Below are 121896 nucleotides of genomic sequence, written 5' to 3'. Positions count from 1 at the left end.
AAGATTCTCTAGAGATCCTGTTCCTTTTCCCATACAAGAGCCTCTCCAACACAGAAGGTTTTGCACATGCCTTGATGATCATCTCACCCACACGTCCTTGCAGGGAATTGACTTTTGTCAGCGATCTGGAATTATTCTCCTCCGGCCCACTCCACTGTTCTCACAAGGTACAGCCACTCGACCACAGTGTGTGGAGAGGGATTTACACCTTCCCTGACACCTGGATGATGAATCATCCTGGAACAACCATGTCTATATACAACATACCAGCAATTGTAAGAGACGCTCTCCCAATGGCTGCCACACCATCACATACCCAGGCTGGCTTCAGGTGCACAGGCCCCATAACGGGGAAATGTTCAGCAATGCTAATTTCACACGCAATCCCAGGAATCAGTCACTGGTCAAACTTCCACCGTGTCAACCACCTCCTGTGCCTGCGGTTAAGTAATTCTCTAGCATCTCCACCATATTTGCCACTGCACTACCTTCCATCGCATCCATATTTATTTCAGCACCACCCAACATCACCCTACACAAACATACCTACACTTCCCCTGTCTGCCTGTCACTAGGTCACCTCCCATATCCTCCACCATGCCTGCTGCTGGAACACCATCCTTGTTCCTTGATGACCTTTCACCCGTCTTGTTTTGTCCATTCCAAGAAGAACCACTGTTATTCTCTCTCACACAAGTCAGGAATTCCCTTGAGGAGGAGGAGTAGGAGAGGGCACCCTTGTCCAAAGTAAAGAAGAAAGGAGTGACTACAAAAAAGATAATTAGAACAAGTGTATAGACCAATAATTGAATTCACCAGAGGAGCAGAAATTCCCCCAAAAGTAAAAGGTCTCTGCAGACCTTCTATAAAGCATTTCCTCTTGGAAAGTTAGTAATAGTCTGGAAGATTGCCAGTAAAAACTCTACGAGGCTGTAAAGACAGACCTGTGAGTGGTGCAGTTTCCGTGTTCGGCATGATGACATTTACTGTCCCGAACAACCTTGGTAGTTTCATTTAGCCACTCTGTAGCAGCCAACTTTTTTTAAGACACATGAAAGCTAGCAGGTGGCATTTCCCCAATTACAGCTACCAATATTAATGAGGTTCGACTGTAAATGCTTTCGACACAAGGCCGATGATAGCGCCCGTCTTCTTTCCTATGCGGCTTTTTGTCATTCAATCTGTGTTCATTAGCCTGATTGCGGCAACCTGGGAGGAACAAACAGGAAAGCTTTTAAAATATGATGGATGTGCGGATGAGTGTGTGTGGGATGCTAGGTGGGAGAGTAGGATAGCAAACTGATGTGAGTATAACAAATTTCTGTAGTTTTCATAGCATTATTACTGAACAATGAACAAATGCTCACTGTAAAACCTGTATCAACAGTTTGCTGTGTATCTGCAAAGTATCATATGTATTACATCAGTTATTGCTTCATTACTTCCTCTATGGATGTTCTCTAGTTTTTACTATCACGCATACAGAGGGGGACCTGATATATTGACGTCATTTTTTTCATATGGGAAAAGATGACAGGACAGAGAAAATAGAATTTTCTGAGATTGTTGATACTAGTTGTTGATGAATTGTTGATAGACAATTCATCAACGTGGCACCCTTTTACTTACGTAAATGTCACAAATATTCTCTCACCTACTTCCACTATTCTGATAGAAGAGTTTTGGGAAGTGCAATATCACATATGTTTTTTAGACTGTGTGAGGAATTGCAAGAGCTTAAAATTTCTGATGAAAGGATTTGTAATATCATATATTAACAATCAAAAGGGAATTTAATGAAAATGTCTAATGAGGGCTTGTTCAAATCAGAAGCAACCGAGAAGACATTTTAAGAATTTTGAACGTTGCACTCTACCAGCAGTGAGAGAGCCATACAATGTGTGTTGAGAATGTACTTACCAGAAGATCCACATGTGCTTACAGATGCGAAGGATCATAAAACTTTCAAAGAAAATACCCCTTTACAAAAGTTGGCTTACTCAATCACATTTATACAGTTATCTTGTATCAAGACGCCTTTGAAGCTATGAAACATCTTGGATCTGCCAAAAAGAAACAAGCTCCGAGCTGTGACACAACACTGAGGGAGATATTACCTCAGTGATGCATGGACCTCAGTTTGGTGCAGGGCGTTAGAATTAGTTTCTAACCAATCCTCATTGCAATAATAAAAATAAATAAATAAACCGGCTGTTGTTTTTCACTGTATAATGTACACGGTGATCGCACTGTGCACCATACAAAATACAGTAATATTGGTATAAAAAGACTTACTCACTATTACTCTTCTGGCATAATTATATTCCATAGCATTTGTCAGATTGGTTATTTTGAGGGTATCATCTGTAACATAGTAAAGATGTACTAAACACGCAGAGAGAATCATCTTCACCTGTCATGAATTGATCTCCTCTGTGGCAGTAGAACATGTTACAGCATGCAGAAACTCCTGCAGGATAAACTTGACTGATTAAACACTTTTAGGACTGATTAACGCCAAAGACTCAACTTAAGATGGATTCAAAAAACACTCACTAGCCGAGAAGCATAACAAACGTACAAACAACGCATAGTGCAACACTCTGCAAAGGCCCATAGATTGGGCCGTCTCCATTCACAAAGAATAGCTGGTATAATGAATATTTAGTCCTGAATTAAATGACGTTAGGGTCAATACAACTTGCTCAGAGGATGCACCTAAGATCCTTTGAATAAAATCATCTTTCAACAAATATTGAAAGGTAATGATTCTAATAATTACCCTTGTGTGGTCAGAGCTGATAGGGAGATGTTAGGAGGAAGAGCAATGCAGCACTGATGCTTACCACGTCTTCTAGCCTTCATGTATAGAGAATGAATTGAAGACCAAGTTCGGAAATTGTGCCTCAAGCTAAGGGAGATAGTGGATATTGATCTCCCAAGATCCACCAACCAGGTATCCTACCCGTTACTTGTTGAGTCATATTTGGAGTCAAGAGCAACTGTTCTTTCTTTTCTCCAGACCAACTTTTAAAGCCAAAACAGCATTTCATCCTCCAAAATTCAGACCTCATGATACAATTTTGCCCATTCATTTTTTCCACTGGACTCTCTGCTGTTAAAGTAGTCACACTTATTTTAAACAATGCACACAGAAGCCCCTTGATCAAAAGGAATAAGAAACCTCTGCAGCACTTTGGCAGAGTGGCACCATTTGCTTTTCAAGGGGCTATTTACACTTAGTGAGCTTGTTCTCATCCCTCATGTAGGCCAGGCCAATGATGATCCAATGTGCAATAATGCATTGAAGAAGCTGCAAGGAAATGAGGAGGTGTCAAGAAACAAAACACAGCAGAAACTGTTTCTACTGCAAACTGGAAAAGATTGTCTGTACTTCTCAATGTTAATGAGGTTATGAGCTTGGTAGGATTCTTCTGCCCGCGGTCATTCCGGAGAAGATTTATTTGGGTTGCTAAAAAAGGTCTTGGTCAGTGCCAGCCTTGGACATCGGCAATCACATCCTGCTGCATGACTCACAGGCTCATTAAATTTGTGTCCGTGTGGATACCCTTGCAGACAACTACCCGGTGATGCCACTGTACAAGCTGTTTCACCTTGATGGTAATTGCACTTCATCATTCTGCTTTTTTCAAGTGAGGTATAATTGAAGCCACTATTAAAAAGTGTCCTCCCCTACCTGTATAATAAGTCACGGGAAATTATTCCACAATGCTTGTCAAACATCGGGGTGGTTCCACTGGTTCTGTCACCAGTGGATGGCAGTAAGCTAATGCAGTCCTTCATGGGAAGGGATAAATTATGCAGTCTTATGGATCTTACTTAAAAACACTATGTACAAAAATATACAAGTTGGTATAGAAATAAAATACAGACCAGGAACAGGAAATCATTTTGAAACAGAAATTATACCCTGTCAGATTTAATTTCATTGGGTGAATTAAGTGGACAGACAGGCTCATTTATTATTCCTGTTGTTCTCAATTTTAATTACTCTGGGGTCTCTATGTCTTCTTCCCTTGACACGTTAACCACAAACAATAATGAAGTCCTAAACAGCATAGATGGAGATTTAAAGAGATGGGGGTACACTCCATCCGTCAAGACTGTCAGTTAATAGAATATATGAATGTTTTTCCTCGTATCAATTTTATCAGTTCAGGAAGATGCATTATGTGATCTTCATTTTTTTGGAGGTGGTGGTGGGGGGGGGGGGGGGGGGCACTGAATTGTCTCAATAAAAGTGTTTTGCTCTCGGCCCACTTACTTCAGTGTTGAATCCAGATATTTGTCATAGCATCCCATTGAAAAACAACTAACATTTCCACATAGTAATGATAAAGACTGTCCTTCTCAGTCAGGAAGTTTTAATTCAAATATGAGCGCCCATGATTCTCAGTTGAGGCACTTATATACAGCGCTGGGTCACTGCTTGTTCTCGGCATGCATTCGAGAAGAAATTGACACAGAGCACCCCATGGTGGTAACTCAAATAACACGAGGTGTGCTGTAGCTAATGGCCCATTATAGCTTGTTTCTTTCCTTACATTGACATGTGTGACCATGCGTACATTGTAAATCTTACAAACATCTACCAAAGTGATATATTCTAACTAACCCCATAATATAAGGGAAAGTGATTTGGGGCCGATTATATTTTAACTGCTTGGCATGAAGTCCAGCTATAAGCCAACATTGGCAACAAACTCTTAATTACTCTCTTTGATTGATAGGAAGGAGATTTATTTTCCACAGTGGGATGACAAAGGTGGTCACACTCCCTGATATTGTTGGGTCTCTGTGAATTCCAAGATTTACAAAGGTCCAGTAACATATAATGTGGTGTTTCCCCTTTCTCATATTAACAATAAAAAATGTATCCCAAAAGAAAGAAAGAAAATTATTGGTGAATGAAGACCCACCAGGACCATCAAGAAAGTGCACCAAAATGGAGAGCTATGGCTGTGATAACTGGCAGCCTTCAGATAACTAAAGGGGATCAACTTCATGCACCTTCAAGTAGCGGTCAATGGCTGCTGATCCGGGGGGGTAGTCAGAGTCTCAGTCTGACAATTTTATTATTTTGTTGAGCAACAAAAAAACCTCTGCAAACTGGAAGAGCTATCTGAACACTCCCCTTTGAATGTGAGCATACACCAGAGCAGTATACAGCCAGCAATAAGCACACAGAAGCCAAAAAAAACCCCACACACAATGCAATAAAGTTTCAATGTGTCCCCACAGTGTATTATATGAATGTGCAAACTCCACAAAACAGAAAAAAGAAAACTGCTCCCCAAAAGTCTCTATCCTAGGGACGGATTGCTATGCCGTGGGCCCGTTTTAGGTCGCCCAAAAGAAGTAGGAGTGGTACGTCCTGTCCGGTTTGCAGCTTTGTTGTGTGCCGGATGACCAACGTTTACCTTCAGTTCCCGGAAGTAGAAGACTGCGGCGACGGACAGTCCGGGCCGTGACCGGTGGGAGTCGGGGTGAGATGTTGATACAAGCTGGACCCAGTGATGGTGGACATTAGTGAACCTAGCATACAACGGACTGAACCTAGCGATGCCGGGGATTGACACAACCTCTTCCTCGGTGTGTGCCTCGGTGAGTACGCACCATCTTCCTTTTTTTTAAAGCAGCCAATCATCGGGCTAGGAGGGTCGGCGTCACGAGGGGGTGTGTCCTTAAAACGGGAGCTCGCCTCCTCGTAAACCTTGTCGCCGTTCATGATTATATACATTTCCAAGGAGTTTTTAAAAAAAACCCGCATAAATGCATCACACTGATTTTTACGAATGTGCGTGGAATAAATTATAGACATGACCCTCATAGAAAGTGTTGTCACTCAGTACGAATATACTGCAGCCAAGGAAGAGGTATTCAGTTCAGAAACAATAACAACGATTTATTTATATGTTTTTATTAATTTTCACTTTTTGTTTGATAGATCTGTTTTTTTCTCACATTGAATCAATGTTACAAGGATACAAAATGCATCTATCAGCGTGTCTCAGAAAGGAGACGTGAAACAATGGAGGACTTGAACACATCTTTATGATTAACAACTCCTCCCCTTTGTTGTCTCTTTTTCTTTCCTTTTATTTTTCACTCTAGAAGTACAAATACAATTAAAGCAACACTCCTTAAACGATGAATCATTCTGAAACTCTCTAAATATGCACAAAAGATTAACAGAAATAATTCCAAAGAGGAAAGATTTGCATGTTCAGAAAAGTAGTGTTTTTGTTGTTCACAGAATCAAATGAAATATACAAAATAAAATCTATGAATCTGTGATAAAAATGAATATGTTACCCCTATTACTGTACCACTTACTATGAAAATTACAGTACAGTACTGAGATATGTACAGTTTTTTCTACATTGTACCATGATACTGTGTTAATCAACTTGTTGTTGACCAGTTTACACCTTTGAAAAGTGTTGATCTGGGTAAACACATTTGACAAACAACTGCTGTTGCTTCCATCAGTTATTGTAAAAATAAATCACGTTGCTCCAACTTCTTCAGAGAGAAGCAGTGATGTCCTCCAGAATTACAACTCCTTTATCAAACTGTATTTACCTCTTCATGTGGGTTATTGCACCAAAGGGGTCCAGTCTGACCCACTTCCATCTCGGCTTGGTGATTTTTCATTTCAAACTTATCCCCAGTTCATTTTGAGACTCTTCCATGTTGCTGGGCTTTTTGGTGGTCCGATTCCGTATTAAATTATTCGACATATACACCCAGGATCAAAAGCCCTAATGCATCTCATGCGGCCCCTATGTTATGCAAATGGGGGGTGTTTTAATGAAGGCATCATGAATAATTCAGGGCCGGTGTTCCATGAAAAACGCATCGCGGAAACAAAATCATAGAAAAAGAATTGCTTTGGAAAAATATAAATTAAAGCTAAAGTGTCTCTCTCCTCTGTTTGATATCTAGAGCTGTTCACCTCTTGCCTATTAACAAGGAGGCAAAAAAAAAGAAGTACAGGAGATGCACTGGCTCTGTGTCCACTCAACTTCTCATTTGCTGCTTCCAGCCTTTTGTACTTTAATAAGACCAAAATTGAATATCAGTGTACGGTTTCAAATTCAGTTAGTCTATTTGGGTTTTTTCTGTACGATTCCAGAGTCTGATTCCTGCCTACAAAAAAAATAGGAACACACTGCTGCACTTTGTGTTCTGACGTTTGTTAAAATAGACCAATTGAATCATCATTAACAAGCATGTCGATGCACGAAAAATAACATTAAAAAAACATCACGGCGGTTGAGCAGGTGCGGTGTTCAAAGGAATAAGAAAAGTAATTTTTGATTTACCACACGTGCGAGTCATGGATGCCATCTTTCACATGGCTCTGTTGCATAGATTTTTGGACAGACGTTTATGTTTTTTCGTGTGTTTGGATCGTGGTTTGTGCCAAGTTGTTGCTTTCACAGCCCCCGGCTAAGAAAGGAAGGTGAGGATTACTAACTAGCCACGCAGCACTTACATGTCTATTATCTAATCCTCCAGCAGGAGATTAAATCTTGTTTGGGATCAACTCAAGACATTTTGACCTGAAAGCGCCCTGGATTGCAGTCTTTAATGACACGCATTCCTGAGCCATTAATCAAACTTCTTCTTAGTGTATGTCAGTGTTGTCGTGATCTGAGTGACAGCCAGTCTGAGCGTCTTTCCTGCGACTCACTTTCAGGTGGAGTAATATAATGCGGACATGGTGCCACTGAACATCCCAGTGTCCACTTTGTCCCGAGCAGATGCTGCTTCTAAAGCCCACTCTACCCGTTGTTCTCTGACACAGCCAGTCGGACTTTGTAATCATATTACCGATGCATGTCTCATTAGTTTCTGCCATGGCTGAGTGTCCCTGCCTCCTCACACACACACACACACACACACACACACACACACACACACACACACACACACACACACACACACACACACACACACAAATATCCACTCGATTGCTGGCTGGCATTTGAGAGTGTCTGGGCTTGCATCTAAAGCAGTTTACCAGGGAAATAATAGCCCTCTAAAATGATTCTCTGTATGCAGAATCATCCCATTCCATTTGCATTCGGGTGAGACAAATTAAATTTTTAGCAGAAAGTGAGTTTTGCACCAGTGAGATGACAAAAGAATGAAGGGCAGGTGTGTGTGTGTGTTGGGGGGGGGGGGGGGGGGGGGGGGGGGGGGGGCGTCTGGGACCTTAGTTAGATGGGAGTTCTTCCAGGTGTTACTTTTATTTGAGATATTCGCATTTAGATTTTACCTCTGCTCTGTGAAATGTTGTTATCAATAGAAGATATCAGGTTAGGACGTTTTAATATCAGACTGCTGAAGAGTCAGGGAAAATCGTTCCAATAACAGCCTCTCGAAAGCGCGTCTAGACGTTTATGTCTTGCTCAATGGCGGTTCATTTATTTTTTTTCTCGTTAGTCGGCTTTCAATGAATAGGTGAGCCTGGGCATTCTTCCCACATACCCTTCAAAAAATGCAAGAGAATAGAGTGAAGGCCAGTGGGAGAATATGGGGAATAAAACATCGCCATTTGTGTGTCAAAGTCATGAGGTCATGAGTTGTGTTGCTGAGCTTCTTTTCTTCAGCTGCAATGTGGTGGAGCAGGTTTCAATAAAGAGTGCGCAGTCAAATAACCTTGGATACTTAAACACCCAGCCCCCCGTTTTCTCCACCCACTCTTAAAACCCTTTCTCTGGTAAAGTGCCCACAGCTCATCCTTGAGGACCAACTGTCTATTTGTTATAAAGAACTGTGATGTGGATTTAGATCCTGATACCAATGCATCTGCAAATGCCTCAACCGTCCCTTCAAAAGCCACCAAAGGGAAGAGGGTCTTCCTTAAGAGCATCTCAGGAAACACCTGTCACCGTTCACCTCCCGGTGAACCTGACAGTGTTCATTATTGATGAGATGTTCATGGCCGTCACATTACCTTCGTCTTTACCGGGCAGCTGCAGCGTAAACTCACTACGCCGCACCCTGAAAAAAAAGAATGGATATTTTCCCCGCGTGCCACTGTTTCTGCACGTTCTTCTGTCCTTCCAGCGTCTTTGGCGAGTTTGAAGCCGATACAATGCTCAGTGGTTACAGCCCGCAGTTACCGGGCTGAACTCACAGCATGTGTGAGCATGCTATTGATTTCCTCCCACCAGGTAATTTCCCGGGCACTTAGTCTAAATATCAGCTCCGATCAACTCAGCTGAAAGGGAGTGATCTGCTTGGAGCTCAGAGCTCGAGTGTGCTTGTGTGTGCCCCAGCGATAACATGAGCAACAAACAAAGCTTGTATTGAAGTGACGCTCCTTTGCAGAATAGGGCTATTATGACTTTTGAAAGGGGTCACCTGCATGTCCTCAGAATAGATTTAGTGGAGAAAGAAAAGCGGTTTGTGACACTCGAGGAGGCTTTGACCGGACTAATCTTTTGTTGTTGTTTAGAGGTTTGAACGTTTCACGGAGAAAGCAATTTTAAAACGGATGAGGGCATAATCCCTGACAATACAGGGATTATCTCTTTAAATGACCTTTATTTTGCCAAGAGGCACAGAGTGCTTTTCAACTCCACTATCCCAAGTCTGGCTTGATTACGTCTAAAAAAGCCTATTTATAATCAGCGGGCTACAGAACGACTAGCAGCCAGGAGGCTCTGCAAGGTATTTCAGAGATATGCAAGAGATCCAGCGACAGCGGTGGGAGGAATTTGACATTGTTGTCTTACAATAGCTTGTCCTTTGATAAATATTCCGACTGTCACAGAAGATATTCTGTATATATCTTCCTGTCTTTGAATGCCAGAGAATTTTGAATTTGAAGGTTTACATTTTGGAATTTGGGGACAAACTACTACGATACATAAGTAAAAGGGAGAAAAAAAGAAAGAAAGAAAACCTAACAACTTGTAAATAATGGATTGAACCAGGGCTGTTTTAAAGGGACGTACAGCGGTTACCAACAAATGACGAACTCGTGCCTCATCAAAGGGGGCTTTCTTTTCCCCCTCAGAAATTGAAGGGGAGGACGAGCAGTGATCTGGTTCACATAACTGGATCTGTGGGACCTGGCGTAGTAGTGGGGAAGAAATTGGCCACAGCGTTGACTATATTTCATAGCTTAACGTTTCGTGACCACTTTTGTTCTTTTTGGTTTGTGGAGAAAATACAAAATAATTTTTTTGCAAACAATTGGTTTCTCATGTTCTTTACTGTGTGGGAGGATACATTTTTTTTTCTCTCTTTAACATCTTCAAATAAAGAACAACAGATCATAGAACATGTGGCTTCTCTGGTTTGCATTAATATAGACCAGATTTTCTTCTTTCTTCAATATGAAATAGAGTGTTGGGTTTTTTAAAAAAAAATAATTTTCTTTAAAACTGGTTGTCATACCTCAAAAGAGCTCACTGTAGCATTATAAACATAAGCCGATGAAACCTTTAGTATTTGGTAGCAGGCACCACTGCTATACCCTGTTTTATTACATCTGTTTCAGTATATTGTTGAATAGGTCAAATCTCACCTTTATTTGAGCTATTACGTTGATGAATATTTTAGCAACATGCATTATGCATGTGAGGATTCACTGCATGTATTGCAGAGATAACGGGCGGAAAATTTTCAAAATTTTCAATGTGTCTGACCTTTGAGAAACTCAAGCTTAATTGTGCCTTGTGTTTTTCACTTCGGTGTCACTTTGTGCATAAATTGTGAATGAAGTATGTTGCATCATTCTAGAAATAGCTACAGACCAAAATTAAGATTTATCTATTATAATGTTTTCCCCCATTGCATGTTCAGTGGAAGGACATCTAAACTTGAAAGTGTGCGTACCATATATATTAAGTGGATGCTTTTTTAACATTTGCAAAACAGGAGCAACAAAGGAAAACTGATGATTAATAACAGGAAAAACTGAACTTTTTGAGATAATAAATAGCGCAGCGGCCCGATCATTTTAAAGAGATGTAGAGTGATTGACTGTGGTATCTGGCAGAATATAGACAAATGATTAAAAAAATAATGTCCCTTCTGTAATCAAATACAGTACAAAAATCAATGTACACCATTAAATATTATTAGGTAGAAAAAACACTTTATTATCATTAATAAAATCATTCAAAAAAAACATGATACTGTCCATTCTCTTACAGTATGTACAAAGACTCACATGGTTTTCACACTGATGTGTATGACGGGTATATACTGTCCTTTCCAGTCTTCGGGTAAAACTTGTCTGCTGCGCATTTGAGTCATTTTTATTCCTCCGTGTTTGATTATTTGACCTATATTTAATGCCAGGGAAGCGGAATTTGAAGAAAAAAAAGTTCCTTGAAAGGATTGTTTGATCTGGAGCCCGGCTTTATGCAACGACTGGGCCGGTTCTATTGGGCTCGCTGACAGAACCTCTGTGCCGGTGTCCGGAATATTCTCCAATAAATGAGCCGTCCTCATTGAATTCCCCTTCACCGTCGGCGTAGTCAACCAGGCTGTCTCTGCTGACGCTGTCCCCGACTGTGTCATTGCCATTCAGGGAACACAGGCTACTGCCCTTCAGTGGTTTCTCATCGCTGTCACTGCCATCAACAAAAAACAAGAGAAGGATGACTGGGGTCAGCGGTGCAGCGCATAAAAAAACATATTGTACAGCACAAAAGGCAGATGTTGGGATGCAACACACACACACGGCCCCCGGACGGCCGTCTTTGACACACGAGCACACGCACTGTACATGATTTCACATAGAACCAAACGCTAATATGCACAGACTCACAGAAACACCAATGCACAGAGCATGTTCAACACACAGGGAGTATAAAATGCTTGGCTGCACTCACAGACATACAGGCTCCCACTCAAAAAACAAGTTCTTATGGGAGAACTTGTAGGAGAGAGAGCACAGGGGAGGCGGGGAGGGCTTGCTACAATCACTTCACTAATTGCTAATTGCCAAGGCTTCAGGACCAAAGGCAATTTCAAATCTCTTTAGAGCCAAAGATGGAAATTGCCAGAGTGCAGTGAAAAAGGAGATGTGTGTGTGTGTGTGTGTGTGTGTGTAAGGGAGGGTAGGGGGTTGAAGGCTGAGATTGAGAAAAGGAGAAGGAAGAGGGGGGGAAGAGGTGGGGCATATGCAATCCCAGACAAACAGCCTGTCATTCCCGGTATTCCCGAAGGGCCCACACGCCGGCTGAGGAGATTAGATGCCAATTTACGGCCGGGCAACTGGCCAACTCGCAGGTGTCTCACTACAAGACGCGGGGTCACCTCAAAACACTGAGGATATTTTCCCTCCCTGTCCTCTATTCTAATTCCCCAAAACCATCAGTGTTTGCTAACACCTCTCCGTGGTTTAGTATTCACGGCACGCGGAGCGCGTGCGCTCAGGAACAGCGCTCAGGTGGCTGGTGTGTGATAGTGCAATTCGAGGCGCGCTGAAGTTGACACCTGTGTCGAATACACGCTTGACATTTTGAGCAGCGCTTTAGCGCAGAAATGTGGTTCAAGCCAAGATTACGACTCGGGTCTCCTTCAGAGGGATTTTTTAATAACCAATCTTATCTATCCCATTTCACGATGCCGTTTACCATGCAAGCCACATAAGGTCCGCATTTCAACTCTTATCAAACCCTTTTTTTTCTCCGATGACTCTAGAGCGCCGAAGATAAGTGGCTGTTATCTAAGAGCAGTGGAACGCCACAGCCGCGGCCGCCCGCCCACAGTGACTTTGAGTACAGTGATAAAATGGGACGGAGTGCGTCTGAGCTGCAGCTCATTCGAGACCTTGGTCGGGATCCAGCTCAATCTCAGCTGTTGCCGTGAAAAAGGTTTTCCTTCAGCCTCACAAACAGGTGAGAAACGGAGGCACATCACAGACGGGGCAGAAGGTAATTAAATTTGTCTTGCCATTGACCCATGCTGACTTGGTTTGGGGGCAGCAAGGACACTTCAGGTGCGAGATGGATTTTTCTTATTTCCCCCCCTTTGCACCTGAAGTTGTTTTTATTTTACTTTAAAAGGTGTCTGGAAGGAAAAGTTCCCCACATCCGCTGCCATCTCCTGAATAGCACATAACAGTGTGAGAAGATGAGACCAAAGATGAACGGGGGGAAAAAGACAAGCAAACAACAATTAAATTAGCTGAGCGAAAAAAAGAAAAAAAGAACTGCATCTCACTGTTGGATAACACCGGAATCCAACTATGACACCTGCTGTTCCTGCAGTGGACAGAGGGACGAGGCAGCGGAGGCCTGTCCCCAAAGACAAAATCATCTGAACCATAATTACCACTTGTCAGCTCCCCGGACACGTGGCATACCAGTGGGTGATTCATTGCCTTCAGAGATTCAAAGGGCACAAGAGAGCCCTGAATCCAACTCTAAAGCCGGGGAAAACAACATCATAGTAAGGCTAAGGGCACTCTGGCGGGACAGTAGTCAGAGGAGCATCATGAAGCCAACCATGAGAAGCATGCTAAACAAACAGCTGCAGCTACACAGCTGCAACCAAATCACAAATGCATAGTAAAATGACTTCTTCTGCCGGAGGAACTCCAAAATACACTTGCTATCACAGAAAACAATGCCAAAACTGTGAAAAGCCTCCAAAATGTGTGCATCATCAACTGACAGCCCCGTCCATCCGCAGAATTAGACTTTTTGAGCTTTGGATTCAGTTTTTGAGCTTTGGATTCAGTTAAAACTTACTTATTACATCTTTAAGCCATATAATCTATAAAAAAGGATCTGTAGACACTAGACAATGCATTTTTTTCTTTATTAAAAAGATTTATAGTCTTGGCAAGAATCAAAGGAACGCACAATTGGCAGCAACCACACAATTGTGAGTAATCACGTTCTGAATGATATGACAATGAGCAGAATCAATACAGACAGAAGGGGCTATTTTAGGTGATTTCTGTGTGAAGAAAACAAACACGCCACCGTCAAAGAGTTGCTGCAGTGCTGCGAAGCAAAAACGTGATTCAGTCGATTTTCCCTAAACTGTCGCTGTCGCAGCTAAACAATGCAAACAATAGACATTCAACAGCTATTACGAAACACAACAGCTGTCTACTTCGGGGCTTAAAAGCCCAGTTTTTCCACCCATTCGCCACGCTCACTCTGTCTGTTTCACTGAATGTAGGATATTTTTCATCTTTCCGCTGTACATTTAAAAATCAATCTGGCCGCCTGCAGTGGGAGCTACCTTTATTGCAATTAAAAGTGTGGCCTCTACTGAAGGTGGTACACAATGTGACAGATGCAGTAAATCTGGGTAAGCAGAGGCACTATGGCAACAGACAGCAACGTTTAATGTTTGAATACTTCCAGTCTCCTCAAAGACGTGGCTCTACATTAGAGGTGGCTCAACGATAACCAGCATCTTCGAGCTTGAATAGATAACAACAATATAACTGTCATCTGCCTGCCATCCACTTTCAGTGAAGACTGTGTGAAAGGTTTGTTTTATTTGGTGCAAGCTTCCAACCGGCTCCAAGAAACTTGCAGGTTGAATATGACTTTGCACGTGGATGATTATCATGTTTTTGCACAATATGAATGCAGTGACCTGGATTACATGACAGTATATGTTTGAGAAATTGGGTTCATATGTTCTATCGATAAAGCAAGGACTCTCTTTCGGTATGTGGCTCGCAAATCTCAAGAAACGTTCATCTTGTCGGCTTGGCGCTTGGCATGTATTGTTGAGGGCCTGCGGAAGTGCAGCGTGGAATGTACTGCGATTTGGACAATATTAATAAACTTTGAATAAACATGCTTACAGTGCTCTGTCTTATGTGCAGTAGATGGGGCAGGGCAGCGTGACCGAGTTGAACATGTCCTCTCTTATGTGTGCAGTGTAACTTCTTCCGCAGGGGCGCTGCTCATTCACAATAGTTTACTATAAACGTGAAGTTTGGATGAGTTTTTTGGACATCCTGATTCTGATGATAGACTGGGTGAATGTGTGAGTATGTTTTTGATGGTGTCTTTTGGCCTGCATACTGTAATGGTACGTCAAGACCAAGCGCTTTTCCTCGGTTGTGTGATTTGCACAAGTTTGGCCGCAGGATCATTTGTGTTCACTCACACTCACGGGGAGTGAACCTGCAAATATTCCCTTTAGGAGATGGACGTCGGTGACGTCAGGAGAATCCCAATGCAAGTCGGGTTTCGCAATATCGCATCATGCAAATCTTTCACCCCTACTGCTGTCTTTGCATTGACTTTTTCACTTCACATTTGGTCTGAACGCACCATTAGTCAGTGTTAATATACTACACAGACAGACAGCCAGTATACAGTGATCATCAGGCAGACTGCATTTTAGTTCAACTGGAGAAATGTCACTCTATTAAGAACACACGTAGCAAGAAGCAAGCGGTCTACAAGTACGCACATATACACACACACACGCACATATACACACACACACACACACACACGCACACGCACACACACACACACACACACACAAGAATAACTAACTGATTCCTACAGGAACAAGCTGACTCACACACACTGCTGAGCGCACACATGCACACAATTGGAATCAGACAAAGGAAAGGCACAGTTGAGTGTCACCCACTACTCCTAACTAGACTGTGTCATTACCTAGCCCATTAAATGACGCGAACATTGGCTCCTAGGCCGATCCTGCTCATGAATGCAAGGTTTTCTTTCAGGATGGGAGAGAAAAATGTTACTGTGACACATGACAAATGAGTTTCTCAGCCAGAAAAATATTTCACATATGGTTGTTAGATTAATATTGCTACAACACAATGCATTTCAAGGAGAAAAAATGTAATTTCCTCGGCACACATTTTCACTGCAGCTTTCCTCTGCAGAGTAGGAGCGCAGCTCACCTGTATTCACAGAAGGTGTCATCATTCATTCCTTGTGACTCGACGTCAGGGTGGAGGTCCTCCTTCTCTTTCACTGCAGGGGGCGGCAGGACAGACATTTCAGCACCATTGTGAAAGAGCAGCACTTTCTTCCACAGCTGTAATACATCTCACTTGTGCTGTGGAGATGCAGGATCCTTTATAATGCTTCAAATTCAACTTTAAAGGTTCCTGGCCCTTCACATTTTGCTACGGTAGCATCTGTGGGTCACTTTTATCACCATAATGTAATGTTTATGCTTTGATGCTGTATAGAAGTAAATTATCAGAACTTTTTAGATCATCTCAGTGTAAAATATTCATTAACCCCATAACGGCTAGAATGATCACCTTGTGTTTGTAAGTATCCGCCAACCAAGTTATTTACAAAAATGATATTTGTTTTGTTACAGTGATATTGACGTCTGACCACCAACTCTAATCAGTTCATCTTTGAGTCCAACTGAATGTTTGTGCCAAATTTGAAGAAATTCCTTCAAGAGTTAATGCTTTCACAAGAGTCGGACAGACGGACAACCTGTGAAAACACACTGCATTTGGCTTAAAAAGCTTTTGAACACAACAAAAAATATGACTGTGTAAACTTTATATCAAGACTGAAAACTGAAAGTGTCTCTCTCCCTGTCTCTGTTTGTGTCTGTACAAAGTGCTGCACATCGGCTCTCTCTGTAAATACGCTTTTAAAATACCAGTAGCTTTTAAGGAAAAACAAAAGAGGGATTTCATGAACAGAGCTAGATGGGCCAAGAGGGAACCCAGAGGAGCTGATGAAATATTCAGTGCTTCTTGTCAAAAGCTACTGCAGGCAAAGAAGTGGAGTTGTGTCAAAAAGACGGGAAAGCAGGTTGAGTGGTAAGAAATCGAGTGAGGAGACAATTTGCAGGTAGGTGCCATTGTGAAACTGAATTTGGCCCTGACACGAGGCGACACAAAGGCGCAGAGGGAAGCGCCAGGAAGCCTGCGCACAGGTGAGAGGTGGGGCGGAGTGGAACAGAGCCAGCTGACTCACTCATCTCGCTTGACAAGGGATGTAATCACAGGTACCAGGCAGATCTAACAGGGTCACGCAAACTATTCCACAAGCAAGTTGAATTACACTAGCTGCAAGCATTTCACGGACAGTTCATTTGGGGTGTAATGATCTCAGGCTTGGCAGGAGGTTGGCATGCATGGGTGCCCAACATGCATGCATCATTTCCAAACAGGGTCGGGGTCAGGGTTGAGGCCCACTGCACATTTTCTTTCCATCAGGAGGTCAACCAAAATAACATCAAGAGTCAGATGCTGAAACACTGGCCATGTCTGAAAATGTCAGAGGGGATTCAAGTAATGGCTACCAAATGAGACGTATAGCTTCTACGTGTACTCGTCCCCTGATCGGAATTTTGGTTCACATCCCAAAAAGCAAAATGTTAAGGGGGACACCACCCACGGTCAAAAAAACTAACTGACCTTTTTCCATGGAGAACATGTCTTGTCGCTGGCGCGGCGGTGGCGTACCTGCATACTTGCCACCTTTGTTTCGCCGCACAAAGCAGGCCATGAGTGTGACAAGGGTGAGGAGAGCCACAGCGCACAGGGTCCCGATGACCCAGCCATGGGTCGAGAAGTTGCTCTGCTGACTTTCCACACCTGAGAAGAGGAACAGCAGAGACACAGAGGTCAAAGATCGACCTAATGCAGCCGACTATCTCAGTATGACGATCCCCTCAACTTCACGTTTGAGTAAAAACAGAAAAACATGATGAAGAGGAGAGGATGTTCTCACATTATAGTTCACTCGCGTTCCCTTCAGCCACAACACTATATCTCTTCAGAAGACACATTGGATTGCAGGGAAACAAAACACAAGATATGAAGGAAACGAAACAACTGCACAGAGAATGCAAGGAAAAAAATAAACAAAACTCCCACATTCACCACAGTCAATATCAATTCTTCGGGGACGTGTTCTCCGGGATACTAAGCTCTACGGCCCGCGCGACGCCGCACTCTCCTCTCACCTTTGACGCGAGTCTGGACAACGTCCTCGAATATGCTAGCATTGTCGAGCAGTCCCTTGGCCATGATGCGCACAGTGTACACCGTCCCCGGTCTGAGCCCGTCAATAACGTGGAAACTTTGAGAAGTGTTCACGGCCTCTGAAATCCACCAGTAACCATCACCTACACAGCCAAGCACAAGACGTGCACAAGCGGCACGTCTGTATTAGCAGTCATGCTATAGGAAAAGAAGATAGGATGAGCTGGTCGCCAAAGGAATAGACATTTCCTACGATAATGTATTTGTTGTACTATATATAACTTGAAATACATTGGAATAAATGTTGAGGATATCATGGAAATGATGGAAGTTGCCATGCAAACTTTAGGCCTATAACATGTTTTTAGATGTTACAGAAAACATTCCCGGTTGCCACCTTAAATTAATAACAATGCGTTGGCAAGGAGGGGGGGGGGGGGGGCAGGAAAAGTAGCTTACTGTTATTCATGTAAGCCACATAAAGCTGCGAGTCCTGCTGCTCTTCTCTGGCAGTCCAGCTGATTTTGACAAAGGTGTCACTCACGTATGAGCTTATGTTCAACAGGACCGGAACTGATAGAGAGAGAGAGAGAGAGAGAAGAAATAGTGGGAGGGGGGAAAAAAAATCCGAGGAAGAAAGGAAAACACAGACAGGCACAGAGAGGAGGAGGAAGACAGACGGCAAGAAAAGAGGATTAGCAGAGGCAAATAGGACCCGCCCGCAGTCAGAGAACAGTGCAGCTATAGCAAAGAAAAAGAAAAAAAACAATGTTTCAAGAAGACAGTTCAAAAGGCAACGCTGGGCCCCAGACTTAATTGAGTGGAGATGGATTTGGGCTCATAAAGGGGAGATACAGAGATCGTGGGCGGGAGTGACATCTACTATTCACTCTCTCTCTCTCTCTCTCTCTCTCTCTCTCTGGCGTTTCCTGACGCCCCATCCCGCAGAACCCACGAGCAGACGCTCAGAGCAGATTGGAAACGTCTCCACATCTCATTGTTAGTTGGAAGTTCAGGTGCACGAGAGCCAGAGATCACAGGGACATTAACGACTGTGCATGTGTGAGTGCGAGCTATGTACCCAGAGGAAGATGAGCAGCGTTGCCGGGGAAGGAGAGAGAGCAGTTGTGGCCTGGAATCAAAGGGAAGCTCAGATGTTAGACTCCTGTTATAACGCTGTCAGGTCTAATGCTCTATATTGTGAAACAAGCGAGCTCCACAGACGGCGGGATTGTTAGAGCAACTGTGAAAACTGGATTAATGGTAGTAACTACTGCAGGGAATGGGAAAAAAAAAATTGGATTGGTTTCCAGGAATTACCCAATCTAAGGACGAACTTTCGCTGAGGCTACGGCCGGCTACACAGCGACACGCCAACACGCCTACAACCTCGTCTATCCCTACCACTGCTACGTCTATGTTGGCAAGTTGCAAGCAGCTGCAGGCGGTGATACATACTGCTCTGAATAGGGGCCACAGCTGGAGTCAGGGACAAATCTTCAGGGGGATGAAAAAAGAAAAGAAAAGAAAATGAAAAGCAGTATATGACAAATATATGGAAAGCCAACTTCAAGGTTTACAAACACACACACACTGACACACTCACAGATTCGTGGGGATGCGTGATTGCACATACTTGCATATTCCCATATCACGAACACGTGGGCAGCGCATCGTCACGAACAGACGCATGTGGATGCACTGCATCGGGGATCTGTTTGCCGGCGGTGCTTTAGATTCAACGGCGGGTGGAGTATCACACTGCCAGGTGGCACGGTGCAGCTAACGGATCACACACACCTTTCTCTCCAAACGACACTGTTCCTTTTAATTCTAACCAGCGATTGGGTCTGTAGGGTGTTATTTCGCAAATAGCTATTTGATGGACCACACTGCAATGCAATGCACAAAATATGGCTAAATAAATACTGACATAAGAGATATATGAAAAGTGACAGTGACTCATGTGTACTTTTTTCCATTTCCATAATTGGCAGTTCCAAAATCACGGTTAAAACTAATGTCTACCTGTAAATGGAGTCCCATTCACCCATTCACACACTTCCATACATCACTGCTATTCACCGCGCTTTTTTTCTTCTTCTTTTCTATCATTAATACACATTCATACACTCCGGGAAGAGCCGCCAGAGGCAATTTAGGGTGTTGGTGGACGGACGAGTCCATCTCCGGAGCCACTGCCGCCCAGTGAACACACCTTGGGCAATTTCTTGACTCCATTTACTCCATGCTTACTGCTGAACAGTGCGGTAAGATTCATAAGTGCAGACCCTAAACTGCCTGTGGGTAAGAATTTGAGGCTACAACCATACTACAATGTTTTGGTTTTTTAAAATGGCATTTCGAAACTGTAGTCTCTGCAGTGACCGAGACACAAAAATGAAACATCTCCAACGAAAAACCAGGAGCAGTGTAGGCGGCAGGAGTAGGACGTAGAAGCAGTGATGCATTTCAAAAACGAGAATGTAGCAGTGCAGCACGAGTGGCTGCTTGTCTCTTTACGTCAGCCCTGTGATAGTCAGGTGACCCGTCCAGGAGGTACCCTGCCTCTCGCCCAGTGTCAGCTGGGATAAGCGCCGGCCCCGCGTGGCCCTCAAATGATAGGGTGTAGATGTTGGATGTCATGATTTAGAAGTTAAACAGAGTTGCAGTTTTTCATCATGATGCAACTTGGAATTGCTTTTCTTTACCAAAGAGACAACCCCGATACGCATGAGAGACATGATCACTGTCAGTATCAACTTTACAGCCAGTAACTTCATAGCCAGCAAGTATTTTCATCATTTAGCATATTTTTTTGTTTGTACTTCCATGTCTTCTTGTACACAGGACAACACAGAAAATATTTGGGACCTGATTAAACTTGAATTAAATTAGTAGATGTTAGATTGTAGTATCATTGGTTTTGGATTAGGTTATGGAAAGTTTTATCAACACATTTGATCATATTTTTTTTTTACAGCGGATGGATTCGCGATCATTGGTGGAAGTGTTTCATCAGCTGTGGCACACATCATTTCATTTGCACACGTTTTTTCGTCCGTGTTAGTTCTCACGTTGTCTGCTGTGAATATGTGGAGCCCCTGTGTGAACTTACAGCATGTTGTCCTGGTCTAATTGGAGTGAACATAAAGCCAGCCCCTTCTTTATTATGTCTCCAGCTAAACTTCTTTTCAAATGCTAAATGCGGTGCCGGAGAGCAAATAATTGGAGCAGCGGGTTTTTTTTTCGCGTGGCTTTGGAGGTGCATGCTCCTCTCCTCTCCGCTGCTTTGTCTAGTTTGTAACCCAATTCATCTCTGCCGCTTTGTTATCTCATTAGACCTGTTGTTTTCCTCCGCCTGCCGCACTCCTCCGCTGTGGCTGTTTGATTCCTCTCCCTCGGTTTTGCCTCACTCCTCTTTCTCGCAGATGTTTCATCCCATCCTTCCACAAACTCCCCAACTTCAGCAAACCCCTCCCTACAAGCCAGACTACTGTTTATCCTCTACTAAATAGCGTTAAGCATTAAAAGCTCATTCAGCCAAAGGTGAAATCTAAAAGGAACACTCCCGAGCCTGCTTACTGGGGCTTACTAACTCACATGCATTCATTCATTTCTTTCCCCCCCCTCTGTCACCCCAGCCCTCCACATTAAAGCCTCTAAATTCATGATGGCCCTGCTCCGTGCTATTGGCATCCATAAATCTGCTCTGCTGCATTGTGACTAACATGCCCCGAGGACAGCGCTCCGACACAGAAACCATTTCATCTCCCCGCGGAGCCCCTCCTCAACCCTATTTACAAACAATGCATCTGACGGCTTTCAGGCCGGACATCCACCTTCGAGATGCAAAGCCTCTCAAAGGAAATCTAAAAGCCAGAGAGGAACGAATAACCTTTATTAGAACGTCCAGAGATTGTGGACAAACATTTTTTTCTTCTCGTGTGCTTAATCACTTGATGCCACGAAGAAGGACCTTCGCGAAGCGGCTCAAAATTGACAACGTAGCTGACGTAAACTACACATTTTGTATTGTGCCGTTCAGCCAGGTCGAAGACGAGGTAGAGCTGGCATTGCTGTTTGTTTCTTTTACTGTCAAACTAGTCGACAGAGGTTGAGGACACATGTTCACGTTTCAAACACCTGAATGTACAGATATCGTAGAAAGGCAGAAAAGCCCCCCCTCTGAAATGCGGACCCGAACCTTTGCATGAACAGAAATGTTGACTCATTAACCTATATACTCAGTTCATATTGTTTATTATCAAAAGGCAATATCGGATGGTTGGTGTGAACGTTTTTTACACTTTTTTATCTCCAAACAAGTCCAAACAAGTCCTTCTGTTTAAAAAAAAAGCTCTAAATGGCTCAGGACTGCACTAAACTGCTCCTGTTGTTATATTACACAGTGTGTGTCTTCAGTTCACTTGGATTCTCTGCCGCAAGTTTTTTAGTTCACAGCCACCATCAACAGGAGACGCAGCTTTTTATAAGCTGTGTAACTGTGGAAAAATATTCACAAGCATATCGGGGAGACGGGGCATCTTAAAGCAGCAGCCTCAGATTCAATTCGCCTGTTTCACTTAGTTCCTTCTTTTATTAGCGTCTTACAACTGTGTTTATTCCACTGTCACACCACCGATGCCAGCGCTGTGTTTTTATTCTCATCGTCCCTCCTGATTGTTAGGAGCTTTATTCGAGTGAAGGGCAAGACTGTAATAAATTATTTTTTCATTTCAGGAAAAACAACTTTGACGAGTGAAAATCCAGAGAGGCGGGAATATGTAACAGAGAGCTGATGATAAAACATCCCGACTTTTATTCAGCGTGAGCTGAGCTCTAGAAAAAACACAATTCCCTCAACTCAATTGAGTCTTTGAATTGGATGATCCAGGCCGTGTAAACATCATGGCTCGAGTGTGCAAAACAAACTTTACATAAAAAGTAGGAGACCCCAGACAGTAAATCCTAAGGACATCATCAGCTGTCATTCTTTAACACATGACATAATGTTTTCAAAAGGGGTTCTCCCTGTGACGATAACAAAGTGGTTTCATTTAGACCACGGTGCAATAAATCATTAGCATAAATACCTGCTCTTTTGAATGAATTATTAAATTGCAACTACAAAGTCTGCAGCGCATTGTGCTTGGGGCTTTCAAATCGACATCAGTGCAAATCTGATCGGCACAGGTACACTGATTTCACCGACTCACGTTCTGGAGCGATGGTGGCGCTCTCATGGGCCAGCGGAGGTCCACAACCTGCCCGAGTGCAGGCGCTGACGTGGAAGCGGTAGAGGCTGCCCTCCTCCAAGCCCCGGAGCTGCCACTGAGTGGAGTCTGCCCCGGTGATGTTCATCTCGCGGGAGTCAACCACCTCAAGTGTGGTCTCATTAACTATAGATGAAGGGAAAAGATGTCAGGTCAGTTCACGCGGCGTGAGTGAGCCTAGGACGGATAGACGCAGGGGACAAAAAAAAGAAAAAAAGTCATCGCTGTTTGTCTCCTGTTATATGTTAATGGGACACAAGTACAATGGGGGTCAACGGTCGAAGGAGGGGGAAGACGAGGAGATGTCATGCCAGCTCATGCAGACGGCGAACGTAGCAGATACTTGTGCTGACAGGTGAGCTGAGGAGGAATACATTATGAAGAAAGGCGTGAGAAGATGAAAGGAGCAGATAGAGAGCCCAAGAGGAAGGGAGAAGGAGGGGGTGTAAACAAGTGGCATGGATGAAAGGAGGAAGAGGCGGGAGGGAAAAAGAAAAGCACGAGGAGGAGGAAATGAGACTTAAAGGATGATTCCAGTACAATTCTTTTTAAACATTGGCCCTATTTTCACACATGTTTCGGGGTCTAAATGATTAATTGGAACAAAATTGTTTGGAATCAGTCCAGTGTTGAGTGAGGACGCCAAACGGCTGCACTGGAAATAAAATGTGGGGCATTTGCACGCGTCACACTACGAATGCTTGTTTTTGCCACGGATTGTCAGATTGTTATTTTAAATGTCATTACGGAAAGGGACGCGTGTCGGTCTCGCTCATGGAGGCATCGGTCACTATTGCTCAATATTGCAAAACATTTTTTTTTTTTTTTGAAAACCCCCAAAAGATGGGGAAAACAGTGAAGTGATCATATAGTAAAAGCTGAAAGACCGGCAGCGTGAAAAGCAAGGGGGAAAAATCGTAAGAAGCTTGTGGAAAAGCCGAGGGGAGACAGAGGCAAAGGAGAAATATAAGGAAGCAGGAAAAGGAAATCAGAAGAGTGGCAATCACAAGCAGCATAACGTATCACCGAACATGTATTATAGATCAAAGTACAGTGTGTGTGCAGACTGTTGAAAGCAACACAGTTCTCCTGAAACCCCTTGTGGGTGTCGGTTCTCTGCACGTGCCGAAATGCAGGTGAGAGCTGATCGTGTGCCAGGCATGTTGTACGGCTTGGAAAATCGTCTTCTTTGCAGCAGCAGCACAGAACACTGGATATTTTATGCGTTTTTGCGCGAACACCGTCGGATTATTCATTGACTACTTACACTGCAGTTTCATGACTCCACCGGATGTGCAGACTGTGCATATAGCGCGGCGTGTGATATTTTATTCATAGAATTTATAGAAGACCAAATCTGAAACGTGTTCACATGTTACACGGCGAGTCAATTCATCTGAAAACCCAAAACTGAACAAAAAAACACAGGCGCACATTGTGTAGGAGTATCTGTGTGAGATCGGACATGGGATGTGTGAACGAGCAGGAAGGAGAGACAGCGGTTCCGAGTGTGTTGAGGAGCTGGACAGACTCTGTGGGTGGTGGTGGAGACCGCCAAGGGCCGTCTCTGCCTTCGCGTTTTACACAAAAGACTTCAGAAATGGCAGATTGTAGGCTTCGGAAACAGGGAGAGCGTGATGAAAGACGCTCACTCATTTATTTGCCCTAACTGTACAGAACGTGTGCCTCTATTCCAAGAGATTATTTATTATTTTTCCCCCAAAAAGTGCTCCTCGGTGATAAATGGCAAAGAAATTTGTAGAAGAGCCACAAACAGCACTGACTTAAATTATCTCTTTTTTTGGGGGGGGGGGGGGGGGGGGGGGGGGCTGCAGCCCGAGAGGATATGAGATAAGAAACACTCAGGAAACTGTCAAAGCACAATCTAAAGTAACCTGCAGAGCTCAGGGGCTGTTGCAGAACATTGTGGAGTGTTCAGTGTTAAACACTGCCACCTGGTGTCTGGTATGCTAACACAAGAAGGGGGCGCGTGATGGGAAAATGGTAGATGATAGTAAGTGCAAGGTTCCTTTCAATAAGGAATCACATGTCCTGTGTGCTTGAAGTCAAGCCACACAAACACACACACACACACACACACACAGACACAGACACACACACACACACACACACACACAGACACACACACACACACACTTTTGACCTTCTGACCTGATCTTTTCTCACCTCCCACTTAAACTGAGCTACAGCACAGACATCTATTACTGAAAAAACCTGGCAAGGTCAAAGGTCTTCACTGACTGAGCGAGGAGTAATAAGTCGAGCAACATTGTGTGTACATACTGAGGTGGTACTTCAGGAGAAAGCCGACGAGGATGCCGTTCGCCTCCAGGGGCGGTCCCCACACCAGCAAAACGGAGTCTTTCTGGGAATTGGAGGCGGTGAGTATGGGCACTTGTTCAGGAACTATGGAAATGACAGTGATGTTAGTTAATTCGCTGCACAGACATGTTCCGCGTGTCCCACATGTTGCGATCTGTAGGGTTTGGTGTTGGTCCCAACGCCTCACCTCCCTCTGGCGTGTTGAAGGTGACCGGGTCACTGTTGGGCCCATTGCCCTTCTTGTTGAAAACGTTCACGGTGAGTCTGTACTCGGCGAAAGGTTTGAGGCCGGGCACGATGGCGTTACTCCGCTTCCCCGGGAAGGACAGGGACTGGCGGTCATCGAACACCCTGTTGGGATTCAGCAGACTCCGCTTCCTCGACCAGTGCACCTGTTAGAGGTGGAAGTAATGGAGGATGCTGAGGAACAAATGTGAACAGACCCCAGAGTCGATGGAGAGATACAGAACGGAGCAGCAATTACTGCTTGGTTTCACCTGTAATGAAGCCCCCATCTAAAATCAATCACCACACATTAACTGTGAACTTATTAACATATTTGCTATATTACTATATATAAATATAGCTTTTCCCCCAAACTTCTGTTAATAAATATACTGTCGACTAACTTTTATTGGCAACATCTACACAGGTAAGATAAGTTGCCCAACAGCATCACCACCCAGTAGTCTGCAAAAATGTAATCTGGGTGTTATTTCCTGCTGAATTCACAAAGCTACTACGACTTCTCTCATAAGTGAAATGCTTCAGTGAGAGCACAATCAGAAATCTCATTGTTGGGTTCACCCTCCACAGTTCCTTTCTAATGTCAAAATCATTTCAACAGGAACCGTACAAAATTCCCAATAAGACACTTTGAAATATAGAAAGTGAAAACAAATGCGGTTGGCTGAACCTTACGAAAATCTTAAATCTTCACAATTTTTAGGGAACAATCATTCACGTGTGTGCTCCACGTTTTAATGAATTATCGTTCTTGTATTGTCAAATCGAAAGCTTCATGCTCTACAACGTGTTCCTGAAAAGTGTTGTCCTGTTCTGCCAACACAAGAGTATCAGCACTGAATAGCAGGATGACTGTGGAAGAAAAAAAAATAATCCTCAGGCTCAGGTGGAGCTTGACAGCATTTGGATATAGCACCGGAAAAGAAATAAGATTTGCTGTTGTAAAATCACAAAATGATAATTTTTTTTGTGTGTCTCTGTGTCAGTCCTTTGCTCCCCCAGTAAATTGTTTGTGTGAATAATGCAGGTATAAAAGACAAAGCAGAAGCAGTGAGTGGTGTCGCACTCCTGGGAATGTGTCCTAAGTGATGACACGCCGACGACAGGTGAGTGAGAATGGGTGAGGGAAGAAAAATCGATATAATGAAACCTAGAACAAACAAAAAAAAATTGTGACGTTCCAAGTTAACTTTCCAAATGAAAGCCGGCAGCTCTCTGCCTGCTGACCTTCTGGGATTATGAAAACTATGGACGTTACTTGAAAAACACATTGACATGAATTGATTTTACATCACAGTAAATACAAGGCATATTATGCCATAGCACTCTCTGCACTTCATCTTTATTAAACTGCGTGTTTGCCCTTTTACAGATAATTAACAGATACTCTATAAAGTTACACCTTCCACTTCTACACAATAGTGCCAAATGTAGCTCATTATCTTTTTGCATATCGAGTAACTAATGGCAGGTAACCTTGGTGACAGTAGTTACTGTTATTTGGGGTCGTTACTGCACGTGTCATTACGTCATTTCATGGCATTAATTGTCATAACCTCTTTGTAAGTATCTCATGAAAAACAGTTACCGTATTGTAAAAAACTGCTTCACAGTTCACAGTTCCAACATTGCTGTTTAGAATGTGTCTGTTGGCTTCAGTTATACAACATAGCCTGAACAAAAAAAAAGAAGAAATCATATTTCAGAAGCACGGAAACTTACATTGTAGCCCCCAAGGTGACCTCTGACTGTGGCGGGTGGGACCGGGGTCCAGCTAACTCTCAGAACGGTGGCGTTGATCACCTCCACTGCTACGTCCTGCGGTGCTGCGGTGGGAACTGAGGAACACACGGGGTGGGGGGTGGGTGAGGAACACAGACAACGACAACCTGCGCACGACAGGCCGCCTTTGCAGAGGCTCTTCAACGCTTAAATAAAAACCGTGCGTGACGGAAGCATATCGACTGAAGGGTGCTTGCAGCAACAGAATAAGTCAGTCTGCCTAGATGGTCTGCGCTGTCATTTTAAAGCCAGAGGAGGTCATTCTTTTGGTTCAGCGATGTGTGCTGGTAGACAAACACTGGCGCTAGTGGCAGATCAGAAAGCGCAAAAAAATTCATACTCAGCTGGTTTCCAGATAAAACACCTCAGTTGTTCAAAGCTGTCGGGGTTTTTTTTCATCCGGAAGAAACTTAAACACACAGCATGAAATAAATGAAAAAGTCTAAACATTTTTTCTGCTCTACGTGCTACTACGCTGGTATTGGGGAGGGGCAGACGCACAGCAGCCACTAGAGAGGGAAGCAGCCATTGTGCCGCAGCGGGCCCAACCGCGCAAAGGGTGTCGCGATCTGTCAAATCTCCAGCAGCTTCTGAGACAGGAGGGAAAATTTGACATCCCTCTGCTCTACAAAGGTCATCTGCCACCTGCTGGATTTCACCAGGGGGGATTTTCTTCTTCTTCTTCCTTTTCAGAGGGGGGGGGGGGGGGGGGGGGGAGTCACTACTGCACACGCGCACAGGGGCAAAAGGAATGGGCAGAAAAATGAAAGGAATGAACCTAACCTGACACATTCTCCCGCAGACAATGACAAAAGACAACTGAGGAGAGGAGGGGGTGATATGATATGACAACGAAGAAGTTCACAGAAGGTCACAAGTGAGGCAACACCTTTATGTGCAGGTTCAGCTCCAGGGCTCGTTTTAATGAAACGGCAGAACTGACGCGACCTTGCTCATAAAAATCAATACGGTGAAATGATGCATTAAACATACAGCAGAGGGACGTCGTAATTCTACAACTCACCATCTTCTCCGGAGTAACCCGTGACGACGTTGGGTTCAGGTCCCCAGCCGTGGCTGTTCCTGCTCTGAATCCCGATCTCGTACGGGACGAACGTGCTCGTGTTTCTCACAACAAACGAGTGTCTCTTCACCAGGTGGTCCTTCCAGTGATCTTCCAGCCCGAGCTTCCGGTAGCTCACCTTGTACTCAAGGCCTGGGCCGTTGTGTTCGACCGGCAACAGCGGCTACAACGGGACAGCGTGCTTATCACTCGACGATCATTGAGAAATACTTTCATACTATACTGGTTAATGGCGATCAATAAACGTTCTCATCGAATCTGTTTCTTACCTCCCAGCTAATTTCCATTTGATGAGGAAGATGGCCATGAATTTTGATGTTCTCTGGGTTCCTATCAGGAGCTTTTGGAGTAATGCATTACATTGTATCAACATATTGCTGCATACAAAATATTATGTTGTGCTAATCTTGTGTATTTTACAGCTAAATTGCGCTAATCTCCAGATTCCACAGCAACATGCACCGGAGCTAGTACTTGGAGACCCTTAGGGGCTTTTAACTAACCCCCCACCCCCTACTGCTACGAAATCCAGCTGGCCTCGCCACACGCCACCTCTCTGCACATTTCAAAAAGAAACATTCAAAAAAAGTTGCATGCTTTCACGGCGGACAGATAACCACATCAGAAAATGTTAATTAAAGGGAGCGCTTCCTACCAGCAGGGGGTGTTTTGTATCTCTCAGTGGGCTCACTCGGGGGTCCGGGTCCAACAGCATTGACGGCGTACACTCTGAACTGGTAGTTGAGGTGTCCGTGTAGCGCCAGCTCGGCTGTTGCCTGGTTACCGGGGACTTTCTGCAGCTCCCTCCACCTGCCGGGCTCCCATTGGCTCTCCTCGTACTCCACTATAAATTCTGCGAGGAGATGGCATTGCACAGAACAATTACAAATTCGCTCATCACCAATGCCACTGAGAATCACAACCGCTGAGAGAGAGAGAGAGAGAGCGCGCGCGTTTAGACTCCTTTTTATTTGTTCCACTTAGGCATTAACTACAGGTGGACTAATGAAGGAAGAGTTCAACGGTGCAATAAAAGATGCGAAGCAGATGAGAAGATCAATAACGGCGACATGTCTGTGAGTTAAGTATGAAGCTGGAGTCAGGAGGAATTGTTTTCTTAATATGAGGACTCATTACAGAACAAAAAAAATAATTGTCATTTAAGATTTTGTACAGATTTAACTAAAAAAATGTATATTACATATATATATATATATATATATATTACATGTCTACTAGTGAGTTTTCAAGGTGCTGCTCGACTGTTTTATGTCTGGAGAGGGCCAGGCTAGTTTCCCCGATACTTCCTGTCTTTATGCTAAAACAGGCTGATCACCTCCTGACTCGATCTCTGCAGGCCTACTCAGACACCACAGGGGTGCTGATCTTCTCAGCTCTCTTCTGTGTTACACATAATTAATGCTCTCAAACAGTTGCACATTGTGGTTCCCACAACAGCTTTGCCAGATGTGTAAATTAGTTAAGCAACACTACACCTATAAGTGTGTGGAAAATGACGTTCATGAGAGTCCAAAATCCCCCTAATTAACTACTCGGCGCAGAGAGCCTGAGTGACTGTTGATCATGTAGGGAATAATAAATGAGTAAACAAGGCAGGGATTTCAGACACAGTCGTTGCTTTTGACAATTTCCATGGCAAATTAATTGAATTAAATGAATACTTCAACACACATCCACCTGGTGCCAAGTCAAACTGAGTGATCCACAGTTCATGTTAATGGGAACCTATTGTGCTCGTTTCTAGCCTTATATTTATTTATCATGGGGATCCATTAAAGATTCACGTTTTTTTTGTTTTGTTTTTCCATTTTTATCTCAAAGTTCATTTTTATCTCAAACTGCCAGTTATGCAGCGCCTCAGCTGAGCCCTTGATGGACTGGTCAACCACCCAGAAGGCTGGTAATAACTAAAACAAAGTCTTAAGACATGAATGATTGGAAACGGCAACTCGTCGCATCTGTTTGGACATTCGAGCCCAAGTCGGATCCAGATGAGATCCAGATGCCTCCGTTCATATTGTGTGACGTAATGGTGCAGAGTATTTCCATCACAATCTGTATGATCAAAAAATCTATTTCTACGCGTTGTACGAGTTGGAAGTGTATTAAATTGCCGACTGGAGTTGAAAACTTCTGCTGTCAGGAAGTGCGAAAGTCAATGTTGTTAACAAAATGTTTTTCTGCTTTCCCCAAATGACTGAATAGTTAACCTGCACCATCCATCATTTGTATAGTGGAGTATATTAAATGACTATAATAATACTTAAGTAGGTACAAAGGCTCTTGTCGTGCTCTTGTCTCGCTTTTTCATAGCTGGGTAAAAGAATAATAGGTCCCCTAAAAGATTTGGCCTCAGACTGATGCGTCTTGCTCTTGCAAAGTGTTTTAATTAATAATAAATAAATAAATAATAAAATAAACCCACTACCACATTCCAGCCTCACGAAACATCTTCAAGCACGGCTGTTCTAATTTCTGATCATAGATATCGCGTATCAAAGCTAACGAAAAACATTACAAGCCAGGATGTACAACAGGGCACATCTAGTCATCAATTGATTAAATTCTTAGTACCATCACTAGGTTCCAAAAATAAACGGGTCCACGTTTTTGAGGCATGAACTAGACATGCTTCCTTGCCAGGATCCTGAGCACCTCACAACTTGCAGCCATCGCTTTTTTACAACACTTTAAGTTCGCACTCAGCAGTGATCACAGCAGCGGAATCTGCTCACAACCCTTTTCACAACAGAGGAGACGTGATGGTCAGTGGTGTGCAGCGGCCTTGCGTCAAAGAGAAAGCCGTTCTCATCCACAAAGCGGTGACTGCAGGAGATCAGCTGGAGCCCGAGTTTCATGGCCCATGCTCGATTTAAAAACAATGTTTCCAAAAGTCCATGAAAGCCGGGACTCCATGGTCTTCTTTGGTTGTCACAGTCCTTGCGAAGCTTTGAGGTGTTTATATGCTTATTATCCTCCTGCAGTGTGAATCCTTCCGTCTGAAGAACGGAGTGGCACTTCTCCTTAGTCAAAGGTGCGGTCAAATCGGTATTAGGTGTCCAGAAAAGGCGAAACGTCCCCGGACTTGGATATTCCCACCCTCGTGTTTCACTCTCGGCGGGATCGTTCTCTCTGCTGTTCATCACACCCCCTTCTGTTACTTGCTAGAAATTGGTTTCGTCGGTAAATAGGACTTTTTTTTCCAATAATCCTCTGTGAAGTGCTGGCAGTTCTCAGCCCGCCCCGAGAGTTTGGCCTTGTTTCCCCTCCTGAGAAGTGGTTCAGAAAGCTGCTGTTTGTCCACTTCGAGACAGTCCTTTCACTGATTGGGGTCTTGTATTCTTTAGTTTGCAAATTGTGTGTTTGTGATGTTGGTTTTGGTCTGCCCGATCATGCTTTGGATAAAAAGAATCCAGTGTCTGTCTCTCTAGTCGAACCACGATTCAATGCCCAGAAAGTGCATCTCTGCTTACAATACAAATGTGACAAGTTTTCTTCTGCTGCCATTATCCCCACTATTACAATGCTAATTATTAAGCAAAGATCTCCTGCAAACTTGAGGCTCAGTCTCATTTTTATCGGGGGGACACTGAACACGGAACACAGGAGGTGAAACAAGTCAAGGAACAATCTGCCCTTTTGTACAAAGTTTAGTTGCTCAATGACCAAGTGTTATTTAAATGTGTGTACATGCCACCCTATCTATTGTCTCAAGCCACGAGGCTGAAGAACATGCTCAGGATCTGGTTGGACGATGAAATTGGAATGTAACTTCTCCGATTCTACTCTCTCAGCAGGGGTGTGTCTTAAGGAAGGCTACAACTGGCACAGGACAATGCGCCATTATTAATTACACATAAATTTAAAATACTCAGACAGATTTGTTCTTCTGCAATTACACTGCACATGCCAATTATTTTGTAATAGCATTTATTTTGTAAATGCATTACAGCAATAATTACATGTCTGTGTGGCTGTAAACTGTGTAGTGTAACAACTGATGGTCACAACAGTACAGAGTCTACAAGCAGCTGTTGATTATGTCCGTGTTAATGTAATTCTTTGCACCGCTGCCTCCCAAAAAACTACTAGAAGCCTTAAGAGTGTGCAGCATTCCGATTTGCTGCTTCATCTACATGAACGTCTACCTGTTACAGAGCTGTTGTGATCGATCCCAGGGACCCACGACAGGGAGACGTTCCTCGGGCTCTGAAGTTCAGACAGCTGTAAATTCCTTGGAGCATCGGGAACATCTGCAACACAAAATGCACAGAGCAACATTTAAGATGTCTGCCAATTCAATAACCCAAACATTTAGAAAATTCAGATGCAATAAATCAGTCATGTAAAATCAATATGGACTGAATTAACTATACCTAGAATTACTATTATATTATTGAATTACCCAGTACTGTGAGTAGTGCAGTGGCGCTGTCCTCATCTAGAAGGGTTCTAGCAATGCATGAGTATATTCCTTGATCACTCAGGTTCACGTTCATGATCTGCAGCATGCCGTCGTCCACAACGTATCTGCACAAATGATAAGAACAGTTTTAATAGCACTAATCACATGATGCAACCAGGGATGCAAGATATTCAACATTTTTAATTTCCAAAATGTTTTTATTCAACATCAAAATGCACATTGTTTTTGAAAATCATGGTTCATGTATCATGGTGAGATCGGAATGCGATATTTCATGATCAAGAGCATAAATGTTAAATGTTTCGGTTTTTGGAGATCTTGAAGAAATTCTTATTTCCTGGATCTGCATTAAAAAACTTTAAAAAGACAAAATATACCTGGAATAATTCACCAATCAGTTGATCAAGCAATAGAAATTCATAGACAAAAAAACCCCTGCCGAGTCGATCTGTACTCATCAGAATAAGGAACTAATCTTTTGGGACATTTCATGAGTTATCTTTCTTTTTTTCTCTTGCTCAGGTTTAGCATGCAGGCAGAGACACTAAACAAAGCCATGGTTGTCCGAGACATCTGAAATCTAATTGAACACTAATGAAACCGGTCAAACTAATCAAACCAACCTGGAGTTTTCCTCAAAGGAAAGTGGGATCTCCTCCCCATCCTTTCTCCACACCACCTCAAAGGTGCTCCGCAGGCTTTTATCGTGCTCCGCCTGACACATCAACTGGGCTGTGGTCCCGCTGACGATCTGCACGTCCCGAGGTGGAGCTACGATTTTTGTGGGGTCTAAAGATAAAAAAACATAATGCAGTTAAACAATTATGGTAAACAGATAAGGTGATGATCATCTTGTTAGACGGGAGCCATATTGAAATCATCTATAATTCCTGCATCCTTCTAAAAACATATGAATATTTGAAGCTGTTCGAATTATTAACTTTATGAATAAGTCTTTCTCAAATGAACTGCCTTTTTGGATGCAATGAATAATCAAAATAAGAAAGGTATTGATATAGCTCAATATATTTACATGGTAATTTGCATTCATGAGATGCCTGTGAAAAGCTGCTGCTTTTGTTTCATAACCTTGATGAAAGGTGAATTCAATGTCAACATGCAAAGACATTTGTTGGCTTTTCAGCACAAGAAGAATATAACAGAGACAGATTAATCAGCTTATTGGAAAAAAAAATCATCCTTCTGCATCCTAACCTTGCAGGTTTCATGTATAACTGCATAACACAATTTTTTGTTGTGGTTTTGGACAACTGACCTGCAAAAAACCTATATATATGTTATAAAGGTACAAAGTCGAGTACACAAAACTTTTATTGACCTTTGATTTTAAAGCGTCAAGTTCGCCTGAATAGAAGTAGAAAAATGTTATTAGATCTGAAATATCCTTTTGGTGAAGGATCGTGTGCAGTGACTTGCATTACCTTTCACATCCAGCACTGCAGTGACAGCTGAGTCCCCCATCATATTAAAGGCAGCGCACACATATTCTCCACTGTCGTCTTTTTCTGCCCTGATGATTTGCAACGCTCCGTTCTGGAGAGGAAAAAAACGTTCTCCCTTGGTAGTTTCTGGAGAACCATCTTTGGCCCTGCAGGAGAGAAAGTTTACACATATAACTAATAATCTCACTTATTGTTTTTTCCTACAATATGAATTTCAATTGATTGCTCACTTATTTGTTTTTACTGAACTGTAAATCAAAGCTTCTCAGGCAGGTTTGGGTTAAAGCATAATCTAAATTAAAGCAGAGCAGGGTTAGGCTTGTTGATTAGATTAAAGTGGAGTATGATTTAATAGATACAGACGAGCCTGTCTAATATTCTGAGGGGTTGTTTTTTTTTGGAAGGTTTTAAAGTGTTTTGTCATGGTCTGTCTGAGATCCTTTTTTTTCCGTTTGTGGAGCTGTAGCAGAAACAAACTGGTCGTCAAAAAAATATTTTACTACACCCAATTTCACGGAGCCGAGGAGGATTATCTCATTACACAGACACACGTGTCATCATCTGACTACTTCTCGCAAACACCTGAAGCAGTGCGGAACTGATAGCGTGACTCTCTGCAGCGATAATGCACGAGCGCTGTTTCATTCTTTGGGTTACAGCTCAGACATCATACACTTACACACACACACACACACACACACACACACACACACACACAAATCACATCACAGAGTCAAGATCAGTTCTGTGAAGCTTCTCACTGACAGGTGTCACCGAGACTAAAATTACAGATTTCCCAAGTAATCACTCACCAGGAGATGGTTGGAGGTGGAGAGCTGAAAACACTGCAGTTCATGATGACGTCCCCGCCTACTATTACAGCATACTCTCGGTAGTCGCTCGTCAATATCACAGGAGCCACATCTAAGGGGAGAGTGGAAAGAGGGGAGATTACAGCTGCTCAAATGTCAAGTTGTTGCCCATGAGAGCTCATTTCTCTTTCTTCTTTTCTTCTTTTTTTTTCAAAAGAAAAAGAGGCAGAAGAACAGACAAGCCTGAAACACAGATATAATTCACCTGCAGGCCCAAGCATCACAACCGCCTGTAACACTTCAAGGGGCTATGCAAATGCTGATATTTGTAAATTGAGCTCCGGAAATTCTTTGTTTTAAACTGTTCTGACACCCTATAGACACAATACTCAACAAAGTCAATCCCAGTAGAGTCAATGAACGAGTGTTAGACTGGAAATAAGTGATTTAAACACATTTCTATATTGTTTAAAGGCTGATGATCAGTCAAGTGCCTCAGTAGCTCACTGCCATCAGTGTGAGTGTGTGAGTGTGTGTGTGTGTGTGTGTGTGTGTGTGTGTGTGTGTGTGTGTGTGTGTGTGTGTGTGTGTGTGTGTGTGTGTGTGTGTATAGCATATGAAAAGAGTATAGACATTCATGATATAATTTCTAAGCTACATATAATACCTTATCATAGCTATAAGAAATAGAAGATCTGGTCAGACTTCAACTGAGGGGAAAGAAAACTCCTCGTTCATACTAGAAGGCAAATCACATGCAGCCAATATAAAACCTATCACTCTCCGACTGTTGCTACGAGGGCATCGTCTGTTGTGGTCAGAATCAACCCAAAGGCAAACGCTTCCAGGATGTCCATGCGGATGTTTGGGATCAGATTAAACACAATGTTTGTAGAGAGAATAAACTATCGGTGTTCCCCGATAAAATAGCCGGCGTGTTTACCGGCTGTCAGCGGTCCGAGCCCGGTCGAGCGACGGTCCGATGGTGCGATAATACTCACTCGTGACCATGATGTTAACGTTGGCCAAAATGCTGCCATGAGCGCTGGAGGCTTCGCACTGGTAGACGGCGCTGTCCTCTGGCCTGGCGTTGTGGAGCACCACGGTGTCGTCGAGCACTCGCCTGCTGCCCGCCGGGTCGTCTGACAGAAAACACACCGGGCGTATGAGACACAACACTGAAATCCTTCCACAAGGACTACACACCAAAGAACAGCCAACGTGTCCTGAGGCCAACGCTGGTGTCCGCATGTTGGAGGATTAATGAAAGCCATCAGTCGGGTTAGTCGATCTACTCCAGGAGGACATTCTCTGGTTACAGCTTCTTGAATGTGGGGATTTTCTACTGTTCTCCATTTCATGAAATCATGAACTGATCACCTCATGATATGGGTTTCTAACTGCTGGTTGGAGACAACACAACATTTAAAGATGCTACCTTGTGCTTTAGGAAATTGGATTTTCTAAAATGTCATGAGACAAAAATTTGAACCGTCAACGTAGAACACAACCACCAGACTCACAGACCAAACTGTTTCTTTTAAATGGTATCAGTTCATACTTTAAATCAGTGCACCTTGTATTCTGAAATAATAACACAAGTCATTCCTTGTCATGACTTTTGAAAAACACTTCACAGAACAGCTGCCTGTCGCCTTGAACTCATGGCGGTGGTGCGCTTGAGGTTTTTTCCCTGTCCCGATACCCAGTGGTGAACGATGCTCAGAAAAACCACAGCTACAATCATCGCCAGTCACCTTGGAAGAATTCTCCGTTCCTCCTCCACGTTATGTCTGGCGGTGGTTTCCCCCCGACTGAGCACTTGACGTGAACATCAGACCCGATCACAGTCAGCTGGCTCCGAGGAGGCCCTGTCTGCCACCTCGGCGGCTCTGGGAGACATTAAGCAGAGCTGTGTTGTTCTGAGTCAAAACAACCGCCAACGCTGTGTCAACAGCGTTCCCCTTTGAAGCAACGCCAAATGTACTCGCAAGTGCACTCGGCGCGTGCTGAGGCCCGGACGTTGACCTACCTTCCACGATTACGTCAAAGTAGTGGACAGCCTCTCCGGCAGAGTTTCTGGCTGTGCACATGTACTTCCCCTGATCGCTCTCGTCCACAGCCGGGATGGTCAACCGCTTTCCAAAGTTGTTGAACGTCGTCCGCGGGGGCAGCTTCTCTCCCAATTTCATCCAATTCACCGTCGGAGTGGGACTGCACAGCGTGAAGCAATCACAACGTGAGCCAATAAATAAAAACCTGATTTTAGTTACAGTGTGTTCGGAGTGATAATGGTGCATATACACATACAATCCCTCTGGTATACACTCGAGCCGCAGGTCCCCTCCCTTCAGCAGCACCTTCTCTGTCTGAACACCAGAGGGCAGCAGCAGGCCGGGGATCCTCGCCGGGGGGGCTTCCGCTGCAGCGACCACAGAGAGTACACAGTCTTCATCACTCGCACGTGTCATTTCAATCAGCGCACAAAAGTACACACACAGGCCTGATCCAGCCTCTCATCTGCAGCTTTTCTTTGCAACGAGCAAACCAGTGTAGCCCGTTTGTTCACACCGTACGGAGAATGTTTTGATTTTCTAATGCGGAGGCTTTGATGTGGGACCAGCACTTACTGGCATCGCTGCCGTCGGCAGACTCATTGTCAGGTTTCACTGGAAAAAGAAGAAAGAAAAAAAGCCGTGAGAACAAATACTGGTAGTGATCGTGATGGTCTGTCTTCACCAAACAAGTATTTCTCAATCCAGTGTCACGATAAGAGTTCCCTGGAACATGAACATGACAATGCAAGCCCTGCTTCCTGGAATGCGGTAGATGAGTATCTTAAATATACCAATAGAAAAACATGTCCTTTCCTTCAACCGGAAAAAAAAGCTTAAATGAGCCGTATCCATTTTTTAACCATTTGTTTGTATTTTAGAAAATGTCCCATTTGCTTTTGCAGGGATGTGTTATCGATGCCATGCTGAATAAGTGATGTAGTTGCACTGTTGGCTCAGAGTTTTAACTGCAGCCACAAACTCACAGCTCTTGACCACGACGGCCATGGCGGTCTTCTGGACAATGGCGCGTATTTTGGAGAAGGAGACAAAGCAACAGTAATCCCGACGACTGTCCTTCTGCAGGGCATTCGAGAAGTACAGGTTGCCATCGAGGTCCATGGAAACCCTGTCATCCTGATCAATGTGTTGGAGACCTGGAAAAAGAACAGATTTGGATCAAGAATATTGCAGCAGTGTCAACAACGTCTGCGTCTAATGTCAACCCATGTCATTAATGCAAACTGGACTCTTGGCTGTACATGCATTTCTCATACATATGTTCACTGGGTGCACCAGAGGCTAAACTCACTTCAACAGCCTCCTCGTTAGATCCGGTTCACGTGAAAACAAACTGCAACAAAACGTAGCCACGCGCCGTTTCCACGAGACTTTGGTGGAAATGCCCTGAGGAGCTTCCTTGTATGTATAGAGCCAGTGAATTCATGTGCAGTTCAGTACAGTTCACTTAAGTGCGACGGCATATTTGTTTTACATAGAGCTATTGTTTGAAGTTGCGGGTCAGTGACGCTCTGTTTCACTCCATGGTCCTGCCCATTCACAGCATTTAACAGCTTCATTTAAAACACAGCCTTAAGACATTAGTTGTTAGGTCAATGTTCGAGGCAAAACCCTGAACCAGAAGTTCCACCTCACGGCTGTGTGCCTCCGCCAAACAGTAGAGTTGCAGTTCATTTTCAGGTACATTTCGTGTAATGTATGTAATAAACACAGTTTAATTGAAAATATAAAGTGTATTTTGTCAAAAAAAGCATATGAATTATTGAGTTGAGGTCAAAAACACCATGCCCTTTGACCGCCAAACTCTGATGAGTTCATCTTTGAGTCCAAGTGAATATTTGGGCCAAATTTGAATAAAATGTTCCCGAGTATTGCAAAGATATGGACTTCATAAGGCAAGAAGATCTTTTCGAGGTTCGTAGTGACCTTTGACTTTTGACCAACCAAACAAACGTTTTGGAGAAAGGTGTAGGCAATCCGTCCCGGTGTCCCGGAAATCTTGTGTTCACAAAAGTATGCTACAGACGGAGAGACGGACAGACAATCCAAACACAACTATGCCTCTGACTAAAGCTGTCACCCGTGCCAAGGCACAAAAAGCCTCTTTTATGTCATGACAATGACAATGACAATTTGTCATGGCATCATGACAAATTGTTTTCAACTCGTGTATATGGACTGGATCCAGAGACAACAATGCTCTGCTGAGAGAGAGAAGATACACGCTTCAGTTCAATTCAATTCAATAGTTTCTGTTTTCTGTTTTTGACAGACAAGCCAGACAAGCTACCATACACATTCAACTATATTTTTGAGATATAAACTAAGACCCAACGGAAATTGGACAAAGACTCTCATAAACTTAGTTTTCAAAGAAAATTCATTCCGTCCCATGCCTGTGGGTACCCTCTTGTGGGGTTTTTTTTCCTATGTCATTCAGGTTTGTTAGTGGCAGTTGAGAACCTCTTCTCTTCTCAGAAAACTCTTTCCCCAAAGCACTTCAGACACCAAGCGAGGTGACCTCTCCCACAACAAATCTCTTTGTCTGGCAGTGGAGGGAGAAGGGACGCTTGAGGTAAACATGTGGGCCTAAATGGTGAAACTTTCTTTAACTGTCCTTCTTATAGTCACTGTAAACACCATTGAAAACCAATGTATGGAGACAGTCGCTCGCCTCTTCTAAAACACACTGTGTCACCAGGTCTTTCTTTCCCCCTGTGAGCAACTTCGGGCAGGTGAGACACTTACACACCTCAACGTTATTTGCACAACCCCCAGAGCCCCAGCACGGCATCTTAGTGCACTTTCACACCTACCTTGTTTAATCCAGACTTTCTGACTTTTCACTTTTGTCAGAACCAAAATAACAGGTGGGAAAAGTGGCTCAGCCCCCGGTCCGGAACAACGGACCAAAACGATATGGTCGCAGTCCGGATCAAACTGAACCATGGTTCTATTCATTTGCAGTGTGGAAACTATATTTCAGATGGTTAGTTGTAGATACTTTCTTAGATAGCCCTACTTAGGTAGTTCTGGCTCTTTTGGACCAATTGCAAGAAAGTTGAGACAGAATTAAACAATAGAAGAAGAAAAAGAAGCACACGAGAAGTAAAAATGAGCCGTGGTACCACATGGCGGGGAGGAGGGGACGAAATATTTAATTGCAGTATCGCTTTTAGGCTTTTACCTCTGATATAATGTTTGAATGGACGTTCATTTGGCACATTCTAAGTGTTGAGCACTTCGCCTGATGTTGGTGATAATGGTAGTACACTTATCAAAAGTATCCATTTTTTTATTCTTTTATCCATTCAAATGGAAAATACTACTACCCAAGTTGACCACAAGCCCACTTCTAATGCATTCCGTCTACAAACCAATCAATGTCAAGTATACGTAGAGGGAGCCCACGTGTCCATGATGACAGGACGCATGTTTGTCATGCACAGTTCTTTAGTGCGCTCCATACAAATTGTAACGTGAACCAAAACGCCCGTAAACACTCATTTTCTATTTTTCCGAAAGAGTCAGTCACAGCCACTTTGTGCTGTGATTAGCAGGGGTGCAGAGAAGTGAAAGACGCCAGGATCAGAACTTTTATCTCATGCTCTCGACTACACTCCGAGCAACACCATCGATGTGTTTGAGGAGAGACTGTCCACGTCCATGACTGTCATGCCACCAACAAACACACATGCATATCCACATTAACACAAGCAATTCCAAATTACAATTTACAATAGTTGCTTCCTGGCTTACCGATGGACATCCAGTAGATCTGCCGAGTGCCCACGCCCTCCGGAGGGTCACACTTCAGGACGATGGGCTCTCCCTCCTTGACAACAACCGGTTCAATGTCCTCCTTCGGAAATTTAGGGACACCTAATCAAAAGGCATTATCAAAACAAAATGAAACATTTTCACGGGAGAAATACAGTTGTCTGATGCCTCTGGAAAGCATTGGTCAGCAGACGAGCTCATCGTGTATCGTGTACTGCAGGTTACTTACCGGGAACCATCAGTTCAATCTCCTCCGTCATAGCAGTTCCCAGCTTGTTAAAGGCAAAGCATCTGTATTTACCCTGGAACTGGAAAAGGTGCTTGTTGTGAAGCACAAAAGTTCCACCTGTGTGGTGTGTTTTGTCCGCCGTGATGTGTGGAGGGGTAAAGTCCATGCCATCTTTGGTCCATCTGTATCTGTGCGGGCAAAACATACAGTACGTTTTTTCGGGTTTTTTCAACAAATCTCCGATCAGTCATCAGCGTTTCGTGCCTGATGTCACTTACTCTGGTGGTGGGTTGCCCCTGGCCTCACACCCGATAGTGACTGAGTTGTCAAAGGGAAGGGCAATGACGGGTCCTGATGTGTGAGTTATTATGGTCGGAGGCTGCTCCACTGTATGGAGAAAACACACACGCACAAACAAAATCATCAACCCATCACACGATCATTCGATCCCACAAAAAAGTAGAAACTACTCGTGAACTCATATTTCTCCCTAATTTGTTTCTGGTTCTTTCCTTCTGTCCTGTCTGAGGAAGAGATAAATGAAATGCCTTAGACAGACCGTGAACTAAAATAGCACAACAGAAGCATTCTTAGCCCTAAACAAAGAAACCTCTGCTGCAACAACTGTGACTTACACGGTGACAAATGTTATTGGGTTTTTTTTTTAACTCAGCACAAAAAGAGAGAACGTAAAGGTTACACACTGAGCAACCAATTGAATTTGTAAATAATACATTTTACCTTCCGTGTCAATCGATTTGTTCATATCTATTTTCTATCTTCACCGGAGATCAAGTAAGTCTCAATCGGTAATCAAGAAGTCCCTACCCTCCAGAGGGATGCTGAGGCCCGCCGCTCCGCAGCTCAAGGCCAAAAGCAGCGCGAGCTGCAGGCTCCCCGCCAACCTCATTCCCCCTCCACTGGTCACGGCAGACAGTCGAGATCAGGAAAACGAGTTGGATCGGCTGGCGTCACTCGGAATTTGGAAGGCACAGAGCACCTGGAGGAGTCAGGGGAAGAAAAAAGAACACAGGTTGTTTAATTTCTACAAGTTGTTGGATAAGGGGCTTACAAGAATCTTTTATAATGACAGATATGAGGCGCTGAATGAACATCTCAGGGGGATAGCTGCTCAGTGGCTCGGAATGGGCTGCACATCCACACATGAATCGAAGCAATGTCGAAAAAAAAAATTGCTTTACACTGCACGACTTCATGAGAAGTGAAACTAAAGATGATCTGACGGCACGTTCACCCATCAAACCCATACACGTTCCAGTGTGTTTCTATGCTAATCCAATTTGTGTTGGTATATTAAAGATCTTTTCTGTTCTGTTTCAATTATTTCACTTCAAGTGTCTGTGCTCAAATGCTGTGCCTCACGGTAAGAAAAATGATGTTCATGGTGTCTTGCAGAAACATGCAGATCACTGTACCTAAAGGGCAATTACTGAACGAATTTGAACTCAAGGGAGGAGATGTGTCACAAAGGACAGTGGGCGGTGTCGGCGATCAGACGACTAAATGGCTTCAAATTGAACATCTAAAATTTGTAATTTTGACTTAAAAGAGAATGATTCAATTTGAGCCATGTACACATTAAATATCTTTGTGATGTTTTTTTTTTTCTATGAATAAAAGAGGAAAATTGAAGGCTCCTCTTAAGAACTTTTTGTGCTCCACTGATGCAAAATGTCTCAGAGAGGACACGAGCCATTTGGCGTCAAGCTGTCCCTCATTGTTGTGTTGCCGCAGCGCAGCGCAGCGGAGCACTTGTCTGGAGATTAACCTTTGAACTGTAAAGCTTGGGTGGTGGCATCGCATGGCATCCTTACAGTAAACCCGACTGGCACAAAAGCTAAGCCGCTGTCTGCTGCGATCGCTAGATCCAAGATGGCAGACTATGAATTGGCCTAAGCCCGTCAGTATTTCACGGCTTAGTTCTCACAGTGCTGAGGCGGTGGCGGCAGCACTGGCGATGCCAAACGGGTTCACCCACCAGCTAATCCTGCTATCGAGGAAGATGTAGGCAGGGTGCTCCAGCAGTCATACAGCACGCTGCTGAACAATGACTGAGCGCTAACCCGGGGTTCTTCTGAGGACACGAGGCTGCATGTGTTGCCCCTTCTTAGTGAAAAAAGGTTGATGTGGTAATTCTTGTGGACTAGATTGAGGATTAAGCTGCTTGACTTAAGAATCACTTAAACGAATTGAGAGCTGAGGCAAAAGAATTATTTTGCAATGAGAACTTTGTGTGAATGGGATTGAATGGTACACAAAGCTGGTGGGATGTTTGTCCTGGTGCAACATTCATGCTGTAATGAAGCTGTAAGCCACCTTCATCCTTCGTCTTGTGCCATCGTATGCTGTACTTCACACGGAGAGAAACACACCCAGCAACACGTGCACGCAGATATTTGCATCAGGGGCCAACAACATCACTGTTACACAGACGTAAGTAAAAGAAAGTAGGGACAATGATAGGATTTAAGTTCAACACAGAAAACGACATCGGAGCAGCCAGAGTCCTTGTTAGGTGGGAGGCCCCCACTCCTCCAGGGACATTGATCCTGACAACACAGCAACAACCAAATGGGCAACTTCCATTCATGTGCAGAAAACCCACTGCCCGGTGCGCAGTCAAACAGCCACGCAATGCACGTTAGGCAAATTACTAAGCTGTATTCGCACGTGGAGAACTGCAAACCTGCCACTTTGAGAACTCAAACAAAGCTGACACAGTGTGTTTAAAAAAGCAAAATCCTTAGAGCGTAAAAGGGGGTGGAGTCCCTGTGTAAACTGATTACAAAGCACTTGTTTTGGGAGCCAAGGGCTCTATTACCTGAACACATGGCAGATCATGGCCACAGATCTGCGGGGATTAAGGTTTCTGAGCCAACAGTTAGCCGGGGCACAAAAAGTGTGACTACTACACAACTAATCCTTGCCAACGCACATCGTGCACAATGACCCGCTCCCTTTCTTTTACCCCCAAATACAAACTGCTGCAACCTCCCCCTGACCCACCGGCACCTCCACAGAGCTGCAAATGAATGATTGTAAAGTCATGCAGAAAGAGATCTGTGCACTAAAATACACATACAGTGAGCACAGAGAGAGACCATTCCCCAACTTTCCATAAAGGGAACAATACTTACTCTTTTTTGAGTCATCCTACATCTTTAGGTCCACCTCTACAGAGGCCCCCGAGGCAACCCTACTAAAAGCCCATAGAGAAAGTGCAAGACAGGACAATCAGGGACTCATCCCAACAACTCTCTCTGAACCAACATCTCGGACACGTCCTCCCTCCTCCACCACCACCACCTCACGTCGCTCCTCTCCTGGTGCACAGACACGCCTCCCCGCCCGCCCCTCCGCTCAAGCGGCTCAGGAAGCGACAGGAGACTCACTGAAGTGACATATGTCACCAAAGCCTCTCACTTGGCAAAGAGGCTCTCTAAGTCGGTGACAATGAGTGGGAAGAAAGCCTGCACTGCAGGGCCACTCGGTGGGCATTAAGGAAATGGGCGGAGAGGAAGTACAGGCATGCCTCTTCCCCCCTCTCTCTCTCTCTCTCTCTCTCTCACTCACTCACTCACTCTCTCCCTCTTTTCTTGATTCCTCCATCCTGCCTTCCGCAAACTATGCACGCCCATTTACACCCTGCTACGTCTCAATGATTTTAATGCAATGTGTCTTAGCTCCATTGAATTGGGAGGGGAGTCATCTTATCTCACAGGAGCAGAGCTTTTGTGAAAGTGTACTTTCAATTCAACACAGTGCTCCAGGGTATTGAAAAAGATGGGAGGCTTTGGGGAAACATGCCAGGAATAGACATGTTATTGTTGATAGAAGACTATTGGCATCTTCACATACATGATTTGGTTTGATGTGGTTTTTCCGTTTTTAATTTGGTTTCCTAGCTGGAAAACATTTTAAAGAATTTGTCAGCTCAACCTGAATGTGACCTGAAATTGTCCTTGATAGTCTTAGGCTACATCCTTTTTAAAAGTGAAACGATCTCTGTCCACACAGGCATTTTGGCTCCATGTCAGTATTAATCCCCATCCACACTAACACACCTGATCTGATATCACGTGACCATTCATCTACAATGAGCATGTGCATACCGGTGTCAACAGGTAGCAGATCGTCTACTAGTCTGTCGTTGGTTTCTTAGCTACAGAAAATGCTACAAATGAGAAATGACAATGGATAAAAGCAAGAACAGAGATTTCTTCACTTGGACTTCAACAATCTGGAAATTATATCTTAAGTCAGTGTTAACAACATTTTGCATTCACCGCTGGTAGCCAAGCCGTGACGGATAAAGGTTTGGCCATCCATACTGCAATGCTGCTTTGGAGTATTCAAACCAAAACAGGGTCTGCAACAAATCTAAGGGTTAGCAAATGCAGCAGCAGTGATGCCTTTTAAAATGAAAATGTAGTAATGTGGATGTAGCCTTACACTGGGATGATTGTTTTAATGTGATTTCTTGATGCCATATGAAGTGAAGAATGACTAGTTTGCCTAATAAAGAAATTATAAATGTCTTCCATAATTCTAATACACTTATTTGTGGATAAAGCTTAACTTTTTCAAACAGCCCTACATTTGAATGACCCAGTCTTGCCTGCAATTCAGCCTAAAGTCACTGAAGGTACAGAATGGCTGGATACCATTACGCAGTCCATTGTTGTCATCACTTCAAATGGATCTTTTTCACGTTAAAGAGAGGAGGGCTTATTTAAACACAAGGAAAAAGGCCCTCGGGGGGAAAGCCTCAACGGACTTGTATGTTCACTCAAAGCTTCACATGCTGTGTAGACATGGGGCCATGTGCACAAAAGATCAATGTAAATCAAAAACCAACAGCTGTAACCTGACCAAACATCCATTGTCAGGCCAACAAGTAAACACACATATCACCTGGTTGTGTTTTGAGAGAACTGGAACAAGCAAAGTTAGAAGCAAAAGCAAAAGTGACTAATAAATATAACAACAAATAATGACGTATACATTAGATGATGTTTAACTACAATTTTCACTATATATTTAAGATTGACAATGACAGTCCCTTTATCTGTGTGTATTATATAAGTTACCTAATTTTTGTGGAATTTTGAGAATAATTTAGAATTTTGCAGACTTTTGTCTGCAATTAAAATGTTGGATCTTAAGCATTTCTTCTTTTTGTCATGATAAGTAACACAAAATATTCTTGCACAAATATAGAATAATGTTAAAATTTAGAATGTTCAACATGAAGAGGAGGGTGACATACAAAAATATATGTATTGAATAAATATATTAACATATTTCAGATTTAAAGCATCATCTTTTTAACTCTAAATCACCGCACACTGATGGAAACTAGATACCCGCACAATGAAATAAACAATGGAAGAGAATGCACAGGGTTTTTGTTTAGTGTTTTCATGGTCTCTGCTCATGACCAGTTTCTTTGTACTTGTTAAATTAACGTGAATGGCAAAACAAATGAGAGACAACATAATTTGGGAATTCCAACATCTCAGTCCCCTGTGGTGACTGAAAAGGCTGCCCTGCCCAATGCCTTAGTCACAATGCACTTCCTCCCTAATAGTTCTTTGCCTCTGGTGCTCTCTGATAATTACAATTCGTTTACTTCTTTCTTTATGCAACGCTCGCATGTGCACAGTATTTATAAAATACCTTCCGAACAAACTTGAGAAAAGCAGCTTGACATACTGCAACATGATTACTGGGTTAAAATTACTATGTGCGTGTTAGTGTTAATTTGGTTAACAGAAACTGTGATGTGTTCTTCAATGAACTTTTCTTCCAGGACATAGATGAGACAATGACAAGATGGCACCATCGTCCATAAGGAATAACAGTGATACTCACATGCAATATCGTTGGCAAAAACACAGACAAGAAGGTAAAAATAAAACTCAGGAAGACTAAAGAAAGAGGACAAAAAAAGATGGTTGTAGTAGATCAGGGGGTTGAACATGACAGGAACAAAACATTTGGACACTTGGACCAACTTTCGATATGAAACCACCGAGAGTCTAGTTCTGAAGAAGAGAGTCCCTGCAGCGCCAAAACCAAGGGAAGAAACACCCGAACCTGAGGAGACACCTCAAGGTGCACCACCAAATGGAGGTAACCGAATGTTAAGATGTTAAATGAAGTTACTTTTTTAGCCATATTAAGCCAACTACTGAAGGCATTGGTGTATTATCTATCAGCTTCTTACAACAACAGGACATTGCGCTAATTGCTTGCAGATGCATCTTGTCACATTTAAAGTCAGTAGCGCAGTCAGTCATGTTGGCTATACTTCTTTTTTTTTCATTCAACATGTTATCCACGTTAGAGCACACAAAATGTAACTGCCTTACACTTTAGTAAGGGGGCCCCGGTTTTATAGCTAAATGTAGTCTGTAAGGAGTAGTTAGTTGTCTCGTGAGTAGCTTGCTATATGTGCGAAGACATTCCAAATATTTTCTACAAAAATCTATTTGAATTGTAGTGTACAACCTCTTATTAGGGCTGTCACTCTTTTCCAAGAATTCCTTCGGAACGGATTTGACATGACACGCTGTATGTGTTCGAATGAATTTGAATGTTGTCGTTGTTTGGAGTAGTGGTTGTCCGCTGAGGACAGCTTTGCGTGCTAGATCAAAAAGGCATGCAATAGGTCAAGCTGTTGGATCACGAGGCAAACTACTTCAGACAGTTTGATGCCGTTTGGAACTGAATATTTTAAACTGTACATTCTTATAAGCCCTTACTGTATAACAATCTCATTGAACGCTACTACCAAGGCCTTCACAATTTCAGAATAAAAAGCAACACCTTTCTGGTAGAGTCTAGACTTTCCGATTGACTCATATCGTAAGAGTTAGATTGCATCAGATTTCCCTAATGTTGTCTCTGTCCACGCTTAATATTCAAAAATCACTCAGATAAAATCTTATTTGCTAAAGTTTGACTAAAATGCTCATTCTGGGTCTTGACTAAAACTAGACAAAAATATCAACCGTCATGGACATGGACTTTTCTCAGGACTATGACTAAATCTAAAGATAGCTGAGAAAACGATCACTTGCCTGTGTGTGTGTAATGAATATAATCAAAGACAGGATGGAAGGTCACCAGGACACACCTAAGATTACACTCTTTTACAACAGCAGCTGATGTTGTGAGCCATTACTGTTTCCATCACATCCTCGGACATTGTTTGAAATCACAACAGAGACAAGTGTGTGAACCCATGCAACATTGTGTGTCGACACTTAACGTACAACTGCACGCCAAAAACAAACGTATCACGACAAGCTTTGCTGTCAACGTAGACATTGACAGGAATGATTGAGAGGGATCCTGCCGTTCTCCAAAATCGACTGGGACTGAGAGACTCTGAGCCAGCCTTCAGACAAACTCCATTCATGAACAAATACTTAAGTGCTTTTACAACCAGAACCTTCCTGTATACTTTGTTATGGCAATGTACACCAAACGATTTACACTCATTGAGTCTGGCTATTTAAGGTCTCATTCCACAGGTTGGTAATAGTAAAGAACATACAGTTAAGCTGTAAAGTATTACAACAATCCAGGGATTTCACATTATTTTAGTTTGATCTACAGGTTTGGGGACAGAGGAGGATAACCTCAAAACCACATGCAACAGAATTCCGGCTTTGAGGGACGTGTTTCCGAAAATGTACCTTGTGTCTCATTTGTCTGCATTACTGTTAGAAATGATGTGTTTACCAGCTATAATTTTGACTAGATCTTAACATATGAGCGACACAAATCATTAGATCCCTGTATGTCGACTGATTACATTCCTTGGGGCCAAAAGCACTGACTAATACCATGCTTCTGCATATGTTATTATTCAGTCTTCTTCTACAACAATGTGTGTTTGCCCTGCTTATCAGCAGATGCACATAGATTAAGATAGGAAATGCACAAGTCGTGCCAAAGTAGTGAAAATTCCTGTTGTCTAACAATATCCCAGTGATCGTATCAGAATTGTTAAGTGTCAAATACAGTCGCCTACTTATTCAGGGTACTAATCAAGTCTTATCTGTATGGTTGGTTGGATATACCGTATTTAAAAAAACAACAACAACCCATCCAAATCCACCTGTACATCGTCTCATTTTCAGTTTGTCTCTCTATGACAATGAGAGAAAACATCAGCGGTGTCCTGTGAGGTTTTAAGTGTTTGACTTCACGGAATTCTCTTCACTGCTTTACTTTAAAAAAAATCTTATTGACATACCATATGGGCTTAGCAGCCTGTAGCCATGTTAACCTCCACAACAAGATTTCAAACTCGTTTAGTTCATAAAAAACAATTCCCCTTACCTTTAAGGACACTGCATCTTTGTCATCATCACTTGTCTGTGCAGTAACTTGTCTGTCTCGGTTCCAGTCCCCGGAGCACTTTGACAAACTATAATCACGCACGGCTGGAATTCACGCAAACAGCTCTCTGACACACATCAAACACATCCAAATCAAACCTGTGCTTCCAGTATTATGTAAAGAGGCAGGAGCTCTACACTTTAAAAACAGGTTCAAGGCAATTCGTGTAGTAGCTTACATTTCAAAACCTTCAAACACACCCACAAAAGGCACTGCAAGGCATGGACATGTAAAAGGCTGAAGGTAAAATCATTAGTATCTGAATACTTCTGCTTTACGTTTACGCATCATACACCAACGCCATGTGGTTTATTTGACCTACAGCGGATGCTTGTTTTGTACTGGGATCAATCCCTACAACAGACCACATGCTCTTTCATTCACTTAACTCACAAATGGTTTCTGTGGTTACATTCCTCTTACGTTTGCAGTGCATGTGTACCATGTGGAGGTTTGTGGTGGCCACCCTACCCATTCAGGTGGGGGGTTAAAGCCGTTCCTGTGTCGGCACACATGAGTGGTTGCCTCTCTAAACAGCAGCAAGCTTGGCACGCAAACGGTGAGCGTGCCATTAAACACAGAGCTTAAGGTTTAGGGTATTTTACTACGCAAACAAAGTTCCTATCCTCCACTACTCATTCGGCATTACTATTTGCCTCATAAAACTTTATAATACAATATTACAACAAATGAATTTCCATACAAGGGGAAAATATCGAAGTCTGCTGAGTGACAAAGACTAGGAAAAACAACATGAATCACTACAGAAATATGTGCCGCGCAGAGGTGACGAGTGACAGAGTCCGGCGTTCAGGAGCGTAATCAGTTTTGCCACAGCTAGCAGCATGGAGGGAGACGACCAGTCACACTCAACTTTAAAACACCGAGGTCACGAGAAGACCCTCTTCGTGACACCCCGACACATTGTTCATTGCAGTTGCAGAGGGGCAGATAAGCGAGCAGCGCTGCACTCTGTGTTCCAAGCTAAGCTGCTAATTAGTTTACGGGATCAAGTGGTATTTCATTGGGTTGGTGGGGTCTTTTTTTTTTTTCAAGATGCTCAACAAATGTAAGAAACTTTGATTTCAAAACCATCCCTTAGAACCAGGCCTTCACTAAGGTTAAATTTGTTTGACCTCAAACTTCGTTGGATTACAGTTGAAAACACAGGTTTGTTTAAAGTCTTAACAAATATCACTATTATTGTTTAACACTTACATTACTTTGTCAATGTATCAAACCAAACAACTTTAGCTGAAGGGTCCCTCCTCATGTGTTTTCAATCTCTATCGATGTGAGGACCATTATGTTTACATTCGCATCGCAGGCTACATCTTTGATTTATTTTTAACAATGACTTCCATCTGGTTATTTGCTCGGGGTGCACATCCTATAAATAAAACACTGGCAGAGTGTACGTGTCAACAGAAACATGAGACACTGGGCGAATTCAGTTTTTCAAAATTCTAGCTTCGATCAGGGGTTTCCCTCCAAAGGACTTCAAATGCTGAGGAATTCTATGATTTATCATTTTTGATTCAATGAATCAAGTTGGTCATGATGGGTCCTATTTGAAAATGCTATAAACATTAAAAACAATCTGCTTTACAGCTGCCCTGTAAGAAAAGGCATCAATAACACAAACCGGCTAAAAAACAATTATTGTGTCCATTTGTAATGGCAGTAAAACATTCCACTTGAGACATTCTTCAGCGCTACGATCGATACACCTGTCAACACACTTAACTCCTCCTATCTCACTATATTCTTCTCATAGGTCGGAGGAAAAAGAAAGAGCTGGCAGCCCGCGGAGCTGCAGAGGCTCCCGTGTGCTTATAGTGACACGTTGTGATAAATGCCATTTTATGATGTTCAGAAGTAGCAGCTGTTGTTCGAACCAGAGGATTAGCATTCATCCCCCAAAGAGCTCAGACAGTAATGAGGCCTCACTTTAGTGCGAGGCCTGCCCGATCTTGTAGCGTGCACACACGCCACTGTGAACACTCTCTCCGCCACCTGCCCTCTCCCGCCCTGCCCTTTCAAACACTGGAAACGGAGGCAGTGGATGTCATTTTTCAAAGAAAAGAGGACAAAGACGAGAGTGATTTCCTGTCACTTTGAAAAAAATTAAATGCATTTGGGTCTTTCCTCGGCACCTGCAGCCTAGTTTCTAGACAGAAAGGGACAAGGGTGATCTTTCCACCTCATCTGTTATGCCTGGAGGATGAGTCTGAGCCAATCCCACATAGAATCTGTGCAGGTGAAAAAATATCATACATTTTATTCGCTGAAATATAGTGAAATGCGTATATAAATGTAACAATGAATCCCCCATAGTACACTACAAAATATAAATATCTTTAACAATTCTAGTTAGAATGTTTTATGTATGTATTATATATAATATATGATGAAATTCTCTTCATCAAATGCATCCTCTCTGGAAGGAGAAAAAAACTGAAGCAATTTATCTCGCATCCACTGCATTTAAAAACTAGTGAGTAACTGAAAAAAATAAATTACCTATTCGCCTACTCGTGATGATCTGGCAATTAGTGAGTTTTGAAGCATCTGCTGCAACATGTCAAGAGAATAAGACTCATGAGTCACCTCATTCTGTTTTCCCTTAAAGCTATTACTCAGTATCGTTACCTCTGCAACAAGCTCTCACGAGGGCTCCCAACACAAGATAAATCAGATGAGTACAAGGTTGTTGTTTTTTTCTTAAATGAAAAAACTAATTGGGGAAAAAAACATGCATGTCTTTTAAAATTACGCCGCATAATAAATAAATGAGACCACTTAGAGCTAATTATCAAAGTGAATCAGGTAACACATCAGGTTCATCCAAATTTAAGAATGATGGAAGATAAAATATGCTACTTTGACATCACCAAAGGCAGCTACGGCATTTCATGAGCTGCTTCTGGCAAACTGACTCAAATTTCCCCATTTCTTGCTTGTTTGAACCCGGTTTGCCAAGTTACGGCTCAGAGCCAATGGCGTTTGAGGAGACTCATCAGCTTAGTAGGTCTAAATTGCAATTGGGACAGCCATCACAGGAGTTGTACCTTGAATCCCTCTGTGTGAGTGATAGCCTCCCTACTGTCGAACACAGGCCCGTAACAGGGGGTTTCCCTGTGAAAGTGTCAGGGCCTTGCTTCATTTGCATTTTTGGAACACAATGAATGAAAGCGTTTGTTCTGGTCTGTGCGCCCAATTGAAAGGGTCTATTAAGGAGTGTTTTAGGGATTCTACTGTGTTGGATCGGATGTTTGGGAGCTGGTGTACGGAGGAAAGTGCCAGAGCAAAAGAAAATAAAAAAATTACGCCTGAATGGCATGATGGCAAGATTCAATCTGTATGCAGATGATGAACTGCTTGACGTCTTTCTGTGTGTTTACAGGTGGGCCACATAACAAGAGACAGTCTCCGTCAGGTTCATAAATGTTTCGACAGACACCGAACATGTTGGCAGGGTAAAAACCCAGGGTGGCTGGTGTCACATTCAGAGCCAAGTATCACCTAAATGTTGTTTACTGCACGTCAGAGGTCGCAATATCCCCCCAGGCAAGTCTGCTGACTAACAATTATTAAATACCTCACTCTCACACAGGTACTGCCAGGAGTAAGGGGGACACTAAGTAATTAAAACACTGCGGTGAAACTTAACAATGAGACATTATTATAGTACAACAGCATGTTTTCAAAATGAGGTTATTTCTGCTATGCTTTCTCTTTTCAACTGTTCACAACCTGTTGATGTCAAAAGATAAGTAAACTGTTGAATCTAAGACAAAAATATATTTTGAACAAGAACAATGTGGCCACTGAACTAAAACAAAGTATGAGTTGCAGTGAGGATGAACTCCTTTTCCTAAACGAAGATGAATGAGGGTCAATATTATGGATATCAGTGATATTTACACTCACTTGCCATTTTATTAGAGAAATGTGAAACAACTTTCACACCTTTGCCAAGAATTAACAATTACTAAGTTCATTTTTTGATAATATTGTCGGCAGTGTGTAATTTCAACCATAAGTTTATCATTGAGGACATGGTTAAACATGGTATCATACTTGACTACGCTACATTACATTCATTTAGCTGACGCTAATGGTAATGATGGTAATAACTTCATTATAGTTTGAGATGTTTCTATTTTTTAGGCAGGAACAACCGCACCAATAACCAATGACCTTGATGCTAAAACATTAACTCTTCAATGACATTTGTCAGTTTACCTAAAATGATTATCTGAGGCAAATTTTCAAGTTGGATCTTTATCTATCTATCTATTTATCTTGGGAAGAAACTTTTCAGACGAACCGCGAGTCCATGTTGAATTGCCCAATCCTCTAACTGGCCTGATGGGAATGTTGATACAAATCTAGGGCTGTGGTCTCCCGACTAGACGATTGTTTGGTCGATACGCTCTAAAATTCACATTGATCGGTCATTGGTGTTATATTCATAATGAGAAAGCTTATACGTTATAAAAACCTTCCAGGATAAAGTCATTATTTTCAGAGGGGAGTTTTCACAACTATGAGACTGCTCGGTCTATAAGTCGGTTCTCATCTGCATTATATTAAAACTAATGACCAAAAAAGTTTGCAAACAGTATTTAGCATTTCACAGCTCAACAACCAACCAATCTCAGATTTGGAATTGAATATGTGTGGTCGAAAAATATTTAATATACCCCAAATACTAGCTTTTAATGTTTATTTGTATGTAATGTAGGCTAATAAGTCTACCAGGTAGAGCACACTGTGGCCAATTTAGTTAATCTAGAGATAACACTCAGATTTATTTCCCCCATGACAAATCGATTGAGTAGGTCGACTGCAGCTCTAGACATAATAACACCTGCCACACAGACAGAACTGCACACTGCCACATTAAGCATCTCGTGTAAAATTACTGAGGAAGGTCGTGACCCCGAAGAAAAAAATGAAAGCTAGCGAGCACGTGAGAGACAAATACAAACAGAAAACAACAGGGGGGAGAGTTTTTGGGGCGTAATATATATGACACAGGAGAGAGAAGTCCATGGGAATTTAGCTCATTAGCATATGAATCAGATTCCAGCAGCAAGAGAAGACCGACATTCAGTCCAGAGCCCGTTGTTAGGAATACCAGCAGTAGATGAGCAAAATCATTGCGCTGAGTACAAGGGTCAAAGTTAATCCTCCCATGGTGTGCTACAAAAGTAGAGCGGAGGATTTCAGAGGCCTGGGGAAAATATGATAAAGACAACACATATTACCATGACACACCGAAGGAATTCGAAGAAGCTTGTACAACTCTTGCGTAACATGCTCGGCACAGGGTGACAATTAAAGAGAAAACTAAAACGAACGCCATCCATCGTTTGTCCTCTTTGGTTTGATAAACTAGAACTACAGCGAAAAGTCAATTAGTGGATTTGAATCAAATGAATTAGCAATTGTTTTGATTGTGGAATAATTGGAATTTTGAAGCAAAAATGCCAAAAGATTTGCTGATTCAGCGATTAAAATGTGAAGGTTAAATTATTTTGTGTTATGTTAATAATAATGCACTTGAATGAATCCTTGACGACATTTAACCACTTTTAAAATATTGGATTCAGGGCATGTAAGAGTAATCAAGTTTTTCATTTATTTCATTGTGATATTGTAACTGTGACTTAACCAAAGATCTAAATACTTCCAGCACACTTTGTCCACCTCACTGTGTATGGTGTTGAAAAATCAAGCAAGACCATGGAAATGCTATACGTCGACTGCAGCACTGACAGAAACATGTTTTCATCCATTTCTCGTGAGTTGTGGGGACGTGTTGTGGCTCATGTGGATACGCCTTAAAGCAGGGCAACGTGTATGAACATGGAAACTATGCATCGTGGCAAAATTCTTGACTCCTATCAAAGACGGAAGACTCTCTTATCATTAGCCCATGTTTCCACTCACACGTGTGTCTACTGTACACACTCCGACTTCGTGTGGACTGTCTGGCATGCCCTGGTTTTGAACTCGCCTATCTGAAATCGCTCCCTCTCTACAGGTTCCAGGAGCAAAACACAACAGAGTGTGCACTGATCCACTGAGAGATCTGCGGGAGGTGACCGCACACAGAGAGGATGTTTACTTCATAGTCTGGCAACGGGGGGACATGCTGTCACTGTCAACAAGGCAACGTGCTGCATATGTCACACTTTATTTCTGTATTTCTGTCTCAAAGTGAGAGTCCCATAGAGAGGGGTCTTAACACTGAGGGCACTGTTCAAAAGCAAGAGTCCAGATGAATGCCGCGAAGAGTATTTCAAGTGCCAGCAGACCATGTTACTCACTAGGAGGAATGCAACCTATTGTCAATTGAACTTGTGCAAAAGCTCCTGAAAGTGCAGCACAGAGGGGGGGGGGAGGGAGGCTGAGGACAGCATACGTGACTGCCCTCAAAGCCAGATCATCCCGTCTTCTTCTGCCCTCTGGAGAGACTTCACCAAATTCAGACAGGGCGCAAAGTTATTTGTGCCCCCTGTGTGAGGCGTTGATTTCACCAAGCAGTTGCTGGCTGGAACGGTCACGACCTTTGCTCTCGGTTGTTAGGAATCGCCAGGGCCCACAGGCAGAGAGCCAGACACCATGGCAACGAGACTGCTGGTCTCTATACACTGAAAAGATTTACTGAGAATTTTAAAGACGTGTCCACAAGCTTAATCCCTTGACAGTTGAAGGTTTGATGCTGACAAATCTGTCAACAAATGCGTTCGCAGGCCGACAGGACTGACAGACTGAAGACACAATCAGTTTTTGACAGTGACCCCTCTATTTTAAGCCACAGCGATGACTGTGGTGAGTTCCCGAGTCAGTGACTCCCGTAAATATTTCATGAGCATTCCAAGCGTGGACTGGCTGTCCCCAATAAACTTCGTGAACCAAATGCACACATCGGTGCTCAACACATTTGGTTTCTCTCCCATGGCCATCTTCTGATCAAAGTCCACCAAGCGCCATTAAATTGCTGAGATGGGAAGTGGGGAATGGATTTCTGCAAGTCCTTTTATGGCACAGAAGTAGGGACTTACCACACAAACTAATACTCACAGCAGGAAAGAGCATGGGAATGGCAGAGCAAAGCCACCTGCCATCCCTTATCAAATGTTAGAAAATCCTCCTCTACATTGGCTTTGTACTGGGGGGGAGTGTGAATATGATGGATAGTGCTGTGGTACTAAAGTCCGGAAATCTAATACAAAAAGATTCAAATTCACAGTTTGCACAAGAAGTTGTTCACTAGTACAGATATCAATTGTGACATTGACAGCTGTTATCTTACACTGTGGAGAGCAGATTCAGAAGTACACAGATTGCTTAAATTATTCATGCGTGCAAAATTCTCAGATTATCCTCTTAAACAGTACCTAAACGCTTAATCCGCATTAATGCTTTCTCCGGGACTATTGATATGTAAAATAGGTGATTGGTGTCATTCTCCAGAAAAGCAAACACAGATTCATTCTTTCCTGCAGGAGGGAAAGACGTATTGCGGTGCTTGCCGACTACTTTGAAGAACTCCTTGGCCTTTTATGCCTCGCACAGACAGCGGAATCATTTGTAGTAATTTGTGACTGACAGTGGGATTGTAGTGTGTAATGCAGGAGAGAATTGTTTTCCGGCTGCATTTAGACAGCTTGGCACATTAAATGAATTGCATCTCAATGTCTGTTTAACCACTTTTACACTTTGCAGTGATGAGAAAGCTTTTAATTACTTCGCACTGAGCAGGTTTCTGCCACTCTGATGTTGCTGTTAGTCTTTCTGGCATAAATTGTTGCGATTGCATATGTTTGTCTCCCTTCCCATAGTTTCTTATTAAGGGAATCCCCAGGCGTATATATCTGCCTCGTCGATTAGGTTCCATCAAAGAAATTCCTGGTGGCTTTCGGTATATTTGGTAATAAACAAACCCACACACTTAACCACCTGAAATCCTCTGGGAGAGACAGAGGTTATTTGCCGTGTACAGTTAGTATTAATGGCAAAATGCTTGAAGTGACTGGCAAGGAGTTTAACTCTTCCCAGCACATAACTGATTAAGTGTCTAGAAAACCTCACCCCCTGCCTGGTAAGGCTCTTACTCTGCACTGGCTGCTCCTAATGGATAACAATGAGCTGCTCATGTGCTGACAGCAGCTAAATGTAGACCCTGTTCTGTCACGACACATTTGGCAGCATTTCAGGTCCAGCCAATGCACTTAACAATACCAGCATGGTGCATGAAGATGCTACCCACACTATTACGTCGGAATGGCTTTAGAGTATTACATCTATTCCACAAAATGTTTAACTACGGAGGTGTTTTTTGTTTCTTTACCACCTGGATGACGCCAAGCTCGAACCCAGAACTGCAGTACTGGGAGAATATTGTAAAAGTCTTCTGACAGGCTCCAATTATACAATTACATAGGTTGCTGAGAGGTAATTATGTCTTCTTTTTCTCAGGAAGGCCAACTAGATAGGTGGAGACAGCATGCCGGGCATGTGGCAACACATGCTGGATATAACTGTCGCAGGGGGACATGGGTGTTCAACCTCTGAAGAAGAGGTAAGTAAAGTGATTTACTGGGGCACTTCAACATTTATGTCCTCTCATTGTTAACATTGGGGAGCTATTCGCCATGGAAAGTTTTGATTTCCATTTCACGGTGTCAAAAGCATTATGACATTTTTCCAGCGTGAATCCACCGTCAATTCCCATTTGGGCATAAGAAGTGCATTCAGGCAAAGCACTCACTGTCTGACATTCAGAATTTATCACCCTTTCTAAAACGTCGGTGAGCTGTGGATGGGGAAGGTTAAATCTGTACTTGTGGAGAACCCTTTATTCTAACAAGCCAAGATAAAGATTTTCGGGGAGTGTTTTTTTTAAGGAATAGAGAGATGCGTTAAGATCTACACATTTTAATCACATGTCTGGATCATAACCTATTGAAGAAACAAGTTGAGCAAATGTCGGCGGCAGCTCAACTCACAGCTGCTTCAAGACACCGACGCATGTGAGACAAACACCTATTTTAGATGTGATCAACTACTTGATTAATTTTTTTTTTGACAGATTTAATCATCAGCACATTGCCATAACTTGACACTACAATTCACTGTTTAAATTAAAAGCTGACCCGTTTCTCATGTAGCAACTCGTACCGTAAATTAATTTATTGAAAGCTTCACCGAAGCATCACCGCAAGAGCGCGGACCCCGGGCTTCCCCAATTACCACATTTCAGTAAAGTTGGGTCACACAAAGAAAGGGAGGACTCGACCCACTTTGCGGCGACAAAGCTGCAGAGACTTGGGCCGGCTTCGCAGGATTTAGCGTGGCCAATGCTCTGGGCAACCAAGTGGCAACCCACCGTGATGTCACCCACTGGTTTGTGAACTGCTGTTTTGAAGCCTCAACGAGAGGGTGGATCTTGGGAGGTGCGGCGGTGGGCCTGACTGGGAGCTTGAGGACACTGCACGCCCACTTACACCTGTGACCTGCACCCATTGGACAGAGCTAGCTTTCAATCACATGGTATCCATTCCCCAAAGCATACCACTCTCCATATCCTGTCTATTTTACTCTAAATGAGACCATCATACACAAAATGAACATCATGCTGTATCGAAGAAGACTTGAAACTTGCGTTTGAGACCATAAACTCCTCAGGAAAATGTTTACTGACGTTATAAATCGAGTGAGAAGTAGTTGTGTTCTAAAAGACTTCTATAGGAATTGAATTCTTTTTGGCAACCATTGGAGTCGCCCCCTGCTGGTTATTCCAGAGAATACTGGTTCAAAGCACCGCCACATTGGCTTTACTTTCCGGTCCTAAAGCCTGAATTCATATGTACACACAGCCTATGTGTGGGTTAGCCAGCCTCCCCCGCAGAGACGAAGAGATGCGATGTCACTATGAACAAATGTAAGGAATCTATTTTTTTTTTGAGTTTGAAGCAAGTGAGCAAGTGAGTTTTGCATGATTTCGCAGCTAAAACATCTACAAACACACACACACACACACACACACATACAAACACACAATAATCTGGGGGTTACATCACACTACCTCTAACTAATACTCATTTAATCAGCTGTCAATGTAGCGATACATGTTCCATGTTGGATAAAAGTGGTTCAATCTCATACTAGTGCCTCCTAGAGATGAGAGACCTCCAGTGGTTAAATCGGTGTTATCTGTAACTTTGGCCCTGGTGTCACTATGTCACTGAAAACACATCCAACCGGCACCATGATGTTCTGAGTAGTGCCACTATCCGAACTTATCACAATATCCGCGAGCAAGCTGTACATTGTCCTATTGTCTCTTTGCACTTGGTACATTACGCACGTCAGACTACATGTGAATGCAGTTGTACAACTCACCCATAAGACGAGCGACCTGAGTGATGGCAGTCGAAGTTTCCGTCTCTGAAGAGAAACTTTCAAAGGAGATGACAACTCTTAGTCCGGGATGTGCCTGAGAGCTGCCGGTGTGGCAAACATCACATCTCCTCCTGGAATACTTTGAGAAGTGCGAAGCCTACTTTTTTTCCTCTTTCCTTTTCTTTCTTTTTTTTTGACCGACGGCCAAAACCGGCGCAGTCAACAACTGCAACTGTGTCTCAAGTCTCCGCAAGGTCGTCCCTCTTATTTTAGAAGCGACCGGGGTCAAAGGACACGCGGTGACTCGCAGGACGGTGTGGTGTGTGGAACGACTGCTGTCACACACACACACACACACACACACACACACACACTGCGGAGTCTGTAGAAAACACGCGGGGAAATGTTTCACTCCGCGTGCGCGTATGTGCTTCCGTGTGTCAGCTGTCAATCAACGCGAGCGCGCGTCGTTTTGCCCCCGTTCATGAACGCATCCAAGGTTCGTAACGTGCGTAACGTGCGCATGTGCCACTTCGATGCGCATTAATGTCTGTTTCTGTAAATGCACTTTTACGCACAACAGCAGAGGGCTGAACGGCTCCTTCTTCTCCACACTCTGCTCCACATGCGTAACTCCCCTGCTCATATGAAAAGGCGATGTTCAACCGAACAGCCGTAATGGAGAAGTTCCACTGCGTAAAGTGTTATTACGCACAAAAAGAAAGGCAGAGTGTACGTGGGTGGGATCAGACCAAAACAAAACCATGCCTCTGTTTGTACAATTCGAGTCCACGCCCATCTGAGTTCACTTCACACTCCAGCTGCAGCAGACTCACAGCAGCTCGGGGAGAGAACGAGACACAATTAGCACTTCCAAAGAATCACAAAATGTGTTGTTGTGTTTTACTGTACCATGGTTGAAACCTCGTTTCACCTATTGCACTTGTGTGCAAGTGTGGCAAGGAATGTGAGGTGCAAATATGTGGAGCGAGAGAGAGAGAGAGAGAGAGAGAGCATTCTTGGAAACCAAACACAAACAGGCTTATACATGCACACACACCCAATGTCAGATTGTCATCACATGGTGTGGAAACATCATCAGATTTAAATACCTGTAATCTAAACTGTTGATGGGGTGGATTTTAAAACAGAGTAGCTGGAACAATTGCTCAGTCACAAAAATCACTGGCTCCAGCTTCTCCTGTACATGACTGTGAGAAGAATCCCTCAGGGGCTCTGACAGTTTGTCGGACAATACAAGCCATTTGAAACAAGTACGCATGGGCTCCAGGAAATGATGGGCAGTATTCCTACAATGTAGACGTCTGTCGTTTTATAGATGAATACTCAATTGATCAAGAAAAGAATTGCACTTAAATCAGAAGAGAGGTAAATACATTGATTGCACCCCTCACTCTGGATTGTGGTATTTTTTGTTGTCCTAAAAACCTTGAAAAAATACCACAGCGCTACTGACTACACTTAAGGTGTACTGTGAATTCATACAATTTAGAGTTCAACGTCCTCATTCACATGTTGAAAACTCACTAGACAAAGCATTTACAGTCATTATATATTAAAGTGGATAGGAAATTGTTGAGCTTCACTGTGTCATCGGTGTAGCCTGCTAATGCTACAAAAAAACAGAATGTGAGAGAGAGAGAGAGAGAAATGTAATGTGTTAAATGTAGTTTATTCAGTAGTTTTCTAAAAGTCTCAAAATACTTGACATCATCATTTTTATTTCAAATACATGTCAACTCAAATAAGCCATAGAGCATTCTTCACTTTCTCGTTGTCAACCAGGCTCCGTTCCCACAAGGTCCAGACTTGATTGCAGAGCTGTAGAGAAGAAGTTTACATTCCAATTACCACTTGAACCAGCAGTGAAAAGCGTGTGCTGAACCTTGACACTGCCCTCCATAGAGGGAGACGCCGGAGCACCACTTAAGAGTTCACACATGTACACCCATTATAAGGCCGTTGTGCTGCGCTGACCTGTAGTCTTGAACTTGAGCTGTGTTCCTCTCCGGCTCAACGCACTTGATTGGCGATAAGTGAAATCTGTGGATTCCTCGCCACACTTTACCCTCGCCGTGTATTAACAGAGGTGTGCCTCACACGATAAACCGTTTCTGACTGAAAGCTCTTTATGAGCGTCGATGAGTCTCACACCCCTGACAGCGGTTCATTTTTTCTTAATACATACAGTCCCGGTAGTAATTCACACAGAACTCCGCCCTATGTGTTATTGATTTATTTATTTTGCTTTTGAGGTACTGACAAAAGATATACCACAGAGAGAGGAGTGGAGAAAAATCTAGTTGCCATGGTAATGGGTGTAGATTTTTTTGGCACCGGGGTCTTTCCTCCTGTGGTCTCACTATGCCCCCTAGTGACATCTCAGGCGGCCCTGCAAACCAGGGATTGGAGTATAAAGCATTTTCACAGCTTTCCTCCAACCAGATTCGAGAGCTTTAGAAATACTTTACAGTAACCGAGCTTCAGTTTCCTTCACAACTGCTGAACATTATGAAAACATTAACTTTTTTGATGTAATCTGTGCTCACTGAGGCCGGGAAATGATTCAGCCGAGTACATCTGAAAGTTGATTTTACAGAACATTGGTGTTTACACTCTGTACGACAAGGGCGATCTCTCGCAGCGGATGCACTGGGACTGCGTCCGCTGCTTTCGAAGGTGCATGCGAAACCTGAAACACAACAGCCACCGGCGGCTGTGTTTTATCCCAGAGCGTTGAAGATGTGTGTCAATCTTTTTAATGTTTGTTCAGGAGGAAATGGTCTTCAGTTGCCACCGCTGCAGTGGTACATTGAGGGCGTTGTGGGGCCATTTTTACTCTAGAGGGCGCTTCTTAGCACACCCACCCTGTTATTTCCATACCGCTCTCTGTGTAGTTATCTCAGGTAGCAATTTCACAGGAAATTAAATATTGTATAAGATCATAAAATCTGCTGACCTAGCAGTTAAAGAAAATTGAATACATACAATTAAGTCCCCACCACATTCCTGCAAGCTGCAAGTGGCTGTCACATTTCCTGAAGGGCTCTGGCTCCCTGGTGGCTTATTGGCTCATAACACTTAAAAGAACATACTGTCTTATCAAACCTGTGACTCTTTGGTGAGCCTCAATTGATTTAGTCTGTGTTATGCTCTGGCCAGCACACAGAAAACATCAGACTACCTAAATTGAAATCTTTGGCAGCATGTTGCCAAATCTCCCCTAAATTGTGTTGGCGAAAGTTGTGGGACTGACCTTCAGATAATTGTTGAGGAAAGGGGAATGAGGCTGAATGCATGGAAGACAGGAACGTAGAGAGGAAATAGAGAAAAAACGGAAGAAATACGTTTATTATTTTTATTATTTTCAAATTTAAACATCAGTGACAAAAAAAATATTAGCTCACTGATTATTTCCAAGTGCCAGATTCCGTCACCATATGATTGGTATCAAAACTGGTGCATGATAAATGCCTCGTGATAAATGCAAACTACGTTCACTTTACGTGAAGTTTGTTTGGAATCAATTTGAATTACAGATCCTGTGATTCACATTTATAGTGGTTTCAGTCAGATTCAGCACCTCTGCCTCTGCTTTTCTCTTTTAGTACAATATTTTCGATATTTTCAATATCTTCGCCATATTTTGCAACCCTATCATTCAGACTGTGGGTATGAGTGACATTTTAAAGGATTATCCAAAGTACAAGGCCGAACCACTGCTCACTGTATGAAATCATCCAATTATGAATTTCTTTGTATTGCCGCCCATCATGTGGGCCCACTGACCTGAAGATGTCAGGGTTCTTTTCTCTACACCCAATCCCTTCAGCACGATATTTAATATCTCCTAGCCATGCGGAACTCAAGATGTTCTTTGCCGTGTCCGGTTCCACCAACCTTTCCTTTAAGTGTCAGAGCCGTGAAAGAGTGCCAGAATAGAAGAAAGGGGTGAGTAAAGAAAGGAAATAATCCTATGTGGAGCGATGCTCTTTCTGAAGAAGAGTATCACACAGAATGAAGACCACGTGTCTGGTATCGGAGGAGAGTGCTTATGCTGCACGTGTCTTATTTTTATGATCATATTGTGTGAACTACACCGGGGACGTCGGACACATCATGCAAAATGTCAGCCGTACTGGCGATGTATTATCTCATATTTGCTGCCCGGCAACATTACAGGAATCGCAATGGGCTCTAAATAGAGATGGAGTGAGAGTAAATGTTGACTGATAAGTGTAATCAAAGGCCGCTGCCTTCTTTTATTGTCTCACGACCCAGGGGTGGGACACGTGTGTGAGAATGTGTGTGATATCGGCGTTGCGGTGGAATCAGAGGAGTTACATCATCACCATTTAACATTATTACAGGTGGCTTACTAAAGGGTTGATGCCCCCCGGGGGGAAAAATGGAAATTGAAATGTTAAATGACTTTAATACGCGTGCATTTTGGGGAATATGTGACCAAGGGTTGCACTTATACGCTTTGTTGTGTTGTTCTAGTTTATTTCTCTCTCTCTCTCTCTCTCTCTCTCTCTCTCTCTCTCTGTGTCTCCCTCCGTGATTGTGTGTGCGTGCGGGTGTGTGTGTACACACTTGCCTCATTTTACAGTTGAGAAAAATGAGTTGAAGGAAGGCTGAATATGTAGCTGCCATTCCATCACTTAGGAGCAAGATGGTGCGCGTCTCAAGTGGCAATTAATTAGTCAAAAATAATAAACTTTCAGATATTTTTGCTTTTATTTTTACATATTTAATCTTATTGGATATTTTTGCGACTGCTTTTCTCCTTGAACTTACAGTTCCTGTTTTTAATTGTGTTGTTGTTATGCACCAAAACAATTCCTAGTATGTAAAAAAAACCTACTTGACAATAAACACCATTCTGACTCTGATTCGTCAAAGCCTATGTGCACCGTTTCTTGTAGTTGCTTCAGGTCCACTGACTAATGCCTTGAATAATAATAATGGTCAGCGTTCTATTATGATTAATCTGTTATCTGTTTGAAAAGAATGTGCAACACTTTGCAAATGTAAACACTAATGTAAAAGACTTGGATTATTACAAGCACATTTAAAGCATATAATCAATCTTATGGAATAGATTTTCTGTTTCATGTGCACCCATAAGTCAGTATGTTGACCATTAAAGGATCCTTTATGTTAATTAAGACGTTTGAATAATTCATGTATTCGACATCCCGAATGCTAAGATTTACAAAAACGCATTGGGAAACAGATGGCTTCACCCTTAACCACCAAATGATCATCCATGAAAGTCTGAGAGCCAAGCAGACAGACTGCAGTTCGCGGTGGACATAATGAGAAAACTTCGCCTTTTTACACTATTTCTGCATCATTTGTCGACAAAACAATGTGCACGTTAAGACTTTGTGAACTGCAGAATAGCCGCTCGCTACCAGCTGTTTGAGGCTGATTGCGTTTTCGCATTTCGTCGAGTGTGCTGATCAGAGTATTTCGCGTTCTGCATGTTGTGTGTTTATGTTGGTGTCTAACTGCTACTAAAGCACATCTTTAAAAAATCTATATATATATATTTAAATGTATTTTTGTCTATTGCCAATATGCTTTAATGTATGCTAAATTCATGGGAATCCCTGTGTGCCATTGACCAGTAGAGAGAGAAAACATTCATTAGAAAGAGACTATTGAAAATCTATGCAGTGGTCAGCACCTTGGACCCACACCCCAAACACCTAGGATGGATCTTTCCATCGAACACTTGAGAATAATGTGTCAAAACAAATGCCAGCAGCACCGGGCTCCACACCATCTGGACATCCATGATGTGTGTGTGTGTGTGTGTGTGTGTGTGTGTGAACGCATGAGCCCTCATGAAGAGGGTGGTATAGCCCCCCCCCCCCCCCGTTTGTTTCATTATACTGCAGGGTTCACCAACATATAAGCCCCTAAGTCTCTCAAAATGAAGGTAAACACAAACGCTGGTTTGTTTTCTCATGGAGGAGGCAAACATTTTTATTTAAGGGGGCCACACTACAGGGTCTGGCAGCACTTGTCACGTTACAGTAAGCAAGTCAGCTGAAGCTGGAGAAAGTCTTTCTACTAAAAACTTTTGGATGGGTTCTCATGATCACTGGGACACTGTGCTTCATTAAATGAAGCACTGCTTTGTGAAGGTGTCCAGAAGCGGACTGCAGATCTTCAAATAAATAATATGCAGGCAAGGTGATAGTATATGAATAAATATGAATAAATGAATTTGCTCGGGTCCTTCGATTCTTTTAAAAATGCGTTAAGGACATTTCTTTTTCTCCATATTCTATTCAATTCTGGTCTCCAGAAATATTAAAGAGAACAAGATGTGACCCTGCAGCCAACAAAAGACCACGCGAGGCGGTGAAGATTCATGCAGCTTCTCAGAAGAGAAAAAAATCGCCAGCCTCATCTGAGGTAGGCTGACCTTGCAGGTTCAGTAGTTTTATTGATTGCAGATGTCAGACAACCTAATACTCGGTAGCAAAATCAAACCCTGGAAACAACACACACGCACGCACACACACACACACACACACACACACACACACACACACACATACAATAAGTCAATGGAAAGCTGGTGAAATGAGAACTAAAATATTTATAAGTAATGCATATTCAGCTGAGAGTACTTTTGCATCATCCCCACACAACAGTTTAAATATTTATAGCTGCCTAAATAAATGGAACAGCCTCACAAACTAAACATTGGGGATGTCGAGGTGAGTGTGGACAAGTCGAACATGAGGCTCGTCAGTTTCTATGGAAATGAAGAGTGTTCGGGAGGCTAAGATCTGTACGTGTCTATGATGTGGTCAGGTAAAGTATCCCGGATTATGACAGCAGGACAAACTTACTGTATGAAAATTCACAACATGTGACAGGTTCTGCCATTTGACAATCCCCCCTCCCCACCCTTTATCACATTCAACACCTCCCCTCCCCCCCCTGTCCTAAGTGAAAGCGCTGAAGCAATTTTGATTTGGTTATCACTTTATGCCTTACTATTGGCAAAATGTTTCACCAAATGAGCTGCGCTGGAAATGCCTATTCAGACTGGCATGTGGACGTGGGTAGTAATGTCTGCCGCCACCTGCTCCTCTCCCAGTGTTTTTCTGTTGAGCAGTGCAAGGCCACTGGCAGCGAGTCTAATTCTGTCTGCACTGCGACTCCAGGATTTAGGGGCCTCTTACCGGGGGCGTAAAGGCAACGGGAGATGATGATTTCAGTGCAATTTAATTTTGTCAAAAACTTCAAGGTTGGCCCAGAGGTGGAGATGCTCTCGACAAAACTACTATCTATAAGTAACTCCACCGGGTCGATTTCTTGCACCGGGTGAGGAGTGCGAGCCATTAAGTTTGCAACTCTCAACTCCGAGGAGGATGTTGTTGCAGACAACAGCCGCAGCTCAAGAGCCCTCGAGTCAAACGCTGTGAGGGCGGTGAACTGATGCGAAGGGTAAAAGCGAGAGCAAAGAGACGTCCGGGTCTCTTTGTGCTTCTAAAAGTTTCGCCTTATGTTGATTTGAAAACTCATCACAAACACTGTGATTTTCTGATCACAGTAACAGCAAAGCTGGCACATAATGCTGATGGTGCTCGGCGGCTTAGGAATGACTCACTTGTGCGAAGCTTTGTTTCAGCATGCTGTCAGTGCTGAAATTGCTGGTGCATCGGTTACAGACACTGTGAAATGATATGATACGGCAAAGGGGAAGTTATCGCTGAACACGTTCCCCACTGACGATAACCGCATTAGCAAAGAGCATTGGTCACAAGTAGCCCCTCGTGGACACAGACCAAAAACACTTATTATTAGGACATTTGCCTAATAACACTACAAACTACAGCCTCTGAATGACCATTGAGTTGAAGCAACACTTAGTCTCTAGTGCAACGGACCATGAGCTTGACCAGCTTTTTAGTTGTTATTTTGTCCATTACATGTGAAAAAGAAAGGACAACTTCATTTAGAACTGCTCCTGTATGGTATGTGCAGCATTTTACTCAACAATACTGTGATCAATTTATATCATCGTTACAGCCAATTGTTTGAGTCCCCTTTATGTACTCGGTGAAACTATGGTTGAGATCATTAGAGACATGTGGCCGTATCGTGGCCACAACACGATAAGAGAGAGACTGCAGAGTGATTGGTTGTACAGTAGATACATATTTCAGTTTCCTCCGACAGCGGCAGATATTCAAAACGCTATGAACACGTAGTGATTATTTGTTTTTGAAAGCAACATATACTTGAATAAGAGCTGATCATGGACAGAGTCATTTTTTCCATCGGTCATTCACTCACACCACCATCTGTTGTTGCAAGAAAGCCTTAGTTCACTACATGCTTTATGAACACTCTCCTGTGAAGCAACCTCTGTGCGGCACACATGTAGTGTGATACAGATTTTCTGTAGGCGTAGTCAGTGACTCAAAATGTAAAAAAGAGAAAAACAAGAGAGGCATGCAGAGGCTTCCAGTATATCAGGACCAAATTATTTGTTGGTTCATAGTTATAAGTAATGTCTCAAAATCGATTTATTATTGTTATTATTATTAATCGGAGGAAATTGCAAATTCACTCTCTTGGAGCCTCATTTAATTGGTGGGAAATACAGGTTCAATTCAACATATCTTATCAATTGAAGAGGCGAGGGACAACTTCCGGGCCGCTAGTCGTTCCAGGTGGTATATTGTTGTATTGGTCAAGAATGTTTGGTCACTGTTGCTGCATCAGCAAGACGCCGGTAAGGACGCAGGTACGTTTCCTCAGAGCTCCTGAAGAGGTTGTCAACACCTCTTTTAGAGACAACGGAGGAGAAGAAGGAATTATGTACACTAAAGCTCCTACTTTGTTTTCTGGCTTCTAGCGTTAAGTAGTGGCAGAGCATCAGGGCTCACTCAACACCAGCAGCCTGGCTACTGGCCAGAGTGAATGCATGTCCGTGGTTCACTCTTATTTATCTCTTTTTCTATCACGCTCCTTCTTCGCCTGCTTGTCGTTCCTCCGTCGACTGGAGGAGGTTGAGGCTGTTTTTGTCAATTTCGGCTGCTCCACCGTCATCCTCTTCCAGATACGTACCTGGAGAACGCTACTCTAGTCCTTGTTTTAGAGAATGACATGGTGACAGTGAGGTTTATAGGGGGCTGAGATGGCGTCATCTTTCTATCCACATTACACTGTGAAATCAGTTTTAACATAAGAATGACAAGTTTAAGCCAAAACAAGTTATGTTTTTTTTTGTTTATGAATGTATTGCTGCCATATGCATTTACGTAAAGAGACAGGCAAACGTTCAGACAGACAGATTATGCATCAGCCTACTGAATGTCCTGGACACACCGAAGGTTTTTAATTGAAGGTCTTTTCCGCAGCCAAGACAATTTTTTATTGACCTACAGAAGGATTTATCTCATAGTGTGTCTTTCCCTTCATTAGCCCTCAGCAAGGCCTCCCTATAGTGGAGAGTAAATTCTCGATCCTCCAAAGTAATGGACCTCCACAGCCATAGAAATGCAGTATGCAATAAAAGGCATGCTGGCCCATTAGTCTTCTATGCAAGGTTTGTTGAAAAGAGTCTGGCTAATGAACTAAGGCTATACCAGAAATGATGAAAAAACAGAAAACAAAGAGGGGAAACTGGCTGAGCTTTTAGGAGAGAGAGAGAGAGAGAGAGAATGAGTGAAGCCCCAGGAGCGTCTGTGTGATATATTCAAATAAACTGCAAAAACACCCAAATCAATTTAGATTGACAATCACGTCCGTTAGACAAGATAGGTTTTTTGCATTTTTTTAACGTGCAAGTGTGTTTTGAAATAGAGCAAAATGGTTATTACAAAAGGAGGAGGATTTATGGTTCAGTGAAAAATTGAATACAGCATAAAGTAGACTATATAGTGTTTCCTACAGTCCTGACAAATTGACATACTGTCAAATTATTTTCCATTTACAAGTGACAAATTGCACTCCATTTTCTACCTCTGCCTGTCTGTGTGTGTGCGAGTGTGTGTGCGTGTGTGTGTTTGTGTGTCCTCTTTTCATACAGGAGCCTCCACTTTCTGCTTTTCAAATTCACGCATTTCCCCCAACTCTGCCTAGAGAATTCCTGTCAGGTGTGCGGTCGGGAGTTGAGCAATGTTCTGTGATCAAGAAACATCATAATTAACATCTTAAAATCCCATCTGAAGTGTGTGCATTTGCGGTTTCCTCCGCCGCTTTGTGGGCAAATTGCTGTGTTTTGCTGTCTGCTAACCGACCTGCAGAGTGAGCACATTAGGCAGCGATGTTTTCCTCCACAAAACTGGGTTAAACACGGGGGTCGCTGCGTTGTGCGATAAGCGCAGATCTTGCAACCATCTGCACTTTGCTTTGTGCTCGGCCAAATTTAGACGAGCTGGTAATACAGGAGGGAGAATTTGCATCGAGGCCCTCTAATGGTTGAGGAATACGACCTAATGACTTTTGAAGCAGCTTAAAACACATGCATTCAAGGCACAATGCTCACCGCCATCCTACACACCTATAATGCTAGTTGCACACACACACACACACACACACACACACACACACACTCGTGCAGGCACACTCATATACAGTAAAGGAAATAATACCTTCAGGCGGTGTGCGATTAAGATGGTTAATCCGTGGTCCTCAAGAGGAGCAGGATCAAATATTCCTGGAGGAAGCTTTTCACAACAAGCTCCCAGGATCAAGTGCATGAATAAATTACAGGTATAATTAAAGCAAATGTCAAATGACTGCCGTATGGAGCATTATTAACGACGCCCTGGCCATGTTAAAGGAACCTGGGGCTGAAGTGAGGATGATCAATGTCGCTTTAATGGGGTTCCTAGTGGACTGATAAGATACAGTTGGGCTTCAATGAGACCCAGCAGAGACATTGGGACCTGTGATCATTGTGCTAGGGAGAGCTGTGGTAGTAAAGAAGAGGAATTTAGCGTTTCTATGAGAACAGACGGAGAAATAAAGGCCTGTTGTCTATCTGAGAATAGGAGGGTGTGAATAGAAAGGATGGGAATTGGAAGAAAAGAGAAGTTTCTTTCCTGTCTTGTCACGGGGAATACATTTTTTCAGCCCAAACCAAAGCTGTCAGTGGATGCTTATCAAATACTGCGAAAAACGTCAAACTGCTGCAACTCGTGCAGTACAGCAACCCAATTTCTTCCAGCCGGCAAATGCACTTTTGAATTACAGTCGAGTCGGTTGAAGTAAATTTTCTTTATACGGCCCAAAATCACAAATTTCCCAGAGGGTTTTACAATCTGAACAATATACAACATCCACTACCCTTGACTTGGACAAGTCGGGAGCAAACACTTGAGCAGAGACTGCAGGAGGAGCAACACAGACAGAAAACCTCTTACCTGGATGGACGGACACGCTGATGTAGACTCTGAAACGCAAACATTAATAAGTCAATAATGCAAACACCAATAATAAAGTACAATAAAATAAACTACAAAATTCAGTAACTTGTATACATATGTACCATAATATAATCGCTATACTAAAGTCATATACATATATATACTAGTCAGATTATGGAACAAAGTTACATTTTGATTTGTTTAAGTAGGAAAAGCACATTTATTGTATTATCATGTTAGCCTAATTTTACTTAGGTTTAACAGAAGAAATAAACACAATCTTTACCCATATAGAACATTTTTGTGCCATACCTATCTACTCAGTGGCTGTTGCACAACCTGAACCGTCTGTTTAGTAGTGTAACCATGATGACGAAGGTCTGGTATGCCTGCAGCTGGTATGCATGGGTCCTATTATTGTTACCATGACAACGAAGGCCCAATACGCCTGCCTGCCACTGGTATACTCTTCTGTGGGTTGTATCTGAGGATAAGTGGTCATTCATGGTCATTGAATTTTGGGGAACTTCTTGTTTCCGTTCAGTACCAGGCTCTCGATGATGAAGCAGTGAAATTGAATTCAGCCATCACTCTTTTTTTTTTTTACCTGTATATTTCCTTCTTTTACATGTTAACATTTCAGTAAAAAAAAAGGACAATTAGAAAATGAGTGAGGTCTCTAACACCAATATCATCAATAGCACACTCCGTCACCATAACAACCAGGTGCTCTGAATGGTTCAGTTGCACCCACAGCACTTCGGTCTCCTCCAATCGGACACAAGCCTGAGTGATTTCATCCCGCCCCCGTGCATCCCCCGGCACCTGCACACAAAGAGGAAGCCACTCTCACACATTTTTTTGAGTCATTTTAACACCCCCACTCTGCAGCTCCATATCTCCAGCCACTTGCAGCTCATTATATTTTGTTCCTGGTACATGTATGCTTGGGTCCCGATGGCTCTTGCTGACCCCACATATCATAACTGGCAACCACTCCGAGCTCGTGAGCTCGCACAAGCTGATTTTAGGCTGCCTGTCGAGTGATGGTGAAGAAAGTCCAAACCAAAGCGGCCAATTTTTCTCTGAAGTTTGTTTTTTGAGACTTATCTCTCATCACATGTGAAGAAAAAAGGCCAAGTAAAACTCATAGTGGGAAGTTAAGACCAAGGATGATAAGTAGGTGTTATTGGGGGATGTTCGATTTAAGTTTGCGGAGAATACGGCAGAGCACTGCAGTTTAATCCACACAGTTTGACACATTTGGCTGTACTTAAATTGAGGTGCATTACGCAATAGTTTAAATTCACATTAAATCAAATGACAGAACAAGCCTCGGCGGAACTAATAACATTATCGGTGGCTCTGTTCCGTTGAAGTGTCGCAGTGAACCATGCCAGGGAGCTGTCGTGCAAAATGGCAACACAAAATGAAATGCAGCAATTATTAATCCGATCAAACACCTGTGCAATTTGGGATGCAACATGTCATCAGGTGCAAAGAAAAGAAGGAGTGTGTGTGAACAAAAACTCTACTCCGCAGGTCTATAGCTCTTGGTCACTGTCAAAGGAACAGTTTGGCATATCGAGAAAGTATTCCTATATTGGATTTCTTGCCCAGAGTTAGATGAGAAGATTGATGCCACTTTCACGTCCCCCGATTACATGAAGCTGGAGCCAGCAGCCAGTCAGATACAGGCCTAAGCTTTGCACAAAAACTGGGGAAAAAAAGGGAAGAGCTAGCGCGGCTCTGTCCAAAGGAGGAAACAGAATCTGCCCACCAGCATCTTGAAAGCTCACTAATTAACACTTAGTAATTAATCCGTAAAAAAAAAAACATGTTGCAGTTCTCATGTTGACAGCAAAAACTTCACACTGCACCTGGCCAGCATTGCATTCTGGCATGAAATTCCCCCAAAAGCGCATCTTGTCATTTTTACAGTTCCGTGCCACAGTAAAAAGAAAATAATTGGTGAGCTTTAAAGAGCCTAGGAGGTTGATTTAGTAACCTCTGGACGGAGCTGGCTTCGGCTGGCTAAAGATTTGAATAGCGTTTGTTTTTTTTAGCTGTCTTTGTTTCCACTACGTGAAATCACTTCCTCGTAAAAAAACAATTGAGGTGACATTAAAGTTCCTGACTACACTGTCATATGTTACTACTGTCAGCAAAGAATTTGATCGTAACCAAATAAAGTTAGCGTTTGTCATCAACAAATCCCTTTGGCACACAGGTTTCAAAATACAAGTTTTCAAATAATCCTTCTTATATCGTGTTACAATGATAGGTGTCTGCGAGTATAGCCAATTGGTCTTGTGTAAATACTGTGTGAAAAAAAGACAAAATCCAAGCAAAGAGAAGACACTTACCGTGAGAAAAATGTAGCTAATTAGTTGAATAGATTTGGAAGAAGCCATTGGCTGAAAGATTTCAGGAGTTTATCTCCTCACTGTTCATCACCATAGAAACGCGACATTCTTTCAGTCTCTCCTTTTTCCCGTCACTTGACGCGAGTGATTGCAAACATGATACAGATAGGCCGCTGTTGCCATGAAGAAAAGTCGGCGAGAGGCTCTGAACTTCGTCATCACAACTGGGAGCAAAACATGGCATCACATTCATCAGCTGAATTCACCGAACACCAAGACATAATCCGCAATTAAACTGGATACAAGTGCTCTGTGTTTTATTTGATTTCTATCGAGCTCTTTGCCTCCCACCAGGGTTAGTCGAATACCTCCAAGCACCGCGATTGACTTTTTCTTTTCAGGTGTATCCGACTTCTCGGACCACTTTCGTGCGAGCGCCATGGTAATACTGAGGAGAGCCTATTCGACCACACCCCAAAGGTTTTCTACTGGATTAAGTTCTGGTGACAGGGGAATCTACTGAAGTGATCTGAACTCACCAGGTCACCGACACCGGTTTGAGACGACTTCTGCTTTGTGACGTGACGCATTATCTCGTTGGATGTTTCCATAAGAAGCCGCAGTTACATTAGTCACATGGGGTGAATTGTCCTTCCTATCTACTATTCCTATCTACTATTCCTTGGCCTCAGTGGAAAACGTCATGAGGTCACGGAAAGGTGTACTCATGCCAGAATACAGAGTAACTCAGAGGACTTAGAAAAAGCTGACAGGGCTGCTCAGAGAATTCGACTCGACTTTCACTATACTACGTCCATCATGCGACGGCGGACGCTACTGACGTGCGTCTGCCCTGGTGAAGCTACAAATTACCAGAGATGGACTACAAAAAACGCAGCGGCTACATCCAGCATGTTTCAGTGCTTTTTACCACAGCGTGGCATAAGATGTAAATGATTCATATGCAACAGTAACTTACATGATGACGTGCGCCTCTTCTGGGTCCTGTTCATACTCTTCTACTTCTACTTGGGATTGAATCGTTTACGTCGGTGCATGGCGCGTCACGTTAAATATCGCCGCCGCAATGAATTGTGGGGCGTCTATATCTCCTTTCCCTTCGCGCAGGAAGGTCCGGTGTACCCTAGGAGATAGGAAAGGAAGCACTGAAGCTCCTTTCCAGTGCATTTAGAGAATCCGAACAGCTCTTATCATGGCTGCCGATCAAATACTTCCGGGTCACCTCAAGATTCAGGAAACTTCCTCAGGCAATTCGACAATTCGACCTCACACCAGGTTGTACTTTTAAACCTCTGCCAGCTGGTGGTGAAATGTGCAGCTGTAAGCAAACACATCACAGCAACACATTTGGGGCTAAACATCTGTGTAATGATTGTATGCACTGGCCTTTCAACATGCCTTTTCATCATAGTCTGCATGGGGCACATCGGGAACTTTACCAAAGATAATGTGTGAAGCCTTTGGAAATCAGCCTGATTTGTTTGTTTTTTTTAAATCTCGCAGAAATGCAGAAACAAATGGCTCAAAGTCGTGTTGCACTATTGTGGCGCGGCGCAGAGGGCGCACTTCTCCGCCAGGTGCGCGCCTTCCATCCACCCTGCGCCTTCCCAACGCCGCGCCGCGCCGCGCCGCTGCCCTATCGCCTCCTCGCCGACTCCACAGCCCTCTCCTTCTTCCTCTTCGCAGGGGGTGGGGGCGGAGGAGGGAGGGAGGGAGGGGGGGAGAAGAAGAAGAAGCCGACTCGATGCGCATAACAAATCCCCTCCGCAAGATTCCCATCTCGTCGAGCCCAGCTCCAGACCAGCGTTTGGTTTTGGATTTTTCCAGCGCGTAAAACACGCGTCTCCGTACCGGGGACGATTCAGATGTGATTGTGCACAACGTGGGTGTTGTGCGTGTGTGTGCGCGCGTGCGTGCGTGCGCGCGCGTGCGTTGGTGGGGAGTGTAGGAGAAGGAGGAGAGCGGCGGTGTGACACGCGTGTGTTTACACCTCCTGCGTTATGGCGTGTGGCTCCTCGCGGACTGACCACCGGCTCAACTGCACCTGTGTGAACGACCTTGCGATCGTGACCGAGATTCCCCTCTCGAGCCTCCTGCGGACGACCGGCGTGTCGCCGTCCACCGCGAGCGCTGAATTCAAGATATTTCAAGATAAGAAGAGGTAAGACGCAAATATATATAGATACATATAGATATATGTATCTATATGTATCTATATATATATAGATATATATAGCCCGTGCGCGCGCCCATGCGAACGTGCACGAGTACAGAAAGCTGAATTATTTACTCTGTGATATCTATACGCGTTAATATTCATTCCCTCCAACGGGGCTTTACGCGTCGGCCCGTCTTGCCCCAGTGCCTCGGATCGGCCCATCGATGCACTCCATCATTATAATTGTTTGTTTCGGTGCTGGAGCAAACGTGACGTGCTCGCCCGACTGCAGCCGATTCCTTCAGGCGGACTGCTGTGATTTTATTTTTTTTTTTGGAGGGGCATGCATTCATAAACAGGCACTTGCTTAGCCGTTGCTTTTCTTGTGGCGTGCTGGTGTGTGCGATACGGCTCTCGACTTCACCTCACCTGGTGTGCAGCTTGTAGGCAGGCACAAATCACGGCAGCACATTTTTGGGTGGACTTGTATGTATAGACACTGGCCTTTCTAAATAAAAAAGCCTTTTAATATATTTAACTCCTTCTAAGGAGCTTCTTCCAAAGGTTTAAAGATAAATGTAAGGGGGGGGAGAGAGAATACCATGAGAAGGATTTGGCTTTATATCTCATAAGAAACATTCTCTCTCTCTCTCGCACAGATTTGTGAGATTTTTTCAACACCTGCTGTGTTCCAGTATAACATACAGGCAGACACACACACACACACACACACACACGCTTTTCTCCTCCCCTCGCCGTTCACCAGGTAATTGCCCCACTGGTGTTCCACCATGTCAGCTGGAATCTATGTGATAAATGCAGCTCAGACCTGTAAAGTATAAGTACACTCCCACTCTCCTGTAGCAAACAGCCCTGCCCCACTTGGATGCAGGCAGAGTGAGTGTGTGATGGAGGCGGCAGATATCATGATAATACTTTTAAAAAATTTGCCGTCAATTAACCCGGTGGTGTGTTTGTACAGGAACTGGTAGCCCCTCCTTGATTGAGAGTGATTCACCCTGTTCAGCTTTCTCACCACCTCGCGTCACCGTCATCGTTAGCAGCATTATCTGAGAGTGCAAGCTGAGAGTGTGTGTGCGCGTGTGTGTGGGTGGTGGGTGCCTACGTACTTGTGCTTGTACAGTATATCTGTGTGTTTGCGCGCACGCACCTGTGTCTTCTACGGTATATGTGCATGTGAATCACTTAGCAGTCGGCTCTGTGTAAATGAAATTCACTGACGGAATTCTGTATGTTGTTATTAGATCTGCAAAAAAAAAATGAACCCTAGGCATCAGTTGTTACACAGTGCCGCCCGCGACGAATGCCCATTACAAATGCAAACCATAACATGCAAAGTCGACAGTATTGAAATACCCATCGTACCTTCCACACACCAATCCTCTGCCCTAGGGGTGCCAGCGGTTCTGCACACCGTGCGCCTATCGCTGAGGTACGGCGTGCAGCACTCTTTTTGAGAGGAAGCGTACCAATCCAATTTTGCAGACTTTTGGGGGGAAGAGAAAGGAGCGAGCACACATGAAAGGTAGGGAAGAAAATCCAGGCTGAGACCCCACGTGTCTGATGTGACATCCAGGCAGCTGACAAACAATTAGACCCTCCATAAGTAGCGCTGTGATGCCGGCTCGCCCCGGGATTAGGCCACAAATGAGCCACACATCACGGCTTATGTCTTCTAAATGGAAAGTCGGTGCAAGTGTGTGGAGACACAGGGAGAAAGGGACTTTGGTGTGTAGGTGTGTGTGTGTGTGTGTGTGTGGGGGGGGGGGGGGGGGGGGGGGGTGACATCGAGCATATTGGTGCTATTATCTACCTCTGCCCTGAAGGTATCTTCAACACCGCTTGAAGAAACCTGTGTTTTTTACGCGTCCCTGTGTGTGCAGTGCAGCTTGTTCGTTCGCCTTCGTCTTCATGCAGGTGATATGCTGATATACACATCTGCATGTACTCTGTACGTCCATATGTGTGTGTGTGTGTGTGTGTGCGACTGCTCACTTGACTGCTGCGTTATTGCCAGTCAGCCATTGTGTGTGTGTATGACATTTCATAATTACATCATTACTCGCTCAGTCTCGGGTGCATCTCAATTTGCGACGTGCTACAAGCAGACAGACACTTGCCCTTGATTATGGACCTGGGTGGGATGGCGTCCTCATCAGGCTGTCTTGATTCACCCCAGCATGTGGGGAGACACATGCTGCTGTGGGTGAACCGAATTGATTGGATGGCACCCAATTCCCAGGTCCAAGTCTCCTCAGGCAGCCGGAGAGTGAATCCGTCCAAGTGAAGGATGAGCTAAGGCGTTGGTCGCTCCCCTAATAGATTGGCGTGGGCTCCTTCCCATATGCCTCCGGTATCACCCTCAGACATCTCTGGGTGCAAGTGGGCCGCGCCACAGGGCACAAAGTGACACTGGATCGTCGCTGATGAGGATGGACAGAAGACACGGGACACGCGCTGCACCAAACTCCACGCTCATTTCTATCGTAATCACATAGTGTTATATCCCCAATTGAAATGTACATTTCCTCCTTGTTTTAAGGGCGGACGATTGAACGTGTTGGGGTTTGCCTGAGTTCGGGCTTTCACCAAAAACACCATCTCGATCCAACAGGTCAAGCTCCCCTCCCTCGGACAACAAGAGTGCCATTTCAAAGCTTATTGGATGAAAGTCTCATTTGCCCGTGGCTGCCAAAGATGACGTTGCTATGGAAACAGTTTCTACTGTTATCAATCATTGACTGTCTGGCAGGTAAACCACCTTTTTATACGAGTAATGATTCTTTCATGTTTGGACATTTACAGTTGCGGGATGGCGGCTGAAGAGCAGAAAATCCTGTCGGTGTCAGTGATGATAGGGTGGCCCCGGTTTAAAGGAACAATCCTCAGCATTGACTTCCGCTCACAACACGTACACAATGCTCTCAATCTTCTTCTCCTCCACACCGCTTTCATTGTTTCCTTGTCTGTTGGACTCTCTCCCCCAGCAATTAGTCCAAAATTTAAGCAACACCAACCATATCAGTGTCTGTTACTTCATCATGTAATTTATGTTCACAGAGAACAGAGACCAAGAGGACTACTACTCTAAATTTAAAACAAAATAAACATTACTTTACATATAATGTGCAACAGTTTACCAATAAAACACATGTTTGCATATAGATGAAGAATAATCTCCAAGAAAAATTCTTGTGTCAGAAGAAAATATAATTGTTTTTTCATTTTTACTGGAATAAATTTCTGCATTGTGACAGGAATGGCATCCGGCTCAACTGTTGATTTTATTATGTTTAATTGTTTGGATAAATCTCGACTTTGCGGCATCCTTCAAGATAGTACGAAAAACAAACTTCCCGTGTTTAGTAACGTCCAGGGAATCTGTCAAAACTGCCCCCTTCTCTCTCGTCCTTTCTTTTGTGCTCAGACTGTCACTGTTTCATCTGACAGATTGTCTAGACAGTGGATCGTATCATGGTCCAAGATGGAGGATGGAGCCAGGGGACCTGTTCATTCCTGTCGACTCCATAGAGGAGGAGGCCACTCTGACCTGTGACGCTAAGGGAACGCCACCTCCTCAGTACAGGTAAGAGCACGTTAACATTAACCTAACTGACAACTAAACATCCAAATTTGAGTAAAACAAGTGAAGATCTGATTTACAAATGAAGAATCCCTGAATCCGTGCGAGAACTGGATCATGAAAGTACCATATGAAACACCAACAATTTCTTTCTTTTTCTTTTTTTTTTCAATGAATGAATGAATGTAGAGAGACTCAGCCAATTAGCAGCTCACTGGCACCTTTGTCCTATTTTTCTCCTCACCTTCATCACGGAAAGCATTTTCAGAGCCGGTTAATGTCACACTGTAAGAGCTCCGTGTGCAGGAAACCTCACTTGTAGATGCACTGGAACATTAAAATCGGCTGACATAATCTTTCTTTAAATGTGTATATCCTTTAATAACACTCACACACGTTTATACATGCATATATGGAGAGCGAGGGGACATGGACATGTCCTTGATATTATCCTTTCAGCCTCTGAATCATGTTAAGTACATTTTAAATCATTTACAGTAGTGCAAATAAGGTTTTGTCAATTCCAAGATATATATATACTGTATAAATGTGTGTGTGTGTGTGTACTGTGTGTATAATTTTTTTTCCAATTGTGAAATTGCTTTCTGTCTTATTCATTTTAGGCTAGAAAAAATTAGACTGAAATACAATGCGCCAATCTGCCCCTTGTCTCGTCAGATCGTATCTTAGTGACACACGTGCAGCATCCTAATGATTTGCCTCCTCTCATAAAGATGCCATGAGACCAGTGCAGGTTGCTAGACACCAGTTGGCACCAGTATGCGTTGATTACAAGTGTCTTTGGCGTTCAACAGTGGAATTACTGAAGCACAGAAAGCACAGATGAGCTGAGTGATAGCGGGTGGGAGTACGGACACTCATTATTTCGGGCTCTTCACATTGCCTGCCTTAAGACCAGGTATTTCCATGTACTGATTAAAGGTGAAATGAGCATGTTTAACGTGGTGTCTTGTCAAACTGGCTGTGCTGGGCTCGGCAAGCCCTCCGCACCTCTCCGGCTCCTCGCTTGAAGTGTAAATGGGCTCCCACTGCTCCCGCCCCCTTCTTCTCTTTTTCTCCCTTTTCCTCTCCTCAGCTGTCACTCACAGAGATGTGAGGGACTTTCGGTGCACACACACTGTAGCAGTGAAATAAGTCATGGGAGAAACCACATCTCGTATGGAAACGCATCCTCCTCGCAGTGAGCCAAAAAAGCCAAGCAGCGTGAGCTTTTTTGAAACACAGTTCGCAACAGACGGTGACTTGTCTAACCTTTACTTGACCCGCGATTTGAAGCCTGGGGCCGCCGGATCACCGGGAATTGCCGAGTTTGTCCGTGGTCAGATGGTTAGACAACATGTGTTCACAAAAATGAGTGGAGTGATTCAGTTTGGGAGCTGCTATTCAATCACCTGCCCAGTGTCCAGGGCACCACTGGGCGGCAGAGGCACTTCAGAGCCGGTCGGAAAGAGGTGAAAATGGGACTCGCGTATGAAGAGCGGAACGCATGCAGGTCGAAAACAGACACCTAAACACACAGCCGCGTGTATCGCACATCCAGCCCTCTAGTAATTCATCTGAAAGACATTACTGCCTTAAGAAGTAGTGGGATTGATCTCGATACATACAGTGACACAGCACAGGTGTCTACAGAATGTCAGCTGGCACTTATCAACATTCAATGGCTTGGATGTGTTCTGTAAGAAAATGACTTTGAAGGTTAGACTTGAAAGCCGTTGGAAGGTTGGTCCATTATGGACTCCACGTCTTTCATTTCATTTAAACGAAAGCAGAATAGAATAGTGTGGCTGAAGGACAGAAAATGTTATTTTTCAGCGATGGAAGAGTATTGAAAAGTGCCGCGTCCTTGAACCCATCACTGCTCCAGTTCAGGATAGTATTTAAGAAGAGAAAGTGTCTTGGTGGCTGAGAATGAAAGTCTTTTCTCTCCGAATAATGGGACTTGTTTTAATCAGTAATTTAACCTCATGTTTTAAAGAGTTCTTTGAGGCTCTCCGTTTATTTGATAGCACGGTCTGAACCTGCTCTGCAATGGCTTTTTTTCCTTTAATCCTATGCCTCATAAGTGAGGTAAGGATGTAATGGGAGGTGAAAAGGAGTGTAAAAGGCATCCTTTGTTACATCAGCCCACTGTTACCTCTTGCCAAGAGCTAATTTATTGCCATAATGAGAAGTCAAATGTAGAATAATGTCACATTAGGTAGATATAATGTGACAGAGAGGAGGTGATTATGGTTAGACTGATGATGATATCTAGGATGGCTCCGGAAACCTTCATCTTCGGTTTACCTTAAATAGCGGAGGACAGGCTTTGTGTTTGATACTCTAAGATTAAAATTTAATGATCCCTGCAGGGAAAACAGAAAAGCTGCAGCAGCAAATAGTGATATAAATAAAGGAAAATATAATAAAAACAGGAAATACAATGTGAAGGAGATATTTACATTTTAAGGGTTATATATAGCGTGTAACTTAAACAAATGACTAAGATTTTTTGGACGTTACTGCATTATGGATTACAAAAAAAAATGCAGCAATTAAGAAACAAGCAGAGCACGATAAGACGAAAAATATTGCATAAGATTACATATAACCTGCAGTTTATAGATATGCCTGTGTAGAAGAATTAAGGACTGTAAAGAAAACAAAAATGTGACTACAGAGGCCATTCAAATAATCAGTATGTTTATTTTGAGCAGATATTAAACACGCATTTACCAGGGTATTTTCCAAGTTACCCAATATGACCTTAATATACTAAATACTTTTGTTCATAGCTGTGCTTGTTAGGAAAGTTGCACGTCAGGAAGATACTATACATTTTGAGCTGTTTCACGCTGCACCCCGCCATCCTGCGAACTCCAGCACAAATGTATTGTGTACAGCTGCATGGAAATCCATACATATTTCAGCGGGGCTGTTTTCTGAGGACAGAAATGTCTGCAAGTGTTGTTCCGGACATTTAACAGAACTTTCTCTGCCAGCCCCCTTGTGAAATTTCTGGAAAATGTCCGAGGGAGCCCATGTGAGAATACAGCAGGGGATAAATCTAGGGAATGTTCACAGCGAGCGAGTGGGCGCGTTGGTCCGCAGCCGGATTATCGTTATGTCCTGCCTCCTGCGGACTCTACCCAGACGCCGCGGAAATGTTTCTGTTGGTGTGAACGCATCTGACTCTGTAGTGGCAGAATGTGTCCTGAGTGTAAGCATTGTGAACAATATCTTGGTGGTGCTTAACGTCATAATGAGGACGCCGACGTGTCCTTGCTGTGACCAGTATCTTGTGGAAGCTATCGAATGTAAGGACATAGATGACCAATGTCATGTCAAGATATCTAGTATGATGACGCACGTGTGTTCGTGTGGACAACCAAACGTGACATCCCACGCTGCCTGTTTCGTAGATAGCGAGTACAAAAGAACTGTGCAACCATATGCACTTTGAATCGTCTTTGTCTTGTGCTATGAACCACATCTCGAAATAAACGTCTCCCGCTGAAACTGCTCGTCGGCTGCTTCCACTTGTCTTTCTGCAAACCTCCTGAAACCTGAAATCCCTTACATAATTGGCGTCACGAACAGGATTATGTCTAGCACCACCAAGATATTGTTCACAATGCTTACACTCAGGACACATTCTGCCACTACAACTCGGAAAATCTCTCGCTGCTTTCGCCGCATGTGAACGGGCAAACTCCGGAAGACACAATATTCCGGACATTTTCCAAAATTCATGTCTGAAAACAGCTTACGTTTCTTACTTCGATTGACATACTACAGTCAGCTGTGTTCTCTACCCTCTCGCCTCCTGTCAGACCACCGTGGCTGGAAGACAGAACTGGACGGCGTGTGTGTGTGTGTGGGGTTTTTTTTTTGTTACCAGGGACTAATGGTGTCTGTTCCGCCCACAGATGGTCATTGAATGGCACCCTCATAAATCTGGGCCAGGATCGCCGACGGCGTCTGTCTGGGGGCAACCTCATTATAAGCAGCCTGGACCGCCACCAGGATGTAGGGATGTACCAGTGCATGGCCTACAACACTGTAGGAGCTGTCCTCAGCAGGAGAGCACGTCTACAGTTTGCCTGTAAGTTACAGTCAGAGTTTGTCCCTTTTTTTTTTTTCCCCCCCCCCGTCTGTCTTTTTTTCCCTAAGAAATGTCATGGAAGTGTAAGTGCACTTAGCAAATAATGCGGACACACACCAAAACCGACCGGGTGACATTTTGCAATATTCATCAGAGTGCCGCAACGTTGGTGTGAAACCACATTAAATGTTAAAATGACATGGGAGCAGTTTGACGATTGTTCTGTTCCTATGGTCATACATGCGAACGAAGGATGACTGCCTCACTCGGTGGCGCCTCACTGGATGTACTCTGGGGTGAAGTAGTCTGCCAAGCGGTGTGAGTTGTGTTGGGACAACTCACAAGGACTGAAACATTTAGTTTGACTGGCGCATAATATGCCAGCGCTGTAATAAATAAAAAAGAAGGAAATAAGAGTAATATAAACGAATAAAAGCTGCAGTGCATTGCTTTATATTACAACAGTAAGTTAAGTCTGTATAAATATCTGTCATATCAGAAATTGTTGGTGCTGATACCGGCGAGCATCACAAATGAATACAGGACTGGGTGCCTGCTATCCAGGCCTCTTTTCATGCACACAACAACTAAACATCTTTTCACACCTTCACTTGAAGGCGCTGTCTGGCCATGCAGATAGTTTTTGGTTTTGACAGACAAGCTTTTCAGAGATGCACTGCTGAGATTAGTGGTGCTCCAAAAATCTTGACTAATGATTTTTAAAGGAAAGAAAGAAAGGAAAAAAAAACCCCAGCACGAAACAATACTGAGTCTGTGCAGATAAAATGTCTTCGTACACTGGGTAATTTTCACACCTCGCTGGGAAGAGTTTCAGCTTTTTCCATCTTCAAATGAAAAGAGCCCAGATTGGAAAATGATTGCAGCGAAAGTCTGCGAATCATGCAGAGGAACTGGGAGATAACCACCAGGGCTAAGTGGGAAAAATGTACAGCACATTCATTATACATACTTAGACATGCACTAGATGTGATGTTATTGTGTCATGATAACTGAAGGCCACTTTTCAAGTCCACAATAGCTTAAGATAGGAGCCAGTTGAGACTGACAGGCGGTCTTTCTCTTTTTGTACACTAAATACTGTGTGTGTGTGCGTTGTGACTCAGGTTTGGGATGCAAGCCTCAGCCATCACGACATGCTATTGTGGTTTCTCAGCTGTCATAGAGACCTAGGTCACAGCAGGACTGCGTGAAATGACCAAAAACCTCATATCTCTGTCGAGAGCAGTTCATATTCAGATAATGCTGCATACTGTGACTTGTCACATCCTACTTTTTCTCGGCAGCGTAAACTTGGGCCACGTCTTCGCAGATGTGAGTTGCAATGGCGGCCGTCATCTTCTTCCATCTCTGTGTTTTCTTTCGCCATATGGTGTGTCGCAGGGAAAAGTCTCTTTCAAAAGGTTTCTGCATACTGTGTGGTGGGAGAAAAAAGTAACTAGTGTTTGTGTCTCTTGTCGGGCAGTTTTGCAGGTCTGCGTCTGACTTTTCATACCACGTTCATGCAACAGATTTTGGGGCCTCTCTTTAATCTACGAGTTCTACTGCTGTTGGCAATTACTCCTGTGTCACGTTCACTCCCTGCTCCATGTTTGTTTGTGTTGCCTTCATGCAAAATTTCCAGCTGAGCAAATTATGAAAAAATTGTGATTTATTGTGACGCAACCAGATGAACTGTCGAGACTTCTGTGAAACGATGTACATTTTTTTCTGATATCACACAATAAATATTGTCATAACGCACAGCCCTATAGTCAAAAAACCTTTTCTTATCAGCCTACTTCCCATGTCATGAAATTTAGATGCAGTGTCTCATTTACGTCCTGGGTGAAAGTTTCTGTGCTGTATTTTGGTCAAATACTTTATGAAAGCACTCACAACAAGCCCCCTTTTGTCTCACCCTGTCTCGCTCTTCCTCCCTCTCGGGCCTGGTAGACGTGTAATTCTCATGACAGTTACCTTATAGGCTCGTGCCAGTGTCTCGCTGAAAGCTTTTTGCTCAGCCCTGCTCCACTCTGATATGTGAAATCCAGCGGGGATCTCTCTCTTTTCAGTCTCTTTTTTCTTTTCTTTTTTTCTCTCCCCCCTCAGACTTAGATCATTTCAAAGTCCATACCAGAAGCGCGGTGTCAGTCCGAGAGGGACAAGGAGTGGTGCTACTTTGCGGGACGCCTACATCCTCAGGAGGTAAACTCTCCGGCCTCCGTCTCAACCGCCGACGCCGCTGTTTTCTAGTGATGTGTTTTTACAAGATGGAAGCATAATCGTGCCCCCATTGATAATCACGTGTCGTTTTCTCAATCGCGTTTTACTATCTTGTTGCATCCACAGCAGCTTCTATGTGTCCCTGTTTTCTTTTACAGACCTCACCTATGCGTGGGTCTTCAATGAGTACCCATACTTTGTTCAGCAAGACAATCGCCGTTTCGTGTCCCAGCAGACGGGAAACCTTTACATTTCCAAGGTGGAGCCCTCTGATGTTGGCAACTACACTTGCGTGGTGATGAACAGCGTCACAAAGGGCAAAGTTCACAGCTCGCCTACGTCCCTGATCCTCCGGACGGATGGTAAGACGCCGCTTCGGTGCTATGATGTGACAAGTGGGCCTTGCAGTAATATGTTGAGGGTCTTTCCTTTTTTTTTTTTATAAGGCGGCTTTAATCGTCACACTGCTCTTTGTCCTGTCGTGCTTCGCTGTAGTTGAGTCACCGAGTGCTAATGCCTGTAAGTAAATAGTTGCGCCTCAATGTAGGCCACCAAACAAAGCGCCCCCAAATCTCCTCTCTGCTGACTTAGCTTTCTTACAATTCCCATTCCCTTTAAAAGCCTCCCCCTGTGCTTTCACATGAATTCTCAGGCCGGTTCTGAGCGGCCCGTTGTTCTATTCTCTGTTATGCTTTCATAGAAAGATTGAATAAAGATTGCCTTTGCAATGAATTAAACATAAGCCATACATCATTGGACCATTACATTGAGTGTTCTGGTGGCTCAACCAGTTAGTTTCCACTCAGTGTACTGTACATGTAGCTGCATAAATTTAAATCCCATTGCATCACTGTCTGATCCTGCTCTCGCCCGTCTTCCCCGAATACTGATATAAACAATAAAACACCAGAGGTTGGGAACTGCCCACTCAAGCTTTGAAATAATAGATAGAAAGCCAGACTAGCTGAACGGGACAGGATTCCACATGCACTTCGGTCTATTCCACCAGGAAGAGATTTAAAATCATTCCTGGCTGGTTCCTCACCACCTTCTGGTGGCTGCACACTTAAGTGAGGTACAACATTGAGTTTACTCGCGGGAGAACGTTTGCTCGTGTGTCTTTTATTTCTCCTCTGTTAGTTGGACGGTGTTTCTGTTTTGGTCCATAATGCAAACCATACTGCTTGTAAGTCATGCATAATGGAAGGCTGAACAAGTTCTTGTGCTTACTCCACATAGGAGTGATGGGTGAATACGAGCCCAAAATAGAAGTTCATTTCCCCGACAATGTACCCGCCGCGAAAGGATCAACAGTTACGCTGGAGTGTTTCGCCCTTGGGAAGTAAGCTGGATTTTCTCGAAGCATGATTTCAATCTTTCTGCTGATTTTCATTCCAGACGGGGCACCTCTGGATTTCTATATAGTACAGTTACTTTGGCAATTGTATTTCTTAGAGTGTGGCATCAAGCAATGATAAGTCAGGAAGCCGTGTTTTTTGTTGTTGGATTGGCTTCATTCATCTGCCAAAAAAATACGGGGAGTCGGCTTGACGCTCTATCAAAGACTTATTACGGCAGGATTATCACAGACACCTGCCACCTCCGCGACAGTCTTGGAAAGTTCAAAGGAACTTGGATCAGAATCTTACTTCCCCCGTCTCTCGCAGCCCCGTGCCGGAGATCACCTGGAAGAGGGCTAACGGCGTACCTTTCCCCAGCAAGGTCAAAATGAAGTACTCCAACGCCGTGCTGGAGATCCCCAGCTTCCAGCAGGACGATGCGGGAGGGTACGAGTGCTTGGCTGAGAACAAGATGGGGAAGAACACAGCCACTGGCCGCCTGGCTTTCTACGGTACTGCAGCTTTTGTCTGGTTCTCGTGAGGCAACACCGAACAGTTACTGATGGTAAAATGAACATACTTGCGTCAGACAAAAGTTCCTGCTCTGGATTTAATTGCTGCTGCTCTTCCCAGTGCAGCTGCTTTCAGACGCGCTCGTGCAGTCGGGACATTTATTTTCTGAAATTTTCCCGAGGGGCCGTATGTGAGAACACAAATATCCACAAATGTTGCAAAGGACATTTTCCAGAACTTCTCCTGACCATCCCCCCAGGAGATTTTTTGTGAAAAATACCAGAGTGAGACCATGTGAGAATACAGCAGGAAGATCTCCCTATTGCTTTGACTCGGACAATCTCCTGCTGCGTTTTGTCATATGTGAAACTCCGGAAAATGTCCGTCCCCAAATTTTAGTCTGAAACCATCTCATGTGACAACTGGTTTCATTGTTGTAAGGTTGAGAATTGTGATTCCACATTACGATAATTCATATAATTTCAATAGCCTTGTTGTACAGTATATCCACAGCTGGAGACTGACCATTACCTTCCTCCTGTCTTATAAGCTGTGTTGGTTTTAACCGTCATTACAGTTTGCTCCTGACTTGTTGTTGTTTTTTTCCACCTGCATTTGCGAGAGAGGCTGAACGACACTTGTGAAATTGGGGCTGATGGTATGAACAGTGCCTGCGAAGTGAGCTGTGCATATTATGAGCACAACTCTCTAGCCATAAAAATATTCCTGAAAAGCTGTCAATATTTGAGAGGCAAGTAGCAGGAAGTCTGGGCCCCGGGTGGGAAATCGACAGGGGTTATGTTTATTATACACAGAATCAAGGTGACAGGTTGGGGGTGCGCGGGGATGTCGGGTTGCTCTTCGCCCGCCCGCGAAAGGCTTCCTGCTTTGTGCCGCGCTGTTTAGTTCTCATCTCGAGTTGCCACAGGGTGCTGACACATTTAAGTGATGAAACTGAGTGACACCCTGCGTTCACTCTTCTCGCTCTATCTTCTTTCAAGACAAACCCATCTTTACGACCCCTAATGATTTTCACTTCCATTTGAGCTGTCGAGATTTAATGAGATAATTCTGCTCCCTCGAAATCGGCCCTCCTGGTCCCTGTCAGATATTTGAGCGGAGTATATGTCTATGTTTATATATTTTCATATCTGCGTCTTCAGCCAAGCCCCAGTGGATCCAGACCATGAAGGACACGGCCCTGGCCATTGAGGAGAGACTGTACTGGGAGTGTCGGGCCAACGGCAAGCCCAAACCCTCCTACACGTGGCTGAAGAACGGCCAACAGCTTCTCTCCGAGGTAAACTGACTGGCTGTCTTCTGCCGCCCACCAGTGTTTCGTTTTTAAAGGCGTAATCTTCGGCTTTAGCTCATCCTTTCATTTGAGAGAGGCTGGCGTCAGAACCACCGCGCTGCTCATCGCGTGATGAGAGGAGAGAGGGTAAACATCTTTTGCCGAGGTGTGCCGGTGATGAGACACGGATGTAACTGTCTCCTACTCGGCTCTACCTTGGCAGATTACACAGTTTTAGGGAGTGGATCAGTGTAGTCCCCGGGAGATTGCGGCATTTCATCCGAATGGAGTCAGTGGTTGTTTTTCATTATTCATGGTGCATATTTAAGCTCCTTCAGATTTAAGGGACAATGGGCTTAATCTGCTGTGAAATACCCTGTATATAGCCGTACACCTCGCTGCAGACCACCAGAACCCCACATAGTGCTGTGTGTTTCGAGATCCATAGTCCAGAGCTTGTCTGACTGTTTTATTTTTTTGGTGGCAGTTTAATAATGATCGGAGCAAGATGTGGTCCTTTCGATTTTGAATGCCAATATAACCTTTCTGATTCTATTGTTTAAAAAAACCAAACATTTTTAAATGTCATTCTTTAATTTGGTTTTCTGAATATTTCCACTACTGCAAGAGTAATACAAAATATCATATATGCAGCATGTGGAAGGATGGGTGCTGTTGTGCGAATGTGTAGACTAAAATTAAAATGGATTTTTGGAAGTATGTAAGGTTTCTATGGCCAAAACCTCGCGTGTGACATCTACAACGGATCAGGATCCTTAATTTAGATGCACGGACTCAAACCTCGCTCACTCACTTTAGGACGAAGCGCGGCCATGTTTGGAAAAGGAAAATGTGTTTTTGTCCTCTAACTGATTTCTTCTCTGCAACATAATCCCGATTGTGATCTACACCTATTGACAAGGCCTCTGACTCAATCGAATGCTCATTGAGCTTTGCCAAAGCAGCGCTGAGTAAAGCAAAAGCTACCTTTAAGTCTCGGCCAATAATTGCTTTCGCCTCACCCTTCTTTTCTACTCAGGAGAGGATCCGTGTGGAGGACGGAGTCCTGTCGGTGTCGGTGCTGACGCTGTCCGACGCCGGCATGTACCAGTGTGTGGCCGAGAATAAACACGGTGTCATTTATTTCGCTGCTGAACTGATGGTTTTAGGTAGGATGGCATTTATCTCTCCCTTAAGTCCTCAAGTCACCGTTGCCAAAGAACCTTAAAGGTCATCTTTCTGTCATTCTTAAAGGTTGTCTGGATTAGCGGATAACGGGGTCAGTGAGAATCATTTTGTGGGGTCAAACACATTTTTTCAAAAATATATATTTTTTTCCCTTTTGTGGTTTTGTGATTTGTTTTGATGTCACGGTGAGGATGGAGTGACAGACACAGAATTTTGTGATCTTTTACCGTCAAACCAATTTAATACGATAATAGAATATTTATGCTGTTCATAAATCTAGTTCTTGCATAGAAAATGGGAAGCTTAAAAATTGAATTGAAAATTGAATAGGATTTCTCACTAGTGTTTCAATTTTATATTCATTCAAATTCCAATTAACAAAATGTTTCAAACGTCTGTCTCATGTGCTCAACCATTCGACGATCCTCCCAGTTCAGGCCCGAGCCTGCCTTGTGAGAGTTGCTGCATCGCTGCGCTAGAGTCAGTTGACTGTTATTTTTCCCCGTCAGCCTCTCCGCCAGACTTCACAGGGAACGTCCTCCGAGCGCTGCTCAAAGCCAAGGCAGGAACCACGGTGACTTTGGAGTGTAAACCCCAGGCCTATCCCATCGCCAGCATTTTGTGGAAGAAAGGAAACCTGCCTATCCACACCGGTGACAGGTGTGTGATGACTGGACCAGAAAGCAGCTGCATGTGGTTCGATACACTGACGTTAATGTACGCACACAGAGAAGCAGTGCTTTTTGAGGATATCTCAGCAGGTGCTTTTTTCTATTCCAACAGCTCAAGTGGTCTAAATGATAATATTCACATTTCTACGATCATGCAGGACATTGACGCGCAGACATTCAGAGCCAGAGTTTAGCCAATGATAACAATGGTTCCTCGTTTTCAGAAGTCGGACCCTGAACTGCTCCGTTTTGCCTCTTTTCGCTCCCCCTAGGATCACACTTTCCCCAGATGGAACGCTGAGGCTTGCCAACGTGAGCAAGTCCGATGCGGGCAGCTATACGTGCTTCGCTCGGAATAGATTTGGCATGTCGAGCACGACGGGGAGGCTCCTTGTTACCGGTAAGCTCCACTGGTTAAATAGCAGAGCGCTTGTGCGTGCCACGTAGTGAGGTGAACGTATGGCTCGTTCTGGATTAACACCGGAGAGAGAGAGGGCTGCTGCACTGCGTGGACCTGAGTCAATGACTGGTGGGTAGGAAACAAACAAACTCTCGGCTTCACTCTGAGGAGTGCCACAAAACTCCGGGACGCCTCTTTCCTTGAGGGGCCGAACATAAAGTCTTAGCATAATTAAAGAACTGCCTTAAATGTTTTCTTTTTAGATTGTGTGCGCTGGTTACCAAAGCTCTACTGCAAAAGCGTGACAACAAAACAAAAAAGGTTTAGTTTCGTATTGACTTGTTTTGTCTGGCTGCATTTTTGCTGCGGCTGCAATAATGCACCCGGAAGGTGTTTGAGGAAATACTCGATCATTGTTTTCCTCAAAGCAGTTGGAACAACCAATTTACTGCAACAAATAAAAGTGCTCTGAGTGGAAGCAATGAAAGCACGAGTGGAGAGCTGTGACAGACGCCGTTATTGTATCGAGTGCGTGTTTCCAGTGATAGTTGAGGGTTCTCCGGGATTCGTATTGGTTTTATCAAATTCTGTTGTTCGCCGCTATGTCTGCCGGGGCCGTTTTTCCTTTTTTTTTTTCCCCCCCTTCAATTGTTGGAGGATTTTTCAAGGTCGCTGTGCAACAGGCGGCACAAAGAACACGACCCAGACACTGATTATTACTTGCTCAAGAACTTTAGGGAGAATTTCTACGTGCTACGTTTTATTCCTCGACAGTCAATGGAAGGTGGGATGAGAGAGTGCAAATCCTCTTCCCCTGGATTTGTGCCGTCTTCGTTTGATTCCAGCAGATTCATTATCTCGCGTTTTGGAGCATTGCAGACTTAGTCAAATGAGTGCTATCGCGCACTTTGAAGCAGTGCCCCTCATTCTTGTTCCGGGTGCACAGAGGAGCCCATTACATGAAGTTTTATCAGATCCGCAGTGTATTATAATTGCTATCAGGATTTCAGAAGATTATTCTTGCTGTGTCAGCCTGGAGTATTAGGCCACTTTAGTGGTGGCGGGCTGCATGTTATCACATTATTCCACTAAGACTTCCATGAGACCTTCCTTTATACCCACTAGATAACACTGCCTCCGTTGCGTTTAGTGTATTCCAGAACATGTTCTCGTGTTCCAGCAAGTGTCGGATCGCTCGTGTGCTTTCTGTGTCTGAAAATCAGCGAAGGGCCTCGTCAGAGATGACTCCCTCTCACGTTGTGCTTTTTTATTTCTTCTCTCCCTCTCCCTCTGTCTCTCTCTCTCTCTCTCTCTGGGGCAGATCCAACCAGAATCGTCCAGGGGCCAGTGGACATGGAGATCATTGTGGGCGAGAGCATCGTGTTACCGTGTCAGGTCTCCAGCGACCCCGTCCTTGACGTCTCTTTCTCCTGGGCCTTCAACGGACAGCTCATCGCCAAGGGAGACGGACACTTTGAGCTCGTGGGTGGGGTGAGTGACCCCGCGTCATACTCTCTCGGAGCGTGTGAATGGGCAGTTGGCACCTTCTCCCGTCTTCCTTCATTTCATTGCAGCCAACAGTTTGAAGGGACAGCTTGTGATTTGACATCGTGGTATTCATGGAGAGATTCATTCTTGGCTAGTTTTCACTGAAGTTGGTGTGATACCTTTCTTTTCCTGTTTCTAAAATTCCCCTCGGAGGCATAGTAAGCTGTGGGCAATCTTTGGAAAGAGGTTCTGTGAGATCATTCAGTCCTTCTAAGCATCCAAATTGTGCTTTTGTGAATGAAAGCATGGCTGTCTCTGTGTCAAAATCCCCTCCCTCCAAAAAAATCGTGATGTAGGCAATATGTCGGCTGCTCAGCCATTGTGACAGGTTGTCATCTTTCTGAGTACACTGGAGCTCAGCCTTATGAAGTGATCTATTTTTAATACTCGGGTTGGTCTTGAATTCTTTTCAAATCCCACTTAAACATAGCCTGCCGCACAGCACCTCCTAACAGAAAAGGATCACACATCATTAGAGGTGTCTTTTTTAAAAAGGAATGGCAGCGCCCCAAATGACAAATCACTTTCAGAACACCCTCACACCCTGCAGGACTAACCATTCTTTCTGTGTGTGTGTGTGTGTGTGTGTGTGTGTTTGACTGACAATGTTCTTATCTGAAAACAGACTCCCTCCCCAGAAATGCTAGAATGTGCCCAGTCCAAACAGATTATCAACTTAACTTTGCTGCTTCAAGGAATTTAATTTCCATAATTAAACCATGTTGGCTCTGCTGCCACATTTCCCTGCCAATGCCAGGAGAACAATTTCACCACTAATTTACCATTTTCTGCTTACGGGTGTCGTCTCAGAGGAGAGTCTATCGGCCCCTTTTCGCTCTCCAATCAAGCAAAGGCCGCATGCTGAAAGTCAGTGATGGCATATTTGCGTAATTCCTCGCAACAGGTCTTGAAGGTCATGCCGATAGCTGGATAGGGGAATAGCTGAGGCCACATTGTCAATCACAATGACTCCGTCTAGCCTTGATCCCTTTCATTTTGCACAGCTGTGTCAGAGATTCTTTCATATTCACAAATGTTTATATTTCATTTGCTTTTATGGCCCTGACTGCAAGAAGGTTCAAGGTGTGTGTGTGTGTGTGTGTGTGTGTGTGTGTGTGTGTGTGTGTGTGTGTGTGTGTGTGTGTGTGAAATATTTTTGGTGTAAAAGATCTTTTTTTTTAAAAAAAACAGGCCTCATGTTGCTCTGCAGAGTCGTAACTGCAGGATCTGCAAACGTTTACGGCGCCCGCTATTTACCGCACCTTATGTATGCTTCACTACATTCTTTAATAAGCTGTCACAAGGTCTGCTATCTTTCATGCTACATAAAGCTTTCTTTTCCTCCTTGGCAGAGAACAGCAGGAGATCTGATGATCAGAAACGTTCAGCTTTACCATGCCGGCAAATACATCTGCGTGGTGGACACCGACGTGGAGAGTCTGTCAGCGGTGGCTGTAATGATTGTGAAAGGTAAGAAAACCTCCCCACTGCTCTGCAGTCACTGATTACAACGGGGTTCTAAGACGGTATTGTTGATCGGGTTCCTCTTTTAAAATGGGAGAAATAAAAAATCCAGACTCGATAGATGTAGCGACAAAAACAAAAGGGTTTTGCCAAAAAGAATTACCAAAACAAAGCTGTGTCAGTGATATATTTGCTGACGTTATGTGCATATGCTTTACTGAGAATAAAAAGAGTGTTGATTTTCAGGGCGTATAATGTTCACTTTTAAACTCAAATGGGTTTTGTTCCAGTCACAATGCCCATGCCCTCATGAAAATCACTCTGGATATCACCAGAACCCGCCGCTTTTAATGTCTTGCTCATATCTAGTAGTAGTTCCTCGATTACATCAAATAGAGGAGGCCTGCGTGTCTTTTATATTGCGTTGAGGGATGCTTGTGCAGGTGAGGAACTTGAGAAGAATGTGTGAAATTTGAGGAGTATGAGTTATGAGTGTGTAAGAATGTGTTTTTTTTTTCTCTCTCTCTCTCTCTTTTTAATGTACAATTTTCAAGGATGCTGCAATTAACTTGACAGATCAATGTCTAGATGCCTGTCTGCGCCCACTCAAGCAGTTTGGACTGCTCTCGAGAGCTACATCGGGCCGGACAAAATAGAACAACTTTTGCAATATGGTTCAGGGAGTGGCGGGTTCGTGTGTGTGCGTGCGTGCGTGCGTGCGCAGAGTGAGAGGTGGGCTGTTTCTGGCTTTGATCAATACACCAAATAGCCCAGCAAATTGACACCACATGTGTGAAATGTCAGATGAGGTGAGGGATGATTTTGGTGTCAGGATTTGAAAAGGTTGGATCCATATCTTTGTCTATATGGATACTTTCCAGTGATTGGTTTTTGGCATGTTGAAGATCTCCTAGGCAAATGGCATTAATAAGCACTCCTTTCCAAACGGCTGATGACTAAGTGGAAATAACGCCGGTTCTCGAGCAGAAGCAATATCAAGGCCCCTGGAAATGGATTGTCCGGATATTGACGGGAGAGAAGCTGGCCGGTGACTCAGATTGTGCATTATTTACACTTCCTGCTCACGGCAGCTGTCACGGGTGTCTCATTGCGTCGATCGAATGGCTTTGAGTTGAGTGTGTGCCGGCAAAGCATGAAGCTGGACAGAAAAAAAAGAAAACTGTCACGCAGGGTAAAGAACGCCTTAGCCTGATCACAAACGCAGACCTGCAACCAACAGACTGTGGCCACAGGTCGATTAGCAGCCGGGTCATTATCCTGTTTGGAAACCCCCCATTGCCTTTATACCTACAGCATGACCCGTGAAGGGCAGGTTGACACTTTCAAACGATGTTCAGCACCTTAATAACCACGCGCAGTATGTCAATCACCCAACGTGAAAGCTCCCTTGGTCCTGTCTCTTACCTGGTAGAATTTTGGTTGTGCTCATGAAGTACCCTGTTCCTCTGGTTGAATAAAAATGGAAATACTCAAGTAAATTAGGACACAGCCCTTGAAAAATTGCACTTAGTTTCTTTCCAGTGCCGACGGTGACACGGTGACACAGTGCCTCTGTCCCTGGTTGGCTGACTGACAGAACATGCTGTTTTTATCCGAATGCCAGATAAACTGTGCCGTGCAACCGAAACAAAATGTCCATCCGATCCCATTTCTTTTTGAGGTGGAGAAACCCCCGAGATTGACAGCTTTGAATCGCAGACAAATATATACAGCGGCATGTAGGTGAGAGAACATTTAAACAGAGTCTAGCCTCATTCCAAAGTGTTTCCCCGTGGGACGAATAAAGGAATATCCTGTCTCATCATATCTCCTCTTATCTCCAGTGGCTGCATTTACGTGTGAAATTTTAATGTTAAGACGACAACGTGAATAATGCAGGACTCATTTCACTCTGATAGTAATTAGGCCTTAAGCTGGAGTGAGTGTGATCGGCGGAACCGTGTCCACGCAGTGTGCGGACATTCAAGATCACAGTCGCAATAAATAACCATTGTTGTTGTTGTTGTTGGCAATAGACACATTATTGCAATCATGTCAAAATGAACCAGTGATAGTGGCTCAGTAATTGTGCACGGTGCCATTTCCGGTCCCGTTTTACTCCCTTTCCTCTCACAGCAATGACGGTCAACAATTATCTTCCCTGACACAAACACTCTTGTGTGATCATTCTGGGTTTTGGTTGTCGTTGATATCTTTTTACAAAGGCAGCTGATGTTGTAAAATGTTTTGGATGCGACTCCACGATGTCTCACAAGCGCTCCGCCGGGCTCTGGTGGTTGTGGAGAAGGTCACGTTACGCTGATAACGTCATGGTCATTAGCATTCAAACCACTTGGCGAGCACTTGTGTTTGTTTGACAGATGCATCATCATCATCCTGGAAGAAATAGATCTCACAACTGCCAAAACCATGCTATATTTTTTTTTTACATTATTATTTCATCACTTTTAATAACATGTGATTACTTAGATTAACTTGTGACATGTGGGGCAGCACATTTTTACAAATTAGGCCAGGATTCAGTTCAGATCAAAATAGCATTAATATTGTAAGTATTCATAATACAGCCAGATATTAATTTGCTCCGTGCCAGGTTCACATAAAAGCCCAGACAGTCTGTCCATATTAATAACTGATTATTTGAACACCCTCAAGACACTGACAGCACCCTTTTGCCTCAGCCTATGAAATATAATTAAGGGGATGAGAAATTGATCCTTGATTGTGTGCTCCATGATTACTTATGTATTAATGAGGCCAGTGTATTAAAGTTTGTTTTTTTATCAAGAGCTGCTAATGAGTTTCTCGAAGATCAATATCTCTAAAGCCAGGGCTTTAAGGCCAAATGTATAAGGGCCAGCACGTTCAAGACTTCTGTCAACAAAAACAAAACAAAATGTAGTTCTGCAGCCACTTATTCAGCAGGCATTGCTGAGAGCTTTTGGTTAAACATGTATAATTGCATTTGAACTACACATACTGCATGAAGCTTCAAAACAAAATCAAATGTATAATATCCAAATGCATCAATTGTTTATTTTGATGATTAGGATAGTCTTCCTTCCTTCAGATTAGAAACGCACTCACAGAGGCGGTGAGTTTGAGCAGGGCAGCCGCCGTTATTATTCTGCGGCCTGTCTCGCAGCTCTCCAGCGGTCTATTATTTCTGACGAGCTGACACGTTCATTAGAACAGGAAACAGTAGATGAGGCTAAAGTAAACCATAACGCCACTTAATTGGCGGGATTATGAAAATTAATGATAAAACCCAGGTCTTCTTCGTGCTTGTGAGGTCTTTTTTCATCTTTTACCTTTTAATTTGACTCCCTGCATCTACTTACGTCTACAGTTTCATCGATCACTTATTGGGAGGACCCCTGAAAGGGGAGGATTACAAGTACCAAGGGTGAATGTTGGAGGATAAATCTTCAATTAACTTTTTATTCCTTGTGAAGGGCATTATTTCACCTCAAACTCAAAGCTTTTAAACTAAACAAATCAGTCTGTAGGAGCAAAGTGTGGGCGAAATGTGTTTTTCTTTAATGGCTTCTACTCTATGTGCAAGTATAAACATTTACATCAACTACCTGTAATCTCGCCGCCCTGAACCTCACGGTGTTTGTTCCTGTGATTGGGCCCAGGCCCCCCCAGCCCACCCGACTCCGTGACGGTGGAGGAGGTGACAGACAGCACGGCTCAGCTGACCTGGAGCTCGGGCAGAGACAACGGCAGCCCCATCACCAATTACCTCATACAGACCCGGACTCCTTTCACCGTGGGCTGGCAGAGGGTTAACACGGGTAGGCGGAACTTGAAGATGAATTTAGTTTTTTCTTTATCTCAAAGCACATGTGTGATGTTATCCCGATAATTCATGGAGCCCCACAGGGAAATATTTCTATTTCTCACAACCCTTAAGCAAGTAGATCGTAGAATGTGAATATATATGTTGCACAATTTTTTGGACCAGTGTGTTTTTTATTCGATTTTGTTACGTTAGGCACTGTAAATGACAGAGTTAACCAAAAAGGCATTTTGTTCGTATCTGCTCTCTATCGTTAAATGTCAAAAAGGCATTAGAAATAGGATCAAAATTCATACAGCCGACATTGTACTTCTTATATATGAGATGAATACTCATGTAACACACAGTAGCTGCGATCCATATTAAACAAGCAAGAGAAGAAGAAAGGTAAAAGTCACGCCAAATTAAAGCTGCTACAAATCAGAATTATATTAACCGGGGATCAAATTACTATGTTTAATGAGAAATAAATTGGTTGTAATGATGAACCCAAAGATAATGAAAATGATAGAGGGGCGATGCATACCCTACGGACATAGGCTACTATATATATATATATATATATATATATATATATACTATATTTGTCTCGCCACAGTTTCATATGAGACGTACATTACATTTTTTACACAACATAAAAGACCTTTAACTTGGTGTTTCGGATCCTTGCCACGCTGTCACTGGCTCTCCCTCTCACACAAAAACACTGACCTTTAACGAGAAATCCCACCCATGTCGGTGGCCCATTAAGACATCCTTTAAGTCTTTTACCCTCCTCGGCAGGCTGGCTCCCTCCTGCGTGAACTCGACAGATAGCGCTTTTACATGACAAGGGTACGGTTGGGGCTCACGTGTATACCTTCTTTCTTTTTTTCTCTCCTAGTCCCTGAGGATCTCGATGGGAACATGCTGACAGCCACTGTGGTGGACCTCAACGCCTGGGTGGAGTATGAGTTTCGAGTTTTGGCCAGGAACAGTGTTGGAGTAGGAGAGCCCAGCCCCGTGTCCGTCAAGACCCGGACAGAGGACGCAGGTACAATAAATGCCCTCGTTCTTATGGATCATATAAGAAATATCAAACTCTCAAGCCGTAATTTTGGGTATTTTTGTACCATTTTATGAGGCCTTAATTGATTCTCATGCAAAGGTGTGAACAAGGTCTGTGTTGTGTAGTTCCTGATGCAGCGCCGGGTGACGTGGGAGGAGGCGGCGGAAGCAGATCTGAACTGGTCATCACATGGGAGGTAAGTCAACAGTCTTATGTACCAGTCTGGTATTCAAAGTGGCTGCAGTTACACAGTTACAGAGGTGATATTTCTCACCATAGCTGTTCTCAGATATGAAATGCAATACACACAGCAGGAGATCGTCTGAGTGAGACCTGTTCATACCAGCAAGAACATTTCTGGAACATTCAGGCGCGAGGGGTGGCTCCCGGGGAGAGCGCCCACTCGTAACACTGAATCTGACAGCTGTAAGGCTCGGGTCTGTGATGAGTTACTGTTCAGCCAAACCGTTCAAAATGTTCAAATCTAGCAGCCAAGTAAGTCGGTCGGTTAGCGGGAGAAGAATGTAGATATTGAAGAAATCATTATGGGGCCAAAGCTATCTCCTTATTTGAATTATTCTCATTTCATTAAATGCTGAAAAAAAAAGGACGTTTCATTTTTGAAGCTGCACGGGTGCTCTGTAATGAGCTTAGATTTATTCTTTTTTTCAAATGTCATTTTACTGCTCATTTCACTTTGTCAGGTGGGTCACAAAAGCAATTTGTGGGTCATGCGCTTCTTTTGGCATCATGAGAGCGGGTGGCGATGGTGTCAGCCCAGCAGCGGGGGCAACGTGAGTGGTTTGTATATGTTTTAATATCACTATAGTTTTGTGTTTCACTCTCAGCCTGTCCCCGAAGAACTGCAGAATGGTGAGAGCTTTGGCTACATCATTGCTTTCCGCGCATTCGGAGAAGTTACCTGGACTCACGTGGCCACCTCTGCCCCCGGGGCGTCACGCTATGTGTACCGCAACGACAGCATCACGCCCTTCTCCCCATTTCATGTCAAGGTTGGCACTTACAACAGCAAAGGGCAGGGTCCCTTCAGCCCCGTGGTCACCATCTACTCCGCAGAGATAGGTAAGGGAAGAAATGTTTTTGCAAAGCTGCCAAGCTTTTTCCTTTCTTTTAAAAGGACAAAGATCATGAAAGTGGCTTTATTGCATCTGCTGGCCTGGAGGCATTTGATAAATGAAGAAACTTGCAGGAAAACGAATCTGTAGAGATCTTTCACAAGTAAAACCGGGTAGAAAACTAAAACACATTTATGTAAGGATCGACCAGGTCGCCCCTAAATAACACCACTCTTGTGAATGGCTGTGCCAAAGTGAAAGAATCATTTGGCATTTATATCAATGGTACCTCCTCTCATCGTGCTGGGAGAGGGTCAGTCTGTAGTGGGGGTGTTGGTCTGTTCACCAGCCGCACCTGCGTGTAATGATTCACCCGAGTAGAGATGAACAAGAATGTTATAAATGTAAAAATTGAAGAGATTTGTTCTGCTTGTCTCTGTGCTGTTGGAGGGAGGCGGCGGTGCTCAGTCTCCTGTGGTCTCTTTTCAGAGCCAAGTGGGATGCCAGCAGGAGTTTGGGCCAGAAGTGTCTCAGCCTCTGAGATTGAGGTGAATTGGCAGGCGCTCTCCTTCACCCCTGAAAGGGTTCTGGGCTACGAGGTAAAAGAAACACTCTTTTAAATGGAAATAGAAATCACACCCGGCACAGTTAAAACGCTTGTCATCACCCCCGTTGTACCTCGAACCCAATCACTTCCGAACTATACATGCGTCGCCATGGAAATAACCGTTTCAGCTGGGCGACTGTTATAGCCAAAATTATACCGCTCTTTGTACCAGCACGACAGAAAACACGTCAGGGGCGTTTTCAAGAGAACAAAGGCAATTGCCCGTCCACGTTGCTTTTCATGTTGCTGTCAGTTATGCAATATCATGATACAAAAGCTTCATGATAGACTGCGCCGCATCGCTATTCCAGACTTCATGTCAGAGCAGCAAGAAGTGCATAATACAAAACCAAAAACTGGTACTATCGATAACACAGCAGCCCCAGGGAAATGGATGCTTAGTCTCGCCGAGGTTCTCTAAATAAAATATGAATATTAAACTATTACATTTGCAGGGAGATTGCATTCTCTCTTACCTTCAAAAACTGGGACACCCTGATTGCTTCGTCTGTTCGCTCCTGACTGAATAATCAAGGTGATCAAAGGGCTTTTAATGTATGATGTTGTTTTTCTTCTTCTTCTGCTCAGTAAATTCAAAGATGTCACAATATTTCCATCAGGGAAATGAAAGCTTTTGTGCCATTTCATATCGGAGCTACCTCTGTAATATCAACATCAGCAAACACTGAATAATGATGACACAAAAAAAGCAGAGTAAGTAGTAAGAACCTAATCAGTAATATTACTATTTAAATGCATATTCCAATTAGTCAGATTGTAAAATAGATGCCGGTGGGGTCCAAAGTCTGAGACCACTTTCCCATGTAATTGAGTGGGAGACTTTTTGGACCCCACTCACATAGACCCCACATAAAATGATGTATTGTAGTGCTGAAATGATTACACAGTAAATCTATTAGTCAAGCAAAAAAAAAAATGTTTGATAAATTGTTTCAGTCATCAAGTGAAAATGCAAATGTTCTTCTAGCTCCTCACATGTGAGCATTTCATGCTTTTCTGTTTCATATCCTTGAAACACATTAAGGACTGTGTCTGTTGATAGGACAATGACATCATCATGGCGTCTGGAAAGATTATGTTTGTCGATTTAATGATTAAATGATTTATTGATTTATTGATTAATCCAAAAAAAATCTGTAGATTACTAGAAAGGAATCCTTCATGTCGAACCTATTGGGCCTCTCTTTTGTATCTGAACAACAGTGAAACATTCATATGAGTTGTAAAAGTACATTCAGTCTCTAAATGTCAGATTGAGATAAAGTGAAGAGAAAATGATGATCTCTCTTCACAAGACATACCCAGAGGCGATCGTATAAAAACCACCGCGTCTCTCAAGACTACAAATACAGCAAGTGATGTTGAAAATACACGTTGCCCGTGGACACATTTTGCTCCGCTCCAAAGTCGTGTATCTCAGTTAAAATCCCAGATGACCTGCTCTCTGTTCTCAAATAGGTGGTTTACTGGGAAGACGACACTAAACCAGAGACCATGGGGAAGGTTCGGGTGCCGTGGAACCAGACCTCGGTCACAGTGAGCGGCTTGGCGGGGAACACTCAGTATTTCCTAACAGTCAGCGCCTTCAACACCGCGGGCACCGGCCCCTTCCTCCCTGCGATCAATGTCACCACCAAAAAGCCACGTAAGTTGCAGCACCGACGCACCCTGCTGCTCGGGGGTTAGAGTTCGCATCCACACTGATTATGATTCACAAGTGGAATCTGGGGAGCTACGAATCAAGTCTTTTCTCAGCTGATAGATGGATGTTAGAAACGATATTCATTCCTAACCCGCCATCAGGGGAATATGAGAAAATTCCGGTACAATGTTGAGACAGTGATATTATTTTTTGTGTTGACAAATCATTTTTATTATTTGTTTTTGTATCATGCAGCACCAGCTCAGCCTCCACTAAATGTTGAATGGACCCTAATTGGCTCTCAGCTGTCTCTTTATTGGGAACCTGTGGTGGCAATGGAATCAGAGTGTGAAGTTACAGGCTACCAAGTGAGTTTTTCCTCTCTGTATATTTACATGTACATATATATATATATATAAATATAGTTTTTTTTTTTATCAAAGTGTCAACCATCTTGTTTTCTCTCCCCCCCTATTTAGCTGTCATACAGGAGGCAGAGACACAAAGAGGTAAACACACTCACAACAGCCAACTCGACAGCCGAGCTGACCCTCCCCGAGGACGACGACGATTACATCATCCACATTCAGACGCTGAGCGAGGGAGGGCTGGGCCCGGCCTCGGATCCCATACGAATCCACCAATTGAGTAAGCTTGTCGTTCATCAAAATCGGTGGTTGGGAATATTTCGGTTGAGGTCGTAACTTGAGTTTCAAGTTTTGGTTCCGGCCTCCACGGGTTTCTCTCTCAGGGTGGAACACAAAAGCACTTATCGCAAAGGTTTTTCTGTGTCCGGCCGTAGCGCTGAGATATGCTGGTGACACCATGTTCCAGAGAAACTGAGAAGAACGGCAAAGTTGTACAGACAGATTCAGCGGCGAAAAATGATTTATCCACTATTGTAATGGAAGTCACTTAACACTTTTGAAACCTGACAAGGACATTTTGTCCTCGGTCGACTCGCCATTACTCTGTGTCCCCTGCCCCCCTCGTTGAGCTCGTCTAGCCTTACACTGTGCTGAAATATGCAGCACAATCCATCTCTGTTGCAGAGGTTGACTTCCTCTGTTACTAGATGCTAGTGCTGTCCTGCGGGACACCAGAGGGGGCTCTTCCTCTGCTCCAAATGCTAATTTGCATTGTTAATATTCTGTGTTGAGTCCCTGAAAACAGCAGTTGAGAGAGATAGAATTCCACGCTGACTTTTCTTTCAAATTTTTTCATTTGAAATATTGCCTACTCTGCCCCTGGAGATTCTTCGGGTATCGCAAAGAAAAACTATGTGGGCAAAACACATTTGCAGGCAAAAGAGAGCGCTGTGTTCACGGGAACTAGTTACTCAGGAACAGTTTAGGTGGTTTCTTTTGCATCAGTGATATACATTTTTTATTCGGGGAAGGGTTATTTTATATGGATATCATGTCATTACAGAAAAAGCAGTCAGTGATCTCTGAAGAGCTAATTGACTCACTTAAACTGCTTCAGGCCTCTAGTCCCTTTACATCATCCAGCTCCCTCAACACATTTTTACTAACAATCTCAGTCTCAAGCAAAGGCCTCAATATGCATGTTTTAAGTTAAAAAAAAAAAGAAGAAAAAAGCCTCGTGGCGGCACGGTGGCGCAGTGGTTAGCACTGTCGTCCCACAGCAAGAAGGTTGTAGGTCCGAATCCAGTGTCAAACCAAGCAACCAGGGCCCTTTTTGAGTGGAGTTTGCATGTCCTCCCCATGTCTGCGTGGGGCATCTTAGTGGGTCAATTCCAGGTCATCCCAGTGTGTAATGTTACCTGCCTTTATGATCGTGAGTAGCACAATGAATGAAATGTTAAAAAATGAAATGTGTAAATGGTTGTTTGTCCCTGTCATGTGCTAATAAACCTTGAAAAACAAAAAAACGTGGATGGATGGAAAGCCTAGTATCTAACTTTCTACATATTAGACTTAGATCAGTGCAATAACTGAGTGTTTCAGGCGGAGGCTGCTGCCCGTGGGTTCCACTTCCTTTTTAACATCAGTTTATCATGTTTTTTCTTCTCCTCCTTCTTTTCCCAGGTATGAGTGCCCGTGGCTCGAGAGCCTGGAGCGTGGACAACTCCCCCCTCTCCCTGTTCCTCGCCCTTGCAATATCAGCATTCAGGTCAACGTCATGACACAATGAGAGATTTTGCTCTTTTTCAACAATCAGTATTGTTTGTTTGTTCTCTTTCTTTTATTTGTGAAAGCTTTCTTTTCCCCCTCTAATCTGGAGGTGCCACCATACTTCAATAGTTTTTTGCTGTGTTAGTTTGCAGGTCCGAAGCAGCACGGGAGCGGAGCGTGCTGTCAGATACTTTATTAACAGTAATTGCTTGAGCTGCTTTTTTTTCTCTTTTTTAATTGAATTGTAGGTCTGTTTTGACATTTTCGCTGGTTGGGAACAATGCTCCATTTCAACTTTTTTTTCTTCTTTTTCTCTAGAATGATACAGATGCCTTACTTCCATTCATGTGCCAAAGTAGTTTCCGCCTTCTCGTTGTTATGCTAAGATAGCCACATGCTTTCCTCAAGACTGCAATCCTCACTGTTTCTTATTGTTGAAGGTGTCGGTGTACCGGCGGAGGGCCACGATGAGAAGTTGTATTTTGTATTTTTGAATATTTTCAGATTTCTTCTCTAAATCTGATTTGGCGAGTATAGGGACATGTTCATTCACCCGCGCCCGTGCCTTTGGAGGTTCTTGTAACGGCGTCACATAAAGACACTAGTCGTGTGGTACTTGGTGTTTCTGCAGCCACCTTCATCTTTACGTGCTCCTCTGAAAGTCGCTTGATGAAACCGGGGCCACGGTGCCAGTGTTAGCCATTCACCTTTTATCATTTGATCGTGGAAAAGCTGAATGTACCATGAGGACTCCTAAAGGTTTTAACACCTCACAACTGTCATTATATTTGTCGGCTGACGGATGGATTGGACCACATTTGCCTGTGCAGGGCAGTAGTGGGAGATGTTCGCAGCAGCCGGTGTATTTACTTCAACGCTGGTGCTGAAACGAAAAGGCAGTCGACAAAAAATAATCAATAGTCGGCAGCAACGTTTTAAGTCATTGATCACGGAAAATGCCAAACATCCACTGGTTCCAGCTTCTCAAATATGAACTGCCTTTCTCTGTTTTACATGGAGGGAACAGTGTAAACAGTGTTTGTTCCATCACATTACATTTGTCTCGACGGAATCAGACTTGGAGGGTTCTCTCCTGCTTTATAACATGCCCCAAACCTACCATGTCTTTCAAATGTCACTCATTCAATCACTCGTATTACATTTCTGTCTCAGCTTCATATACAGTTACAGTTAAAGTATGGAATGCACAGCTATACCTGTATCTGAAGCTGCGTTCAGACATGCACCGATGTCCGGACATTTTACCAAATTTCTCTGGAGCGGCAGTATGTGTATATACACATGTATAGTATACAGCAGGAGAGGGTCTGGAAGAGACACAGCGAGCAAGTGGGGGTTACTGTCATGTCCTGCCTCCTGCATGCTCTACCCAGACGCCACAGCATGTACCGCAAGTACTCCTGTTGGTGGGAACGCATCGGACTCGCACAACGTCCTGCTGCGCCCGTCATTACGCGAAAGACGTCGGAAAATGTCCGAAACCGATTTTCACGGACACCGCGTCCGAAATCATCTTAAGAATTTTTTTAATTAACAATTGCAAAATCCAGCTATCTATAGCATGAAGTGAAACAAAATGGAAATTCGTATGATATCGTTTAATATCCGACAATAGCAGAGTTCAAATCCACTGTAAATCAAAAATCCCAGCTGGAGTTGGAGGATAATCTCCATACCACTCCAACTCGTACATCATTCTGTTTCACTATGGAGTTGATTAGCTAAGGATATTATAAAGACGAGGGCCTGGCTTTGTCCAACGTTCAACAAATACACCTTCCAGCACCGATGAAGCTCGCTAATTAGCGCGTTGTTTCGTGTTTGTTGAATCGATAAAGGCATACTTCATCAGAACCGCTTGTCGAATGGCCGGCTCCATAGTTAAATGCAGAGACACGAGAGTGGTATTGACTTTCTCTTCTTACTCTCAGCAAGAAAGCAAACAACCACATTTCCCAAAATGTTGAAGCGTTCCTTTAAAGAGTAATTTCACTAAACGCTCTCGAATCATTAAGTAGCACAGTTAAACAATGATAGAGAATAGCCGTTGACTGTGTAAGTTCATTCTGGGTGTCTGGAACAATAGTTTGACAAATTGATCTCAACTCAGGATGCACTCAATTTGCTTTCTCCAGAGCTTTGAACCTCACAATATATCATCAAGTGAACAGTTTGCTCAGTTGTCAAGGATCATCACGAGGCCGATGTTCCTCACGTCAGTCACCTGACTGTGGTTACGTCAGCCGAACCAACACCGAGCAAAGTCCAATTGCTGATTTGGCGGAGAGCTTTGGTTAAGCGCAATTTGAGTTCAAATGATTCTGTCAGAACAGCTGTCAACGCTGCTGCATTAATTTATAGTCGTGAACAATCACCTGCGTCAGAAAATTTCACTGGTTTTTCGACATTTTAGAGAGACAAATATTAATTGCGAAATACACCCGTCTGATTCATCAATAATGAAAATAATCATTATTGGCGGCCTTAGTCTGCGTCCATCTGAGCGGCACACAGCTCGTGCCAGTCAACGTGCATCATCAGCCGGCACGGTGGAGACGAGAGAGGTTCGTAGTGCTGCCGAATGTGCCAGTCTGATACGTGATCAGTCTAGCCACCAGCCTAGATGTTACTTGGCAAAATGTGTGTTTTAATATGTGGTTCTGTTCCTCGTCATTTTTTTTTTTTTTAATGCGGTATGTGTTGTCATTGTTCATTCATGTATTTCAGCGTTACCCCACTGCTCAGGTATTCAGACCTGCTTCACCCCATGTTTCAATCGCTCTGAGATGGCAGCAGCAGCAGCAGCAGCAGAAAGATCGGAAATCAGTCGGCACAAAACACAAGGGTCTGTTTAACAGTCTGACTTGACAAATGGAAAGCCTGATGATATAGCAGACATTAAAACAGTTTAATAAATTAGAACAGGCCTGAGGGGCTACTAAGGGAAAAGGGCACCGGAGTAATGGTACTAATGACGCCCACACAAAAAGACCAATACATCAAGGATTTGGGGAGGACTAAATCAGGACAGTCCCATCAAGATGAAACCAGGAAGATTTGTGTGTGTGTGTGTGTGTGTGTGTGTGTGTGTGTGTGTGTGTGTGTTGGTGTTGTTATAACCTTACCCCAGTGTCATGGGTAAGTGTTTTCAAGAAGGACATTCAGCTAAAAAAAAACATTCAAACTAATTTTTTGTACTTATCCATGGTTCAGGGCTCTGAGCTACTGAAGCATTGCAAACATTAAAATCGAGTTATACAAGGTCAAAATGGGAGGTAGAGAAACGAAAAGTTTGAGCTGTAGGGGGTGTTGAAAACTCTGTTGGTGTTTTTTTTGTTTGATCAAATTACAATGGATCGCCAGTGCAAAGGAACAAGCGGGGGGGGGGGGGGGGGGGGGGAAATGTCCACAATCCAAGGCCAGGTCTGGTGCACCATGCAAGATCAAATTTGTATTAGATGTGAAAACAAGGGGTTTTCTTTCTCGGTGAGTGTTGATACCTTTTTCTGAAAGCAGTCTTTGAATCCTGTTATTTTGTTTTTGTGGCTAAACGTGTGGTTAACCTGTATCCATTCTCTCATCACAGAATGTCATTGTTAAGCGAACAGATGTTTACACCGGAAACGCATCTTTCTGGCTGATTTACTGATCATGTGAACTGAAAATAGGCAACATTACACAGTTTATGAACTGGTGTCTTGGGAACATAGAAGCATTGCCAACCTCTTAGTTTTGTATCGTATCAGTACTGTGAGATGTTTAGATTTGGACTTTGATTTTTCTCTCTTTTTTTTTTTGAATGTTTGCTATGGTTGCTGATTGTTTCATATTTTCTTCCGAAAATTCTGCACAAAGGTCAAGTGTTGATTTAAAATACCAATTAGGAGCCAGTGTTGGCTGATTGAAGTGCCACTGCAGTGTGAGAATCTCTCGTTCCGTCATACAGTTCACTGTACATACTGTATGCATTTTGTTGAGAGTTGACGCAACGCCCCCCAACTGGGAGACAAATTGTGGTGTCCTACTTCCAATTGCAATTCTCAGTCAAACCCAGAATCTGAAGGGGGAAAAAAAAGTCACATTTTCTACGAGCTGCTATCACACACAGCCTTTTGGTGCAGTGACACAAACACTACCTGTTACAAGGTAGTCAGTTGATGCACAGTTGGTCTTTTTTATACCAGTACAATTTTAAAAATGTTCTTGCTACTTTCAGGATCAGAAAAGGCAAAATTAATCAGAAAACTTCAAAAAAAAATTAGCTGCCCCAAATTTTGGAAGATTGATGAATGAAACGATCGCCGCTGTGGGCGACAACGCTTGGCCTTTCTGCTGTGACTCCTCTGTATTTTTGATGTCCAGGTGATCTCCGTGAGATCGTGGCATAGACGTTTTCACATTGAAAAGACATCAGCTGATCTTGATATGCTGAAGCTGTGCATGTATGATATTGTTTGGTGCATTTGTGTTTTCTAAATGAGGGAGTTAATAAAAACAATTCACTGACGATTTTGTCTTGGATTTTCTTTTCTTTCTTTCATTTTAAGTGTGCGTGTGGCAGTGTCATTTTCGGCATCAGCAGGTTTAGTTTCCTCTTCTGCAGGAAGAATTTGAGTGGTGCCTTGGGGCACCATCAAAGCTATAAAATACATAATATTATGAAAAAGCATATAAATGAGAGTAAATGACATCAGTAATGTCCTATTCAGTGGATAAAGAGCACATTCACAAAGGGTTTCTGCTGCATATTCTAATTGTTGTATTATGTAATAAGGACGGTCATGACAGTGAGTGAAATGCGTTGAATACTAACATTACATGCAAAAGAGTCTAAAAACTAACATATGAAGCAGTTTGCTTTGAACTGAAGAAAACTGATACATTTATTTGGATTACAAATCTGCTATGTTTAAGATACTTTCCACTGAAACAACAGGGTGACATGGAAAGCTACTGTGAAGTATTGATCGAGCCAGTGTTGCGGAGATGCTTTTAAGATAATAAGAGGGAGAGGACCCTGTGAAGAGATCAATAGGAAGGGGAAGTGAAGAAAAGAGATGTTTCTCCCTACACACCACAGATCATCCGTAATGAGTTGGTGTGTCAATACTCAGGCGCTGGCTCTTCACATGATATTGACCACTGGATCACAACAGAAGCCCAATGTAACCTCTTTTTACGCCGAACAACCCAGTGGAAGCGTATTCATGTGTGATTAGTATACCCGCAGTATCACATATATTGCTGAAAACTGCTCAATTGCTTTTGGTTAAAATTAGGTTTTGATAGCTCTTAATGCAGACACATTGACTGAAACATGGTTGCTGCATATTGTTCACTCAGTATCCCCTCCAGAATGCCCAGTGCAAATGCTGGAGCTCTGTTGCTTCAGATTGCAAGTGTCAATACTGCCCCCTCATGGTGCCAAGTTCCTGGTGCAACTCTTTGGTCCGGGTTGAAGGGGTGAGGCGAATTTAGGGGGGATGATATAAGGCTACGTCTGTCTGCAGTGCCCCTGCATTGAATGAGGGCACCGACGACCAGAGCACATAAGCAACACAACACATCATCAAAAACAAAAATAAACCTCAAATATTCCTACAACTTTAAAGTTAGAGATGTCAGGAATATGTTGAATACAACATCAAACATTTTCAATATGAAAATGTGTTTAAAGCGAGAGAGAAAAGATTGGGTCCGTCCTGTTGGCGGCGCTACCACCCCGGGCCGTTAGGTGGCGCTGTGTGGTAGCGCAGCGTCCTCCGCCGCAGCAGCTCCGGAGAAAACCCCGAGAAAAAAGGGGGGGCGGCTGCTTCCTGCGCCTCACATGTACACAGCGTTATCTCCTGCACACACACACACACACACACACACACACACTCACGTTATGGACTCCTCTAAGAGTCGCGGCGCTCTTCAAGACAGTACATCGGAAAACAACAACAACAACAACGACGGCGACGAGGAGAAGGACGAGCTGTGTCCCGGGTTCCAAGACGTGGACGCCTTCGTCAAAGTGGGTGAACTAGCCACACTCGAGCCGCAGAGTTGCGCTCGCCTCAGGCTAGCGACCAGCCTGGCAACGTGGATGAGCTCGTTGGCGACCGAGCTGCGGTGTCACAAGTGTGAACACTCGCGAAGACTCCTGTCGACGCCACAGAGTTGTGCCTGTTCGCTGATTAAATGCGTTTTAAAAAGTAAATCGGCGCGATCGACTAATCTGTCGATTTGTGGTTTCATCGAACAACGTTTGAAATTGCTCTCAGAGCTGTTTCACACGTGAACGTGAAACAAGCAGGTGTTCAACTATAACAAGAGGTCTTTGCACATGATCAAGATGAACGTTTCTTATCGTTTTGAAACCGCCCAACATGATATTGGACTGGAAAAGCTGATTAACATCACATTTTAAGTGTTTTGCTGTTTGTCTGGAAAAAAAAAGTTTTTGTTGTGTTTAACCTGATCATGTTGAAACTATTCATGAGCGCTCAGCCTGTCTCTCCTCTGCAGTATGGATTGGGCGCTGTACTGTCGGCCACCAAGGCGTCCGGCGCGTTGCCTCAAGTTGGAGATGAGTATGATTTCTACCGGAGCTTCCCCGGCTTCCAGGAGTTCTGCCAGAGTCAAGGAGACCAGCTCCTGCACTGGTGAGTGTGTGGAGATATTTGCTGCTTCCTGACAGTTAAGGTCCAGTCAGACTTCCGTCGGCTGCCAGTATTTACTCCGCCTGTCGTTGGATTACCTTAAAGCCCGTGAAACTGATGTGTTTGAGTATATGTTTACTCGTTTTTTGTGTTGTTTCGTGTGTTTTTCCCCTTAAAAATTAAGTAAAGACTGACTTTAGCAGTGCCATATCACCCGAGTTACAGTCAACACACTGCAACAACACTCTCATAATGCATTTACAGTTTTCACATAGTGACATAGTGACATTCACATTTTAATCGCCAGAGAGCAAGTCTGATGGAGCCTTTAACATGCAAACAGAAGACTAGTAAGTAACCTGCCACTTGCTCTTTCCCAATAAAATGATTTGATCCTTTTCCCTGTGTTAGCATGAGTCAGATAATGCAGTACCACGGCTGCAGATCTCTCATGAGAGACCGGAACAAGCTGACGGGGCTGGAGGAGAGATTTGACTTGGTTGTGGACTCAAATGATGCCATCCTGGAACGAGCGGTATGACATACGCGCCTCCGCGTTATACACGTTTCTGCATGGAAAGGTTTTGGCAAAACAACCGAGCTCTTGTATTTGTTCTCCAGGGGATCCTCCTTGATGAAGCCGATGGGGTGAACAGGAGCCAGCAGCCTGTCATGCCTGCAGGGTTTCAGCCTCCCAAGATTGTCGTTTCCAGCTGGAATCGCAAGGTTGATTAATTAACCTCTTTGCTCTTACACGGCAGATCCCAGTCTCTTTTTTTCCGGGCTGCGTTCAAGCTGAAACATTATGTGCCAGTTCTAGTTTTATTATATTGATAGATATTGATACTGGTTCTTCACATCTCTTGGTAAAAATTCTTTCATTGGTCAGAGTTCAGGCTCTGGCAGCCGCGCCGAGACATTCCGACTGCTCCACGCCAAGAACATCGCAAGGCCTCAACTGAAATTCAGGGAAAAAGTGGACAACAGCAACACACCTTTTATTCCCAAGATCTTCATCAAGCCCAACGCAGTCAAGCCCCTCCCCTCTTGTAAGACATATGTCTCACTCTCACGTTTTCACATCTGCTTTTGTTTTTTCAAAGCATTAATCTCAAATCTTAATTTGATCCCTTCCTCTCCAATGGTAGATTTTACAAGCAAGCAAATCTGTAAAGAGAGACCTGAGGATCTTGATGTCCCGGCTGCCCTGGCTGACTTCATTCACCAGCAAAGAACTCAGAAACCTGTTGAAGACATGTACGATTTTCTTTTAAATCAGTTGTCTTTTCCTATTTCACAAGGATGCCATCCTGGAAACTTAATTAAAGTTGTTTTGATCCATATAGGTTTGCACACCCATACCAATATGAATTGGATCATCTTACGACACCAGAAAGCCTTCTGTCTAAGCCAGAACCACAGGCAAGTTATATTAATCCTGTAATAGGATCATCTCATTGTTGGTTAGGCCTCTGTCTAATCTGTTCTCTGCGGATTCTTTTTTTTAGATGTACAAACCAATAGCTGAGACCAATTGTTCCTTCATCGATTCCCTGGAGGATCTGGTGGCTCTGAATGAGAAGCTGTGCAGCTTGTCTGAATTTGCAGTTGACCTTGAGGTACAAAGTTCATGTATGACGTGAGCTTATGAAAAGTTCCAAATAACAGATAGCATATTTGTGAGGGTGATGAATAAATTCCCAATGCAAAATTGAGCCATTCAGTTTTGTTACAGGAATTTATTGACAATTGATTTTTGTTAAACACTGTTCTCTGCTGCAGCACCATTCCTACCGGAGTTTCCTCGGCCTCACTAGCCTGATGCAGATCTCCACCAGGGAGGAGGATTTCATCATCGACACCTTGGAGCTCCGTAGTGAGATGTACATCCTGAACGAAGCTTTCACTGACCCGTCTATTGTCAAGGTAATAGAAGCGTTCCACGTATCATTTGTTCCTGTATCCTGTTCTATAACTTTTAACATCCTAAAGAGGAGATGAGATGACATGGCTGTATAGATTCTTTTTTTCAAAAAACTGCATGTGGCTGTTTTCAACTGATTCTTTCTCTTTTGATTTTGTTGTTGTTGAACATTGTTTTTTTATCACAGTTTGTGCCAAGAATTCTGTCATGAGTGAACAATTTATTCTCTGGCTTCATCATTAAAAGCTGAGGACATGGCATCTCTACCAGACACAGCTTTACAACAGAGTTACCACACTTAAAACTAAAAATTATGATTAACTTTAAAGTTACAAAATAGATCTTGCAGAATTACTTCCAGGTTCAACTCTGATCTAAGGTACATAAAGTGGTTGTGTGAGTTTCACATTGCAATAAAGAGTTATGAGAGGTATTTCTGGTGTTAACCCCTTGAGTTTTACTTTAAAAATAAGCTTTTATTAAACTATGGATATTTGTAGAAAACCTGTATTGTTCTGTATTATAAAACTGTGTCATCGCATTCTCAAATCTGAAGAACAGAATCTTTATCAATTTGAAAATGTTAAGGTTGTTACGGTGTAATCTTGAAACCCCTGAGTCTGAATTCCTTTGAGGCGTCTGAGCCCCATGGCCTTGAGACTTGTTAGATAAAGTTGGCGGGTGTCCTGTGCTGTGTGGGAGCCTCCATGACTCACACACACAGTAAGACACCTGTGGACAAAAATGTGGTACGTGGGTTTGAACTACAGAACGATCCTGTGAAAATAGGCCAAATGGAAAAATGTCACATTGTGTGCCCCCGTTTTTTTTCAGATGTTACACTTTCTGTATCTTAGCGGTAAAATATATACTTATATACAAGTTAGTACCTTGTCCGCTGAATGCAGTCAAATTCTTTCCTGTTCTCAGGTGTTTCACGGCGCCGACTCCGACATCGAGTGGCTCCAGAGAGACTTTGGCTTGTATGTAGTCAACCTTTTCGACACGCATCAGGCCAGCCGAGCTTTGAACCTGGCCAGACATTCCCTCGACCACCTGCTCAAACACTTCTGCACGGTGGACTCGGACAAACGCTACCAGCTGGCCGACTGGAGGATTCGGTATTGAGATGACTGAGCCATTCGATGCCATTAATTTTATAATCTTCTTAGGGTCATCTGTGACATAGAGTAAATTTTTTGTCAGAAAAAATGCAGCACATATTTCAGTTTGTTTGTAACGTTTCTCTTACAAAAGTGTGATTACTGTGTCCCATAACTTTTCCCTGTAGCCCCTTGCCGGATGAGATGGTTCAGTATGCCCGGACAGACACACACTATCTCCTTTACATCTACGACTGTGTGAAGACACAGCTCTTGGAAACTAACCACGGGCAGCCTGGCCTGCTGCAGAGCGTCTGGAACAAGAGCAAGGACATTTCCTTGAAGGTTTGCACAAACCAAGATGAAATTGACAATTGAAAAATCTACCACTGTGGCTCTATAACTATATCATCTAATCCAATAGTTGCACTGTTTTCGGTATTGCTTTGATATATTTTTGTTTTTATTTCCAAAACCCAAATTGTCCAATGCTTTCTGACATTTGACATGGTTCATGCAACCCCTCCCTTCCATACAGAAATATGTGAAGCCTATATTCACAGAGGAGTCATATTTGGAGCTGCAGAGGAAGCAGAAAAGGTCTTTAAACACCCAGCAGCACACTGCCTTCAGACTGCTGTTCGCCTGGAGGAACAAGCTGGCCAGGCAGGAAGATGAAAGCACCGGGTAGGCTGTTTGGAAATGGATGGACTCGCTGTTCTGGAAATCTGCTCGTTTTTTTTTCCTTTTTATAGTTTGTGCAGCCTTCATGGTTTTGTGACAGTTTCCCCGGTCATAAATTCATTCCTTAACCAATTTTAAACTGGTGTTATTTGTGTGTTTAGATACGTCCTGCCCACCCATATGATGATCAAGATATCTGAAGAGCTGCCCAGGTAAGTTAATAAGATTTCCAACTTGAATTCAATTAATATCTTTTGTTGTTTTTTCTCACTTCAGTGTGGAGGCATTTAGTGTTTCTATTCAGAACCTCCTTGCACAATATTTTGTATTTTGTCTTAATCTACCCAGAGAGCCTCAGGGCATCATCGCCTGCTGTAACCCTGTGCCCCCACTGGTGAGGCAGCAGATCAATGAGCTCCATTCGTTGGTGCAGCAAGCAAGAGAAATGCCCCTCCTTAAGGTGAGAAAAGAAAAAGGTGTCAGCAGTGGGTACATAACATGTTATGTTTGCGATTTAATTTCGGTGTTCAACTTACTTGTTGTGAATGAAGGTATCTATCTTGCTTTTTTCCCCTACGCTTTACACAGGCTGAGATTGCAGCTCAAAAGACGAAGGGACTCACACCCATAAAAAAGGTCTGTTAAAAACTGATTAAGATTGGTTTTTTTGTTTTTTTGTGGAAAGTAATAACAACGTTTAAAATGAATGCAATCTTGTCTACATTTCCAGCCAGAGGTCACATTGTTTGGACCTCATGATACCTCCAGGGTCTCAGAAAGTGATCTCCCCCACTTTTCTCCTGATGGTGAGTTTAATGCATGTACATGCTGTGCATTATCCAGGTTGATCTAACATATTTTAGCCCATGAGGCCTCAATGAAATGCATTTCTTTTCAGAACTACCAGTCAAACAGGGGGTGCTCTTCTCAGAGGACGAGCACAAAATGGATGTGGATGATGAGAAAAAAAGTGGTCTCCTGGCACAGGCTAAAATCACTCTGTTTCAGGTAGAGGATCGTCTTTTAGCTTATTCAATTCAGCCCATTGGTTTGTACGTAACTGTGGAAACTAATGTGTGGGCTCTGCTTCTTTGAAGGAGCCGGAAACAAAGAACGACCAAGAGTCCCTTTCTGTTGCTCACATGAAAGCCAGACGGATCATTGAGGCTTTTGAAAACCCTTTCAGAATGGTAAGAAATAACCAGTGAGAGTAATCTTCAGTATTATATGTACTTTTGTCAACCAGACACACAGTATTCAGTTATCTTTTTGGGGGTTTTAGTATTTACCCACCAGTGATGTGCACGTCAACGAGAATGCCAAGTTTGACCCGTCTTCAAAAATATTTGAGGTAATCAAAAAGTTCCATAGATTCATTCCTATCCAGAATTATTTGTTTAGTCCCTCTTAACCAAATGTTTGGATGTTGATGCCATCTCACATTTACAGATTAGTAAAAGATGGAAACTGCAGAGTATTGAACAGCAACAGAAGGAGTTAGAGGCCAAGAGGAAAGCCAAGGCAGATGCAAAGGAACAGACAAAGAAAGTGGCAGGTAATGGGGTCTCAACTTTCTCGAAATATACACTTTGTAAAGTAAAGCATCTCACTGTATTGTAATGTGGATTTCCACAGAGGAAAGAAACAAGGCAAAACAGAGCTACCAGGAGTCTCTGCAGGATGTCGCCACTGTTCGCCAGCAAGCAGCGGTGAGTCATTTTCAACTCTCATCCTCACATTTCCACTTTTCCACCTCATATAGGCTTAGCTGTCAACTTCCCAATCGATGTCCCTGTTGGGAAGCTAAGCAATCCATGAAAAACACGGGTTACATTCACCCAAGAGCCTGGCACAGCATCTCAAAGATGGTGCTTGAAAAGTCAGTTTAACCCTCTGCAGTGTCCCCCGTTTTCATAAGATGCGGCTGGTACTCCTGCACATAAATATGGTGACTCGCAAGCAAGTGAACCGCTGCCGTCTCTCTCTGCAGCACCTTTGTGTTAGTGACTTTTTAATATGTATATCTGTCCTACGATGTGTCTGGGGAGGAGAAACACAGTGTGGGATTGGAGCCTCGGAGACACGTCCTCCGCTCATCAGATGCTCCTCTTTCCTCCAGAGGAACAACGATAGCTGCTTTTTTTCCCCAAAAACTTCTTGTTAGCTCCATCTCTCTAGGGGATTGCTTGAAACCCTTCCGCTTGGTTACTCGTTCGTGCTCTTGCCACCATATGGTGTTTTCTCTTTGTTTCAAAATGCTCAGTTAGACAAAAGCCCTGGTACTTCATGGTGCAGGAGAACAGAAAGACTGGTCACCACCACTGTGATTGTTTCATGCCCCTTCACTGTGTGTAAGCCTTTAGCCATCAGTCGCTAGTGCACACAGTGACGGTTTGACCACAGTAATCCATTGTTGGATGATGGCTTAAGTGAAAAGTTTGTTCTCGGGCGCTTCCTGCTGAAACGGCGCCTTCAAATAAGCACGTTGGCACGCATCGTAGTCAGAAGTGTTGGCAGTAGCACTTGAAAGTAACACTCATCAAACTGCCAAATGCAGGCGAATGTTGGCTGTGCAGGCTTACTGTCACTTTCAGCCAGCACTCTGGCACTCCAGTTTCCTCGGTTTATTTTAGTTTGAAGGAAAGCTTTGTGGTTTACTGCACTTCTATTATGATAAATATTAAGGCTGGTTCTCCATTTGCCAGTAATATTGTTAAAAGGAACAATTGATGTGACTAAAAACTATTTCCATTTTCTTATCAAACTCCTAAATAAGGATTATAAACTCTACTGCAGGGCTGCAACTAATGATTATTTTCATAATCGATTAATCTTTCAATTATTTTCTTGATTAGTTGATAGGTCCATAAAATGGTAAAAAATGTCAAACGTGTTTCCAAAACTCCAAGATGATGTTTTGTTTTGTCCAAACATCAAAGATATTCAGATTACTGTCACAGAGGGCAGCTGGAATCAGAATTATTACTCTTTTTTTCATTAAAGCTACCTGAACCGATTAAAAGATTATCAAAATAGTTGGCGATTAATTTAGTAGTCGATTAATAATAGATCAACTGTTGCAGCTCTTCTTTGCTGTTTGCCGTCAGGAAGATTAAACCTCAGAGGTGACACTTTTGTTGTCGTTCACACCTTGTGCTGTGATTTTAGTTATGTAACGCGAAGCCATTTTGGCTCACCCAGCCTTGACGAAAACCTTTCTTCATGGATTAAATGACAGACTATACTGATTTATGCAAATGGAGAAGCACAATCACTATGTGATGATGAGAGGAGACCCTATCAAAGGGCATTTGTTCAAACATAGATAAAGATTGATGCTAGATTCTGAGGTATTGGCATGAAGCTTCAACCACTAATCTGCAGGATTGTTGGCTGTAAAACTCCAAAGTTTAATTTAACTAAGCTTAGATTTTTTTGTTTATCCTTTTTGAAAGGTACCATTTGCATAAGAGTAAATAATTTTAAGTGACTTCTTTTTATTTGCAATTATGTATTTAATGCTTCTGTGGCTTTTGTCACAGAGCATTCACCTTGCATGTGCTAACATTTACATTGCAGCGATTGTAACTTCAGTCTCCTCTTGAAGGTTTTTTGTCTTCTGTTCGCATCTGACGACGCCGCACACTGTCGTCTGTAGGATTCAGTCAACAGACACTTGACAAATCAACGGTGCAGAGCATGAAGCAAAGTGGAAACTGTAGATGGCAGCAGATGCACACATTTGAGCTTCAGCTGGTTTCAGCGCTACTGAGTCAATATAATGTGAACTTTAGGAGCTCACTGCAAAAGAATCCCTTCAGGCCCATGTTGTTTGAAATTCCTTGAGTGGGTTCCAAAAAAATAGTGTAGAATAAAGTTTGCGGCACAGGAAAATAAAATGTTTGGACATTTATGTCAGTTGTTGTCAAACTCCATTTAATTCTCTTTATTTCCTTTAATATTGTCTTAATGCATTTTTTTTTTCATTCAATGAAGCAACATAAATCTTAATCTTCTCGAAATATTCTAATATCAAAAATAATCCTAACAAAGAGCTGTTTGATTACGTGTACAGCAAAACCGTATCCAAATACTGCTTGTCCATAGTGGTAAACCATGCACATTATCTCAAGTGTTGTACAGAATATATATGTTGCCAACCAATTTCATTTCAGGAGTCTGCAAAAGGTGGCGGCAAGAAAAGAGAGCGGGTCGCCAGTGAGGTTGGAGAGTCGACTCCCAAACCGACCAAGAAACTGATAAAATCTGCAGAGAAGCCCCAGAAGACAGAACCGCCTCCTCAAGACAGCTTCACACCTTTCGACTACAGTCAGTCAGACCTCAAAGTCTTTGCCGGTATGAATGTGATTTTATTTTCCTCACATTGGACAAATTACTACTCACTGCACGTTAGCTTACAGCTGCTGTGCATTAGTAAAAAAAAAATAAAAAATTCAGACCAGTGCACCCCCTTTATTTTACAGATCCCAAATCAAAGGACAACACACAGTTTGATCCAAACCGGCAAGCCCATGATCCTAAGAAAAAGGTATTGTCAAAGTTTTTGGTTTTTTTTAAATACTTATAATCTAAGCTACCAGTATATATTTCATTAGTTATTGATTGATTAAAATCTTTTGTACAACAGAAAAATCCCAAGGGACAAAAATCAAATTCTGCAGCTGGAAACCGAAGTATGTCTTACATGGCTGGGAAATCTGAAAGGTAAATGTACACTGTAGTCCTTTAGTTCTTTTTGTTTGTTTTCCTTTTTCTCTTTTCCTCTGCAATTTCAATCATCACAGTATGTTAACCGTTCTGTCTTGTTATTTTTTCTACAGAGGATTCCGGCATAACTGGCCCAAAAGATAGACTTGAATGTTATTTTCTGTTTTATTTTAATCTTTTTTTTTGCCTTCCTGCAATAAAATTCAGTATTTCAATATTTAATGAATTTATATTGCTTTCCATCTGTGGAAATAGAGTATCAACAGTGTATCCTGTAAATATGTGGAAACACGCGGCTCTTCATTAAAGATGATTTTAGAGGGAAAAAAAATCTTGTCTACATTTTTTTAATCAAATGTTTCAGAGACCTTTCTTCATGACCATCACCACTGATATTAAGACACTAGTTAATACTTCATGTAAAGCTCAATGAAGTGTGCTGTAAAGGGTTAAAAGTTGTTTGAAGAGCATAACGGTAACCTGCGGTGACATGAGAAAACACATCCACAATTGGTTGGTAAATGGAGCATCCTTGCTGTTTCAATAACCCCCACTTCCTGAAATTTGATGCAATTTCAGGAAGTGTTTCACCACAGGCGTTTATCGGGGCTCTGAACAGATCTGAGAAATTAATATAAATATCTTGAGAATTTATTGGTGATTGACACGTGAACCTTTCTGTTCCTCCCCCAAGAATTTCACTTGCATTTCCTCTTATCTGCTGAGGATGCTGCAGCACCACTTTGGTCAAGGAAAGAAAAAATAAATGAACAATATGAAGGGGGAATAAAGAACTTTTGCCTTCGTGGTTTGCTGCCAGATGGTGTTTGCATGTGGCCAACGTTGTGAAGACACATGACCCTGTCCAAAACGTAGCCAATTTGTTATTGCTTTGTAGTTGTTGCCCTAATCTTCACCAAACTGAAGCTGAAGTCACGCCGCTTTTGTGCAAAAGAACATTAATTTATTTGCACGGTGGTGTAGTGGTTAGCACTTTCGCCTCACAGCAAGTAGGTTCTGGGTTCGAATCCCGGTTCAAACCAACCAGGGCCTTTCTGTGTGGAGTTTGCATGTTCTCCCCGTGTATCTATGGGTTCTCTCTGGGTTCTCCGGCTTCCTCCCACAGTCCAAAGACGTGCAGAATGGGGTTAGGTTCATTGAGACTCTAAATTGACCGTGGGTGTGAATGTGAGAGTGAATGGTTGCGATAGGCTGGCGAACCCCGCCTCTCGCCCAATCTTGGCTGGGATTGGGTCCGGCCCTTAATGGATAAAGCGGTAGATGGATGGATGGATGGATCCATGCTGGGGAGATCCTTGCAGGCCAACTTTCCTCTTCACGTGAGGACTCGACGCTTCCGGGCTGCCGGACGTGGCCACCATTCACGTGCGACGTCGTCGGCGTGTGAGAGTCAAACAAACTATGCCCGAACCGGCTCACGCCGCCAGGCCATTGGCTGGCGTGGTCCCGCGTCACCGACACCCGCGGCAGCCCATTCGCTGCAGTGCGGCGGCAGCGCGTCATAAAAACGGCCGAGCGTCACGAGCCGCGTCGCGTCGCGTCGCGCTGGTGCTCACGTCGTCACGTTGCCACACCGCACCGACGAGCTCGCCGCTGTCGCTTGTGGCCGTCCGCCGCCGCGATGGACCTCGTAAAAGACGGCTGGTTTACGGAGCTGTGCACGCTGTGGCCGGGGCAAGCGATGAGCCTCCAGGTGGAGGAGGTCCTGTAC

The 121896-nt window shown here is 43.4% G+C and overlaps 4 protein-coding genes and 1 long non-coding RNA gene across 18 annotated transcripts in view; 4 read left to right on the top strand and 1 right to left on the bottom strand.

The window, feature by feature from the left end:
- Nucleotides 1-5482: 5482 nt before the first annotated feature.
- Nucleotides 5483-13403, top strand: LOC118317192. Of its 2 annotated transcripts, none has more exons than XR_004795365.1 (3): nt 5483-5625; nt 12700-12896; nt 13065-13403. It is a non-coding gene; the product is annotated as an uncharacterized LOC118317192 (long non-coding RNA). The 2 variants fall into 2 exon arrangements; XR_007030504.1 differs by having other exon boundaries at nt 12700-12932.
- LOC118317190 (neural cell adhesion molecule L1-like protein) lies at nt 11122-61070 on the bottom strand. Of its 12 annotated transcripts, none has more exons than XM_035645671.2 (31): nt 60373-61070; nt 42343-42514; nt 41793-41901; nt 41515-41702; nt 41265-41387; nt 38471-38641; nt 38061-38099; nt 37741-37852; nt 37463-37644; nt 37188-37322; nt 36432-36572; nt 35431-35542; nt 34598-34764; nt 33779-33944; nt 33135-33259; nt 32878-32982; nt 29364-29561; nt 28978-29048; nt 28649-28871; nt 27565-27680; nt 25784-25988; nt 25558-25680; nt 23197-23379; nt 19436-19474; nt 19059-19109; nt 18437-18550; nt 17959-18120; nt 17408-17587; nt 15917-15989; nt 15663-15726; nt 11492-11624 (listed from the first exon to the last, which is right to left on the bottom strand). In XM_035645671.2, exons 2-30 carry the CDS (start codon nt 42422-42424, stop codon nt 15663-15665), a joined length of 3759 nt encoding a protein of 1252 aa, XP_035501564.2. In that variant the 5' UTR covers nt 42425-42514; nt 60373-61070; the 3' UTR covers nt 11492-11624. The 12 variants fall into 12 exon arrangements, with proteins under 12 accessions (XP_035501557.2, XP_035501560.2, XP_035501559.2 ...); XM_035645672.2 differs by having other exon boundaries at nt 17456-17587; XM_035645664.2 differs by lacking the exon at nt 15663-15726 and having other exon boundaries at nt 11122-11624; nt 60373-61067.
- Nucleotides 61071-75932: 14862 nt separating this feature from the next.
- LOC118317418 (contactin-3-like) lies at nt 75933-109588 on the top strand. 2 transcript variants are annotated; one of them, XM_047331285.1, is made up of 23 exons: nt 75933-76352; nt 78985-79122; nt 79821-79956; nt 83886-84061; nt 86171-86266; nt 86443-86646; nt 87524-87626; nt 87952-88136; nt 89301-89437; nt 90471-90600; nt 91129-91279; nt 91563-91690; nt 93012-93181; nt 94591-94708; nt 98365-98523; nt 99412-99561; nt 99702-99772; nt 100425-100659; nt 101142-101251; nt 102739-102925; nt 103178-103290; nt 103402-103570; nt 104974-109588. In XM_047331285.1, exons 2-23 carry the CDS (start codon nt 79068-79070, stop codon nt 105069-105071), a joined length of 3081 nt encoding a protein of 1026 aa, XP_047187241.1. In that variant the 5' UTR covers nt 75933-76352; nt 78985-79067; the 3' UTR covers nt 105072-109588. The 2 variants fall into 2 exon arrangements, with proteins under 2 accessions (XP_047187241.1, XP_035501972.1); XM_035646079.2 differs by having other exon boundaries at nt 78913-79122.
- Nucleotides 109589-110892: 1304 nt separating this feature from the next.
- exosc10 (exosome component 10) lies at nt 110893-120495 on the top strand. The gene is made up of 25 exons (XM_035645811.2): nt 110893-111097; nt 111592-111728; nt 112137-112260; nt 112347-112451; nt 112615-112774; nt 112874-112982; nt 113072-113147; nt 113234-113344; nt 113508-113651; nt 114580-114770; nt 114941-115097; nt 115291-115439; nt 115598-115648; nt 115785-115896; nt 116025-116072; nt 116167-116242; nt 116335-116444; nt 116534-116626; nt 116719-116787; nt 116886-116991; nt 117072-117145; nt 119612-119792; nt 119921-119985; nt 120085-120161; nt 120278-120495. Exons 1-25 carry the CDS (start codon nt 110909-110911, stop codon nt 120306-120308), a joined length of 2745 nt encoding a protein of 914 aa, XP_035501704.2. The 5' UTR covers nt 110893-110908; the 3' UTR covers nt 120309-120495.
- A 1195-nt stretch (nt 120496-121690) lies between these two features.
- srm (spermidine synthase) overlaps nt 121691-121896 on the top strand; it is a 3986-nt gene continuing 3780 nt past the window's right edge. Inside the window, exon 1 of the mRNA XM_035645774.2 lies at nt 121691-121896. This exon is cut by the window's right edge and continues 41 nt beyond it. Coding sequence (XP_035501667.1) covers nt 121807-121896 — 90 coding nt within the window. The 5' untranslated portion in view covers nt 121691-121806.

The sequence above is a fragment of the Scophthalmus maximus genome, chromosome 3, assembly GCF_022379125.1.
Source record: "Scophthalmus maximus strain ysfricsl-2021 chromosome 3, ASM2237912v1, whole genome shotgun sequence".
NCBI lineage: Eukaryota > Metazoa > Chordata > Actinopteri > Pleuronectiformes > Scophthalmidae > Scophthalmus > Scophthalmus maximus.
Note: the sequence above shows the minus strand (reverse complement) of the source record. Positions and strands in the feature narration are given on the sequence as shown.

What these genes read in the sequence shown, in the direction of transcription:
- exosc10 (XM_035645811.2), top strand. Translation starts at nt 110,909, where the DNA reads ATGTACACAGCGTTATCTCCTGCACACACACACACACACACACACACA. An exon ending in CAGGAAGATGAAAGCACCGG is followed by an intron (nt 115,440 to 115,597) that starts GTAGGCTGTTTG and finishes TTGTGTGTTTAG; the next exon opens with ATACGTCCTGCCCACCCATA. An exon ending in CGTCTTCAAAAATATTTGAG is followed by an intron (nt 116,788 to 116,885) that starts GTAATCAAAAAG and finishes TCACATTTACAG; the next exon opens with ATTAGTAAAAGATGGAAACT.
- LOC118317190 (XM_035645664.2), bottom strand. Translation starts at nt 42,424, where the DNA reads ATGAGGTTGGCGGGGAGCCTGCAGCTCGCGCTGCTTTTGGCCTTGAGC. An exon ending in CCTCAGCATCCCTCTGGAGG is followed by an intron (nt 41,902 to 42,342) that starts GTAGGGACTTCT and finishes TTCTCCATACAG; the next exon opens with TGGAGCAGCCTCCGACCATA. An exon ending in TCCTTTGAGGAAAACTCCAG is followed by an intron (nt 33,260 to 33,778) that starts GTTGGTTTGATT and finishes TCATTTGTGCAG; the next exon opens with ATACGTTGTGGACGACGGCA.
- LOC118317418 (XM_047331285.1), top strand. Translation starts at nt 79,068, where the DNA reads ATGACGTTGCTATGGAAACAGTTTCTACTGTTATCAATCATTGACTGT. An exon ending in GACGCCTACATCCTCAGGAG is followed by an intron (nt 86,267 to 86,442) that starts GTAAACTCTCCG and finishes TTTCTTTTACAG; the next exon opens with ACCTCACCTATGCGTGGGTC. An exon ending in GGGGAGGCTCCTTGTTACCG is followed by an intron (nt 91,691 to 93,011) that starts GTAAGCTCCACT and finishes TCTCTGGGGCAG; the next exon opens with ATCCAACCAGAATCGTCCAG.